This window comes from Trichosurus vulpecula, chromosome 2 (assembly GCF_011100635.1).
Source record: "Trichosurus vulpecula isolate mTriVul1 chromosome 2, mTriVul1.pri, whole genome shotgun sequence".
NCBI lineage: Eukaryota > Metazoa > Chordata > Mammalia > Diprotodontia > Phalangeridae > Trichosurus > Trichosurus vulpecula.
The window spans coordinates 60,859,010-61,002,671 of NC_050574.1; the positions used below are offsets into that span (position 1 = coordinate 60,859,010).

The 143,662-nt window shown below is 43.4% G+C and overlaps 3 protein-coding genes across 3 annotated transcripts; all 3 read left to right on the forward strand.

The window, feature by feature from the left end:
• The first annotated feature begins 18,392 nt into the window (after positions 1-18,392).
• LIN28A (lin-28 homolog A) lies at positions 18,393-45,563 on the forward strand. Its single transcript, XM_036742486.1, has 4 exons — positions 18,393-18,423; positions 18,952-19,139; positions 42,887-43,071; positions 45,350-45,563. The coding sequence occupies exons 1-4, from the start codon at positions 18,393-18,395 to the stop codon at positions 45,561-45,563; spliced, it is 618 nt and encodes a 205-aa protein (XP_036598381.1).
• Positions 45,564-51,408: 5,845 nt separating this feature from the next.
• On the forward strand, positions 51,409-83,493 carry DHDDS (dehydrodolichyl diphosphate synthase subunit). The gene is made up of 9 exons (XM_036746773.1): positions 51,409-51,621; positions 53,634-53,750; positions 57,533-57,649; positions 58,887-59,029; positions 61,202-61,318; positions 62,533-62,634; positions 66,743-66,857; positions 74,415-74,522; positions 81,161-83,493. Exons 2-9 carry the CDS (start codon positions 53,688-53,690, stop codon positions 81,395-81,397), a joined length of 1,002 nt encoding a protein of 333 aa, XP_036602668.1. The 5' UTR covers positions 51,409-51,621; positions 53,634-53,687; the 3' UTR covers positions 81,398-83,493.
• Positions 83,494-84,531: 1,038 nt separating this feature from the next.
• On the forward strand, positions 84,532-88,992 carry HMGN2 (high mobility group nucleosomal binding domain 2). Its single transcript, XM_036745699.1, has 6 exons — positions 84,532-84,757; positions 85,691-85,735; positions 85,969-85,998; positions 86,341-86,391; positions 87,068-87,163; positions 88,082-88,992. The coding sequence occupies exons 1-6, from the start codon at positions 84,743-84,745 to the stop codon at positions 88,115-88,117; spliced, it is 273 nt and encodes a 90-aa protein (XP_036601594.1). The 5' UTR covers positions 84,532-84,742; the 3' UTR covers positions 88,118-88,992.
• The last annotated feature ends 54,670 nt before the right edge of the window (positions 88,993-143,662 follow it).

A 143,662-nucleotide genomic window follows, 5' to 3' on the forward strand; every position in this document is an offset into this window, starting at 1 on the left:
TCTCTGCTTTTGGCTGGATGTGTTTTCTGTTACTTATTAAGTCTCTCCAGTGGCATAGGGATGGAGGGAAGAAAAAGATTTACTTAGATGTTGTTATGACAGTGGATTGCTGGGTTTTATAAGAACCACAATAACAACAACAAAGTGAATTACTAGGAAGAAACAGTTCAACAAGTAATGAAATTCCAAACCAGAAAAAAAAATGAAGCACAATTTGGTGAAATGTAATGACTTTTTTGCTGTTGCTCACTCTCATCTCTGTAACTTTACACAGGCTGGGATATTGTGCTTCCTCACCTCCACCTCATATAATATAAATTCCCTAAGGGCAGAGACTGTTTCTTTGTCTTTGTAACACAGTTACCACAATTCAGTGCCACTTCCTACATGAAGCCTTCCCTGATCCCTTTCCCTCGCTAGTGCCTCCCTCCCACCTCCCAAAATTATCTTCTATTTTTGTATGTATTTTATATGCCATTGTATGTGTACACATTGTTTTCCCTTGATAGAATATAAACTCCTTGAGGACAAGAATGGTTTCATTTTTGTCTTTATAAACTCCATGCCTGGTATATAATGGCCTTAATAAATGCTTGATTAATTGAACAACCTTGTAAGTATGGCTTTCAAGTATTATCCTCATTCTGCAGATAAAGAAATTGAGACTATAAGAAGTTAAATGACTTATTTGTGGTCACATAACTGGAAAATTCCAGTGTCCTTCACAATATTGAGTTTCCCACAAGGTCACTCATCTAATCATTCCTAGATGGACATAGTTACTCTCTTTTGAACCCTAATTTTATAGATAGACTGAAGCAGGTTGCCTAAGGTCACACAGCTAGTTAGCGGCAGAGCTGAGATCAGAATTTGATTTCCTCTCATTGAGTTCAAGAAACCATACCAAGCTGACCTCTGACTTATTAGTCCCATGTAGATATGTGCATGCATGTGATATGAGAAAAGGCAGCTTAGATTAACCCTCTAGTGATTCCCTCCCAGGTATTTAGCTCAAGATGGTCAGCTCTTTGCTTTTTTTTTTTTTTAGAAATAGTGATTATTTTGGAGTCAGAGAATCTGTGTTTCAAATTCTAGCTCTGACATTTACCTACTGTGTGACCATGAGCAAGTCACTTAATCTCTCTAGACCTCAGTCTTCTCATCTGTAAAAAAAAAGGGGGGGGGGTTGGAATAAATTGGGGGGTTGGATTTCTAAGGTCTAAATTTATAGGTGGTTGGTTAGGGTCTGGAATTGGAAGACAGAACTTATGGGTCCCATTATCCATTATATTCTTCAATTTCTGGAACATGCTTTGAATTCCCTGATAAGTGGATGTTGGGAAGAGAAAGGTTGAGATAGAAGTTATCTCTAAGTGGCTTACCTATCCCTTGACTATATACTCCCTAGGGCAGTATCATGGGAAAATCTGGAAAAACCAGATTCCCAGCAATCCTGAATATTTGAAAAGATGGGGAGCTCAGGTTTACAGGAGTGAGGGTGGGTCAAAGGGATAAGAATGAGTCAAAACATCCTTAAACTACCTTGAGGTTTCTTTGCTGGGGAGATCAGGGTCAGGCTACCCCTGGCTGGTCCCACAACCTACCTGGCATCGATGATGAACGTCATCAGACAGAGGGAATAAAGATTTCAGAACACAGGGATGAAATTAATTTTTGGTAAATTTATTAACAGATAGTCCTAGTTCAGGATTCCCACCCTCAAGTATTTGCTGGTGATACTGAGAAACACCATAGTGTGGTGGGAGGAGGGGCCAACTCAGAATGGGAGAAACCTCAGTTCAAATCTCATCTCTGATATTTACTAGCTATGTGACCCCAGACAAGCAGCTTAACTTCTCTAAACTTTATCTGCAAAAGATAAGTAACAATGCAGATATTTGGGAGACCTTCTGTATATGAGTCCCAGAATTTGTAACACTAGAGTAAGCGTCCAAAATAAAAAACATCCAAAATGGTTTGGGGTAGTGATATGGTGTTGTTGGAAGGACCAAATGAAATAATTCACATAAAACACTGTATAAATGCCAACTATTATCCTCATTACTCTTAATGAGGTCCCATGTCAAAATTTAGCACTCATCCTGCAGAATCAGTCACTCTATCAAAAGGTATTAAGTGCCTACTCTTCATAGAGTCCTTTGTTGTTCAGTCATTTTTCAATTGTGTCTGACTCTTCCTGACCGTGTTTGGGGTTTTCTTGACAAAGATACTGGATCAGCTTGCCATTTCCTTCTCCAGCTCATTTTACAAATGGGGAAACTGAGGCAAACAGGATTGAGTGACTTGCCCAGGGTCACACAGCTTTGAACTCAAGTCTTTCTCACTCCAGGCTCAGTACCACCTAGCTGCCCCTAGAGCCCTTTAAGAGAGATGCAAAGATGAATGTCTGGTGGGAGAGACAGAACACACACATGAAGAGATAATTAACAATACTCCCAAGAGAGGGAGTTGTACAAAATGACCTCTAATATGACCTGTATCTCTGCCTTTCTATAGTCTGAGATCTGTATCAGCTCTGACATTCTTTATCACAGGATCATAGATTTTTTGAGCTGAAGGAGATATTTGAGGACATATTTTGTAAATGAGGACACAGGCCCGGAGAAGCAAATGACTTGGCCAAGGTCTTTTAGGCAGAAAGTAGTACCGTCTATATTTGAACCCAAATCTAGCCCCCAAATCCAGTATCCTTTCCACCATACTAACCATGTATGCTCTAAAATCCTTTCTATTGCCAGTACACCATATCTAAGGCCCCTCACAGCTCTGGAATTCTATTGTCCAAGACCCTTTCCACTTTTGACATTCCATGTTTTAAGGACTCTCCTGGTTCTGACAGTCTATGACTCTAAGGCCCTTTGTGTAATATTTTCAAAAAAATTCAGTTAGCTTGTTTACTGTTTACAAAGCCTGGTGTGGTAAAAAGAACTCTGGCCTAGGGATCAAGAAGATATGGGACAAAGATAGAGAACAGGACCCAGAGAGACATAAGGCCTGAGGCATAGGCAAGGACAGGGATAGAGACAGAGGAAGGAAGGAAGAGTCAGCCAATCAATCAACAAGGATTTATTAAGCGCCTACTATGTGCCAAGTGCTGGGGATACAACGAATGGCAAAGATTGTCTTAATCCCTGCCCTCCAGAAGCTCATAGTCTAATGGAGATGATGTCTACAAACAAGATAAGTACAGGGACAAATTGGAGATAATCAACAGAGGCAAGGCACTAGCATGAGGTGGGATTTTAGCTGGAACTTGGAGGAAGCCAGGGAAGCTGGGAGGTGGAGATAAGAAAGGAGAGAATTCCAGGCATGCCTGACAGTCAGTGATGCCTGGAGTCAGGATATGAGGAACAGAAGGGAGAACAGTGTCAGAAGACTGGAAAGATAGGAGGGGACCAGATTGTGAAAGGCTTTAAACACTAAATAGAATTTGATACTTGATCCTGGGCATGGGATTATGACATGGTCAGACCGGTGCTTTAGGATGATCAATCTGATAGCTGAGTGAACTGAATGTTCAATAGGTAGTTGGAGATTCTAGACTGGAGGTCAAATGAGGGGTTAAACTGGGCAAATAGATCTGAGAGTCGCCTTCGTGGAGCTGATAACTGAACTCATCAGAGCCGATGAGGTCACCGAGCGTAATATGATAGAGAGAGAAGAGGACCGGGACAGAGGCTTAGGGGACACCCACTATTGCAGGTATAATATAAATAGAGATCCAGCAGTCGGCTAGGTAGGAAAAGAACTAGGGGAGAGTAGTGTCATGAAAACCTAGAAAAAGAGAATTTCAAGGGGAAGAGGGTGATCAACAGTGTCAAAGGCTACAGAGAGGTCAAAAAGAATGAGGATTGAAAAGGGGTCATTAGATTTGGCAACTATTAGAGCATTGGTCATTTTGGAGAGAGAGGTTTTGGTTCATGATGGGTTGGAAGCTAGAATGCAGAAAGTCTGTAAGAAAGGGAGGGGAAAGAAAACAGACAAACAGATTACTGACAGCCTTCTTAAGGAATTTGGCCACAAAGCGAGGAGACATATAAGACAATAGCTAGCAAGGATGGAGGTATCAAGTGAGGCTTTTTTTAAGGATGGGAAAGACTTGGGTATGTTTGTAAGCAGTAGGGAAACAGCCAGGAGACCAGAGGAGATTAAAGATAAGACAGTGGGGAATGACAAAGCAGAAAATCTACTGGGCGGGTGGGGGGGAATGGGATGGAATGAAATCTCTGGTACATAGAGGTTTGTCTTGGCAAAGAGAAGGGCTGCCTCTTCATGGGAGACAGGGATGAAACAGGAGATAGTGGCAGAAAGCATCTGAGTGATGTGGGTTGAGAAGATGGGAGTAAGAAGAAGCTTTCTATGAAGGGCCTTAAGTTTTTTTTTTTTCTCAGTGAAATACAAAGCAAGATTCTCAGCTGAGATGTTGGGGCAAGGGAGAGCCATGGGAGGTTGGAGGAGGGATGAGAAAGTTTAGAAAAGCTGCTGTGGTATGTGCAATAATAAATTGATTAAGGATATGCAAAAGCTTTACCTTACTGTAGTGAGGGCCCAATTGAGGTTGTATAACAAATGGGTAGTGGATAGAGTCAACACACTTGCATGATTTTCTCCAGCTTCATTTAGCAGCACATGAGTGGAAGTGAAGACATCGCATGTTACGATCCAAGACTGAGGTTTGGTAGGGCAAGCTCGGTAATAGAATATGGGAGCACAGGACTTAAGAGAAGAAGACAGCGTAGCATTGAACTGGTTCACCAGAGGTTCTACATGAGAAAGAGAAAAGAGAGTGGCTAATACAGGGGTGATGACCTGGGCAAAAATTGATGGGTCAAGGATTTGGAAGTTGGGGTAAAGACAAGGAACAGGGTTTGGGGTTGTGAGGCAGAGGGGGAGGTGGAATACCAACGGACTGTCATCTGATAAGGGAATAAATAAATAAGAGAGAGAAATGTAATAAGGAAAGAAAGGGAGAAAGAAAGAAAGAAAGGAAGAAGGAAGAAGAAGGAAGAAGAAGAAAGGCAGGAAGAAAGGAAGGAAGGAAGAAAGAAGGCAGGAAGAAAGGAAGAAAGAAAGAAAGAAAGGAAGGAAGGAAGGAAGGAAGGAAGGAAGGAAGAACGGAAGGAAGGAAGGAAGGAAGGAAGGAAGGAAGGAAGGAAGGAAGAAAGGAAGGAAGGAAGGAAGAAAGAAAGGCAGGAAGAAAGGAAGGAAGGAAGGAAGGAAGAAAGAAAGAAAGAAAGAAAGAAAGAAAGAAAGAAAGAAAGAAAGAAAGAAAGAAAGAAAGGAGGAAAGGAAGGAAAGAAGGAAAGAAGGAAGGAAAGGAAGGAAGGAATTTCAAGGTCAATAAACATGGAACTAGAACACTTGTGGGTAACAGAAACATCAAGAGTATGGCCATCTCAGTGTGTAGCTGAGGCAGGATGGAGGAGTGGATCATGGGAAATGAGTAAATTGAGGAACTGGAAGCTGAGGAAGATTGGGATAGTATTATTTGGTTGTCATCCTTCAACCTCAAAGAGGACCAAGTATCAATATGTATGCTGAAGTCCCCTAGTATGAGGACAGGAGTTAGGGACCAGAGAAACACTGTGAACCAGACGCTGAGCTCATTGAAGAAAGAAGGATAGGTCAATAGAGAGCAACTATCAGAATTTTGATGGGGTACTAAATGTGGACTGAATGAATTTCAAAGGAGGAGAGAGTACTTGGGGTTGGAGATAGAGGGAGAGCCTGGAAATGACAATGGGGCACAAGTGAGTAAAGTGTCCTTGTAACCAATGAGATTGGGGGGAGGGGGAATACAAGTGAAAGTTCAACCAGCACTAGAAAGGGTCAGCTAGGTCTCAGTGAGTACAAGAAGATGGAAGGACCTCGAAAGGAAAAGGTTTAAGATGAAAGTAACTTTGTTACCTGTGGAGCAGGTATTCCAGAGAGCACCGTGGAAGGAGTAGGGAGCTTTAAAGTGGGACATTGGACAGAAGGGGAAATTGAGAAGGAGAGGAATGAGGGAGTGAGCACTGAAGGATGGAATGAGGTTTGACCAATGACAGCTGAGGGTTCTGAATCACTAGGATGAGGAGGATATGATCTGGTGAGAATCTGTTCATCACTAAGGAATAAGTTTGGTTGGTCTCAGGGTGGAGACGTCTCAGGGTGTTAGGCAGCAGTGTAGAGCTGGAAAGCAGGTTTGAGCAAGGCAGCTCAGGGATGGTGGAAAAGGAAAGGGGAACAGAGAAACAGGAGTAGAGATGGGAATGAAGGCAGGGATTCAGACAGCATTTGACATCCTTGTCACTGCCAAATGTTGAGCGCCTAGAAATATTGCCTGATCTGGGTGAAGATCTTCTACTGGCAAAGAGGTCAATGAAATCCAACGGGCCAGACAATGTTGGTCTACAGATCGAATATGGTCTACATTCTTAACTAAAACCCCTAACAATCTCATTTAGGCTTGTATTCAGGCATCCCAGGTCTCCTGTGCACTCCTGGTTCAGTCATCCCCCCATCCCAGGGGACTCAGGAGAAGAGACAGAGATAGACAAAGGGACAGCGAAAGGGACAGAGATGAGAAGGTCAGCAAAGGAGACTACAATGCAGAAATAAAGGGACAGAGAGAACTGAGATGAAAGCAGAGAACCTAGGATTTCTATCCCCTAAATCATGGTCTACGTCATAAAATCACAAGATTTAGATTCAGAAAAGACTTTAGGAATCATCTAATTTGATCCCTTCACTTTTATAGATGAACAAACCAAGACCCATAGGTTACATGCCCAAAGTCACACAGCAAGTACAGGCAAAACTTGAGTCCAAACCCAGGTCCCCTGACTTTAAAGCCACGACACACGGAGATAGAGAAGCAGAGCCAGGGATGGAGCTAGAAAGAGAGACTGAGAAAAAGACAGGGATAGAGAAGAGGGAGATGGAGCAGAAAAAAAGGAACAACTGTCGTCTCCCACCCTAAGGAAGAGAAGAGAACTGGGCTATGGAGAGGGGCGGAGCATGGGAGAATGAAGGGGAAAAGGTATCATGGGCAGGGAGGGAGGTTCAAGGGCTGATTGAAGAGGTCTAGACTGAGGTTCTGCCTTGACTCCCTGTGGTGCTGTGAAGAATTTAGTGACACCAAATCTAACAGTAGCTCATGCCCCTTTATCCCCTCTCTGCCCCTCTCCCTTATTGCCTCTTCCCTTGGCTCAGGGTCTGAGGGTATCTTAAAGGAGAGAAGCCCAATACTATAAAGCCTAGATAAGAACACTAGTTTAGGAGGTGTGGGTGTTGCCACCCCATCATTAATTTTCCTTCCTTCTTCCTTGGACCATTAGCAGCCAATGTGAATAGATCCAGATTCCTTAATCGATCCTCTCTCCCTTTCCCCTCCTCCCTCCCCAATCAATCAATCAGTGGTGATTGACCAGGGCATTGGGGAGCTGGAGGGGAAGCCTGCACTGCCTAGGGGAAAGGCAAGGTGGGGGAAGGGGGACAGGCCTGGCTTTCAGCCCCAGGGCAAGTTCCCTGGCCAGGCTATTTCAGTTTTGAGAGCTGGCAGGGCTCTCTCTCCTTGTTCTGGTTGGAGACTGGGTCCTGGGGTCTTCAGGAAAGTATCCTTCTGAGAATTATGGTTGCATCAGGAGGGGGGCTCTCAAAGCTGCTTTGACAGCATATTACAGAATGTATCCTCCACCTTCTGGGACTTCACTGAAAGTAAATGTCCCTTTCCCCCATAGGTAAGTGAATCAAAGAAATGGAAAAATTCTCAAAAAAAGAAATGCAGGCTATGAACACACAGATATTTACAATGCTCCAAAGCACTTACATAGGATAAATGCAAATTGAAACAACTCAGATTTCAGAGGATATCCATGAAATTGGTAAAGGTAATAAAAGACAGAAATAATCAATGTTAGAGAGACCGTAGAGAGACAGGCACACCAATGTAGTGTTATTGGAGTTATGAATCAGTACAACCATTTGGGAAAGCAATTTGGAATTATGCAAATAAAGCGAATAAAATGTCTATACCCTTTGACTCAAGAGATTCTATTGCTAGGCATAGGTCTCCTAAGGTGGTCAAAGACAGGAAGAAAAATGCCATTCACAGCAAAATATTCATGGAAGTACATTTTGTGATAGCAAAGAATTGGAAACAAAGTAGATTGATTGGGAAATGACTAAAGAAATTGTGGTACGTGAATGTAATGGAATATCACTATGGAGTAAGAAATCATTAATATGAGGAATTCAGAGATGCATGGGAAGACATCCAAACTGATCCAGAAGAAAGTAAGTAGAACCAGGAAAATAATATACAAACTGACTGCAATAATGTAAATGAAAAAAACAAATAAAACTGAATGATGTGTAAATATAATGAACAAGGATGACCCCAGAGAAGAATTGAGAAAAATCACATCTCATTCCCTCCCTTCATTGCAGAGGTGAGGAAATATGGATGTGGAATATTGCATATATTGTTGAACTTGATTGATGGGTTGGTTAGTTTAGAATCAAGGAAAGACTTGAGGAGTATGGCAGAAGGGAAGAATATATTTGCAAATGATAATGATTTAAACACAAAAAGCATCAATAAAAGTAAGATAAACATTTGCCTTAAAATACATTATAATTCCCAAGTATATAAATGAGAAAAAGATATGAAAAATATTTTTGAAAGAAGAAATGTGAACTATCAACAACCACATAAAGATCTTCCAAATCACTAAAAGGAGGTGTATAAATGAAGATAACTCTGAGGCTTCAGATCTTACCTATGAAACTAGTAAACATAATAAAAAATATTGGAGTGGTTGTGGGAAGATAGGTGGAATAAATGAGATAGTATATGTAAAGTGATTAGCCTGGTGCCTAGAAGATGGTAGGTGTTTAATAAATGCTATTTCCTTTCTTTCCTTTCCAATACACTGAGTGGGTCTGTCAATTGGTCCAAGCCAGGGATGGGGAACCTGTAGCCTTGAGGCCTTAAGATACCATGTATCTTTTATTAAGAAGATTTGTTCTGCGAAGTTTGGATTCAGTCAAAGCGCTACACTTGAGGATGTAGAGGGCCATATGTGGTCTCAAGGCTTCGGGTTCCCAACCCTTAGTCCAAGCATTCTAGAAAGCAGTTTGGAATTATTGTTTTTCATGAAGTGACCAAAATGTTTATACCCTTTAACCCAGTGATTCCACAATTGGACAAAAACTCCAAGGAAATCAAAGACAGAATAAAAGGCTATATATATATATATATGTATGTATATATATATATATATACATACATGCATACATATACACACACACACATACATGTACTTTATTATGGTAGCAAACAATTAGAAACTAAGTAGTTACCAGTTGATTAGGGAATGGCTGAACAAAATGTAGTAGATGGAATAGAATACTATTGTGCTATAAGAAATAATGAGGAAATCAGAACCTGGGAAGATTTGTGTGAACTGATACAAAGTGAAGTAAGCAGAAGAACAAGATACAAAATAACTACAAGAATGTAAACAAAAACACTAAACACAGAACTCTGTTAATTGAAACTGATGATGAAAAAATACCCCCTCCTTTTTGTGGAAGAGGATCAAGAGGGAAACTTCAGTGTCAGGGACTACTGGTTTTGTTACTGTTGTGCAGTCTTTCAGTCATGTTCTACTCTTCCTGACTCCATGGACTGCCAAGGCATGCCAGGCCCTTCTATCCTCCTATCCTTCTAACCATCACATCTCTTGAAGTTTGTCCAAGTTCATGTTCATTGTTTCCATGATACTGTGTATCCATCGCTTCCTCTGCAACCCCCTTCTCATCCTGCCTTCAATCTTTCCCAGCATCAAGGACTTTTCCAATGAGTGTTGTCTTCTCATTATGCAGCCAAAAAGTATTTAAGCTTCAGCTTTAGTATTTGACCTTCCAGTGAATAACCTGAATTAATTTCTTTAAGTATTGACCAATTTGACCTCCTTTCTGTCCAAAGGCCTCTCAAAAGTCTTCTCCAGCACCATAGATCCATACAGGGCACCTCAAGGTGCCAACTGGTAGCTTTGTAACTTACTACCCAATCCTGGGTCAAAGATCCCCGGGTGGATGAGAAAGGGACTTGTGCATAGCAGTGACATTGTGGGTAGGGAGGCCCTGGGTGGTGTATGGATAATGGAGGAAGTTCAGAAGCAGCAGCAATAGCAGTAGCAACAGTGGTGTGAATCAAATGCTTATAACAGGTTTTGTTTCTCTTGCTTTCTCAGTATGGGATAGAGTCCAGGAGAGGAGGCTGATTTTTGAAAATAAAGTAGATTTTAATTAAAAAAAAGAAACTCAGGGCAGCTAGGTGGTGCAGTGAGTAGAGCACCAGTCCTGGAGTCAGGAGGACCTGAGTTCAAATCCAGCCTCAGACACTTGACACACTTACTAGCTGTGTGACCTTGGGCAAGTCACTTAACCCTAATTCCCCTGCCTTCCCCCCTGCAAAAAAAAAAAAAAGAAACTCAGTGAAGAGATGAAAGTTATATGGTGGAATGGAAGTTTAGCGAGGGCATGGAGATTCAATGAGGTGATAAGACTCTGTGAGTAGGACAGGCATCAGTAAAAGAGACAGATACAGGCGATCAGTGTATGTGTGGGTCTCAAGGATGTAGTAGGAATTCAATGATAGGATGGGCCTCTGTTGGAGGGATGGGGGTTCAGTGAGAAAGATGGGAACTCCATGACTAGGATGGGTGTCCAGTAAAGAGACTGGAGGCTCAGTGGGGGGATTCAAGTGTCTCCCCATTTCAATCCATCCCCATTCAGCTGCCAAAGAAAGTTTTCTAAAAGATAGGTCTGACTAGGTCACCACCCCACCCAATAAACTCCAGTGGCTCCCTATCATCTCTAGGATCCGCTATAAAGTACACTATCTGTCATTTAAATCCCTTAACAACTTGAACCTTTCCTACCTTTCCAGTCTCCTCACACTATGGTCCCTTCCATGAACTTTATGATCTAGCTACTCTGGACTATGTGTTATTGCTTAAACATGACACTCCATCCATTTTCACTGACGGTTTCCCAAGCCTTGAACATCCTCCCTGGCTTCACTGGATTCCTTTAAGACTCAGTTCAAATTCCAGCCTATGCAGGAGACCTTTCCTGATTCCTTTTTTTCTACCCTCTCTCTCTGTTAGCACCTTCCCCCTGAGATTACCTTCTATTTTTACTGTGTATGTTTCCCCCCATTAGACTGTGAGCTCCTTGAAGGTAGGCACCGCATTTTTGCCTTTCTTTGTATCTCTAGTGCTCAGCATAGTGCCTGGCACATAGCAGGTGCTTAAAAAATGTTTGTTGACTAAATGATGGAGTGGAAGTTCAATACTGGTAGGGAACTCAGTGTGGAAAACAGAAACTTGATGAGGAGAATTGGGGCTCAGTGTGATGGATATAGGCTCAGTGAAGGGATAGGGATTCAGTGTCGAATGTGAATACTCAGAGAGAGGAATGAGAACTCAGAGATGAAGCTTAAAGTTGGGACCCTCTAAGCATATATGATGCTCATTGAAAGGGATGTGGAATTAGAAATGAAAAGGGGGGGGGTCTTAGTGCCAAAAGCAGGAAGCCTTGCTGATGAACCCAGTAGGAAGAAGGGTGCAGAGAAGGAGGTTGCTCTCCAGGACTGGAATTCTATATATTCATCCTAGCTGCCATTGAAGGGACTATAAGAAGATAAAAAAGGAAGAGCAGATGGGGGACAGGCACTGGAAATTCAGGGCTTGGCAGGGTGGGAGTTGGGAACGAGATGGCCACACCTGTGCCTCTTTCACACCCCCAGGGCCCTGCCCCCAATGGGGCCAGGGTGAGTGACAGTTACTTAATGACCCAGACTCAGGCCTGCTCTCTTGAGCTGCTCCTGGTCACTTGGGAACTGGAGGGGCCTGGTCTATTGATCTAGGTTACCAAAGGTCATCACAGGGGGCGAGGTGGGGGACAGGAGGAACAGCATTGCCCCAGCATGGGCCCCTAGAGACCCCTATGGATCAAGAGTATGCTTCAAAACTAGATTTTCAAAACTAGTGCCACTTCTTACCTTTGGGATGGATATACCACTGATATTTTTTCAGTTTTCAGTGCAAGTAGGTAGCTTTCTCAGAATGAACTCTCATTTGACTCTAGGCTGGATAATGACCCCTTTAGGTGCCCTTAACTGTGTTCCAAATTTCAGGCCCTTCAACTCTGTGATCAAGTTTGCCAGGTAGTGTGGCCAGCATAGATACAATACCCTTGAAACATGGTAGAAAGAGAAGTGTTTTGGGAATCAGGGGAACCAGCTCCTAATTTCAGTTCTGCCACTGTATTATGTGACTTTGGATCATGCACTTCCTGGGTCTCAGTTTCTGTATCTTTAAAGTGAAGGATTGGCATAGATAATCTCTGAGATTGCTTCTACTTATAACAGTCCATGTATTTATTTTCTGAGCTCATTGAGGATAGATAGATCAGACAGACAGACTGTCTTCTGATGACATCTAGATTCTAAGGAACAATGGAAAATCATGAGAATCAACCTACCCCTGTGGCTGGGGCTAAGTGAGTGGGATATTTTAGCTCCACTTTTGCATAGAACCTTAGAATGTTGGAGCTGGGCATTCCACCTTTCCTTGATCTAGGAAATGCCTCTTTAGTTCAGGATCTGATGGAAGGGGAAATGGAAGCTGTCCTATTGAGGTACCTAAAAATTCTCAACATTCTGTGCTCTCAGGGTCTTTCCAGTTCTAATATTCTGTGGCCTGAAGTGATTTTTAGCTCTCACTTTCTATGTCTTAAGGTCCCTTCTCATTATTACATTCTATGTGATTCTATGTCACAGTTTTAGTTCAAAATCATCTCTCCAGCTATCTCACATTCTTAGTGCCAGGGAAATCTTCATTTCTCTGTAAAAATTGAAAACACCCTATGATTTTCATTGTCTCTTGACTTAAATGCCTACCTGGAAAGGCCTGGATTAAGGTAAGTGACAGTCAGTTGATTATATTGTTATAGTCTGACACCAAACAAATTGCAATCAACACATCCAGAGTGGAGAGGAGGAGGCACAATAATGCTTTTTACTCCCCTTGCATTTACACTTGGGTACACTCCCAGGGAATACCAGGTGAGTGACAGTCAGGCACACCATGAGTAACAGCCAGAGTTCACACTGGGAGGAAGTTACAGTCAATATGTTGTCAGTTATTCTGTAGTTGGACACCTAGTGAGTTATAGTCTGACATGCAGTGAGTTACAGTAGGACACAGCTCTTGCTTCCTGCTCTCACCTTGAAGGGATAACTCAAGAGAAACAGGACAGAGGAAAAGATTTAGAGGCTGTCATGGTGAGGGTCAGAGGTCAGCTGGGGTCAGGAAGTCCATTTCACTGAGGTCACTTTCTTCTCCTTTCAATCTAATGAAGCCATTATTTGTGAAAGCCAGTGCCCTGTGTCCCGCATGAAGTGGGGCCAGCATAGAGAATAGAGCTGAAAGGACAGGAAGGAATCCTCTGGCTCACCCTCAACACAATTCAACAGGCCTCAGAGGGCAGCACAGCTCAAGCTGGGCACTAGGAATCTTACTTTCTGTGGCAGAATAAAAGGGGCAAGAGGAATCGACACACCCAGCAGTAGGCTCAGATAACTCCATATAATTAGGAAGGAATCTCTCTCCCCCACCCTTTCTGCTGCTTCAATCTTTCTCCCCCTTTCTCTTTCTCCCCCTCTCTCCCCTCCATCTCTCTCTCCCTTTCTCTTTCTCTCTCTCTCTCCTCCCTTCATATCTCTCTCCTCACTTCATCTCTCTCTCTCTTCCCTTCCCTCCTCTCTCTTTCTCTCTCCTTCTCTTTCCTCTCTGCCCTCCTTTCATAGCTATCTTTCTCTCTCCCTTCTCTTTCTCCCCCTTTCCCTTCCCCTCTCTCCCTTTCTCTTTCCTTTCTCTCCTCATTTCTTCTTCTCTCTCTCTCCTTTCTCCTCCTTTCAAATCTCTTTCTTCACTTCATCTCTCTCTCTCTCTCTCTCTCTCTCTCTCTCTCTCTCTCTCTCTCACACACACACACACACACACACACACACAAACACAAACACATGCTCGGTACCACTGTGGAATATCAGGACAGGACTGACTACAAATCACATAATCCAAACAGTTCGTCTGACAGACAGAGAAACTGAGCTCACAGAGGGTCAGTTTTATTCAACACCATCCATGCCACATGTGCACATTCATGCATAAATGCAATGTGGGTGAAAGAGAGCCATATACACATGCATATATGTCCAAGGTACACACACATTTCCTCAAACATATGTTGACAAAACTACACTGACATATGTGCATATAGTTTTGCATGTGCAAATATGACAGAAGAAAGCCAGAGTTTGACACTCATGACAATCATCAAGGAATGACCCAGACTCTCCTACAGAGACCATGAAATATTTCAGAAATGAAAGGCCATAGAAAGACCTTCCAGTGGTCTCATGGCCCTCGCCAGGTCCTTTGACTCTGGTTAGATCTCCAGAAAGTCAAAGAGAAGGGAGGAGAGTGGAGAGGAGAGCCTTGGGGATGTCTCAACTCACTGTGTATTCCTAGGAAAATCACTTCCTCTCTTTGGATCTATTTCCCTTAATATAAAATGAATGACTGAGTTTGACTAGTTGATTTTTTCTACCTATAACATTGAATATCATAAAGCTTTTTCTAGCTGTGCTATTCTTTGTTCTAACATTCTATATTTTAGGATCTTTTTTCAGTTCTAACATTCTATAAGCTCCCCCTTTATGGATGGAGTGAAATACCCTTATTAGGGGCAGGGAAGGGAAAAATAAGAAATAAAAAAAAATAAGAAAGTGAAATCCAGTATGAAATCATACCTCTTCATCTTCCCTATCCCCCAGATGGGGAACAATCTGATGAGGAAAAGGACTGGATCTTGATGGAGCTGGGAAGAATAGAATGTAATGGAAAAGCCTTTGTTAAGTACTTACTATTTACTAAGAACTGTATTAACTACAAATAGAAGAAACCTTAAAAATCACTGAGTCAAAATATTTATTTTATAGATGAGGAAACTGAGGATCAGAGAAATAAGATGACCTGCCCAAGATCATACAGATAATAGATGGCACTGCTTTCTGTTCACCCATCAATATCCTTCTCACACTCTCTAGAGGGGATGAGATCTTTCCTCTCCCTTCAAGAAAGAAATGGGAACCAGGATCCCTAGATGGATGAATTATTATTATGAATTTTAACCACAGCGGCATTCATTTTTCATTATGATGGAATTCTGCTCTGGGCTTCTTTGTTTATTTCATCTATCTTCTCACCTCAGGTATACAGGAATAGTTCTGTCCATTTTTCAGAAGGAGAAAACAAATTTAGAAAGGGACTTTGGCTTCCAGTTTCCCTGCACCGTGTTCTGAATGAGATCCCACTCCCAGGTTCATTTTCCCTTTTCAATGTCCCTGTTTTCCACTTTCTGTATATCAAATAGGTAGCTTGGGATGCGTTTCATTTTTAAACAATGAAATAAACTGCCTCTGGAGATGGAGGCCTTTTTTTTTTTAAGTTTCTGTAAAATCCTCAAGCAGGAACTGAATGAACACTTGTTGAAGATGCTATAGACTGAATTCTGAGCTAGCGGCTTTGGTTGAGTAGGTGGAAGAGGTATGTTTGCATGTGCGATGGGAAGGGAAAAGTTTAGAAAGGGCGGGGGGTGGGGTGGAGGCGGACTCAAAATGAGAACCTTGCCGGAGGTTGCATCAACGCCTGGGACCGCCGAATTGTGCAACGGCACAGAGATCAGCACCACGGACAGAGGCACGGTGCAACCTCAGCACCCTGGACAGAGAGCGAATCCTTTCTCGGGATCTGCCTGGCTGCCCTTCAACCAGCAGCTGGGCAGTCAGACCAGGGAAATGAAGGCCGTTGGACCCCCTAGAGGCCTAGTATCGAAGATCTTTCACTTCCTTCTCCTGCTGAAGTCGCCACAACCTCCTCGGGTACTTAGGATCTTGATCAAGAAAAAGATCTGAGGCCAAGGGGGCTACTAAAAATAGGAGCCCACAGCTTCGTGTGTGTGTGTGTGTGTGTGTGTGTGTGTGTGTGTGTGTGTGTATGAGGGAGTGAGTGAGAGAGAGAGAGCGACAGAGACAGAGACAGAGACAGATGGAAGAGGAAAATACTTTGACGCTGAAAAAGCACTTGAAGATCTGAGCCCAAATTTGAGTGAGTGGAAGTGTTAGGGAGCGACAGGGTGGGGTCTACATTATTAAGAATAATCAATCATTATTTGTAGAGGGTTTTGAGTGTACAGTTTTTGTCCATTTAGTTTACTAAATCACAGAATGTACAGCTCTAAAGGCTTTGAGATCATCTAGTGACTAGACTCTAGTACAATCCCTTCCTTTTACAGATAAGGAAACTGAGGTACACAATTAGTTCCAGAACCTGAGATCTCCAAATCCAGTGTTCTTTCCAACATCTTTCGAACATCACCCCACCCCCACCCCCGCCGGCCGCCCCCGGCCCTCTAAGAATGCCAGGGTCGTAGCTCTCTCCTAAGCGCCCCCTTGAGGGCGAAAGGGGAAGTGATCTCTCCCCTTCACTTCGAACCAGAGATTTTAGGGTGTGGGGGTCAGAGAAGAGAAGGTGAAGGATTCCCATGGACAGAAGAAGGGACTATGAAGAAGGCGATGTCCTGGAAAGGATGCGCTGTCCCTTTAAATGGGATGGAGTGGTGGGGGAGGGGAAGGAGGGTGGGGAACTGGCCGGAGCTGGCATTGTCCAGTTTGAACTGAGCACCGGAAGTGAAGGGGCAGGGCTGGGGCCGCGCGCAGAGCCCTGGGCCATTGTCCAGCACCGGCCAGGGCCGTGGCCACCTTCTTACTGATTCCCCTCCCTCCGGTCACACACCCCAGGAGGGCTGCGAGACTGGCTGCCTCCTCCCCTCCCAACTGGGAAATCATGTCCCCTGGTTTCCTCTTCCAACTAGGATATCTTCCCGCTTCCACCACCCTCTCCTCCAAAAGGAGAGAGTCCTCCAATTTTCCTGGAGTAACTTGCCTCCCCTTGTCTCCACCCCGAGGATTCCGCTTCCCCGGGGAATCCTCGAGATTGCAATTTCTGCAGCGCGGCGATGGGGACGCGGATCAGAGGCTGCAGCACCTGAGGACTCCCAGGGTGGGGACAGAGACAGAGACAGACTGGGAGCGAGGTGTGGATCTCAGTCCACTCCCCGCCGCGGTCCGAAGTTGGGATTAGGCTTCTGCTCCAGGGTACGCGGCTGTGGAGTCCTAGAATTAGATCCTCCACTCGAAAACCCAGGAGGCTGCAGTCTGGACTGCGTAGATGGGGAGAGGGTAGCTTCACGTGGGTGCTGAGGGAGGAGGGAGGCAGAAACATGCGGAGAGGAGGACTGAAACACTCTCAGAGAAACACACGTGTTAGATCTGAATTTTGTTGAATGAACCAACACGCTTAGAAATGGGCAGGCAAAAAGCAAGTCACTAGGCACTGAGTTAGGAGGCGATCTATGCAGTCATCTTTCCCCTCCCTCTCTCCCACATCCCTTTCAGAGAAGGGGCAGAGAACTTGGGTGGGGGGTGGAGGGAGGACTGTGGGTCAGCGCCAAACAGGCTGGTCAGCCCAGGGGCCAGAGGGGAGGGAGAGGGGGAGGGAAACTCAGTAGGGGAGAGGGGGAGGGCTCATCCATTTCTCCCTTGACAGGTGGTTTGTGTCCCTGATTGGCCGACGCTTTCCGACTCACACCTCCCTCCCCCAACTCTCAGGAATGTGTAATTATCTTCGCGGGGAGATGGGAGGGGGGGTGTAGTCACGTGGCTGGGGAAAAGGGGGGGCCCTGGGAAGACCCCCCCCAAGAGACCCTCCCCCTTCAAACTGTCTCCTCTTCTCTTACTGCCCCTATTGATCTTATAAACGGAAGTGACCCCAAATTCAAGGTTTCTCAATATTTCGGGGGGGGTCATAAGAGGGGGTCCCCTTGGCCAGAGATTTGTCCAGTGGCCCTCCAGGTGCAGAACTAGGAAAGCTCAGAGGTGTCAGAAGGCCGAGGCATGGGGCGGGGGGGGGGGGGGGGGGGGCCGGGGGGGGCCGGGGGGCGACCTGGGCAGAGCAGAGCTGGGGGTGGGGGAGGGGAGGGGAGGGAAGAAGAGAGGAGGGGGCTGCCCGCGGGGGGTTATTGTCTTTTAGAATTTGGGAGCCTTTGAAAAGCCGTGGGCCCTCCCACCGCCTTTGTGCCGGTGGAGATGTAGCGGCCTCCTCCCGGATCCCTCCTTTGCCTTCGGACGTTTTTTCTGGGGCCTGCAGCCGCCCGACCAGGGGCCCGGGGCCGCGGGTGCTGAGCCGACCACCATGGGCTCTGTGTCCAACCAGCAGTTCGCAGGTTCGGTCTCGCGATTGGGAACTTGGGCAAGGATGGGAACATGTCTGGGCCGGGGGGAGGAAGGTAGGACAGGGCACCCCGAGGGGTCTGGAGGCCACCCTCCCTAGTGCGGCCCCACCTCGGCCCCAGGAACCCAAGCGTCCGGGCAGCACGCGTTCCAGGGCTGCCGCTTCCCGGCAGGGGCGGGGGCAAGCCGGGGGGAGGAGGGGCATCCATCCCGAAGAGAGCCAGGACATTTGCCGGTTCGCCGGTCCAGAGAAAGCGCGGAGACAGCTCGGAGTTGCGGGAGGACGAGGAAACTTTCGGGGGCCATCTAGGATTTTAGTGATTTGCTGCGCCCAGCGGGAGTGAAAGAGGGAGAGGGGAAAATGGTTCGGGTCAAATCCTTAGCTCTCTCATCTTGCGGGCTGGAAGCCTCAGACCCCTGGGTTCACACGCGCCAGCTAGGAAGGTCCAGGTTCCAGGGGGAGGTGGGGCGCGGGCTCTGGGGCTGAGCTGAGCTTTAGCTGTGGCCCTTTTCCCACCCAGGTGGCTGTGCAAAGGCAGCAGAGGAGGCGGCTACCGGGGACGCGGCCCGGGCTGGAGAGGAGCAGCAGCCGCTCCACGGCGCCGGCATCTGTAAGTGGTTTAATGTGCGCATGGGCTTCGGTTTCCTGTCCATGACCGCCCGCGCGGGCGTAGCGCTCGACCCGCCTGTGGACGTCTTTGTGCACCAGGTGAGAGGTGTCCTGATTCCCCTTCTCTGTCGCCGCGCCGCTCCCCCACCCATGTCTTCACCGCTGGGCCAAAGGGAGAGACCTTCAGTTTTGCACCCACTCCTCTGAAAATCTCCCTACTGTTCATGCTTAGCCCCGAAAGTGGTCATCCAGAGGATGTAGTGTGAGTCCCCAAATTAAACCCCTCCATCCCTTCCCTACAACTTGGACCCTCAGTACCTTCCCTTTCCCCTACCCGACTCACCACGTGTCCGTTGTACCTCTTCCCCTTGGGGGGCAGGGGCCAGAGAGGTGACCCCATGTGGCAGAAACTGAGGTGGTTTTGTCCTGCCTGGTGGGAGGTGGTGGTGGTGTACAGTGAGCTAGCAGGTCGTAAGATTTGGGGGGGGGTGGCGTGGGGGAAACACCACTAGGCTATCGGATTTGTCCACCAGTGTTTCATTGGACTTGGCAGAGGGGGAGAGCTTCTGGGGAGCCAGGGACTTAAAGGAGCTAGATTTCTCTCTCCCTAGGTGCCATCCACTAGAGCTGTGGAAATGAAAAAACTAGTGATTTGGAACAAGGGAGAGCTGAGAGGAGAAAGGTGCCTTAATGCTGATTATGTCCACTCTTCTCTCCCCCAGTAGAACCTCTGCACACACACACCCCCAACCCACCAAACTCAGTTGACTCAGATGCTTCTTGCATTTGGAACTGACCAAGAAAGAGACAGACACCTAGAGCCAGGGGCTAGGGCTGTTCTTACAGGCGGGAGCAACCCCAAGTTCTCAGTGAAAGAAGGCAGCTCAACTCGGTGGGGGTGAAATTCAGTGTCGCCCCAGCTCGGTGGGGCTAGGGGGAGGGAGGGCAGTCTAGGCTCTGGATCTATTCTTCCAGACTTGGCATTTATGGCCCCAGACGGCTCTCAAATTGCTGCCCTAACATTCCAGGACACAAACAGAAGGGGCCTGGGGCTCCTGGACCTCCCCCCACCCTTTCACTCATCCGCTCTACCCTTGATTTGGCTAGTCTGTCTGCAGCCTCCCTCCCTCCAGAGACAGGGAATGTAGAAAGCTCTCATCCCCCCGCTAAAGCTAAGTTGTCTAGACCTGGATTCCTTATCCCTTCTTTGGGCGGAAGTACCCCAGGATTGCAGTAGGCAGGTGAAAAAGGGTGCAACCTAGACCTTAGTTCTGGGCTCACTTTTAGGGCATTCTCTCCGCTCCCCCTGTCACTATCACCCTACCAGGCCCAAAGATTTAGGGGTTGCTTTTGAAGGATTGAGCTCTGTTCTCTAGGGCCTTTGGCTTGGGGTGGGGGATGAAAGGGATTGAATTGGAGCCCAAGGAGGGGGAGTTGGGGACTATTTGGGGGAGGGGAAGGGAAGATTGGGAGAGAGAATGGGCTTAGCTTGCAATCACAAACAGCCAGGGGACCAGGAGGACTGTGAATGTGTGTGTGTGGGGGAGAGATAACTAATGTCCTGCAGACCTGATTACTTCATATCCCTTTTCAGTTTAGACGTTCCTTCTGTGCACTTGGCTAGATGCTAAAGAAGAGGCAGCCCTCGAGGATCTTACAAGTTCAATGTGAGGGATAAGGTGCCTTCACAGGATGGATGGGTTTTTGTCAAAATGCATTCCAGAAGCACACCAGATCTGAACCAGGCATCATAGATGATGGTTTTTGAATTGTGTTTAAAAAGATGGACAGGAATGCAGCTGGAAAGGGGAGGCCCTTGGAAGGGGAGGACATTGCAGGTATAAGGAGGGGTCATGGCAGACTGTATCCCCAAAAGCCATTGCAAAGGATAGGGAGACCAGTTGTGACTGAAGAGAGGAAACCCTAAAGAACAATGATTGGGGAGAGATGTGGAGACCAGTGGTTAGGGGAGCAGGAAAGGTTGGAGAGAAGTGACTTAGGGGAAAGGGGGAACGTTGAGGTGGGGGGAGAAGACATGTTGGTCTATGGAGGCTTAGGGGGACTTTGGTAGATGGTGATTTCACAGTGATTGTTAGTCCCTAGCCCACCACCATACACCCCCCTCCCCAACCAGACGTCTAGTTTAAAAGTTTCTCCTTTGCCCCCCTTCCTGCCTCATTTACATATGTGAATAACCCACAGGAAGTAATTGTGGGAGAAAGAAGGGAATTGGCCTCTTTAGATCTATTAAATCACTTTATTACAGGAACCAGCTTTGAATGGCCCTCCCCAGCAGGGAGGCAATGCTCCCCCTCTCTCCCCTTTATCTGATCACAAAGAGATTAAAATCTCTGTAGGACTGGAAACTAACTGGGCAGCTTCTCCAACTTTGTGAGGCTGAAATGAAGGAGTCAGTTAAACTCAATTCTGCTCCCCCACGCTTTCCCCAAGGCTACTGAACCAGGGAGGGGATAAAGTGGTTTCCCTCTTGAATTCTTGGACTTTTGCGTTGATTTTCCACCTCTCCTTCCCTCATTCCTTAGGGGAAGAGTTAGGTTTGGGAGAACAGCTGGGGCTCTGTGTCCAGAGACCAGAACCCACTCTAGTTGATTCCAACTAAACTGTATAGGTGAGTTGTTAACCCTATAATCTTGGAATCCAGCTATCATAAAATCAAACAATGTTAAGCCTGAACTGGAGTCTTAGAACATAGGAAGTCAGAGCTGGGAGGGATCTTGGAACAATTATACATTGATCAAGAGACTGTTCTAGATGATGGAGATACAGGGACATAGAAAAGCTTGAATGGAGAGGTCATTCAGTCTAACACCCTGCAGAAGTGACATGATTTGCCCCAAGGTCTCAAGTCCCAGTCCAGTGTTATTTCCCCAAGCATGCCCCTCAAGACATACCTTTTTACCATGCGTAACTTAGATGATTGACCTAGTGGGGAGCAGCTAATGGCTACACACCCTGCCTTTAGGACCCTGAGAGTGGCTGGGAGAGGAAAGGAAGCTATAAGTTCTCCTTGTCCCCTGGACTCAAGAATTCCCAAGTAGTCCACCTAAGAGTCCTTGGAAAAGGTGGTATGTGCAGGAATGAGGCTTCTCTGGATCTCTCATAGTCTTAAGCAAGCTCTCTGTCTCTGTCTGAGACTGAACCCCCCTCTCTTAGGGCATTTAGCCTTGTGAGGAATTGATGGATGGAGGGAGGGTACCTGCACTTATGGTTAAATGACTGAAAAAGATTTTTTCTGCAAGAATTGGGTAGAAGGGAGGGAGAGGGAATGTTATGGGATCATAGGATCTAGCCTTGTTGAATGAGCTCCAGTAGTTCCCAATTACATCTAAGATCAAATATGAATGGCTGTTTGGCATTTAAAGCCCTTTACAACCTGGCTTCTAGTCTGGGCAGTCACATTCCATACCCACCCAACTCCTTGCCTTTGAACTGGCTGTCCCACATACCTGGAATGCACTCCCTCCCCTCATCTCCTCTTAACCATCCTAGCCTCCTTCGAAGCTCCAGTGCCACCAGGAAGTCCTTTCTTGGTATGTCTATCTGCTATTGCTTTTGCCTCCCCTCAAATTATCCTCTATTTACCTTTTTGCACATTATATTTTCTTTCTACTTTATGTTCCTAGCACCCAGTTAGCCTGTAATAAATGTTTGCTGATTGATTGAATGGACCTCTGGGATCATTTAGTCCAACTACTTCATCAATCCCTTGGTAGACTGGGTTAGGGTAAGAGTTTCCTAGCTCCCCCTTCCCCTTCCCTGTTTTGTCCTCCCAGTGGCTATCCTCTGAGATCACCTGATCCCCCAGGGATCACCTTCCATGTACCTGGTATGCATACTTGAATATTGTCTCCCCCATTATGAGGGCAGGGACCCGGATTTAGATTTTCTTTGTATCCCATTTAATATAGTGCCTGGCACAAGGTAAGGTCTTAGTAAGTGCATGTTGACTGATGGACAGGGGAAACGAAGCCCAGAGAGAAAAAATCTGGAGTCCCATAGCCATTATTTGGAAACAGCTGCATTCAAATGGAAGTCTTCTTTGGTTCTCAATTGGTGGCTCTTGTCAGCTGTTTGGTATTTTCCACTATATCGATCTTTGTACCCAGTTTGTGTACATGTTGAAGGGAGGGCTCTCCAGTAGAATGTCAGTTACTTGCAGGCATGCAGAAACCAATTTGATGTTTTCACTATGGTCTCGAAGTGTCTTGCATGGAATATAGTAGATGCTTAATAAGTATTTGTTGAATTGAATTAAAGTACCTTAATTTCAAGAAGATGATTTCCCCAAAGCTGATTTCTAATGGCCTGAGAGGGGAAAAATTCTCTGGAATTTATGTCACTTTTTCTAAGGGGCATGGTATGGAGGGAGCATCACCCAGGGCCTGCAGTTAGGAGACAAGGAAGCATATGTTTGTGGGGAATCCCAGGAGTTAGCATCTGGCAGGGGGGAGGTGAACTGAGAGTTCCCTTTTCTGAGGAAAGAGGAAGAAGGAAAAAAACAAACCAATTTATCAACTCTCTTTTCCAGCTCCTGCCGGTTCCCTCTCCTCACAATTGATTTTTTTAACTTTCCCCTTGCCCCTTATTTTTCTTAATTTAAAATTTTATTGATATCTTTGGGGGGTTTTTCATCACTTTTATTTCTCAATGTAATCCTCCTTTCCCCTGTCCCAGACAAGCATCCTTATAACAAAGAATAAAAAGAGATAAAAAGCAGCTTGACAAAATTAACCAGCACATAAAAAAATAAATCTGATTTAGTGTGTTGTGTTCCACTTTCATAATTTCTAACCTATAACAGAAGTTCTCTATCTTCTGTGTCTGGGACCCCTTGGACAGTTGGGTGAAGCCTATAGACCCCTTTTCAGAAGGATTTTTTAAAATGCATAAATAAAATAGAGTTGCAATGCAAACCAATTTTATAGAAATAGTTATTAAAATACTTTTTAAAAACCCAACCTCAGGAACCCTAGGTTTAGAAAGCCTGCTACTCTTCTTTCAAATGAATTCAGTAAACATTCCTACTATGTACAAAGTTTTGTGGCCATGGACACTGAGGATATCAAGAGAGAAAGTGTCTGTCTCCTGAAGCTTACGTTTTCCTGGGAGTGGGATAGCATTTCTTTGGCACTGCTACCGCCTATGGTATCCCTCTTTAGGACTGCCCACTCTCTCTGCCTGTGGATGAGTGAACCCTTTGCTCTGCCCTTCCCCCCAGTTTGTACCCCTCCAGCCTTCTGCTTTTCAGGCCAGTTTCCCTGTCTGGTCCTAATAGGAATGGGGGTGGTACTTATTTGCATCTTAATTAGTCTCTTTTCTCTTCCAATTGGCCAAGTTCTCCCCTTGGGATGAAGAACTGTCCTTCCTTCCAAGCCTTTCTCTCTTGTTGCCCGTTAAGGGGAAAAGTCCATTTTCCCAACCCAATCTGCCCCCAGTAGCAAATGCCTTGTGCTGGAAGAGGGATCTAAGAAAGACCTTCCCTGAAAGGCTGTTTAGGGTAGTAAAAAGAGCCTGGGCTTTGGAGCCATGAAGGAGCCTTCGAAGCAGTCTGGAAGACAGTGTCACAGATTTTAAAGTTGGAAGGGTTTTGGATGGCCATCCAACCCAAGCCAATTCACACCCCAAGAAAGAGTCCCTCCTCTAACACCCCTGACAAGTGATCAATCCAGCTACTGCTTAAGACAGGAGATACCTTTCCCCTCATTTTATGGATGGAAAAAGGAAGGCCCAGGAAGGGAAAGTGATTTGCTTGAGGTTACGCAAGGATGGAGTCACAGAGTCAAGATTTGAGTCCCAGGGCTGCGATTCTTAGTCTGAAGGTACTTCTGTCCAAATCTCATTTGTGCTCATCTGTAAAAAGAGATAATTCTTGTACTGCCTGCCTTAAGTTGGATTGTGAGGAAAGCATGCCTAAAGCACCATGAAAATGTGATTTAGGGGTTGAGAAGAGGTGGAGATAAGTTGGGACCTTCTTTCTGGGAGTAAAACAGGGCAACTCTCACCCCTCCCTGGTCCACCCCTGTTGAAACAACTGGAGCAGAGAGGCAGTAAAACCAATTCTCTGGTTCACGGTGGATTGGAGAGTTTCCATCTCTTATCCTTGAGGTTCGGGAAAGGGCCCTACCCCATACTAAGTCTGATGGCAGTCAGTCAGCCAGCATTTATTAAGCTTTTACTGTGTATAAAAAGCACTGTTCTAATTACTAGTGATATGAAGGAAAAGGCAAAAAATAATTCTTCCTCTCAAGGAATTTGCATTCTAATGGTGATGAATTCATGTACAAACAGGCAGATACGATATACACACAGAGTAGACGGTAGGTAGGTAACCTTAGTGGGGGTAAGGTACAGAGGATAGATTGATGGACTTGGAGTCAGGAAGACTAGCTGTGAGACCCTGGGCAAGTCACTTGATTTTTCTGTGCTTCAGTTTCTCATCCAGAAAATACTCAATGGCCTCTCCAGATCCCTTCCTTTTCTGAATCAATGATTCTCTGATAAGGTAATAAGGAATCGTCACACCTGTCCCATCTATCTCCCAAGTTAGGAGCAAACAAGATAAATGCTATATGAATGTCAGCTACTTTGATAATCACCATCCCCTTCATTTCTATGGTGCTTCATAGTTTATGATTTATGAAACATTTTACTTGTGACAGCCATTTGAGACAGGAAATGCCCATGTCCTCCACGGTTTGTGACTCATGGAGCCTGAGCTCCTACCCATCTCATCCATTCCCACATACACTGCTCAGCCCAGAATGCAGAATATAGAAAAGGGGCATGCCGGTCTCTGCATGGAGGGACAGGATATGTCTATCCAGAGAGAAGCTGGTCATATGGGAAATAGAACTGGACTGAGAGTCAGAATGATCTGGGTGGGAGTACTGGACTTTGCAGCTTCCTAGCCGTGTCACCTTGTTCAAGTCACATCTCATTGAGTTTCAGTTTCCTGATGTGCAAGATGGGGAGAATGATACAGTCCTGTGTTGCTGTGAAGAAAGTGTTTTTGCAAACCTTAAAGGCTTTATACAGGATGTCCCAAAAGTTTTAGTGCAGCTTCAAGCTTTAATAGCTTAAATCTACACTAAATTTTTGGGGTACCCAGATACAATACATATTATATACATACATGTGTACAAATACAATAAATATTATATTGATGAAGAGGCTTTGCTGCCCAGGCATCCAAAAAACCAGCTTAGTCCAGCAGAAAGATCCTGGCAACCAGAATCCAGCACTGACTGTGCCAATAAGTTACAGAATATTCTAGGGGCACATATCACCTACCATCCAGGGATCTCCATTTCTTACTGGAATGATCTCAAAAGTCTTTTCTAGCAGTAGGTTGACAGACGTACTAAGCTGGCTATCATCATTAACTGATTCTCAGGAAGTTAGGAGAAATGAATTACAGGCAACACTTGGTTGCTGAGGAAGTTGTTCTAAGTGGGCAAAGGTGGCTGGGCTTCCTGACTTAATAGTATAGTGGGTGTAGGTGGAGAGGATGTGTCAGGTGGCATCTTGATTGTCCAGATCAAAGAGAGTGAACTCGATTGTCTAGCCCCTTCTGACCGAGAGTTGGATGGGATGTAGCAGATTGTGGGTCTTGGAGCAGATCAGTCACCAGGTAGTGGTATGAATGTAGAAAGAGAACTATGATGCCCACAGAGTTGGGACCCTTGTGTCTTTTTGTTCTTCTAGTGAGAAATGGGTGATTTCCAGGTGCCTGCAATAGTTGGTGGAAGTCAGCAAGGTGGATCCATATAAAGCCTGGAGGATAATTGTTGAGGTTGTAATTCTGATTCTGCTTAGAACAGAGAGGGATTGCAAGCAGTTAACCTCAATCCCTAGGAAAGGGATGCATGTTGGGCGTAAGACTGGGTTATGATGTCTTAATGAGATTACAAACAGTGGTTGGGACAACCTTTGGAGGATGTATGCTGGTAGCCTTTTGTGATCTCTTCCAAGGCGCTTCTAGTAAGGTCTGTCCTATGAGGTCTTGTACTAGACTGAGAAGGGCACTGACCTGGCTGTCAGAAGACTTGGGTCCATAGAATCACAGATTTAGAGTTGGAAGGGAACCTCAGAGGTTAGACTTAATGGCCTCATTTATAAATGAGGAACCTGAGCCTACAGAGCTAAAATGCCTAACTAAGGTCTGAAGGACCTGGTTCTAGTTCCAATTCTATCACATCCTCTGAGTTTCTTTTTTTAAAAAAGTTTCATATTAAGCTCCTACTGTGTGCCAGGCACTGTACTATACCAAGCACTTTACAAATATTACTGCATTTGATCTCACAACAACCCACTGAGGTAGTTATTAGCTGTTATTAACCCCACTTTACAGTTGGAAACTGAGGCAGAGCGCTTGTCCTTTTACTCCAACATTTGACCAGTACCATTTTTGTCATCTTGACCAATTTTCTAAGAATGAGGTAAAACCTCAGTAAGAGCTATTCTTATAAGCATATCTTTTAGTAGTAGTAATTTGGAGTGATATTTCACACGGTTGTTAATAGTTGAAAATATTTTGGAAAGTGGCCTGTCACATCCTTTGAGGCAGAGGTTAAGTGACTTACCCAGGGTCATACAGCTAATTAAATGTCTAAGGTTGGATTTGAGCTCAGATCTTTCCAACTCTAGTGCTCCCACTCCAGCAATATCTACCTTGTTCTAATGCTTTATAAAGAGATGAGAGGGGAGAAAGAGGAAAGTCAGCAAAACCAACCAACCCAAGTCTGACGGTATGTACAATCAGTCACCTTAGCAAAGGGAAGGAAGGAGGGGAGGATATTGGCTCTTTTCTTCTAGGGCCATGGTTGGTCATTATAATTGCATAAGATTCCAAGATTTTGTTGTTGTCATCGTGGTGGTGGTGGTGGTGGCAGCCATTGCTTCTGTTTATGTCATTGTAAATGACTACAATATAATTGTTTTCCTTTGTCTGCTTACTTCACTCAGCTCACACTTTGTCTATATTTGTCATTTCTTACAGTGTAATAGTATTCCACTACAGTTGCATACTATAATTTGTTAAACCATTTCCCAATTGATAGATGACTACTTTGTTTCCAGTTCTCTGCTACTACAAATAATATTGCTACAAATGTTATTGTATATGAGACCTATCTGTCTTAGACCAACTTGGGGTACATTCCAAGCAGTGGCATCTCTGGGTCACTTTTTCCAAAATTGTTTTCCAGAATGATTGACTTACTTCACAGATCTACATTTTATTAAATATGTGCTTGTACTTTTACTCCAACATTTGACCAGTACCATTTTTTGTCATCTTGGCCAATTTTCTAGGTATGAGGTGAAACTTCATGAAGAGCTATTGCACATCTTTTAGTAGTAGTAACTTGGAGCCATCTTTCACAAGGTTGTTAGTAATTGACAATATTTTGGAATATTGTCACATCCTTTGACCACTTATCCACTGGAGAATGGCTATTTATTCATGTCAATTCCCTATAGATCTTGGACATCTGATGCAAAGATTTTCACCCCCAAGGAACAGCTTTCTTTCTTAGCCTAGTTGAATTGATTTTGTTTGTGGACAAGCCTTTCAATTTTATGTAAGCAAAATCATCTATTTTTATCTGTTGTGACCTCCCATCCTTTGTTTGGCCAAGAATGCTCCCTGTACTGCCACCAGCTTTCAGTGTGCCCCATGTGATGTTGGGCAAGTTACTTCTACTGTTTGCTCCTTTGTAAAATGAGGGGATTAGACTGGATGATCTGATATTAAACAATTAAATCCTGTAGCCTTTAATGTCCTTTCCAACTCCAAAATCCCACAGGTCTTGCCTTTCTAAACAACACAACAAACAGGTGTGTTCTGTAGTTTGTGCTTTAATGGACTTGGTGTCAGAGGACTTGGGTTTCAACCCCCTTTCTGCTGCTTGCTACCACTGTGACCTTGGACAAGTCATGCCCTTTTCTGAGCTTCAGTTCCCTGGTCTGTAAAATGTAGGAGTTAGATGAGAGGATCTCTAAGCTCTGGCTCCAATTCCTGTATTTCTAACTCTTTTTATTTCCACTCCCAGTACAAAGCCCTTGTGTCCCCCTTCATATCTGTATCTTCCACAGTATTCTGCATAGAGAAGGGCTGTGATATGTTTGAATGAATGGTCACGGGTTAAAAGTCAGGAGGACAGGGCCTATCTGAGTGTGCAAGCTCCCTGAAGGAGAACTTTGGTTTTAGTTCAGCTATGAACTCTAATCATGAGCCACTTCTAGGGAGAAAAGCCTGGTGGTTGACACCAGAGACCTTCGCAACTCAGCTGTGGTGAGTGGCCACACACACGGTAAAAAGGTTGACTTGGTTATATGCTTTTTCATTCCAATATTCCAGAAGGTCAACTCTTCCCTGGAAAGGTGTGTTTCATTAAGTGATTTGAAATCCTGGGGTTTAGGAAAGGCGGGAAGAGAAGAGAGATTGCAGAGGAGCCTGAAATTATCTCAGCAGATAGTGGAATGTAAGCTATTTTCCCTTTTTCTAAAAGTCTTTGTATTCCCCAGAACCTAGTTAAGTACTTAGTAAATGTTTGCTGAATTAATCTGGTGTGGGGATTGGCTTGTCCTCTACCTCCTGGAATGGAGGGGTGGGATGAGGATGGTAAGATTGGGTTCCCTCCATTGAGATCAGCATGAGACTAATGAGAGTATCCAAAGGGGGAACCAATTAGTAAGGTAAAAAGGTCACACTGGGAGTACAGTCCTTCTTTTAATTAAGTGAAGGTAGGGGGAACCTCTTGTCACCACTGAATCAGCTATGCTAGTAAAGGTTCTATCACCCCAGGATCTCTCTCAGCTTTTACCTCTCCGGTTTGAGTAATGGAACTGAATTACTCTTATTAACATGTGGTAGGTCATCTAACATATGGGGTAATTCAGGCAGGTCATACCACACAGTGTTGACAGAATCATAGGATGTTACAAGCTGGAGAGGGAACTATAAAGCCCACCATAGTTTACTAGATTGATTTGCAAGAGGTCAGAGTCCCTGTATTATCTCAACTTTCTATCTCACCAGCACACACAAGATGCTTAATAAATGTTTGTTGCTTTTGTTGTATAGAGAACTGTTGAGGCTCATAAAGGGAGACTGAACTGTCCAGAGTCACCCTGTTGGTAGAGAAACTAGAACCCAGGATTCTTGACTCCTAGGGCACTTTTCTTTCAGTTATATATCATTCATTGCCTCCCATTGGGGTGTGATATGGTGAAGGAAGCACCGGCTTTGGAGACAAAGCCCCAACGTTTAAATGCCTTCTAGAGTACTTACTACTGTGTGACCATGAATAAATCACGACCTCCCTGGGCTTCATTTTCCTCATCTGCAAAATCTCTTCTGGTTCTATCTATATTTGTGATCCTAAGTCCCCTTGATGCATTGTCTACTGGCCTCTAGAAAAGGGAAAGGAGAACCTTGATCAAAAAGTCTGCCTGAATTGCAGGCTGTGGGGAGTAGGCATGTATTGAAGGTAACAGGGCCTTATCTGTACTGTAGACACACAGCCCCAGACTCTCCTGTCTCAGCTCCCACCATATAGGATCTCCTTAGGAGCTATTATTTTCTTGGCATGGGTGGGGGTGGGGGGAAGGGACCATTTGATATCTTTTGTTTTTGCATCACCTACATTTTCCCATGTACCTGTCCTGCTCCTGGACCACCAGGCTATATATCAAAGAATTTTCATGGATTCCTCAGTTGATAGGCATCTACTTTGTTGCTACAGAAAGTTAGCCGTTACTTTCTGCTTTCCATGGCTTTCCATTCTAGTTGGGGTTTTCAGCCTAGGGGTATGAGAAGCTCATCCTGGGGATGTGGTAGATAACTGTAATATCCTTTTGTGACTGATCAATCTGGTTTATTTCACATGTGCATATGCATAGTAAATTCTAAGATTCATTTCCTTTCTTATTGTAGGAGGTTAGTGGCTTTTTTCCTCATGTGCATATTCATGATAGACAATAGAATTTATTTCCTTTCAAATAAATGGGGAACATAGGAAGTTTCACTGAAAACCAAGGGGTACAGGGACTGGAAACCATAGGGAAACCCTGTATTAGAGAACAGTGGGTTCCTTAGACATTCCAGCAGCGCCACCTGCTGGTCAAGACAAGTCAACAAAGGCGGGTAGGTGATGCTTGGGTTTCTTTTCTTCCTTTCCAACCTCATCTGTATTTCTTAAGACTTGTCTTGAAAGAGGTAAAGGCAACATTGCTTAGTGGAAAAATGACTGTCAGAAGACTTGGATACTAGATCCAGCCACTTCTGTATTTGTAAAATGTGTCTAATAAAGCATCTGCCTCATATACGTCTTTAACATGCTGGAGAAATATGAATTTTCTACGCAGCAGAGGGATTGTTAAGGAAAGTACTCTGACTCAGTGGAAATGGGAGCTCTTTGCTAACACCCCCCCACACACCTCTGTTCAGGGTGTTGGGCACTCATGATCATTCATAGTCATTCAGCTAATATTTTATTAAGTATATGGCAGTCACTGGATATACAAAGAAAGACAAAAAACAGTTCAAGGAACCCACAGTCTAGTGGAGGAGACATCAGGAAAATTGGAGATCATCGGCAGAGAAGGAAGGCATTAGCATTAAGGGGGATGGAGAAAGGCTTCTTGCAGAAGGTGGGATTTCAGCTGGGACTTAAGAGAAGTTTACAGGCAGAGATGATGATGGAAAGAGCTTCAGGACTGGAGGATAGCCAGTGAAAGTGCCTTTGGGTCAGAAGATGGAGTGTTTTATATGAGGAACAGCAACGAAGCTAGTGTCAACGGATGGAAGAGTATGCTTGCGGGATATAAGATATAAGAAGACTGGAGGGCTCTGATTAAAAGCCAAACAGAGGTTTTAGAGCTGGGAGGGACCAGAGAAGTCATAAAATCCAACCTTATTTTGCAGATGGGGAAACTGAGGCAGGGGTGGGTTGTTGATTTTTTTAGGTGACTTGTTTAGGGTTACACAGCTAATAAGTGTCTGAGGTCAGACTTGAATTCAGGTCATCCTGACTCCAAATACAAGGCTCCCATCTAGTTGCCTCAGGGCAACGAGGTGGTTCCATGGCTAGAGCTCCGGGCCAGGACTCTGGAGGACCTGAGTTCAAATTTGGCCTCGCCTCAGACACTAGCTGTGTGACCCTGAGCAAGTCACTTCACCTCACTTGCTTCAACTTCCTCATCTGTAAAATGAGCTGGAGAAGGAAAGGGCAAAACACTTCAGTATCTTTTCCAAGAAAACCCCAGATGGGGTCATGAAGAATCGGACATGACTGAAACAACCGAACCAAAAAAGCTGCCTCGGGGGTAGTGCCTACTGAGCTTGGAGGCAGGAACGCCAGTTTGGAATCCTGATTCAGATCCATCCTGTGTGTGCCCTGAGCCACTTAACCTGAGCCTCAGTTTTCTCACCTAGAAAATGGATGTTTACTAGAAAATGTAGTCTTTACCTAGAAGAGTTGTAAGAATCAAATGAAATATTATATATAGAAAGGAATCTGCAAACCTTAAAGGCGGGGAGTGGGGTGGGGTGGGGGAGATATTTAGTAGCAGCTATTCTCTTGTGATTGTGGATGGGCAAGTCACTTAACTTCTGAGCTTTGGGTTTCTCATGGGAACAATAACAGCTGTAAGACCCACTTTACAGGATGGGTAGAAGGGAAGAGGGTGTGGAAGTATGAGTTATTATTCTGAGCTCCGGATCCTCTCCCTATCTGTTTGGGGTCTCAGAAATTCCCCAGGAGCTAGGGTATGGTAATTTGCCAATCACCTTGTCCTTCCCTAAAGATTCCAGCTTCCTAGGGCATGGGTGGGGGGTATATGTGTGTGTGTGTGTGTGTGTGTGTGTGTGTGTGTGTGTGTGTGTGACAGACAGACAGACAGACAGGAAAGGGGAGAGAGACAGAAAGAAAAAGACTGAGAGAAAGAGAGGGAAGAGTATGGGGAGGGGCCCATTGTTTGAAAATCATGTCCCTTCTTACTGGAGCCCTTCTGCCCTGGCCTTCCCATTCAATAAACATTTATCCATTCAAAAAGCATTCATTAACCACCTTCATTCAGAGCATTGTGGTAGGTCCTTGGGTAGAGTCAAAGTTTAGCTAAGTCTAAGTCTCTCTCTCTCTCTCTCTCTCTCTCTCTCTCTCTCTCTCACACACACACACACACACACACACACACATATTCTCTCTCATTTTCTCTCACTTTCTGTCTGTCTCTCTCATACACACACTTACACATATCTCTCTCATTCTCTCTGTCTCTGTCTCTCTTTCACACACACGCACACACACTAGCAATAACTGCTTGCCTTACCTTCTAGTAGGGGGATGAGGGGATGAGAAATAAACGCAGGTAACTGTACTTCTCTTTAGTACTTTCAGGATTTGTAAGTCAACTCTCAAGCCCCTCTATCATGGCTGAAAAATCCCATCAACCCACAGAAGATGGATCTGGTCATGAGCTTGTCCAAACTTCTCTAGGCTGTGGCATCAGACATCACTGGGCGGGTGATCCAAGGCTTTTCAGCTAGGACTTCTCTATCAGAACTTGTGTCCTGCTGGCAAAGAACCTGGGGTCAGCAAGCAAGCAAGGACTTTACTTGAAAAGAGTTACCAAACCAACTGCTTTGAGGATTGCAAAGTGGGATCGGGTAGGTTTCTTGGGAGAGGTGGCATTTGAATGTGCCTGCCACCGTGAGCTCTGAATGCCCCCAGGGATAGTCCTTCAGAATACTCCAAGAGCCAAGCTCTCTGGCTCCCCTGTTCCTCAAATGTGAAATGACATAAATGAATGAAAAAACAGTTGTTAAGCACATGAGAGACTTTCATTCCCTCAAAGCTTCACTCTTCCCAAGTAGTTAAAAGTTGGGACTTTACTCAGGCGGGAGGGAGGATGAGTCTGAAGCCAGCTTCCTCTCCCTCCACCCCAACCCCTTGCCCTGACTCGTAAAAGGGGAACTGGGGGAAACCTTTGGAGATGGGACATCCTGTCCTGCCTGTCCACTTTAAATATATTGCAGTTGTTGCCAGCCAGAAGCGTATTGGGGAGGATAATAAGCTATGTGTGTGTCCCTCACTTCACATGTGAGTCTAGAGAGTAAGGGGGGATGGGAGGTTGGTCAGCAGCTCTGTCTAGTCAGACTTCTGAGAATGCAAGGGAAAGATGAGGAAAGGGAGATTTCAGATGCTAGGGGAGTGTGGGGGAGGGTTGCCACCTCTGCAACTCCTGGAATCTGGCCACCGGGACCAACCAGCATCAGCTCTTTGTTTTCCTGGCTTGGCCCTATGGAGAGAAGCTGAGCCCTATGCCCCTCCTCCCCCCATGCCTTTTCTTTTTTGGGGGTGAGGAGTGGGGGGGGGCGGGAGTTGAGAAGGAAAGATAGGCAGGGCCCAGCTTGGGAATGTCTTGCTTTGTGTGTGGCTGGGGGAGGAGGAATTCTGGGGCCCCTTTCTTTCAAATGCAGGAGTTCGAAGGCTGACTTTAGGGATGTGCTGATTACCTATCTGATAACAGAGGAATTCAAAATATGTGTGTTTTGGGAAGGCGGGGTTAGTGGCGGAGGGAACCCTGGAGACCACCATTCTCTGTCTGTTTAGCTCAAAGCCTAGGGCAGTGATGGTGGATAATAACTACTGATTAACAAGAGTTTCTAGTTTCTGAATTTTCATTCAGCCCATGGTTTTTAAAAAATTTTTTTAAAAAATCATGTGATATGAATTGTCAGAGCTAGAAGGGACTTTATGCTCTTAGAGAAAGGGTTATTAAAATCTAGAATGTGTGAAGAGAATGTCAAAGGAAAAGGGACTTCAGCCCAGAATGTTAATGATGGGAACAAGAGCCTTAGAAGACCAAATATTTGAGCTGGTAATTAGGCACCTTTTAAAGTCATTTAATGTAATTACCTCATTTTACAGCTGAAGAAACTAAGGTCCAAAGAGATTCACTGACCAAGGCAGACAAACCCCAGGCTTCTCATTTGTCTTTTTAATTGGAGAGTAAGCTACTTGGGAACAAGGGCCACGTTTTTTGGTGCCCTCACAAAGTCCTTGGTCCCACATAAATACTTAAATTGATTCTGTTTAGAGTTGGGAATTTTAGGATGGAGTGGTCCAGACTAGGAAAGGTGGTTAGAGCCAAAAAGGGGATAGATGGGACTAGTTCCAACCCACACAGGTTGACAGGGTCCACTTGGAGATGGTTTAGCAAAATGAAAAAAAAAATGAGGGCCATGATTTATCAAGGGCTCCCAAACTGGTATATGCATGTCCCAAGGGGTATAAGAAGCTTGTCCAAGGGGTACAGGAAATAGTGGGTAAATACTCTCCAACTGAAGTAGTAAATTTCTTCCTTTTATTTCTAAAATTCTAGATTTTATTGCATTTCATGGTGAATAGGAGATATCAAAAGGTTTACTGAAGACCAAGGGTTATAGAGCTCAAAAAAGACTGGGAGCCCGTCTTAGAAAGAGAGATAAATGACATGTCATTTTTTTTGTTTGTTATTATTTGTTATTGTTTGTCCTTCACTCTCAAAGTGGACTGTGACATCACGAAGGTGATGCCATGACTCGCAAGTGAATTAGATTTAAGTGAGAGAGGGCTGTACAGAGTCACCAATCTCACTTTCTCCTCCAGAGCCATCTGGGTCCAATGGCCAGTTATAGATTAGGATGACTGGGGATAGCCCCCCAAGTGACATATGAGAGGAGAGAGGAAGGAAGGTAGCAAGCTGGGCCCCAGTGAGAGCAGCAATGGGTCAAGAGGAACTTTAAAAGGTGGAGGGGATGGAGTAGCTTTACCCCAGACCTGTGGTTTTGCAGTGTTCAAAGATGTATTGGTACCTGCAATGTGCCTCTTTTCTGGATTCTGGGATGTGTGTGTGGTGTAAAAGATAAGTAAGATATGGTCCCTGCCATCATGAAGCTTACACTTAACAATTGTGTGGCTTGGATCTTTAACTCCTTAGGCTTCAATTGTCTTTTGTGAAAATGGACATGTTAATACTTCTAGGGCTTCACCTCACCTGGTAGATGTGAGGAAAATGCTTTGTAAACCTGAAAGTCCTATAGAAAGGAGGGTCACTACTATTAGATGGCTCATAGGTGTTTTCAACACTGTCACCCACCTGCCTCAGGGATAGGAGAGATGGTGAATAGCGATTGGACCTGGGATTTCATTGGAACGGGGATCTCCCTGTTAGGAAATTTGCTGTGTCCATTCAGGTCAACATCTTCTCAGTCAAGTCAATAAGCATTGATTAAGCACCTACTATGTGCTAAGCACTGGATACAATAAGAGGCAAAAGATAGCTCTTGTCCTCAAGGAGCTTACAACATAACGGGGGAAATGTCACGTAAACAGATACATACAAACAAGCTATTTGTTCAGTTGTGTCCAACTCTCCGCAACTCCATTTGGGGATTTCTTGGCAGAGAGACTGGAGTGGTTTGCCATTTCCTTCTCCAGCTCATTTTACAGATGATGAAACTGAGACAAACAGGGTAAAGTGACTTGCCCAGGGTCACACAGCTAGTAAGTATCTGAGGCTGGATTTGAACTCAGGAAGAGGAGTCTTCCTGACTCCAGACACAGTGCCCTATCTACTGTACCACTTACCTGCTCCTACAAACAAGTTATATACGGGATAAATAAGAAATAATTAACAGAAAGAAGGCACTGCAATTATGGGGTGGGGGGGCGGTGCTGAGAAAGCTCCTGTACCCTTCTCTGCAACTCCGGAGTCTTAGGTTAGAGAGCTGTCTAGATCACCGAGAGGTTGTGAGTCACCCAAGTGCTTGGCACAGGCCTGTGTACAGTAGGTACTATATAAATGCTTACTCTTTTTCCCTAGTTTAGAGGAGGCACTTGAACCCAAGTTTTCCTGGCTTCCAGACTGGCTGGAAGTACCCCCCAACACCATTCAACTTTTCATTTGCCCTTGGGTTACCTTGAGCAAATCCCTTCACCTCTGGGCTTCAGTTCCAACTTTTTTAAGGAGTCTGTAATTCCATTTCTACAATAATAGTAGTAGCTAACTTTTATAGCACCTACTACGTGCTGACTGAGTGCTTTACAATATTACCTCACTGAATTTTCGCAATAACTCTGAGAGGTAGGTGCTGTTATTATCCCGTTTTATAGATGAGGAAACTAAGTCAGGGAGAGGTTAAGAAACTTGCCCGGGGTCACATGGTCAGGAAGTGTTAAGTTTAATGGGGAAAGGGATAAAAGACAAAATTGCAAATAATACCAATGCCCAATAGAAGTATGATAGGCACCGGGGAAGTACAGATAAAATTCTGTGAGAACATAGAAGGGCCCTGAGAATTTAGGATGTTAGTGCTAGAACAACGTCTAGCATTTATAATACAACATAATATTAACAAAGCACCATAATGTCTTCAAAATGCTTTATCTTATTTGATCCTTACAACAACCCTGGGAGTCGAGTGCTACCGTTAACTCCATTTTTACAGATGAGATAACTCAAAGCAGACAGAGGGTAAGTGACTTACTCAGGGTCACATAGCAAATAAGTATTTGAGACCAGATTTGAACTCAGGTCTTTCTGACTCTAGTGCCAATGCTCTATCTGCTTTGCCCAAAGACCTTTTGTGGTGAGAGTTCAGGATTCCCCCAAATGGGAGGGTGGAGAAATGGAGAAATACCTTTCCAGACCAGGGGGTTTTTCTCAATTCTCTTTGGTTGAGAAAGGGCATCGTGAGGGTAAGGGATGGGAAACAGGCTGCACTGAGGAAAAGATGCAGAGTGGAAAGAATCCTGGAATGTTAGGGCTAGAAGGGACCGTATCATCCAATCTCTTTTTGCAAGGGAAGGAACTGAGACCTAGAGAGAGGAACTCATAAGATCGATCAATACGTATTAATCCACAAGTGTATTAAGTATCTACAATGTGCCAGGTACTGTGCTAACCTTGGGGCTACAAGTATATAGTAATAAATGCTTATTAACTGATTGGTTGATTGACAAAGGACTAGGGAGACCTAAAACCAGGACATTAGCTGGGACCAGAGGTAAACTTTAGCTAGAAAGCAGATTCAGGAGCAAAGTCCAAAGAAAAGAGGCTGAGCAGGTAGAGGGGCCTAGGGTGGGTGATCAGAAGGGGGACAAAAGAGTCAGGACACTGACTTAGGACTCTGGTGTGGCCATCTTATATTTGATTCTGTTTTGTCTGGTCACTATTATCCTAAGGAAGATGTGAGGCAAAAGGTATGTGTGAACTATAGAACAGGGGCCCAGGCCTGGCAAAAGGAACCGGGGCATTCTGCAATTAGGAGGAGACAAAGGCTCTGGGCTTGGGGCGTGGGGAAGGGCTAGAAGAGAACAAGAGCTGAGGATAATGCGGCTTTTTCTCATCCCCAGGCAATTTAACCACAGTCTCTAGGGAAGAGGCTCAAAGGAAAAACTTCAATTAACACACTGATCAGTGGGATAGGGCAGAATGTCAAAAGGGAAAGAAACCTGAAGAAGAACAAGTTAATTCCTGAGTGTCCATATATGTAGTTGGGGGGGGGATGGGAACTGCAAGGGAATTAGAATGAGGGCTCTGGGCTTCTCTAGTCCATCCATCCATCCATCCATCCACCCATCCACCCATCCCTACATCCATTAATCCATTCACCCATTTATCCATCTATCCATCCATCCACCCAGCCATCCATCCATTCATTCACCCATCCATCCAGTGTGTGTATATATACATACACATACATACAAGCATATATTTTGTTGTTCAGTCATTTCAGTTGCGTCTGATTCTTCATGACCCCATATATGTATTTATATATGTATGTGTATATAAAGGTGTGTGAGGTAAATAAAATGTGAAGACTTCACAGAGAAGATATATATACATACACTAAGAAAAGTTTAGAGAATCAAGAAATAGGGAAATAGGGAAGTGAAAAAAAAAATTCTGAGGCCATGAGGGTCTGATGGCTCAGCCTCTGGGAAAGTTCACCCTGAAACTTTTTGTTCTTTCTTCTGGTTCTGGTTTAAAGATTTGCTCAGTAAGAATAGGGTCACTGTGACCTGCTTTCCTTTACTGTAAAAGTACTGTAAGAGAATGGAGAGAGTCTCCCCCTCCCCTTATCCTATTCTCCTTCTTTAGATTTATAGATGTCACCTCAGTTGTAATCATTAACTAAGGGAATGAGAATTGGAGTTTCTGTGCCTCAATTTCCCGTTTCCTTGTCTAGCTGTCTTGCTCAGATTGTAAGCCCACCTCCCAGCCAATGGTGAGAAGGGTCAGAGGTGGGCAGGAATTCTCTTTTGTTAGGTATAATTATGGGTGCTTTGCCTCTTGTAAAGCGCCTCCTTTGCTGGTTCTGCTCTGTGCTGGCAGAGGATGCCCAATTCTCGAGAATTGAATAAAATTTATTTCTGTTCCCACCCTGAGATGGCTCCTTATTATAAACTTAATTGGTGAGGGCCTTTCATCCCACACGAAGGTATCTACATACACATACCTGAATACAGTGAATTTCAGAGCCTTCTCCAATCTCCTAAACCCTGAGGGACTTAGGTAGACCGGGGATCTCAGCCTCACTCACCCCTCTCAACCATTCCCCTAGGGCCTGACTCTACAGTCAAGGGAGCAAAAAGAAGAAAAACAGATAGTAAGGAGAGGAGTTCACATTTTCTTTAGCAGTTTACAGTACATATAGTACTTTTCTCATCAGTTTTCTAAGATGGAGTAGCCAACCCCATTTTACAGATGATGTTGAGGCTAAGACACTGAGAGAAATTTCCCAGGATCAGCTGGTTGGTTAGCAGAGCTTGGACTAAAATCCAGGTCAATATAACAGTTGATAAAAAGCTGAGTTATCTCTATGAACACTGAGAAAGGAGAGAACATTCATGGTGAAAGGTAGTGGATAGAGCACTAGCCCTGTCGTCAGAAGGACCAGAGTTCAAATCAGGCCTCAGACACTTCCTTGCTGTGTGACCTGGGGTAAGTCACTTAACCACAATTGCCTCCTCCCACTCACCCCACCCCTCCAAAAAAAAGAAAGAGAGAAGGATTGGTGAGTGTATGGGCATATAAATGGATGGGTGAGCAGATGGGTGGATGGATGGATGGATGGATGGATGGATGGATGGATGGATGGATGGATGGACTAGGGAAGCCCAGAGCCCTCATTCTAATTGCCTTGCAGTTCTGCCCTATCCCACTGATCAGTGTGTTAATTGAAGTTTTTCCTTTGAGCCTCTTCCCTAGAGACTGTGGTTAGAAGAGGTCAAATCTGAGCTGGGCCTCCAAGGAAGAGGATTTAAATTAGCCAAATTGAAGAGCAGGGAGAGGATAGGGGAAGGACAGGGATGGTCTGAATGCATACAGCTGGGAGAAGGTGAATTCTGGGTAATGTACAGTAATGCAGAAGTAAGTTAGAGCCAGATTATAGAGGGCCTTGAATTCCAGGTTAAGGGTTTTATCCAATAGGCATTTGGGAACCGCAGAAGATGGCTGAGGACTAGGTCCAGTGCTCTTTCTGTTAGGACAGACTGCCTCTAAACCTCCTCACAAGGTGAAGGGATACTTTATGCGAGCAGAGTAGCTGGGATGTATCTCGTGAATGTCTGTGTGACTTGGGAGGGTGGGATGGGGCATGTAACATGTGAGCTGTGTGTGGATTAGGTATTTTGTGTCAAGTAGGAGGTCAGCAATGAGAAGGCTGTGTTGTCTGCCCCCAACTCCATATCTGCAGAAAGGATATCTCCAGATGATTTTGTAACGAACCACGAGTTGTGGTTTGGGGCTGGGAGCTGATAGGAAGATAGATTTTGAGATAAAAGGTTCCTTGGAGGTCATCTCCTTCAACTCTCATTTTACAGGTGAGGAAGCTAGCTCAGGGAGAGGAAGTGATTTGCCAAGGTCACCTAGGTATTAAGTGGCCAAAGTGGGATTCAAACTCCAGATTCTCTGGAGGAAGAAGAGAACATTCACAGAGGTTCTAAATCCAGCTCCATTCCAGAGGAATTGGTTTTATTCTTCAGACTGTCCATGTGGCCCCCTGGATGCTGCCAAGATAACTGACATTTATAAGTTTTAAAGGGTATTTTTTTAAAGTTCAAAAATCATTTTATTTGCATGAGTGGGGGGCTCATAGCAACCCTATGAGATAAGTATTCTCATGCCCATTTTACAGATGAAGAAACAGAGCCTGAGAGGTCACATAACCAATAAGTATCAGAGGTGGCATTTGAACTCCATTTTTCCTGATTGCAACTCTAACACTTTTTCTTTTATATTAAACATAAGGTTTCCTATGATTTCCTGCTTGTGACCCTGGAAAAATTCCTTCACCTTTCAGTGTCCCAGCCAGTCCTGTTGTTGCAAAGAAGCTACTGATCTGCCTCAATAAAAGAAACCTAAGTCATGTGGATTTCCTTATACCAATGAAATCTTAGGCCCAGTGCCAACCCCATCAGCCTACTGTGCTCCTTTGCCTGCGCGCACACACATATACTGTTTTATAGAGGCAGCATAACAGAGTTGCTATCAAATTGTCCTTGGAGACAGGAGACCTGGGTTCAAGTACTGCCTGTAACACAGTGACTGTGTGACCCTGGGCAAGTCATTTAACTTATATGCCAAAGCCAATTCTCTAAGACTCTTAAGTTGCCAACCAGCTGATGATTTGTGCTGGTAGATGTCATTCCTGACCTGGAGTTCCCTATACTAATGAAGTCACAAGTCTGGTTAAAAAAAAACATATACACACACAATAACTAACATATGTCTTACTATGTGCCAGGTGCTGTGACAAGCATTTGCCATTATTAGATCATTTGATCCTCGCAACAACCCTGGGAGCTAGGTGCCATTATTATCCCCATTATGCTGATGGGGAAACTGAGGGAAGCAGAGGTTAAGTGACTTGCTCAGGTTCTCATAGCTAGTGAGTGAGTGAGGCTGGATTTGAACTCAGGTCCTCCTGACTCTAGGCCCAGTGCTCTATCCACTGGGAGCAACTTTGATCACCCTGTTTTCACACTTGTCATCTGTGGAATGTGGAGACCTTCTCTGTCCCCTGGTACAGAGGTCAAACTTTCTGGAGGTCTTCCTCTAGGTCTTTTTAATCTATCTGGTTTCCAGGGAAGCACTCAAATTCTTGACTTGTCATCTCTCACTCTGAGCCCCACACTGTGAGTCAGGAAGAACAGAGTTCGATTCCTAGCTTTGACACATGACATGGGGGTGACTGGCCCACCTCCTTTTCTCATCATCCTATTTCTTAATGAGATCTTTTCAGCTAGTTATCTTGAGTGATGCTTTCCATCCCCCCACCCCCAATGCCAGACACCTCTCCATTGCCCTTTGGGTCACCTATAATTCTGATTCTTTGGCTATGGTAGTCTTCTGTGATTCAGAATCATACGTAATAGCTTCGCCAGGAGTATGCTGGTGCTAAGAAAGATCGGTTTTGTGTCAAGGAGTGGGAAAGTCTGTTATTTCTCAAATGTAATACATCCATTTGCATCTATCCATAATGTATACGATCCTTGCATTGTTGGTATCTGCAGTACCTACAGCTCTGTCCTAGAAGAGCTGGTGCATCCAGAAGCTCCTACAACCCCCACCCACCCACCAATTCCATTAGGAGCAGAGGTGAATTCCTACAGTGCCAGCCCTCTCTCATCTTCTTGCCTGGATAAATTCCTTCCTTTAACAAACAGTTATAATTCAGCGTCTCTGCTATGCGAGGTACTGTCCTAGGTGCTGGAAATACAAAGGTAACGGTACAAATGATCTAAATAATTCAATGTCTTCCCACCCCTCAGAGTAAGCTACACATGGAAGGTTTCCGAAGCCTGAAGGAAGGGGAGGCCGTGGAGTTCACCTTTAAGAAGTCGGCAAAGGGCCTCGAGTCAATCCGGGTGACTGGGCCTGGTGGGGTGTTCTGCCTTGGGAGCGAGAGACGGCCCAAGGGGAAAACACTCCAAAAACGAAGAAGCAAAGGAGACAGGTATGATGATGGGGAGGGCAGACAGAGCTGGGCAAGGCTGGGGTGAGGCACACTTAGATCTGGTATTGGAGGATAGCAAAGTCCCTTTCGGTCTCTATTGGGTCTTTCCTTCCCAGGTCCTCCTGAGGGTTGTTTCTCACTTTTCTAAGGGTTTAGAGAGGCTCTCTTTCCCTGATTCCTGAGCTAGAGATTCAACACCTATCCCACCACCCCCTCCCATGGGAGGTGGGTAGCAGGAGGAACCTTTGAATAAACTCCCCTGACCCCATCCTAACCTGTGATGAGTAGCTCTTTTGCTATGAGGGGTTCAGGGCTCACAATGCTTATAGAGAAGCTTTCTCTAGAATAGGGAGTCTCCATGCCTCCCATCCTCAGATCAGCAACCTCAACATCCTGTGGCTTAGGAAGTCCACATTCCTATTGAGGAGAGGTAGAAAGAAGGAAAAGAAAGTGTCGTGGGGGAGGAAAGGGGAAGGGGGACTGGTGATGGGAATAAGTGGGGAAGGGCCACTTACCCTAGGGATGGCAGTCAAAAGAATTGACTTAGGGTTAGAAGACCTAGGTTGAAGTAGACTTTGCAACTGACCAGCTATGTGACCTTTACCTCTTTCATGCTCAGTTCCCTTATATGCTTAATGGTCTTTTGAGATCCATGTCAACTCTAGCAGTATGATCCTAGTTAGGATCCTTATTGGGCAGATTTGGAAGATTGTTTGGTCTGTATTATCCAAACCCCACCTCCACGCAGGGAAAGCCTGAGGCCATGGGACCACTAATTTCATGTCCTTGGGCAAGTGACTTCCCTAGTCTGGACCTTGGTTTCTTACATCTGTTAAGAGAGGGTATTGGAAAGGATGATCTTTTAAGATGGAGACACTAAGTAGTGATGTGGTTTTTCCTACACTAATGAGGGACCTGTAAGAATTAATCCCATTGGGAACCCTCTTCTCCCAAAAAGTCAAAAAGTAGTTTCCTCAATGACATAGTCAGCTCTTCATGGAATCATTTACGGACCATCTATACACAAGGCTTCTTAACCTGGGGTCCAAAAGTTTTTAAACTCAATATTTTTGTAACTATTTCATTATGTTTTGTCTCCTTTGTAATTCTGTGTATGTTTATTTATAAAAACATTATTCTGAGAAGAGATCTATAGTATTTGCCAGACTGGGGAGGGGGGAGTGGGGTGAGGTTCATGACTCCTGTCTTTCGACTGAGATCACAGAAAGCTTCATGAAAATAGCATTGGAGGGAGGGAGGCTTTAAAGGATGGGGATGATTTCAGCAGGTGGTGATGGGTACAGACAAGATTCTAAGAATGTAACACTAACCTTGGGGGTGGGTGGAAATTCATAGAGCCAGGAATATGCTGGTAGAAAGTCCTGTTGGACTGAAGCACAGTGTATGTAAGAGGAAAATAAAGTTGGAAACAAAGGTTGGGGACAGATCATGTAGAAGGTCTTGAATACCAGTGGTTTAGGTATGATTAGATAGGCAATAGAAAAGTACTTCAGATTTTTGAAGGGATAGTGTTGACCTACCCTTAAATGATTTTAATCAATAATAATAATGATGCAGCAATTAGATGATACAGAGCTGGGCCTGGAGTTGGGAAGACCTGAATTCAAATCCTGCCTCAGGCACTCACTAGCTGTGTGACCTTGGGCAAGTCACTTATCCTCTGTTTGCCTCAGTTTCCTCATCCATGACATGGAAATGGTGACAGAACTTCTCTTCCAGAGTTATTGTGAGGATCAAATCAAGTGATTTTTATAAAGTGCTTTGCTAACCTTGAAGCATTATATAAATGCTAGCTATTATGATGATGATAATGGTAACTGGCATTTACTTAGTCCCTTAAAGTCTGCAAAGCATTTTACATGTTATCCCTCTGACCCTCACCACAATCCTGGGGGCTCAGTATTATTGTTATCCCTACTTTACAAATGAAGAAACTGAGGCTGAGAGGTTAAGTGAAGGTGGATCTGGCAACGTGTGCTAGATAAATTGGAGGGTATTTAACACTGTGGTTCTGCTTCTCCAGCAGATTTGACTCAATGTTAAACAGAAAGAAAATGAAGATTTATTGGAGAGAAAAAAAGCCCAAGTGCTCTAAGGCTCTAGAAGATTAGTGTCTTTTGTGTATCTTGGTGCAAGAGCCATTTTTGCTAGGAAGTAGCTGCTCTGTGAGGTCTTTTTGGTTGAGGGCCCATGTTATGCTAGAGTATGCAAATCTATGGCTGTCCTGGTGTGCCAACTGTCCCTTCCCACCCCACAGGTGCTACAACTGTGGAGGGCTGGATCATCACGCCAAGGAGTGCAAGCTGCCACCCCAGCCCAAGAAATGCCATTTCTGCCAGAGCATCAGTCACATGGTGGCCTCATGCCCTCTGAAGGCTCAGCAGTCTCCCAGTTCACAGGGGAAACCAGCTTACTTCCGGGAGGAAGAAGAGATCCACAGTCCAGCCCTTCTCCCCGAGGCCCAAGATTGAAGCGGGGTCTGGGCCATCCAATGGGATGGGAAAGCTTTAAGGAGCAGGCGTCAGTCAACAGGGAGTGGGGAATGTCCGGGAGGGATGGGATGGGACAGGGTGGGGGGGAGCTAGCTGGCACTACTGAGTGTCTTGGGTCCAGAGTCCTCAGCACTCTTCCCTTCCCCTCAAGGAGAGGGCAGAGGGAGGTGTTCAGAAGCCCCTCCATCCATGGCCTGCCTCCATCCTGGAACCACCAGCCACATAAGCTATGGCTTGTCCTGAGGGAAACCCCAGTGAAGGCAAGGGCAGGGGATAGAGGAGGATTCCTTAAGCCAGAGTGGCAGGAGGCATAGCTTTGGATGGATGGACTAAAGCCCAGGGGCCCCCACCCCCACATCTTTTTTGCTGCCTGGGGACAAGAGTCCCTGGGTGGGGGTGGGGACAGCAGGAATGGTGGGGGATGGGTGAGGGTCCTCTTTATCTTGGGTCTTCTCCAGGTTCAGGACTCTGCCCAGCCTCACCTCCCTCCCCTTAGCAATGGGATTGAGGGTGAGTCTGCTACAAGCCTGGCTCCTCTTCTTGCCCAGGCCAACCCCTCTCCATGTCGATTTTATTTATTTTGCTCACTTGGACGTCTGCACCTTGGGCCCTACACCTCCCCGCTCTGCACCCTTTTGTGGGGGGACCCCATTTCACAGCTGAGACGTCAACTGGCTCTGGCTGTGATGAATCACGTCTGCGGCTTTTCTTTATTTTTTTTTGTTTTTTTTTTAATATAAATATTCTGGTTTTGTATTTTTGTATATTTTAATCTAAGAGGCCCTCATTCCTGCACTGTGTTCTCAGGTATGTGAGCAATCTCAGGGATAATTCAGTGGCAGCTCTAGGACTACCCAGCGGGAATAAGCGTATTCACCTATTCTTAACAACACAAAGACACAGCAGCTGATTGTATCGTACAAACCACTTCCATTCATCTACCTCGAGTTTGTGGGTTCTTCTTATGGGAGCTGTCCTCCTGTGCCCTCACTGACTTGCTCAATCTTTCCTTCCAAACACCCACTTTCTCACTCTATCTCTCCTTGAAATCGTTAGATAGGGGAGGAGAGCTTTGGCTTTAATAGGGCATCTGCTTGTGGAGAGGAGGTTCACCCCAGTGAGTGAAGAGCACAGAGATGAGAGAGAGACAGGGGTGGGGGGGGGAGAGAGAGAGAGGAGAGAGAATATGAGACAGACAGAGGGAGAGGGAGAGAGACAGAGAATATGTGAGAGAGAGAATGAGTGAGGGAGGGAGAATATGAGAAAGAATGAACAAACTTGGAGAGCTGAGCCAGCTGGCAGGCTTGAGGTGTTGGTAGGAAGGGTTCCTGCCTTGACCTGTTGCTCGTTTGAAGTAGAGCCAAACATCTTCCAGGCATGGAGCTTGACACTTCTATCCCACCCCACCCCAGATCTGTCTTCCAAACAGTTAGGCCATCTCTGCTCTGCACAAAAGTGGGTGTGGGTGTGAGTATGAGGCAAGGCCAGGCAAGAAAGGGAGATGGGGACATATCTTAGATCTGGGGAAGTTTGAGTTTGATGAAGTCGCTCCTCTCTCTCTCCTCTTCCCATCATACTCCCTGGAAGAATGGCAGGTTTGGCAGAAGACCATAAATGCCTCGGGTCTTTAACCCTTAAAATGCTGGACTTTATTTTCTGCCCTACTGGGTCTCAAGCATTGGACCTTGTGTCTAGGATGCCTGTATGCCAGACTTCATAGTTTCCTGGATGGCCCTCCATAGCAGCCTATAGGGAAAAGGGATTTGGTGAACAGAGCTGGGAGATCTGTCCAAACCTACCTCACTGACATGTGCTGAAATAGGGCAAATGCAATAGAAGGCATTGGGTGACAATGGAAGTCTGATCCGGGTTTCTCGGGTCCTCTAAATGTTGCCTACTCTGCTCCCCTCCCCGGCAATTTCCCCTTCTAGTTTTTGTGTCTGGGCTGTATAGGGCTTCACAAGTTGCTGGTTTGGTGGTTGCTAGGTGGGCTAGTCTGTGTAAATATGCTGTCAGTCTTTCTCCACGTTCCCTCGGGGTTTTTATTGTTTACAAACTTTTTTTTTGTATTGAAAAGAAAATAGCCAAAACATCTCTTGACAAAGGGATTCTGCACCAGGCAAACAGAGATCTTGAAACCAGGACTTGGTTGGTTCCTCCTCTCCAGGGTTCCAGATGGCTTTAGCCCTCCTTGCTTCTGTTTTCTCCTCTGCCATTAACCAGGCCCCGAAGCCCAAACTTTCACATCTTGCCCATGACTCGCTACCCCAAAAATTGCATCTGTTTTCCCAGGTGCCTTCATAGATTTCTGCCAAAGGTCCAAGGAACCAGGAACCCATTGCCAAAACCCCTCGTGGGTGAGTCTCTTCCTTGCTATAGGAGAGTTGCCAAATGTTTACTCAATTATTTTGGGCCCAAACCCAGTTCATAGAGCTATGGCAGCCTTTGGAGGGATCCTGGGGGAGGACTGGGAAGGGCAGGAGTGGTGGGAGACCTGGAGAAGGGAAATGAATGTATACCCAAGTTCCTGCCAAGGATCTCTTTTCTGTTGGTGCAAGAAATTCTTTTCAAAGTGGCCACAAGATTGTCTTATAGGAGACGGACGAATGTAACTCCATGTTTACTGCTAGAAACCAAAGCTTTTTGTGAAATTCTTGAATTTATATGAAGGGAGGAAGGGAAGGAGGAGGGAAAGAGGATGCCTGTATCAATCTGAGTCTTTTTCCTCCCCTCCTTTGCCCTCATTCCTGAGCTGCTGGAGACTGAGCCCCCTTGGGCAGTGCCCTGATCTTGGGGCAAGTGTGTTTGATACTTTGCAGTTAGGGCTTCTTCCTTTCCTTTCCCCTCCTTCCTTCCCCATCTTGTTTTGTGACACATGCTAACCCCTTCCCCCTTCTCCCTCTTCCCCCTCCACCCTGGGAAAATACAATGAATGAATAAAGACTTATTGGTACCAAGAGCCTCTGCTGTCTCTTTCTTATCAGACTTTTGGGCAGTTTTTCTTCTTTCCCCCAGGGAAACTTCGCCATCCCCCACCTCCACCCCCACCCCTTTGCTGCTTCCCCCAAGGTGGGGAAGCTGGGGCCCTAGGAGAGGAGCAGTTAAGTTACTGACTAGTCTTAGCTTATTAGGACTGAATCTTTAAAGTCCAGTCCTCTTAGCACCTAATTACAGCAGATTTTTGTTTCTGGTTCAGGCCTCTTGGAAGCTGCCACATTCAGGAGGGGATTAAGGATTTGGCATGCATGAGAATGGGGTCGCCTGTGCCCCTGGCTGGGATGAAAGGCTGGGGCCACAGCTCGGGGCATGAGACCCTAATAACACTTTGTCCAGCTCCTGGCGCCTTCTCCCTCAAAGACCTTTACAAACTGTCATTAATTAACAGTCCTACCGAACTCCCAGGGGAGGGAGGTTTGAAAGCGTGAGGCCGGGGAAACTGAGGCAAGGAGAATTGGCCACCATGTAAGTAAAGGGACTAGTGAGGGTATATAAGGAGAAGAAAGCAACCTATGCTAGAATGGATGAAATGAGACCATGATTTCCCCAACATACCATCCCCTGGCCCAAGTCAGAAATCTTTATTCCTATAGGTCTCAGGATCAGAAGGGATAGGCCTGATTTTCTGATACTTTTTGTGTTTACAAAGAACCTTCTAAAAACATTTTGTAAATATTCCAGGGGAGTGAGAAGAAGTGTCTTTCTAAGTATCCTGTAGAATGACCTGTGTGCCAGTATCAAATCCTTACACTCCGGAGTCCTCATCAGAACAGGGGTTCAAAGAACCATTTCCCCATTTCCACTCCAGTGCCCAGACTAACCTTTTGTGGCCCCTTTAGGAGCTGAATTGAGTCGAATGTCACAACTGACATTGAAAGAGTCAGGATGTTGAAAATGGGACAAGGAACAAGGGAGCTTTAGAAAAGCCTGTCTTGCCCTGACACATCAGACCCAAATTAGTAGAGTATGTGGTTGAACTCCTCTCCAATCTGCTTTAGTCCCACCATCCATCCATATGACCAAAGGGAGATTTTTTTTTCAGGCAAATATAGGGTCCAGAGGGCTTAATAATGGCTCCTATTTATATGGGTTTAAATAAATTATCTCACAACTCTGAAAGTTAGGTGATGTAATTCTTACTTTACAGATGAGGAAATAGAGATTAAGGGTCACAGCCTGTGGGTATCCTTGGCAAGGTTTAATCTAGATCTTCCTCAATCCATTTATTGCACCAACCACTCTACCTCCCCCTCTTAGGCAAGAGTCCTTAACCTTTTCTTAGCCTTTACTTAAAGGTGTCATGGAATCCTTCAGTGTGGTAAGGCTAGGGCCTGCTTTTCAGAATGTTTTTAAATGCATAAAATACATAGAATTGCAAAGGAAACCGATTATATTGAAGTACAGTTAGTAAAATGTTAAAAACGTGTTCTGACCCTTCATCAGATGGCTTCCCTTCCTATAACTTTGATGGCCTGGACACGAGTTGGATTATGTGAAGTAATTTTTAAAATTAAGGTATTCTGCAAATTTCCAGGTACACCGTCAGAATCTTTGGTTGTCTGAAAAGCACACAAATGACGTTGATATTTCTTTATTTGAGTCGATTCCCTCCCCTTTCTCTTGTCCTGAATTCTGAGGAAATTAAAACTTGGGAGTTCTTGGAAGATAAGGGTGGCCTGCCTATTGGAAAGACGGCCGGTCCTGCAGGGAGGAGTTTGGGATTCTAGCCCCAGACTGGACGTTAACTTAGTGGGTGATTTTAAGTATGTCCCTTCCCCTCTGTGGCCTTGGTTCTGTAGAAGCAAGAAGATTCCTAAGGACCTTTCTCGCTCGGTCCAGTGTATGATTCTGTGGTCTCCAACCTTCTGATTAAAAACAAACCTAATGACCCATCAGCTGCTGTTCCTTTTGAGTCATTTTGTGGTCATCATACTGAAGTTTAAAAACCAGGTCTGGCTGCAACCTAATATGGGAGGAGACTGACATTCTGTGTTCTAAGAGGAGGAGGGGGTGGGAGCAAGCATTTATTAAGCACTTACTATGCCCCTGACACTATGCTAAGCACTTAACAAATATCTTAAATGATTCTCTCAACTACCCTGGGAGGTAAGTGCTATTATTATCCCGATTTTACAGAGGAGGAAACTGAGGCAAGCATCTGTTAAATGATTTGCCTAGGGTCACACACGGAATAAGTATCCTGAAGTGGAATTTGAACTCCAGTTTTCCTGAATCCAGGCCCAGCACTCTAACCACTGTACCACCTAGCTCCCTCTATAGAAGGTCACTTCTGGCTCAAGAGTCAGAAAACACTTAATAAATGCTGGTTTCCTTCTGTTTCTAAGGCTCTCCATGTTCCAGGGGCCCTCCCGGCTCTGACATCCGGGGTTCTGAGGGCCCTCCTGGCTCTGACATTCTGGTGTAAGGGTCTTTCTAACTCTGACTTTCTATAAGACTCCACTTTCCAGCTCTTCTCTGTTCTAATTCTTCCCTCAAGGTCCCCCCAACTCTGCCATTTCTTGTTCTAGGACCCCTCCCCTCCTCCCCTCTGTTCACCCTCTCTCTGCTCCCACCCCCAAGGGAAGACCCTGCCATTACAGTTCTCTGTGCTCGGATCTCTTCCAGTTCCCCTTGCAGCCCCCGGGGGAACTGCCTCTGTAGCCCTAAAGAACCCTGATTTCACTCTCCCAGTTCCCGCCCTGGGAATCAGGTCTCCCTCATCCCCGCAACCCCCCTCCTTGTCTATGTGGTCTCGTCCTCAGACAGCCGCGGGGGCGTCACCCCCTATCCAAGTCCCAATGGTACGGGCCAAGCGCCCAGCCATCAAGGAGAAGCGCCTGCTCACTGTGCGCATGCGTGGCCCCAAGCCCGGCCCGGCAGGCTCAGAGACTGCGACACGAAGGCGAAAAAGGGAGTCGGGCGAGAGTCCCGGCTGCTGGCGATGACGCATTCTTCAGGCGACGAGCGCTGAAAAAGTACCGGCCTCCCTCTGAGATACCTGAAGGTTCCGGCGGGATCAGAGCCGAGCCAACGGCCAGCGGTGAGCAAGGCAGGGCTCCCCAGGCTGGTGGAGTCTTGGGCCGAAGGAGGACTGGGGGCCCTGGGGAGAAAGGAAGCCCGAGCGACGAAGACTGGAGGGTCTCGAAGGGGAGGGAACAGGAAGGAGGGACCGAGAAGCAATTGGGGATGGGGGAGTCTGCCTGGAGGAGGAGGAGAGAGAGGAAGGGACTGCCTGGAGGAGGAGAAGGGAACGAGGGTCTTCCTGGAGGAGGAGGGAGGAAAAGGAGGGGGCTGCTTGGAGGAGGAGGGAAAAGGGGACGAGGGCTGCCTGAAAAAGGAAGAGGGTAGAGAGGAGCGGCTGCCTGGTGGAGGGAGGAAGAGAGGAGGGGGCTGCCTGGAGGAAGAGATGGGAGGGGTGCCGCCTGGAAGAGGGGAGAGGAAAAGGAGGGGGCTGCCTGGAAAAGGAAGAGGGTAGAGAGGAGGGGCTGCCTGGTGGAGGGAGGAAGAGAGGAGGGGGCTGCCTGGAGGAGGACAGGGAAAGAAGGGGGGGCTACCTGAAGGAGGAGGAAAGAGAGGAGGGGCTGCCTGGTGGAGGGAGGAAGAGAGGAGGGGGCTGCCTGGAGGAAGAGATGGGAGGGGTGCCGCCTGGAAGAGGGGAGAGGAAAAGGAGGGGGCTGCCTGGAAAAGCAAGAGGGTAGAGAGGAGGGGCTGCCTGATGGAGGGAGGAAGAGAGGAGGGGGCTGCCTGGAGGAGGACAGGGAAAGAAGGGGGGGCTACCTGAAGGAGGAGGAAAGAGAGGAGGGGCTGCCTGGTGGAGGGCGGAAGAGAGGAGGGAGCTGCCTGGAGGAAGAGAGGGGAGGGGGGCTGCCTGGAGGAGGACAGGGAAAGAAGGGGGGCTGTCTGGAGGAGGAGGAAAGAGAGGAGGGGACTACCTGGAGGAGGAGAGGGGGAGGGTCTGCCTGGAGGAGGGGGGAGGAAAAGGAAGGAGCTGCCTGGTGGAGGGGGCTGCCTGGAGGGGAGAGAGGAGGGGGCTGCCTGGAGGAGGATGGGGAAAGAAGAGAGGAGGGGTCTGTCTAGAGAAGGAGGGAGGCTGCCTAGGGGAGAAAAAGAAGAGGTGGCTGTGTGGACAGAGGAAGAGAGGAGGAAAAGAGGAGGGAAGCTACTTGAGGGGGTTCCCAAAGGCAGGGGGAGCCCTAAAAGAGGATGAGAAGAAGAATGGTAGGGGTGTTTTCTGAAGGAGGAAGAGACTCTGACATAGGAGTGGAATGGAGGAGAGGAGGGGGAAGGCAGGGGGAGAAGAAGAGATCACTTACTGGACGTGTTGCCATGAGGGCTAGTGGGTGTTAGCTTGGTTTTGAGGGAGCGGTGGGGTGGTAGTGGGGAGAGTATCAGAGCTGTTGTCCTGGTTGTTGTTCAGTTGTTTCAGCCCTGACTTTTTGTGATCTTATTTGGGGGTCCTCCAGACAGCCCCCTTTCCCCTCTCCTCCAAGCAGACCCCTCTTCTCTTCTTCCTCCAGGCAGATCCCCACCTCTCTTTCCCCCTCCTCCAGGCAGACCCCGGCCTACCCCCCTCTTCCTCCAGGTAGTCCTCTCTTCTCTTCCTCCTCCTGCAGGTAGCCCCCTGTCTCTTTCCCCCCTTCTCCTCCTCTCTTCTTGGAGTGGTTCGCCATTTCCTTTTCCAGGTTACTTTATGGATGAGGAAACTGAGGTAAACAGGGTTAAATAACTTGCTCAAGGTCACACAGCTAGTAAGTGTTAGAGGCCAGATTTTAACTCAGGAAGGTGAGTCTTCTGAGTTCAGGCCTGGCACTATATCCACTGTGCCACCTAGCTGCCCTCAGAGCTATCATGGTCTCTTTTCCTTTAGTGTCCCATACTTTTGGAAGGGCAGAAGGTTGTTCAGGGTCTGTATCCTGAAAGATCATCTCCAGCTGGGGTTTTATTTCTGACTATTCCCTAGTGTCCAAGGGACGAGAAAAGGCCATGTCCCCTGGAGGCCCTGTTGTAGCTAGATCCTGGAACGTCTCATTGACCTGTATTGACTTTTCCCAGGTGCTGCTCGTTCTCAGGAGACTCAGGTCTGGTTTCCTGAAGGGACCAAAGACCATGGCGTGGATCAGGGAAGGAGAGCTTACACTTTTAGAGCGGTTCTGTGCCAACATCATCAAGGTAAAAAAGAAAAAAGTTTAGGCGATGTGCCCTTTCTAGCTTAGATGGGATATTATGTAGGGAGTGAATTCTTAACCAGGATCTATTCTCCTCAGCTTCAACAGGGGATACAGTTCATTTTTACTGACATTTATTTTAATTAAATGTTTTTCAATTAGCAGTTATTTTCTCTGTTTCCTCCATTAAGAAAGAAAGAAAAAAAATTCTTAAAAGAAATATGCATAGTGAAACAAAAACAAATTCCCCTTTGGCTGTCTCTTTCTGCATCTTGAGTCCTTGTCCCCTCTGTCAGAAGGTGGGCAGCATGCTTCAGCATTGGTCCCTGGGATTGGGGCAGGTAACTTCATTGATCGCAGTTCCCAAGTCTTTCAAAGTTGTTCATTTTTACGGTGTTGTCATTGTTGTATATATCGTTCTTCTGATTCTTTTCACTTTACTCTGCATCATTTTATACAAATCTTCCCAAGGTTTCTCTGAAACTATCCCTTCTTTTCGTAAAGCATAATTCCGGTGACATCTTGTCAGAAGTGCTTGCCACAGATGAGACACTGTCCTCAGCATTGGAGATACAATGACACGAACCAAAAACACTCTTTGCCCTCTGGCAACGGAGGTATCAGGAAAGACTAGAGAAACATTGATATAAAAGCTAAGATTCTTCTAAGAAGCTGAGGTGAGGAAGGAGTATGGGCTAGTTCCTTGTATTCTGTGTCCTAGCTGAAGGCTAGCCCCTTAATTGATGACTCCTTAATCTCAGCCTTCTGTGTCAGCAGGGGGAATGTGTGATGAAGGATGACGGCAGTGGGAATTTATCATACTACAAGGGGAGAAAACCATCAGACTTAAAATCCTATAGCAGCTTCATCCTCCCATATAAATTTTTTTGGCCTATACCTGGGGTTTTATTGGTGTAGGAAACTCCCAAGGAAAAAAATCTTGTCAACACAGATGGACAGTTCCTTTGCAATTTATACTCTGAGGACGTTTGCTGAGTCCAGCACGGGTCAGAGGTAGGGCTTGAGCTCAGGTCCTTTAGACTGGGAGGGCAAATTTTTATCTGTGTGTCTGTTTACAAAATGTACCTTAGATCCCCCTTTTTGGGAAAAATCTTTGAAAGAAGCAAAAAGTTAAGTTAGAAAGGTATGAATAGGGTAGTAGAAGCAGGTTGCTGTTCTGTTGTTTTGGTCATGTCTGACTCCCTGTGACCCCGTTTGAGGTTTTCTTGACAAAGATACTGGAGTGGTTTGCCATTTCCTTCTCCAGCTCATTTTACAGGAGAGGAAAGTGAGGCAAAGAGGGTGAAGTCACTTGCCCAGAGTCACACAGCTTGTAAGTGTCTGAGGCCACATTTGAACTCAGGAAGAGGAGTTTGTAACATGAGGAGAATTGAACAATGTTGATGATTAGGTGGCTTCTCCCTCTTAGTTCTGTGAATTTGTAGGTTACTCATTCAGGCTTGAGTAGAACTAGGGCTAGAAGCCCGGGGTCCCGGCTCTCAGGTCAACACTTTTCCCAGTGTGTCCCAGCTACTGCAGGTTCCTAGAGGCAGAATCAAGAATTCAGGTAGTTAGTTTCTTCACATTTTGCATCTTGAAAGATTAAAAGTCTGTTAATGAATAAGTTATTTTGGAATATTAAAGAATTTAATTGTTGTCGGTTCTTCTTTCACCCAGGTGGAATACAATCCTTCCACACCTTGGTTGGATCTTCATGAATTTCTGTGATAAAGCTTTTATCATCTGCTACCCAGCCCTCTGATGAGTCTCTTGTCTACTTGACCAGGCTAGTAGTCAGAGAACAGGCACACACTGTGTCCTCATGCCCATACCTGAAGCTCTTCCAGCTTGGTGTAGGGCTTGCCAGACCTCAGGGCCACTGGCATGGCCTTCAGAAGGTTACAGGAATAGGGTTTGATTGAAAGGACAAGTTAGTTAAGTATTTAGTGCTTAGTACTAGCTATAGCTTATCCTGCTCCTTGAGGACAGGTTTGCTTTTTAAATTTTAATATGCAAATTAAACAAATGCAGAGCATTTGGGATATGACACTAGTGCTGGTTCCTGGTTCCTAAAGAATGGCCAAAGTAAGGAGAAGGTTCTGTCTTAGAAGCCTTCCTTCCTAGAGGAGGCAGATTTTGAGTTGGGTCTTAAAGAAAAAATATACAGGAGAGAAAGATAGAGCATACAGCTAAAACACCTTTAACTTGACATGTTTAAACAAGCCATTGATGATGAAAATGGGAAAAGGTTGAAGGAATGGATATTGACACATTATGAAACATGGGTTGTTATAAGGCTGAAGGGATTTCAGATGTGTGAGCTGGGGGAAGGATGATAGAGAAAGGGCTCCTCCAAGCCTTGATTCTTCTCTGTGTAAATTGGCAATAATAATACCTGAGTTACCCACCTTACATGATTATGGTAGTTTTTGTTCCTCCAGTCAGACTCTGCTGTGACCTATCAAAGTTACGCCAGCGTCCAAGCTTTGCCCAGGTTCTGCCAAGCAAGAAAGGTTGCTGAAATACCAGCCTAGCAAAGTCCAGAGAGGCTCCTCACAATTTGATCATAAAGGGTTTTTAGCCACAACAGCTCATTCAACAGCCTCCTAAAGGCCTAGAGAGATAGCAGTTTTTGTTGGAGGAAGCCACTATGCCAATGAATTCATTAATCCTTGAAGTATCTATCATTAGTAAGAAAAATAATATATAATTCATTTTTATTATTAGCAGGATTTACCCCAAGGGTATAATGTACTCCAGCCAGCTGGTAGATAGATCCTTAAGCCAGTTGCTGTTTTCATTCCAGTCTCTATAAGGTTTGGGAGAATAGCATGGCACCGAATGTTGGGTTTGGAGTCAGATGATTGGGGTTCTTATCCTTGTTCTGCCACTTAACTATCTGTGTGACTTTGGGCAAGGTAACCGTGACACGTCTGGACATCAGTTTCCTTATTTGTAAAATGAGGGGTTGGATTCGAAGGTTCCTTCAAGCTCTATGTCTATGCCCAATGTTGTTCATAAACTTCACGTCATGACTCTTTCTTTCCCCTTCCTTCCCTACTGCTCCTGCCCTCCCAGTAGTTATCTTAAGGCTTTGGCACTTGAGGAAATGGAAAAAAAAACAGCTTTTTGCAAAACGTTTGGGGACCTTGGTAATAACATGTCAGTGACAACCAACAGATTGGTTTGGCTAGTGTTAAGACAATACTGAGAAGTGGTGAGAGGCTGAGCTTGAGATAACCTGGGAAGAGCAGCTGGAGGACCCACCATCTGGTAAAAGAGAGAAGGCAAAGTTACAATCCAAAGATCATTTATTAAGAGCGTGATGTATATGCACTGTGCTAGTGCTTCACATGTATCACGGATGGTGTATTGCTTGCCTTCTCAGTGGGGGAGGGAGGGGCTGGAGGGAGGGAGAGAATTTGGAACTCATAGGGAAAAAATAGAATGATTAAAATAAATAAATGGGGTGGGGTGGGAGGAACAAGGCACCTTGCTAGGCAGTTAGGATACAAACAGTCCCTTCAAGAGCTTAGATTCTACTGAATTGGTCTTAGTGGGCCATATGGAGTCGCTCCCTCTAGAATATTTTTCCATGCCACCTCAGTGGGCACTCTGGGAGCTGGGTGGGAGTGAAATGAGGTAGCTGCCCAGATTCTTAGGCTAAAGAGAACAGCCATCCTTTCATACAGGCCAGGCCCTGTTAGCTTAGGAATGAGGATCTTCCTCCCTCCCAGCTCCTTTCCTGCCACAGGCCTGGACATGATTTCTTTCTTGCCCCCATAGGCAGGCCCGATGCCCAAGCACATTGCATTCATCATGGATGGGAACCGCCGCTACGCCCAGAAGTGCCAGGTGGAACGACAAGAGGGCCATACACAGGGCTTCAATAAATTGGCTGAGGTGGGAGGCAGCGCCTCTGGGCGATGCTTGTGTATACTGAGGTTCATGTCAGAATGTTTCACTGCAGAGGCTTCTCTGCCCAGGTGCAGGTGGGAAGGGAATAGGAACAAGTACTTATTAAAGCACCTACTGTGTGCCAGGTGGCAGACCCTGCCCTTTACAGAGATTATCTCATCTGATCCTCACACACCCTTGTGAGGTGGTTTCTGTTATGACCCCCCCTTCCCCCATTTTACAGATAGGGAGACTGAGGTAGGCGCAAGTTAGGCCAGGGTCCCATAGCTAATGCATGTCTGAGGCTGGATTTGAACTCAGATCGTCCAAGTCTGGTGCTTTATCCACTGTGCCACCAGTAGCCTCTAGCTGTTGAATGAATAGTTCTTGCTTATGATTGTGTAAAGAACCATTGTTATATGAGCCTGTCTCCCTGAATGCTGGCTAGCATCCCAGCCAGCCAGCTAGGCTTCCTCCTTCAGTGAAGGCCATCAAGGTAATAACCTGAATATTCTTGATTTATTCTTGAATGAGGAAGAAGAGAGCTTATTTATAAAACTGCCCATTGGCGTCCTGGAGTTTTGATCGATCTCAACTTCTGCCTAACTGTTTAAGAGACTCAGTTTTGTCCTTTGCTCTAAACCACTTGTGGGGTGCTGCCCAGAGTGACTGCCATGGAGGTAAATTCTTTTGGATCTGAACAAAGGACATGTCCAGTTTTCATTGGGTGTTAAAAGCCTGGGCATAGTTTGAGGTGCTTTGGTTTAGGGGAAGCTTCGTCCCCTCATCTGTTTGACTTGATTGACTCATACTCCCCTTTAGCCTCCAAGCATCTTCAGCATTTTGTCTTCTGACACCAGCTTTGTTTTCAGATATAGAAGAGTATGTAATTGAGAGCATGCTTAACATCCAACAGTTAGTGGTGCTGTAGATCATTATTTCTTTTAATATCATTCCTCAATAATGTGAGGCTGAAATGACATCCTCTGTTCTACAGAGAAGAAGCAATTTCATTCTAGAGAGGTTAAGTGATTTACCTACAGTTACATAGCTAGTTAATGAGAGATCCAAGAACCAGAATCTAGCAGAATCCTGATGTTTAGGTGAATTGGTTTTCTCTCTTCATCTCTGCCATCTTCACAAGTTTTATCTACCCCATTTAACTATGCAGCAGGATGCGAAGTGTCTCTTTTCCACCCTTCCATCCCAGGGACCCTAGCATTCTCCCTTTCTCCCTTCTTAGACCCTGCGCTGGTGTTTGAACCTGGGCATCCGAGAGGTGACTGTCTATGCCTTCAGCATTGAAAACTTCAAACGCTCAAAGAATGAGGTGGATGGGCTAATGGAGCTGGCCAGGCAGAAATTTAGTCGATTGATGGAAGAACAGTAAGAAGCCATGCAGGGGAGGGAGGGAGGACATTCCACATGTTCCCCAGGCTCCTAGAGAGGATGTGTGAGGGATCTTGTGCACCTATCCTGAGTTCTCCTGGAATGAGCATAAGACTCTAAAGCTCCATTCATGGGGAAATTGGTGCCAACAGCAAGCTTGGTGATGGTGATTCTCCCTTTTATACAGAGGCTTGGTCCTGGGAGAGAATATGGGAGAAGCCTTGAGTGACACCTTTCTCTTTCACTGTTGAGGAAAGAAACTCAGAGATGAATAACTGATTCTGAGGCTTGGAACTTCAGCTGGCCAGTGGGAGCTAAGCTTCTTCATTCCCAAGCAGGAAGAGTGAGCAAGTGCCCAGAAAGCCTCCGGCCGAGGCAGATCTAAGAAGGAAGCTCCTTAAAACAAGCTTTTGAGGAAACTAGATCTGCTGTCCTGGCCTCATGTGGCTCACCCAGTAATCCAGTGGCCATGTGGCACTAGAATAAACACAGAAACAAATAAATGAAATGCTATTTCAGGGGTAGCCGACTTGACGCTCTTCAGACTTTCAAGTATGGCCCTTGAAAACATGAAAAAAAAAAGTAGTTACGAATTCTGTTGATGTTGATTGAACCTCTGAACAATCTAAAATGTTATAATATAGATACAATATAAAGGTCCTTCAGCCACCTAGAAAGGGAAAAGCATTTGCATAACAGTGACCATCTTAGAGAAGCATCCCCACCCCAGTAAAACCCCAAAATATTTATTTGACCTTTTGTGAAAGATGTATCAGTCCTGATCCTTGACCTGAGTCTAATTGGCCACCCTTAACAGAGTAATGTTAGTAAATCATCTTATAAAAGGTGGCTAAGTCTTTTCATTTGGAAACCTCCCCAATACCCAGGCAGAAAGGGTCATCTAGTGCCTGTGCTTGTGCTTTCTATTCTTATGGTGAGGGAAACAGAGTTTTTAGGTGTGCCTTCCTCCTTTGAGAAACACTGTTTAGATCATAATAAAAGTATTTGGCATAAAGCACGTTATGGTTCGCAGAGTGCTCCATTTTAGTTCTTTCATTTGATCCTGTTTTCTCATTTGATCCTGCTTTATAAATATCTTGCCCATTTCACAGTTAAGGAAACTGAGGCTTAGGTTAATGACTTGCCAAAAGTCACACAGCTAAAGTTAATGGTAGGGTTGGGACTCATAGCCCATCTTTCATTTATTCTACTACGCTTTGGGAAGATACAGATCCTGATTCCCAGCTTTCTTCCTCTGTGACCTGACTCCATGCGCTCTCTGTATCACGTTCAGTTCATACGGTTCCTCCCCACCGTGTGCAGGAGCGCTAGGCCCAGGTCCATGGGAAGGTTTGAAAATAGTGCAGTGTGGTCTCCACTCTTGAGCTTGCAGGCTCAGTCCTACAGACATCTGTTAAGCTTCTGCTGTGTGCAGAGGCACTGTCCTATGGCCTGGGAATACAAAGATGAAATGCAAATGAGGTTCTGCTCCTCAGGACTGGACATTCTCCTGGGGACTGTAAAGCTTAACAGTGAGGACACTGAGGGAGGCCCAGAGAGGGAAAAAGATTTGCCCGAGATCATTAAGCAGCAGGGGATTGTCTGAGGGCAAAAGAAAAAGCATCAGATCAGAGAATTGGGAGAGGAGGTTGAGTGCCTTCTGTATGCAAAGCATTACTAGGAAAGAGGCCTGGGGAATTCAAGTCCAGTGTATAGATGTGCAGTACCAGCACTTGTGAATGCACAATACTCTAGTAATTATAATTCATAATATGAAAAGTATCACCTACACACGGGCAACTGTGACTTAGTAACAGGCTGCAAATTTTTCTCTAAGCACTAGGTGATTTTACAAGGACATCTGTTCCAAACCCCTTCCTGGAGCTTCCTTCAAGAGAGAGCTCAAATGCCACCTGCTAGAGGCCTTCCCCCTGCCCTCCTCCCTGCCCCCCAGTTGCTGATGCCTCCCCCTCTTAGGTTACCATCCATCTACTCCCTGTGTATCTCATATGGACTAATGTGTGCCCATGTAGTCTTCTGTATCAGAATGGGTGATCTTTGAGGGCAGGAACTGTTTTTGCTTTTTCTTTGTGTTTCTAGTGCTTAGTTAGCATAATGCTTGTACCTATTAATTGCTTCATGAATTTTTGTGGCTTGATTTCTGCACAGGGAGAAGCTGGAGAAACATGGGGTGTGTATCCGTGTCCTGGGTGATCTTCAGCTGTTGCCCCTCGACCTCCAGGAGCTGATTGCAAAAGCTGTTCAGGCCACCCAAAACTATAACAAGTGAGGGGGACCAGCTCCCAGTCAGGCTCTCCCTGTCCCCTTCCTCCCCTGCCAGGCTAGCCCTGCCGGATCCTCTCTAAAGTCACTGGAAGACAGGCTTCTCGTGGGATGTTCAGGGCTCCCCTTCTTTCTGTTGAGGGAATGAGAAGAGGAGAGCTGGGGTCACATTTTATAATATGTCCTGTTCTCATTGTGAGAGAAGGAAGAAGGACAGTAGATTCTACTCCAAAGACTGGTTCCCCTTGGGATCTGTTTTTCACCCTAGTTCTAATTTGAGGTAGAACAGCTCTAAGGAGTTCTGCAGGTTTAGAAGGGAACAGTGTTTAGATAATCAAAAAATGATTTGTTTGGCTTTCTTTTGCATAAGATTTGCTTTCCCAATTCTGCTTTGTTTATGCTATAACAATTAACTTACTTTCCCAATTTCCAGAGAGCACACTGACTCAAAATAAAAGATAGTTGGTGACCAAGTGTGTGTGTTGGGGATGGGGAGCAATCTCAGGATTAAAAACTAGACAAGATCCTTGGGTGTTAGAAAGGGCCATTTAGAAATCTAGTCTAGCCCCTTCGGATTCCTCAGTTTATAGCTAAAGTAACAAAAAGCCCAGAGAAAGAAAGCAGTTTGTCCAAAATTGCATAGTTTAGGATATGGCATATTAAGGATTCAGTCCAGCTTCTCGGGACTCCTAGTCCAATGGTCTACTCACTAGACAGGCTGTCTTTGGATAAGAATGACTATTGGACAAATCCACTGAATCCAGGCACATTTCCCTGTCCCAATCTCATCATATCCTGGCTCCCTCTGAGCCCTGACTCATAAGGAGAATGATGACTATTGCAGAAGCCTCAGCAGAGACCTAGTTTAAGCCTTCAAAGAGCAAAGGCAAGTAAACTAGAAAAGAGAAGAGGTTCAGATCATCTCAGGCTTCCTTTCTGGATCTCCCTGTCTCTTTCCTCTGACACTGTGGCTGGGTCTCCTCTCAGGTTACCAAAAAGATAATTGAAGTCTGGTTTGGAATTTTGAGACCTCCCTTCCTTTGTTTCTTTCTTGGGAGTGAACAAAGTTTAGCTGCTGATACATGAATATTTTTCATAGCTGACTTAAGTGACCCTTACAGATCAGGGCTCCTATGAATTAGGCTCTACCCCACCCCCACTTCCAACCTCCCCTGACTCCTTAGTGATTCAGTGAACAAAACTCTTCTCCTTTACAGGTGCTTCCTGAATGTCTGCTTTGCCTACACATCCCGACATGAAATCAGCAATGCTGTGAAAGACATGGCGTGGGGAGTAGAGCAAGGTTTACTGGATCCCAGGTAGCCCTGGTTACCTAACATACTGAGTGACTTGACTGCCCACACACTGGTGATTTGGGGGTGGGAATAAGCCTGTGCTGGGATTATTCCAGTCTTCCAGCTTATTCTCCCTGTCACACTGACAGGACTGGGGAGCACCCAGCCAGCCTCTGAGTTCAAGGGTTGGCAGCCTATAGCTTACAGACTAAGGTGATACAAGAGAAGGTTTGGGTTGATCCTTAACTTGGTTCCAGCTGTGAATTCACAGGCCCAACTTCTGGGTTGAAGTTTCTATACCTACTACCTTCAGTATTTTCTTGTCCCCAACCCTCACTACTAGCCAAACTACAAGAAAGTAAAAACATTTTGGGACAGCTAGGTGGTGCAGTGTGTAGTCACCGGCCTTGGAGTCAGGAGGGCCTGAGTTCAAATGCAGCCTCAGACACTTGACACACTAGCTGTGTGACCTTGGGTAAATCACTTAACCCCAGTTGTCCTGCCTTCCCCCCTCCAAAAAAAAAAAAGGAAAGAAAGAAAGTAAAGACACTTTAAAGCCACTAATGAGAAAACATCATCTTCCAACAGTAGGTCAACAGGTGTCCTCCAAAGAGGTTTCTCAGTGGCCTGCACCAGAGGCAAGGTTTGGTGGAGAGGCTGTCTCCTCATGGTTTTTGGTGCACGCTTCAGAGTCAATGTCCCTCATGGAGGGAGGTTTCTGGAAGTCTGAGTTAGGTAAATGCCATTTAGATTGAAAAACATGGCCTGCTTCTGTCATGCCTGATTGTCCATCCCTTCCATGGACTTGACATAGGAATGTGCTATGCAGAGGGAACAGCCTGCTTTTGTTTTTGTTGCTAGCAGATCTCAAGCAGGATTCAGATATCATCTGACTGCAAACAAAACAGAAATTATTATATTTCCCATTGGGCTGCCTGCTGCATGGGCCAGAACTTTTTTTCTGACTGAAAGGATCTTGATCAGTTGGCATGATTACTAATTTAAGTTGTTAATATTACAATTAATAACTAATACTCTTACTTGCTCTCCACTAAAGCCCTATGCCAATGCTGTGGGCAAAGGTGATATTAGAGAAATGGAAACTAGAGTTTTCTTCCACTAAAAGCCACTTCCAGGGCTGCCGTGGAATGGAAGCAGTTTGGGCCTCCCAGGGCTCTGCCAGGCTGGGGAAATTAACAAATACTATCAGCCTGGACAGCCAAGGATGGACGGGATCCAGAAGCCAGTCCCGCTTCTCACAGTAAGAACCTGGCCAGGCACCAGCTTCCCAACCAGGGTTTTTTAACTGATAACTTGAAGAAAATTTCTACAAGAGGAATTTCAGTTTGTGTCTATGGGAACAGTGTCCATTCTGATTTCAGAGACTCTGGGTGTGTAGTATTTTATAGGGTACCCTTCCCTGTCCAAAGAACTCATCTTTATTTAAGATTTTAGAGCTTACAAAGCAGTTTTAAAGTAATAATGATAATAACCCCTGTGCGTATGGTGCTTTTATGACTGTAAAGTACTTTTCTCAGAACAGATTTTGAAGTAGGTATCTTGAATATGAATCTCCCCATTTTATAAGTAAGAAAACAGGCATAGCAGGGTCACCCAGCCTGAGCGTGAGAGCTTGGGGCCTGCTGGGGTGATACCTGCCTGTAACCCCTGCTGCTGGAGGAGGCTGAGGCTGATGGATACTGAGATCCTGAGTTGCAATCAGGCTAAACCTTAATGTGGGTGTCTACACCAAGTCCCGTACCAAGTGTCACACCAGGACAGTGAGCCCCAGGAGCAGCTGTCCTCCAGGCTGCTGAGCCAGATCAAATCAGAAGGTCAGAGCTTCTGGGGGAATGGGGTTGGGCCCAGAGTGGCTGCTGGGCTTCCTGCCTGTGTGCGATTAGGGAATCCCATTCTCCAAACAAAAAGAGCTCTGATTCAAATCCAGGCCCCTCCCAAGTCCAACAGTCTTTTTGCTAGACCATGCTTTCTCTATTTTACAGGTGAGGAAACAACATATGGGGCAGTAAGCACCCCAGTCAACTGGCTCTTGGGCCGCTGTTCTTCCCACCTAATTCAGACTGTCCCGAGCACTTTGATGTCATGTTTTCTTAACAGTTCTCAGAGATGGGTCTAGTGATGTAGATAGTGAGAGTGACAGGTTGGATGCAGGTCTTACCGGGGTCTGAATTCAGACGTTCAAGTTAACCTCCAGATGATTAAGTTCCAAGGTAATACAGAGTATACAAGGCTAAGTTTGTACTAACAGCTCGATTTACTAATATTCAAGGCAGAACAGGAACGAAACATTTTCATTTTCTAGACTTGTCATTGCCCCACCTTCCAGGGTTTCCCCTCTCTGGCATCAAAGTTCCTGGCAAACCAGTGTATTAGTTTAAAGATCACAATATTCCTGTCTTTTAGATTGTGTCTTCTTCCCCTGGACTGTGCTAGAAACACAATGACAGAGTATAACAGTCTCCTTCCTTTTCCTGTATTCCATCTTGACTCTCCCTCTTCTTTTTGCCTGCTATGTTTACAATAGGCCCTTTCTTTTTCAACAGCCATTTCCCACGTGACTTTTATAGTAGTTACATTTTAGGTTGATACCTTCCTGCTCTGGAATCGTCTTAGTCACAGTGATTTCCAAATCACACTATAGGTATAGGTTATTACTGGGAACGATTCCTGTGGAGTTTGTGAGTTCCCATGATTCCGAGCATTTCCCTGCTTATATTTTTCCTTTTTCTCTGTAACATTCATCCTAGAACTACTTTGTTGTTTTTTTAAAATATAATATTTTATTTTTTCCCAATTACATGTAAAACAACTTTTAACATGTATTTTCTAAAGTTTTGAGTTCCAAATTCTCTCCGTCCCTTTCTCCCTCCCCCCACTTCTTGGCAGGCAAGTAATTTGATATAGGTCATACATGTGCAGTCATGCAAAACATATTTCCATATTAGTCATGTTGTGAAAGAAAAGAAACCAAAAACAAAAGTTTAGAAAAGTATGCTTCATTCTGCATTCAGATGCCATCAATTCTTTCTCTAGAGGTGGATAGCATTTTTCATAAGTCCTTAGGAGTTGTCTTGGATCATTGGATTATTGAGAATAACTAAGTCATTCCCAGTTGATCACTGCACAATATTGCTATTATTGTGAACAGTGTTCTCTCATTTCTGCTTTGCATCAGTTCATGTAAGTCTTTCCAGGTTTTTCTGCCTTCGTCTTTTTTATCTCTTAGGTGCTAATAATACTAGCTCTTTTTGTAGAGTAATTTACAGTATACAAAGCGCTTCCATTGCCAGTGCTATGCGCTCTATTGTATGTGAATGATTATCTCCATCTGACAAATGAGAAAAAGCAGGAGATGAGGAAACCAGAGTAAGGACCCTCCTCCAAGTCTTCTGGCTCCACCTCGAAGATCCACCCCAAGAGCTATTGACTGGGAACCCAAGCTCTACCGAGGGAAGCTGGTGGCACAGTGATAGAGCATGGGGTCTGGAGACCTGAGTTCAAATCCAGCCCCAGACACTAGCGAAGTGACACCAGGCAAGCCACTTAACCTTTGTTTGCCTGAGTTTCCTCAACTGTAAAATGATAATAACAGCACCCACCTCCTAGGGTCAAATGAGGCAGGGATTACGAAGTGTTTAGCACAGTGTCTGGCTGGTGGTGAGTTTTTAAGTAATGCATGTTTCCTTCCCTCAGAATAGTGTAGTTGATTTCCCCATTCTGCAGGGGAGGGAGATTGTGACAGTTACTGCTCAGATAAAGTCACCATCAATACAGACAAAATTCTTTGACTTTTGCCTCCAAATCTCCCAAGATATAATGGCACCAGCAAAATTTCATTTCTTATTTTTATTTCTGGAGATAGAGAAGCCTAAGTAATTCTGGGAACTAGAGTGACTAAGTGTTGGAACCTCCTGATTGAAGCCTTTACATAACTGCTGTGTTTCGTTGAGGAAAGCTTTGTGCCAGAGAGGTAGTTAGGATGCAGATTACTTTCTTGCTGGGTGCCTACTTAGAATGAGTGGCAGGGGGAGGAGTGAAAGTCTAACACCAAGTCTGGGAGGGCTGCTCATTTCACTACTGAATGTGCATCTGTCTCTTTTCCTTCACTTAGTGATGTGTCAGAGTCTCTACTCGATAAGTGTCTCTACACCAACAACTCCCCCAATCCTGACATCCTGATACGGACTTCTGGGGAAGTGAGGCTGAGTGACTTCTTGCTCTGGCAGGTAGGTATCCTTCGGCCATATCTTTGGCCAGAAGTGGTAGAAATGATTAGACGAATCAGTCATTCCAAGGTCCCATGCACCTAGGACTCGAGAGTACAAGGAGGAAGCTAACAGGTCCAGAGAATGTTTTTCCTCCCAGGACCTCATCCCCTCTCTCTGCCTACCTGGTGGAACCATAGACAGAAGCTGGGATGGTTACAGAATTGGAGCTAGAAGGGACCTCAAAGATGACCAAGTCCAGTCCAAACCCAAAGCATGAACCTTTCCTTTCAACGTACCCAACAGCAGGTCATGCAACCTCTGCTTGAAGACCTCTAGTTATGGGGAACTTGCAGCCTCTTGAAGTGGCTCATTATACTTTGGGATAACTTTAATCATTAGTAGTTTTTCCTTAAATTTGTCCTAAATCTGCTTCTTCCCATTATTCCTAGTCCTGCCCATGGAGGGCCGTGCAGAACAAATTGAAAACCTTGTCCACAGGATAGGCCTTCATACACTTGTAGAGAGTACAGTACAAAAGCCTGCATTCAGTAGGCACTTAATATGTACTAGTTGGCAGCGAGTGTGTGTGTGTGTGTGTACACACGCACGCACTCGAGCATGAGAGAGAGACCGAGAGAGGTCCATTCCCAAGTCTTATGTTCTTTATTGCTTTTTGGAATACAGTTTTTAAAATCCCTAGTCCTTAAGTACCAAGCAAAAAGTGTGTGCTAAATTTTATGAATAAAGAGTTAAATGCCGGGTGGGTAGGAGCAATTTCAGGCATATCTGCACTTAGTCCTAGAAGACCTAACCACCGTATCCAAGTCTGAAAGTCCTTCTAGAGTCAGACACTTTCCTGTGCCCCCAATACTCATTTCTTGCAGATGTTGAGCCAGACATCGCCTTTTACAGTTGGGGAAATTGACTCAATTTATTAAGCTTGTGAGTAATGTCCCTTGAGACTGGAAAGATAGGATGAGGTCAGATCGTGTCAGGATTTTAAAAGCTAAATAGAGGAGTTTATATTTTATCCTAGAAGCTATAGGAAGCTACCGACATTGCTTGAGTATGAGGGTCACATAGTCAGATCTGTGCTTAAGGAAAAGTACTTTGGTATCAGTGTGTAGAATGGACAGAAAATGGGAGACTCATTAGGAGGCTGTTGTAATAATCTAGTTGAGGTGATGAGGATCTAAAGTCAGGTGGGAGCTAGGAGTGGAGAGAAGGGGTTGGATACAAGGAATGTTGTGGAAGTACAAAGAGCAAGATTCGGCAGCTGATTGGATTTGTGGGGTAAGGGAGAGTCTGGGATAATTCTGAGACTATAAACCTGGGATACCAAAAGGATGGACAGAAATGGGAAGTTTGGGAGAAGGGAGGGTCTGGGGGAAAGAGAATGAATTTCATTTCAGCTGTGTTGCATTTGAAGTATATCTGGGGCATCCCATTTGAAATGCCCAGTAGGGAATTGATAATGTAGGATGAAGATTAGGAGAGAGATTGGAGCTGGAGATAGAAATCTGGGAATCATCTACGTAGAGCTGGTAGTTAGATCAGTGGAAGCTGATGAGTAGAGGTAGAACAGCCTAGGACAGGATATTATGAAGTCCACGTGATTAGGGAGCATTATAAGTCAGCAAAGGAGAATGAGAAGGCACAGTCAGACTAGGAGGAGAAGCAGGAGAGACTAATGTCACAAAGGTCCAGAGAAGGGAAAGTCGCAGGAGGGGAAGCGTAGTCATTGATGGCAAAGGCAGCAGGATGAGGCCTAGAAAAAGACCTTCAGATTTGGTCATTATGGGAAGTTAATAGTAACTGCTTTATTTTGAGTCATTTCAGTTGAGATATGAGTTTGGATGCCATATTGCAAGAGCCCGGGGAGTGAGTAAGAAGACAAAAAGAGGCAATAGGAGTTTGCTCCTCCAGCAGAAGACTTGGGCATATTTGAAGGCAGTAGAAAGGAACCATGGGCAGGGAGAGGATGAATATTTGAGAGGTGCACGATTGAGGATGCAGTCTGCTGGTGTGATCAGGTGCCCATGAAGAGGGCATGAGCTTAGCAAGGAGTCCATTTAGTCTGTAAACTTCGTGGCGACAGATCTCTGTGTACAATGATTGAGTCTTGATGCAGAGAGTTGTAAGAGCCAGGTGTGTACAGGGTGCATAAATATATATTGGGATTGTCTTTTTTTTTTTAATCTTTCTTATCCAGCCTGGATTTCCTTGTATGGAAATTCCCTTTACCAGTGCACCTTGGCAGCTGATCTGCAATTTATAGTCTCAGCTGTCCAGGACACCAAGAGATTAAATGACTTGTTCACATCAGCATGTGAGAGGTGGGACCCACTTCTTCCTAACTCCAGACTGGCTCTCCACTGTGCCACCATGCTCTCAGAACATGTGACGTTAGGAACCAGATTGGTCCCATCGTATTCCTCCCTGGTCAGAACCCATGTATTATGTTCAGCTCTGGGTGCTAGATTTTAAAAGAGAGACCATATTGCCGTATTGGACTGTATTGAAGACAATTGAAGTCTTATGAAGACTCAGTTGTATGAACTGGGAATATCTATCCTAAAGTAAAGATAGCTTGTAGGAAAAGGGCCCACATTTAGTCTTTTGATAGCTGAAGGCCCAGTGTGTGAAAGGGAAAAAAATCTTGGTTCCCAAGGTCAGGACAAAGACTTTATTGAAAGAGACCCTAGCTCATCTAGACCAGGGCAGGAATCCCTTCATCAGCATCCCCAAGTCAGCATCCATCCTCTATTTTAAAGTCCTCTAATGATGGAAAGGCTCACTGCCTCTAATGGAAGCCCATTGAAGCTTTTAGGCAGCTCTTTTGGGACATCCCCCTTTAAATATTGAGATTAAATATGCATCTAACACCTACCTTTTGGTTCTAGTTCTGGGGTCGAGGAAAGCAAACTTCAGCTCTTCTCATTCAACAGAATTAATAATATTTGAAGCAGGGCTAGGTAATCATGTGTTCCTCTCACCAGCACGACCACCCTACCCCAACCTCCAAGTTTTGGGTTTTCAGGGCAAATATCCCTGAGTTTTAAACAGATTTTCTGGTATTGATTTTTTTAATCTCCTTATCACCCTTTTGACAAGTTAGGGCATATATTGGCCAGGGAAGTTGGATGTGGGTGGATAAAAGAAAGACCTTCCTTATGACCAGCGCTATCCCATAGTGCCACATGTAGTAACTAGGAGTCTTGAGAGATCATCTTGAATCTTTTAGGAAGGCAGCAATTCCATCATACTGTGCCATGGTCATAACATATCTAGTGCACTATGTTTAGTTTTGTACATTTAAAAGGGTACACGGATCTGCCCCTCAGGGATACCAGATTTGAGCAGGAAAGGACCCTAGAGACCACTTACTCCAACCCCTTCTTGTAAAGATAAGGCCCCTTAGTTTCCAGGGTGGGTGTGACAGGCTCTAAGCCTCAGAGGTAGGATTTAAGCCCATGCGCACTGCATCCAGGGCCACATCACATTGGGACTCCCAGGCAACAGCTGATGAAGTTCATGGCCTAATAAGCCTGACAGGCTAGTACTACAGATGAAGATGTCTTCTGTAAAATGAGGGCTTTGAACCTGATGATCCATCTCTGTCATTCCTTTTAGCTCTCAATCTGTCATCTTCTGTAATACCCCCTAAGCATCTGGGACACTTCACTTTTCTCTACCTTAGTTGAGAGATCATGGGTTTTACAACTGGAAGAGATCTTGGAAATCACATAGGAGGCCAAATCCCTCATTTTATACATGAGGAAACAAAGTCTGCGGAGCCTAAGGTGTAGCATGTGGCAGAGCCACAGCCAAAAGCAGCTCTCCTCCCTTCACATCCAACTGTCGACAGACATGTTCCAGCCAAGATGGAATGACCATCTGTCATACAGGGATCCTGGGAAGGGAATTCCAGTGCTGGATGAGAGGTTGGATTCAAATGCTTCTAAGAATCCTTCCAGCTCTGAGTCTGGAACTCATTTATTTAAAACATTGTGAGCTTTTTTTTTTAATGGCCCCACTATTGTCTTAACTTCCTATAATCCAACACCCCTCTTTCCCCACCCCCCCCTCTTTTCCCACCCCCCCCCATTCCCAGTCCTGTCCTCATCCGCAAACTACTATGATCATTTGTTCCATATAAACAACATGCAAAAATCATTTGTACCTCTGGTGGCAACTGGTTTACATATTAAGCTGTGTGATTCTGAATGTTGAAACCAGGGGAGTGAGTTTTGCTAATTAAATTTCTTTCCTGGGAGAATTCCTTCCTGGTGGTCGAACCCTCCTCAGACTTGTGCTTTAGTAAAATAATTTTGATGGATGAATGGAAGAGAAACAGGAATAGGGAAAGAGTTGAGGCAGGGACACCATTAGAAGGCTATTGCAGTAGTCCAGGCAAAAGTTAATGAGGGCCTTCGTGGTGGCTATGTAAGTAGAGAGACTTCTACACAGAGGTTGTTGTGAAAGTAGAAACGGGATGCGGCCACAGGTTGTATGTGCGGGGTGAGGGAGAGTGAGGAGTGAAGGACGACAGCTTGGGTTGAGGGGAGGACAGTGGCATCCTCAACAGTAATAGTGAAGGGGGGAGGCTTTGGAGAAAAAGATAATGAGTTCTGTTTAGGACTGGTGGAATTTGAGATGCCTACGAGATATTTGATTCAAGTTGGACAAAAGGCAGATAGTATTGCAGGAGCTCTGGAGCGAGTTTAGGTCAGAAAATAAAGCTCAGGAGGCAGCTACATAGAGATGATAATTGAACCACTGGTAACTGCTGAAAGCAAGCAAAATAGCATAGAGGGAGAAGAGAAGAGGGCCCAGGACATTGCCTTAGGTTATCGGAGGTTACTTAGATGAAGATTCAGCAAAGGAAACTGAGGAGGAGTAGGCAGAGAACCAAGAGGGAGCAACGTCATGAGCACCTAGAGAAAAGAGTGTTCAGGAGAGGGCGATCGACCAGGTGAGGCAGGTTGTAGAGAGGTCAAGAAGTAGAGCATTAAGAAAAAGCCATTAGATTTGACAATTAAGAGATCACTGGTAACTGGAGACAACAATTTCAGAAAAGTAGTTTCAGTCAAAGGCCAGTTTGAAGCGGTTTTAGAATCGAGTTAGAGGAGAGGAGGTCTAGGCATCTAGTGCAACTACCTTTCTTAAGGAGAAAGCCAAGGAGAGATAAAAACCTATGGCTTTTAAAAGACTCTCCTAAAGGAGAGGCTAATGTGAATGGTTGGGCCAAGTGAAGGATTTTTTTAAGAATGGACCTATGAGGAATAGAGGGCCTCTCAGAGAAATTGTTCCTAATTCCTCCTGGCCATTAGGAGGAATCAAGGAAAATGATTGTTACACTTAACTCTGCCCTGACCACATCTTTTCAGCTTGGGCGTCTTCTTTAAGAGCAACTTTAGGGGCAGCTAGGTGGCGCAGTAAGCAGAGCACTGGAGTCAGGAGGACCTGAGTTCAAATTCGGCCTCAGACACTTGACGCACTTACTAGCTGTGTGACCTTGGGCAAGTCACTTAAACCCCACTTGCCCTGCCTTCCCCCTCAAAAAAAAAAAGAGTGATTTTAACAACTAGAAACTAAGGGTAAGGAGTCTGAGGAATTAGTGAAGGAATTCTCCCCCAGAGAACTTGAGGGAGACCTGATAGATTTCTTCAGATATTTGAAGAGTTCTCATATAAGAAGAGTGAACAGACTGTGTGTTGTTCCAGTCTGTACTACAAGGATCTGTGGAAGAATGTATGAAAAGTGAGAAGCTTAGAGAATGCAGTCTCCTCTCTCAACATGTTTGACAGTCTGATAAAAGAGGCCTTAGGCTCTGTAGCTGATGACCATCTTTTCTGTCTCTTCATCCACATGGTGAGGGGCCTATTCTCCCTCTCCCTCGTACCTATGACTCTCCCTGTGTCGTGTTGGGGAGCGTAGCTGAAGTCACAAGGAGGAAAATCAAAGCTGCCTCATGGTGGTCTTTGGATCATGGGCTTAGAGCCTGAAGGGACTTTAGAAGCAAACTCCTCATTTTTAGAGATGAGGGATCAGGCCCAGGGAGTTTAGGTGACGTGCATACCTAGAATAAGCATCGAAGGAGGGGATTCCAACCCTGCTTCTCTGACTCTTAGAGATGGTGATGTTTTCACTGTACAACGCTGGAAATATTACTAGAGGGGCGCAGCCTGGGACATAGACTTTGTGCAACTTGACTTTATCCCTATTCACTCTTGTCAGTGGAAATCATTTCTGTTTGACTTCAGAACTATTGCCCACACATACACGTTGGTGCTGGGGCCCAGCTGGACATTGAGGGGAGTGGTCCTTGTCAACAGAGCAGATTAACCACAAAACAAAGTACAAGCTGTGGGGGAAGTCTTCTTGGCAGCAGGTCAAGTGAAAAAGAGTGTGTGTGGGGGGGTGGTGTTTCACTGACTTTGATGAGAAGACCACGTAGTGAGCTAATGCACTCTTGAACTGCCTTAATAGAAGTGGGTATCCAGTCATGGGAAGTGAGAGGCCCACATTCCTCAGTGCTGGTCATATCTGGGCTGTTGTGTTCAGACAGAGTAGCCACATTTTAAGTGGGGTTAACAAGTGGGAGAGTCTAGAAGAGAAAAAAGAGGATGCTCCAGGGGGTGGAGTCTAGAAACCATATGAGGAACAGCCCGAAGGAACTGAGAGCCTTGAACCTAAAGATATATGATTACCGTCTTTGAGAGTTTTTGAGGAGCCTTCGTATAATGGAGGGCAAGGCTGTGCCCAACAAGTGGGAATCATGGTCAGTTTGTGGCTCAATCTGAGAATGAATAGAACTGTCTAATAATGAAATGGGCTCCCACTGGAGAAGAAAACTTCTCCATGACTGCGTGCCTCGGAGCCAAGTCTCAGTGACCATGAATCCCATTCAGGAAACACGAGGGGATGTTGGACGAGATAACGTCTACGATTCCTTCTGGCTTTGGAGCAGCACTCACAAGTCCACAGAGGGCTTTGGGGACGTGCTTGCTGCCCCTCTGTGAATCAGGCACTGTTAAGGAGCAGCAGCCTAGCAGCGATGGATAGCATGTTCTCTCATTGGAGCTTCACCACCACCCTGAAGGGGTTAGGCTTGTTTTATTTTAATGCTCATTTTACAGTTGAGGAGACTGAGGCAGACCCGAGCTAAGTCACTCACCTGGAGTAACATAGCTGGCGGTGTCTGAGGTGGGATTTGAACTCAAGGCCACCTGGCTCTTTTGGGCTACTGTGTTATCTAGCTGCCTCAAAAGTAGTAGTGTTCTAGTTTTACAGGTCAAACATGAAGGTAGAGAGGTGAAGGGATCGGCCCAGTGTCACAAAGCAAGTGAATGTCAGGTGGGATTTTGTATCCAAGCCTTTTTTTCTAACTCACAGTCCAGCAGTCTGGCCACCACTTTGCTCTCATCTTCCTTTTCCCAGGGTTTCTCAGCATCTGCCCTCAGTCATGTCCCACCTCCTGGGGCTAGGCCATCAGGGAGTGATAGGGAGGTCTCACAAGCAGAATGCTTGAGCTATGCTTATCTTCTTCCCTTCTCTGCCCACCCCTGCTAGACATCTCACTCTTGCCTGGTGTTCCAGCCCATTCTCTGGCCAGAGTATTCCTTCTGGAACCTCTGTGAAGCCATCTTGCAGTTCCAGATGAACCACAGCATGTTACAGGTAAGAGCCCCAGAATCTGCCTGGGTAAAAGGCAAGGAAGGAGGAGACGGGGAGAATGTCTACATGCAGAGCCCTCCTCTATCCCCATGAAGGAGGCTTGCTGGCACCCTGGCCCTCTGCTGTCTGAGCTCTGCAGACAGTGTTTCCGTGGTGGATGAGGTCTGAATCACAAAAGCATCAGCGACCAGCAGCTCTTGAACAAAACCTCGGTCTTTCTGGGCCTTGCAGTTGTGTTTGCTGTACCTTGTGTAATATCCAGGGAGGGGGTGGATGCAGTGGCTTCTGTGTCATTCAGACTCTGATCCAAACAATGGTCCCTAAAGGGATAGGCTCAGGACCAACATCGTGCTGCTTGGCCTTGTTCAGTGAGCCCCAGAATACTAGAACTTGGGGCCCTTCTTCAGTGTGCCTCACAACTGTCTCCTTCAAATGTGAAGAAAGTACAGTAAGGCCTCATTTATTGGGTATCACAGGGAACCAACTGTTCTTTCCACCTACTTAAAGCTTACCTCTTTAAGAGCCGAACCTTTTCATTTAAAATTTAACCATCTTTTACATGAAAATTGTCCTAAAATACATTACACGCTTCCCTGCCTTCTTAAAGTATACTGTATGTAATTTAATCCTTCTTGATGACTTAAAGTCATCCTTGCACTGTTATTCTGCCTGCCTTTAGCACCAGTCTGTGTCTTTTCTGATTTGCTGCTTCACATCTGCTATAGGCTGGAAAAACTAGATAATCTGGCTAATTAGAATTATATCTAAAACAGAGGGAGGGCTAGGCTTTGAGTAAGGGAGGCCTATGGAGCTTGCTTTTGGGTGAATAAGGAATGTGGGCTTTGTGGCAACAATTATGGCTTGTGGAATTTCCTCCTCCCTCCACCCCTGCCCCAGATCAGGACCCTATAGGTGCTAGGCATGCATTGTAATCCATTAACCAGCTCAGCTTTGTGGCCAGGACTCTGGTACCACCTGGCAGGGTTTCCAGGAGCAAACAAAATACAGAAAGAAATCATTCCTCCTTAAAACCAGTAAGGCTGTAGTCTAGACTCGGCATCTACCGGTAGCTTTGGCCAGCTTACCTTGACCTGATAGGACAACAGTGGACTGTGGATTTTGTGTGTGCCACAAGAGTTTTGAAGTGTCCTGACTGGATTTGGGGAGGGGGAATTGGCTGTCTGCTCTCCAGGGCCATTATTTTGTTCTTGGCCTGTAAAGATGTGTTGGTTGACCCTCAGAAAAGTTACCTGTGAGCTTGATCAGTTAAGATGTTTATTAAGGGTATCTACAGTCACACTGTGGATATGGAGGTCGAATGCAGGAATATTGGCCCAAGAATCAAAGGGCTTACCCTCAGCAGACCTGTGCCTTCGGAAAGTTGCCACTTCGCCTCTCTAAGGCAGTTTTCCTCTTCTCTAACACATGGATAGTATTACCTGTCCAGCACCCTCCGCAGAGGGGAGAGGTCATGAGCATCTTCTGCTTGTGGGTCGTGCCCCAACTGTCCCTGGCCCTCACACACGGCACAGCCCTGTTCATCATGCCGTGCTGCCTTTGGAGAACAGCAGTGGCAGATACAAATGAAAAATATTCCATCGTTAGGACCGTTCCTGAAGGGAGGGGGCAAAGCAGTCCTAACTGTAAGAACAGCAGCGATCACTCACGTTTGTAAAACAGATGTTTTACAGTGTGTTTCAAAGGTGTTCTTATCGCAACAACCCTGCGATTGATAGGAAGGGTTTTTAGGGGTTTTTTGGTCCAGTCCTATGGTTTTATCCCTGTAGGGAATGTGTGGTATGGAAACTCCCTCTAACACAGCAGGTTGACAGCTCTGGCTCTGAGACATTAGAGGCCCTGGCCATGATAGTATCACTGAAATATAAGCAAGGCAAGACTTGAACACAGGTCCTCCTGATTCCAGGGCATCGCTCTATTACCCTGCACTGCCTACCGCATACCCTCCCCATTTTATAGAGTAGAAAATTGAGGCCCAAAGATTAACTGACTTGTCAGGAGGTATCCATTTATTGTCAGAGCTAGGAACAAGCCAGTCCTCATGACTGTGAGTATTAATACTCTCTCCACAGCTCTACCTCCAATACAAAGAAAATTCAAGTTGTCCTTGCCTATATGTTGTGCAATGGTTGTGAATCTGATTGTGAAATGACTTGTGCTCACAAAGAGATACAGAACAGTGTGAGGGACTCTGTGAAACCTGAATCCAAGAGAATAAGGTGCCACTTTTGCTCGTGAACCATTTAAATAGCATAGATTATATGTGGAAAAGAGAGTCGGGACACCTAGGTTCTATTCCCAAGTCTCCCACTGACTAGCTGTGTAACCTTGGAAAAGTAATCTTTCCAATCTGGGCCTCACTTTCTTCATCTGTAAAGTGAAAAAAGTGATAAAGGATTTTGAAGGAAGATCACTTCTTGCTCAATTGATCAGGGAGCTTTGTGGAGAAAGCAGAGCTTGAGTTGGGCTTTAAGATTAGCCAGGCCTCAGAGAAGGAAGCAAGAAAGGCCATCTGAGCAGGTGTTCCATGAGCTCAAAGCACCAAAGGAGGCAGGGAGCTGAGCAGAAGCCAGCAGGGCCATCTGGGTGAGCATTGAGAAAGCCCCAAGGTGCACAGCTATCGGCACAGAGGAGGGAAGGGGAGGAGCCTTCAGAGACAGGATCTGCGTTAGCTGCTCACCACGTTCATTTCTGTGCACAGAGAAGGAACCTTGGTAACTCTTCATCAAGGATTGTAAACTTGGGGATGAACCAGCTGGAAATATCACGGGCTTCCAGCAGCTCAGATCTGGAGGCATCGCAAACATCACTCACTCCTGCCCCTCCTCTCGTTTTCTAGAGGAGAAAGCAGACTGAGAGCAGGGGCATCACTTCCCCAAAGTCACCGAGTGCCCTGGTGGCACAGCAGGATAAGAACCTGCTTTCTTGACTTGTAATTTTATATAGTTTGTATTGTACACCCTGCCTCTCACATTTGAAAAAGTATTCAGTGTAAATGTAGGCTGCAGCCCTAAAATGAGCGCTCCTTGGAAGTAGAAATGACACGCACTGGGAGATCACACCGGTTAGTAGGTCATTGTTCTGTATGCCATAAGCTGGACTTGGAACAGAGCCCATTGTGATAGGTTAATTGATAAGGGATCATTAACAGAGGTTAGGGGTTTTGAGCTCAGTCATCAGCCTCTAAGAATGATTTTATGAAGGGGAAACTACCAAGCTGCCTGGCCAAATATCTTTTGATGCATTGAGCAGAAACCAAATATGAGAGGGGCTAGATTGCTCACATATCTGCCAGGAGCCACTATGATCTCCTCAGTGCCCTTTTTATACTGCTCTTCCTCCTTAATTCATCAAGCTGTAGGAGCGACACTGATCTGACCATGGGCCATGTTCCCTAAAACAAGACCTTTTGCACCTTAGATGTGACGTGGCTCACATAGGCATCATCCCCTCCCCTCCCCCACCCAGCACAAGGCTGGTCATATAGTTCATTGGTTATTGGCTGCCCACTTTCTTTGGGGTGAGTTTGGTGCAGAATAACCAGTCATTCAGAGCGCAGTGACCTAGAAGGCCTGTTGGCCCAGAAGTTGTGATAAGAGCTTCTCAGTAAAACCTTGATGTCCAAGATGTGCCTGATTGAGTAGGCATCCTGTTCTTTCTGAAGGAGGCAGAGCCATTTAGCTATTTCCTCAAGTGCAAAAAAGTTTAAATGACAATAGACTACTAGGCAGGTCCTTTGTGTCCCCTTGAGTCCAGCTCTGCTCACCAGCTTCTAACTCAAAGGTGTCTTGTCCAATCTGTGACCTCATCCTTCTGGGCCTCCATTTCCTTCTCTTAAAAAATGAGGCAGGGAGACTAGTGGACCTCTAAGGACCATTCCAACTCTTTAAAAAGTTCTGCAGTTCTATGTAAATGTCATGGATCAGCCGCTAAGTAAATAGAGCCAATCAATCAACCAACAAGCATGTTGAAGTGCCTGTGTGTGCCAGACACTGTGAGGCACCAGGGATGTAAAAACAGAAATGAGACGGTCACTTCCTTCAATTCGTTTACCTTCTACTGGAAGGACGTTATAGATGGGGCAGAAATTTGGGCAGGTAGATCAGAGGACAGATTTGATTGAGCTCTTGGCTGCATGGTTAGCTGAAAGAGCAATGAATTTGGAGTTGGAGGACCCAGATTCAAATTTTGGCTTTGCTACTTGGTACCTGTCTGCCCTTGGACACATCAACCTCTTTGGAGCTGTTTTCTTATTTGTAAATAAAAGTGTTGAACTAGCTGACCTTTAAGGTCTCTTTGAACTATAAATCTGTGATTCTGTGATGGAACATTGGCTGTTTCAAAATAATGGTGATGATGAGATAGCTAACATTTATATAGCTCTTTAATGTTTGCAAAGCACTTTGTATATATTCTCACCTCTCTGAGGGAGGTGTTTTTTGTCCCCGTACCACAGATGAGGAAACAGAGAGGTCCCATAACTAGTCTGAGGTAGGATTTGAACTCAGATCTTTATCTGTTTGGACACCTAGCTGCCTCAGAAGACCTAACCATGGTCTGGCTCCAGCTCTTACTAGCTGTGTGATCTCAGCCGAGTCACCTAATGGAGAGCGTTCTCAAGAGTAAGTGAAATAGTGGGGAAACTCTGAATGGGGAAAGGTGATTAGAAAAGGAGGGAAGGAAAGTAGCTTGCCTAACAACTAGGGTTGGGTTTGGTGGAGTGAGATGCTATGACTGTCAGATTGTCAGGTGATAGGGGATGGTAGTAGGGTCTTGGTTCTGACCCAGCAGGGCTCTCTGTTCACTTATGCCAGGCCTTGACCTGAATCCCCAGTCTGTGCTCCAAAAGATGTCCTAGCCACACCTTGGACAATACTGAGTACTATCCATCTAACACAAAGTATGTATTCAGTTTACATCATCCAGGGCCATTTGGGAGATAGAGGTATAGTATGGTCCCTACCTCAGAAGTTTATTATATGTATTGGCTTGGGCAAACCAAGAATATAATTTAATATGGTCCTTGCTCCCAAGGAGTTTATAATCTAGTGTTCAGTCCAGTTAGAATTTTTTTTAAAATGTGTGAATGCTGAGGTGGGTGGTATGGACAAATAGGGCTTCAGGATCTCATTTGAACTTTCTATGTGATGTTCATACTCCAGTTAGTCACTTGCCAGGCACTGAAGGGAGTACAAAGGTAAATAAATCAGTCTCTTCCCTCAACAAGCTTACAGTCTAGTAGGGAGCCACGATGAGTGATATAGACAGTACATACCAGAGGAGTTCATTTGATTAACAAATCTTAGCTGACCTCCTTCAAGGCAAAGGCTCTGCCTAATGGAAACAACATCAGACCTGGAATCCAGGAGACCCATGCTTCAGTGTTCTCTTGCCGAATGAGGGAGTTAGACTAAGGTGTCTTCTCTGACATTCCATGAGTCTGAGATGGTACCTTTGCTCAGCCATAGAGAGCAGTGAGTGGTGGCAAACTCAGAAACTGGAATCTGTACACAAGAATCCTGCTGGTCCCATATTGACTTAGAAAACCACGCATTTGTGTATTTCTTTTTTTATTAGTATAGCAACACATTAAAATGAGACAAAGCCGAACTAAGGGCTTTAAGTTATGGGCCGCATGTTTTTTGTCTCTCCTATGGGGGATTCAATGATGATCCAATAAGAAAGAAGCTATCATTGCCCTGAGAGGCAGCTGGTGGTACCATAGCGCACAGAGCGCAGGGCCTGGAGTCAGAAAGACCCGAGTTTGAATCCAGCCTGACACTTACTACCTAGCTGTGTGACCCTGGGCAAGTCACTTAGCCTCATTTGCCTCAGTTTCCTCATCTGTAAAGTGAGGATAAGTATAGCACTGACCTCCCAGAGTTGCTGTGAGGATCTAATGAGATCCTTGTAAAGCACTTAGACCAGTGCCTTGTCCATAGTAGGTGCTTAATAAATGCCTATTTCCTTTTCCCTCACCTCCCCCCAGTATGGACTTTGTAGTTTAGTAGGGGAGATAATGCAATATGCATACTAAGAGAGGTGTGAACACAATTCTAGGAGACTTCAGAAAAAGGAAGGAACTAGGGCTGGAGCTTCATAGAAGAGCACTGGACTTGAAAGCCAGGGTGCTGACACTGAACAAATCTCCTACCCTATCTGAACCTTACTTCCTTAATCTGTAAAATAAGGCAATAATACAGTAGCAGGGGGCTTGTGTATCTGAAGGGCTAACTGCTGCCTGGTGGTGCCTGAAGGCTGAGTTTGAATTGAACAGGCAGAGATGGGATTGGGAAGAGGCAAGCAGATGCACAGAGAGAATCAAGGCAGCTCCTCAGCAGCCCCAGTTGTGTGGCACTTCCCCTTCTTCACTGTTGGGTCTCCCTGTTGATGTGCTCCAAGGTGTAAGTAGGCATGTGGAGGTTTTCTCCAGCATCACTAAGCTGTCCCTAGCACTTGTCCTTATCTCCCCTGATCCCCTCTCTGCTTCACCACCTCCCAGGTCACCCTGAGTCCAAGACCTGCTCTCACCTCTTGCCCTTGTCCAGGGCAGCCACCCTACTCATTCCTCACCCCTACTTGAGCCTTATCCATGATTCCCTTCCCCTGCTTATCTCCGGCAGAAGGCCAGAGAGATGTATGTGGAAGAACGGAAGAGGCAGCAGCTGGAGAGTGACCAGGCCGCAGTGACAGAGCAGCTGCTCCGGGAGGGCTGTGGGCCCGGCAGGGACAGCCAGCTTCGGCGCATTCTCTTGCACAAACGCTCATCAGGACGGGAGGAACGTGTCCAGAGCTTCCTGCAGGCTCTGGAACGCAAACGTGAAGAGTGGCTGGCACGCCTGGGTACGGCATCAGCATGAGAGGGCAGACAGCCTGCTTGTGTTCCTGCTTGCTGGCTGAGGGCCCACTCCACCATTCCTGAGGAGAGTCAACTTGGGTTTTGATAATGAGATTTGCTATAATCCTGGGAACAGGTGCGGTGGGGATTGGGCCTTTCTGCCCAGCTAGATTCTTTTTCCATTGATGCCCTTTGTCCAACCCCCACAGAGGGGTTGGTTAGGGATGACAGAAGGTGAATGTCTTCCTTGTGACACCCTGTAGCTATCTATCTTAGTACCCATGGGCAACTTGGTGAGCCTCAGGTCCTAAAGTCAACCTGTTCCTTCAGACCTGTCACCTCCTGAGCAGCTGGTGGCCAGGTTACCTTATCTCCCAACAAACATCATCTCTCTCCTTGCTACGGGGATTTTCAGTATAAGGTTGTTTGGGTGTAAAGCACTTCCTCACCCCAAAAAGCACTACTGTCTACCATGTTGTCCAGCCCAGCCTGCCACCCCACTACCTCCATGCCTCCACAGGTTCACTTTGGATTTGATAGCAGAAAGCTGGGAATTGTTGTAGGGGTGGGGTGAGGAAAGGATGGAAAACTAGCCATCTGCTTCCCCTCGTGAGCATGTCCACCTGAACTCTGCTATTGGATCTTCCCCCACTCCTGGCTTGTCAGGCAGCCCTGATTGCTCTGCTGAAAACCTGGGCTCTTCCAATGATGGAACTGGGCCTGTGATGACAATCCAATTACCTATTGTTGACTCAGCCCACACATGCTTTTCTCAGGCAGGGTCATGAGGCCAGCCTCTCCTCCCTTCCAGAGCTGGTCCTCTTAACTTGGCTAACTGGGAAGAACCAGTGTGTCCACTTGGCTGGGACTCCCCTTCTCTCTGACATATCGAGGCTTGTAGGCAAGGACACCTCTTCCCTGTTGGCTTTGATATCCACCTCCCGAAGCCCTGGCTGTGACAGGAGTGGCTCCATTGATAAGCAAAGCTCGTGTCTGACCCATCCTGGAAAAGCTCCACTTGGTAGCAGTTCCTCTGCTTTCAGCCTTAGTGGGGTGGACCCCACAGTATGAACAGAGGAAAGGCTCAGAGGCTATGTCCTTCCTTTCATTCTCCTTGCCCTACCAAGACCTGCAAAGCTGCTCATGGGATTACCAGCTTGGGCCTTTGCAGCTTTGAAAGGGGCTGTCTTGCTTGAGCTTCTCTACTTCAGGTGCTTGGGATAGCAGCAAAAGCTGTAAGGCTGTAATCCCATCCTGATGCCAGACACTGTCGTCCCTTCTTGGAGATTTCCAGACTCTTTCCCCCAGGCCTGTCAAAGTGTGTCTTTTTCCCAGTTACTTAGCCCTCGAGTATCTTTACTGTCATCGACGCTTTTGGAATCAGGCATTTCCCCCAGGAATATAAAGACTACTAGCCACTACCCTCCCCTTGAAATAATCCATCACCACCACCACCACCCATAGTGTTGGCACAGGGTTCCCAGAGAGCAGGTGCTATGTATTTCCCAGCTTTAAAATGGGGCTGTTGACAGCTTTAATTAGGGAGCCATGAATTATAATGCTATAATTTGGAGCCCTACAATTAAGAGAGAACAAGGGGCTGGAGGCAATGAACAGAATTGGCCTCTAGACGAGCTTGACTGACATGAAGAATAGTGCCGTCCTGTTTCTCGACCTGCCTAGATCGGTCAAGACTGACTTCCGTTACAACAGAGGATGGCCTGGGTGATTAATGGAACTGGTATCCTTAATTGGCCTTCAGTCTTTAGGTTCTGGGAAAGGTGTGTGGGGTGGAGCAGGGAGGAGTTACACCCCAGGGCACCTTGGGATGCAGCAGTGAGCTTAGAGAAAGAGAGACCACAGTTGCAGTCTGGAGCAGGCGCTGCAAAACACAGGTGGTTTGAATTTGTACTGTTGTGGCTACACCTTACTTGCAAGGAAATGTTGATCTCCATCCTCACCTCTTTATCAAAACTCTAAACTTAGGAATCAGACGGTATCTAATTTAAATGGCCCTCCTTCCCTGTAACCTAGCCTCATCTTTCTCTGTCCCCGTTTATTAATCCGTGGTCCCCTGGGCTTCGAATACATTAAAAAGGAGTATTTGTCTCACCTGTAGAAGTTGTTTGCTACCTAGTGCAATGCGAGGCTTTGCTTGTAGGGTGACGGTAGCCACTTCCCCAGATTCCTAGTGTCCCTTTTGTGGAGTGTCGGTGGGAGCAGGGAAAACGCCCTTTTCTCTTTCCCTTTACAGCCCGTTTGCCTGTTTGCTCTCTAGTCCCCTGGGTCCCCTGTAACTCTTCTTTGTTTTTAGGATAGGTTTTAAAAAAAAAAACGGCTGGGTGTATGAGAAGAGAGGCTACCGATCATTTTTGCTGTGCCTGCGTAGACTGGAGCTATTGGGACAGCCTGGGGTAGTTTTGCTCAGAGTGTGGCAGGTTTTTTGCCTTCAGTCCTGTATTCTGCAGGGCGAGAGTGATTAGAGGGGCTACCCTAGAGGGTGGGGGGCTGTTCGTGGGGCGGCCGCTGGGCGTGAAGGAGGGTGCTGAAAGGACAGCTCCCATCTGGCTTACTTGCCGGGTCCCACGTCACCCGAATACTACGGTTCCGCCCAGCCCGGAACCCCACTCTGCTGGGGGAAAGACCAGCCTCCAGGTAAGTTGTCTGGGAGATGTCCGCGGAGCGGCGGCTCCGAGAGCTGCACGTCCGGCTGCGCCAAGCTGTATCCCCCACTTGGTTCTTTCCCCGCCTCGGCGCTGTGTGCATGCGGAGCAGCCAGAGCAGCGCAGGCTGGTGGCTTGGGCGCTGCCAAGCTGCGCGCAACGAACCGCTGCCTTCGGAGGAGACTCGCAACCCCCACCCCTGGGGCCCCCTGGCAGGGGGCGGGGTGGGGGGGGGAAGCCGGAATGTACTCTGAGTATTGCTTGAAAACGAAGTAGTTCGGTTGCATAAGGTGGAAGGAACTTAAGAGTTTGCAAAACCCAGGCTTAGGCGGGAGTCCAAGCCCACCCCTCTTGCGCCTCGTATTTAGCGCGCGCCTCCCTGGTCTGCCTGGTGCCCCCCGCCCCCACCGCGCGCAGTCGCCTCGCGCTCCCCCCTCCAATTTCGCCCCATCCCCTCCGAGGAGGTGAGTTTAAACCCCGCCCACGTGACCCCAGCTGGGCCAATGAACGGCGGCGGGAGGTGAAATCCGGTTCTAACCGGTCCGGGGCTCCCAGCGCTATAAAAACTTTATAAACCCCCCCGGAGCCCAAGCAGTGTGAGGAAGAGGAGACGGGAGCGATCCCTGGACCGGCCGCTGCCGCCGCTGCAACCCGCGCCTAGACTCCACTGCTGTCGCCGCTCCCGCCCCTCCACCGTCACCACCATGCCCAAGAGAAAGGTACGTGGCGCGGGGGCCCGGCTCGGCCACGGAGCCGTCCCCGCCGCCGCCTTCCCTAGGGCTGCTGGGGGCGAGCGGGCAGCCCCGGGGCAGGAGGCCGCGGGGCCGGGCGGAGCGTGGCCTCTCCTCGCTCCCGGGGCTCCGGCGCCTGCGGGCGGCAGGGGCCATATTGGAGGGGCCGCGGCGGCGGCGGCGGGAGGAGCCATGTTGGCGGCTGTTGATCCTGCTCCCCCCCCCCCCCCCGGGGCCTGTCATCCTCCTCCCGCCGGTCTCAAGGGCCCGCCCGACCCCGCGCGCCTAGCCCCCTCCCCTCCGGGCAGGCAATTCAAACCCAAAGGGCGGGAAAGCCGAGGCGCGCGCGGGGCGAGATGGAATGGGGAGGGGGGAGAGGGAGAGTGGGGAGCGGGGAGGGGAACGAGAGGGGGCGGGGGAAGGGGAAGGACGCGCTGCCGCCAAAAAACCGCCGCGCGGCGGGGAAGGGAGGGGCGGGGCCAACCGTCCCCCTGCGGAGGCGGGGCTTGCACCACGTGCCCGCGCCCCGCCCCTCGGCGCGGCGGAGCCGGAGTGGGACGCACGGAGCGGAGGCCGCCCACGCCCCCCTGGCCCGCGCCCGAGCCCCACGCCGGCGCGCGCCGGAGGTTTATTATTCTCTCTTTCCATCCCCTCCCCTCCCCCGGCGCCAGCCGCTCTGCGCGCGCGCTCCAGCGCCCGACGGGTGCCATGGAAACGGGCACCCAGGGCCCCTCCCCCCGGCGGGGGCGGGGGGAGGAGGAGGAAGGGGGTTATTTGCACCATCTGCAGCTGTTGCTTCTGCCTCTCGTGGAGGCACCCAACCCTGGCGGCTCTCCCGGCGGAGGCGGCGGTCCTCGGGCCCTTCCTGCAGCGGAAGCCCCTTCCCCCCACTAACGGCCTCTCCCCGCCCTCTTTCAACAGGCTGAAGGAGATGCTAAGGGAGACAAGACCAAGGTTAAGGACGAAGTAAGTTTGTCTCCTCCCCCTCCCCGGGGGTGGGGGGAGGGGACGGCCGGGCCGGGCCGCTCAGTGAGTGCCCCGGACCTGTTGGACGGGCTCCTCCTCCCCTCCCGAAGGTCACTGTGAGAGGCTCGGACAGCGTGGGCTGGAGAGGATCGGCTGCGTTTCTGCGCGTTGGTCCGTGTGCGGTTTTCTCATTTCCCACCTCACACTTAACTCTCTTCACTTCTCTTTGCTAGCCACAGAGGAGATCGGCACGGTTATCTGCTGTAAGTCCCTTTTCTTTTCTCGTTCCTGAAAGACGAGAGTAGATAAGAAACGAAGCTTACTTGGCTGTAACTTAGAAGTCGTTGGTTGAGATGGCGCTCCTCTTCATGGGGATCCCTTGAGCTGCTGCTCAAACTGGCCTTTGCGGACTTGTCCGCCACACTAGCCCCTCCTTCCTTTGGGCCTTTAAAGGAGGATAATCTGAAACAAAGTTGGTTGGGGAATTTCAAGGGAGCCCAGAGGTTTCAGAGGAAAGCTACAACTTGGTAGTTCTGAGTTGTTGTTCATCGTCTAGAGTTTAGAATTTAATTTTAGACCTGTTTTTCTTCCCATTTTGAAATTAGAAACCTGCTCCTCCGAAGCCAGAACCCAAACCCAAAAAAGCACCTGCAAAGGTAAGTCGGTGGGTCTGTTGGGGAGGGAGGAAAGGAAATTAGGGAATATTAGAAATGAAAGCAACTTTCAAGGTCTAGTCCAACTTTTTCATTTTCCACATGAAACTTGAGGCCTAGAGAGGCCAGATTCACAGAGGTTCCCCATGTTCTTAACATCTTTTGTAAAACTGGTTTCCTAATGAAGTTTTCTTTAAGCAGAATTTTCAACAAAACCTTGACCAGGATTATTTGATTAGATTTGATTCATTTATGCACCACTGTGATAATATATTGCAATTTGAATGTTTATATTTTCAACTCAACACTTAAGGCATATGGGCATTGTGCTAGGAGAGTTAACAAAGATAAATGGGGCCAGAGCTGCCTTGATGGAGCTTATAGTCTAAAGAAGGCAGGTGACAGATGCACTTACAATGCCTGACAATTATATCCTGCTAGGTATTACCCTCATTTGATCCACTTGTCTTGGGTCACAGAACCAGGAAAGAATAGAACTTTTGGACCATGTTCTCTCACAGTGCATCTGTATATGCTTTATTGTGCTGTAGTGAAATGTAACAAAAGATTAAGTGCCTTCTGTAGAATCCTAGTCCTCAGTTCTTATCATGGGTGTGTTTTTTCTAACATTCTGTGAATTGTGAATGAGTGGTACCAAAAATCTTTGTTTTCTCACTAGAAGGGAGAAAAATTACCCAAAGGGAAAAAGGGAAAGGCTGACTCCGGTAAGGATGGGAACAACCCTGCAGAGAATGGAGATGCCAAAACAGACCAGGTAAAGTCTTGTTCATTCAGCCAGTTACTGACCGCAGAGACTGTCTATTGCATTTAATGGCAACAGCATAATCTCATTGGGATCTGAACATTTGTGTATCCTCCAGTTAATGCAGTTTTTCCTTCTGCCCGTTTTAAAGCAGGAATTCACTGAACTGACGTTTTAAGTTGCAATAAGAAATTTGCTCCTTCACTGCCATGTGTTGCCAGTTGTCCCAAAGACTGCTGAGAATATTGCATGCACCTCGTAAATTTTTGCCCTCCACTCCAGAAGCACCACTCATAAAATGGTAAAAATGTTAAGAGCCAGAAAGGACGTCAAATAACATCTAGTCTAACAACATTTTACAGATGAGGAAACTGAAGCCCGGAGAGGGGAATTACAGCCTGTGAGGCCTTGGGCAAGGCACACTTTCCTTTTTTGACCCTTAGTTTTCCTCATCTCTAAAATGGGGGGAGTAGACTAGATCTTGAAGGTTCCTGATAGCTCTGTGACTGATTTGCCCAAGGTCACATAGTAACCCTTAATTGAATTTTACATAACAACAGTCAGTCCTTAAAGTACCTAACAATGCTTCTTAACTAAAAATTGAAAACCTGGTCATGGGAGGGAAGAAGAAACATGCTGAAAGGAATAGAGAGTTTCAGGCAAGATTCATGATTAGTCAGTTGTTCACAAATAGATATGTAGGGCTTTTTATCATTTGCAAAGTACTTTTTTTCACAGTAGCCCTGTGAGGGAGGTAATGAACAATTCCTGTCATAGAGTTGGACCAATTCATGAGACAAGAGCAGGGAATCTGCCCAGGGACATACAGTGAGTTAGTGCTTAGACAGAACTCTTACTCAGATCTTCAGTGAGCCTGGCTGCCTGTCATACCCATTCATGCTATTAATAACCATTTTCTTTTTCTTTCAGGCACAGAAAGCTGAAGGTGCAGGAGATGCCAAGTGAATTGTGTGAATTTTTGATAACTGTGTACTTCTGGTGACTGTACAGTTTGAAATACTATTTTTTATCAAGTTTTATAAAAATGCAGAATTTTGTTTTACTTTTTTTTTAAGCTATGTTGTTAGCACACAGAAAGCTTTGTTGTTGTTTTGGGGGGATGGGGCAGATGTTACAGATAGGATGTCTCAGAAGCTGGGTTGAAATGGGTGGGGATTTCTTCCCCTCCTAGTTTTTGAGAGGACTTCTCTTGAATACCAAGAGGAGGTTCCCTGACACACACACACACACACACACACACAAGATACATAGCTATGAACACTGATACCCTCAGCCTGTCCAGTGAGGGTAGGAGTGGATAACTTCAAAAATTTGTACTTCTTCCCTGTCTGCCATAAGCATCAACTTGACTCCTCCAAACCCAGGGGCCTATCAGGACCTGCCCGTATTTCCCTCTTTTCCCCTACCCCCAAATCAATTGTGTTGGATACCAATCTTTCAGGTGATCTGGACTTGAATTATGGCACTGACGAGGCCTCCCCAAAAGAGCCGAAGTTCCTTTCATATTGGGGATCTTTTCCAATTAAGAATTCTGCAGTTTTCATTTCATTTCCTCAAAGTCAGGGTAGGCTCGTGAAAAGTTGTTAAACAACATACGCTCAATGTGAAAGTGTCCACCCTCACTCTAAACTTTCCCTGTTTAAAGTATAAAATAAAGACTCTTCATTGGGTTTTATAGTGACTTTATGTTTTTGGTAGTCCATGGAGGAGGGGAGTTTGAAAGTAGTTGTTGTTGCCGGTCGTAGCCCATGTCCTGCCTGAATTACCATGATTGTTTATGAAAAGTATCTTTAATAAAGCTGGATACAGTTTGGCTTGGACTGTTCTTAAATATGTTTCTATATCCTGTGGAATTCAGGTTTGGTAATCAAATGTCTCAGCAGTGGTTTTCAGCTTCCTGAGGTAAGCACTGTCGTCTCTTCCATCATTCATGGTGTTGATTCTCTAGGGTGTAATTCCTAAGTTAATTAATACTTTGTTTAGAATATTAGTGTGGACAGTTCATGTTCAGCATAAAATGGCGCTTTAGTGAGTAGAGCATTAGATTCAAATCCAGAGGATCTAGTTCAAATCCCACATCTGACTGCCCCTACTTCAACTCTACCTAATATGACTAAAAACAGCTTGTTATCCTGGAAAGTACACCAGGTTGGAGAATCTGGAGCTCTTCCTTCTAGTGCCAGTTCGCTTCCCTACTCTGGTTGTTGGATTCTCCACCAAAAATGAGCCAGTTGGTTTAAGTTGTTGCCATAGCCTTTCCAGATTCTGTTGGAATACTGGAGAAAGGATTTGGTGATTTGGAGGTGACATCCGAGTTGTTAGGTCTTTCAGTTATGTTTTCATGACTTGAGGTGATTGGACCTCGGGTGATAGGAGAACCTTCTCGCAGGTAAGATAAGGGGGAGATTGTATCTTCAGGTCTGACTTCTCTGCCTCTTGTTGGTTCCTCTTCTCCATCCCTTACAATGTTTCTCAAGTTTCTGTCAAGTCATCGTTCCTCAGTTGTACCCTCTCTGATCATTCTCATCTCTTAAGGCTTTATCACCTCTCTATAGGTAGTGTCTGAGTTTGGATCGTGCCCTCAGTTTCTGTGCTTATGTCTTGTATGTGCAGCCACCTGCTAGACCTCTGCCCCTGGATGTATTACAGTCACCCCAGATAACATGCAAATCACCTTCACTTAGCCCCACTTATCACTTCACCCAGCCTTTAAAAAAAGAATTGCACCCTTCAATTTAGCATGTATTCTTCTGCTGACGTCTATCCAGTTCTTTTCTTTCATTTCTCAAAGCTATCTGTTTGCCAAGGCCTTGAGATGCCATCTAGTTTGTCCGTTCTATGATCTGCCCCTAAAGCACCGGTGTGATTGGACCTTTACTATTGCCAACTAAATTGTTCCAACCTATATCTCACATGACTTGGCTAAGATTCTCTGGCCAGTCAGGACTAACCCATTCTGATCTTGTTATTTTTGGTCTTTGTCTTTGCTCCTGCCCCCTGTACCTCCCAAGGACCAACTTAGGTGCTGCCTCTGAAGATTGTGCCAGTACCCCCAGCCCTTCCAAAAGTGATGTCTAATTTCTTGATACATAATCTGAAGAATCTGCACATCTGGCTGGCCCCCCACCCCAGCCTCATATCTGCCCCAGATGAAAGTGCAAGCTCTGTCTGCAAGGATGGGAATCTGGGGTTCCATCTCCCCAGGCTGGCAAGAAGTTTAAATGATGAGGGAATGAATGAATGGCATTCTCTGGTCTTAAGACTCACCCCTTCCAAATCAAGCATTGTTTGATTCTACATGATCGCCTCTATAGGTAAATGTTCTAGGGTTTAGGGAAGGAAAACCCTTCCAAGCCTGGCCTTTACTTCACATTCAGACCCCAGACATCCTCTTCCCACACTTGATTCCAGCCTCCTTGACATTATTGCCTTAAGTCAGCTTGGTCTTTCCTGCCTTTGCCTAGCCTGTCCCATATGCCTAGGATGTGCCTCTTTACCTTTGCCTTAGTTTATATCAAGGTTCAATTCAGGTGAACCTCCTAGTTGTTAGTGCTGTGTCTCAAATCATCTTGCATTTGTTTTTGTAAATGTATCCCTTGTAGAGAGTAAGCTTGAGGGAGGGCATTCTGTCTCCATGCTTTGGGACAAATGTCCTCACCCTCCCACCCATGCCAGGATTGCACTCTGCTCATTTGGGGCCTCTCGGAATCCTTGACTTCCTCCAAGGTTCAGCTGATGTTCAGCCACCTCCTACAGGAAGCCCTCCCAATCCCCAAGTCATTAGTCTTCTCAAATTGTCCTGTATGATTTACTTGTTTTCATCCCCTGGTGAGATGTAAGCTCTGAAAAGGCAGGAAAGGCTTTTCATTTTGGTCTTTGCGTTTCTAGTCCCAAGCCCAGTGCCCTGTAGTGCACGTAGTAGGTGTTTAATATTTTAAAAATAATTGTAGTCTAACTGAACTTGACCAGCACGCATGCGCATAATTGTTGTTCAGTTGTGTCCAATTCTCCATGACCCCATCTGAGGTTTTCTTGGCAAAGATCTTGGAGTCCGCCATTTTCTTCTCCAGCTCATTTTACAGAAGAGGAAACTGAGTGAAGTGGCATGCCTGGAGTCACAGCTAGTAAGTGTCTGAGGCTAGATTTGAACACAGGAAGCTGAATCTTCTGACTTCAGGCCTGGCATCAATCCACTGTACCACCTCGCCGTCCATGAACATAATAATCAAAATTTCTATAGCACCTACTATGTGCCGGGCACTGTGCTAATAAACTCTACAAATATTACTTGATCCTCACACAAACCTGGGAGGTAGGTGCTATTATAATCTCCATTTTGCGGGTGAGAAAACTGAGACAGGTAGAGATTAAGTGATTTGCCCGGGCCCACAGAATCAGTTAAGATTGAGCATTCTCAGATCAGAAGAACAGAAACACAGGTTCATATATGAAACCATAGATCTCTATTATATCTTGTTTTCTTTATATAATAAATTTAACTTGCTAGTTTCCAAGCTGCCTGCTTGTCTATGTTTCCCTCAGACCTGCTTTCTTCTGTGCATTTATTTGAATTGCTTCAATGACTTTCTTTTTTGGGGGGGTGGGGTGATGAGGCATCACTATCAATAATTTCCCATCCATCGAACCGTCCCGACTTCTAAACAAGTTAAGCATGGTCTAGCAACAAAAATCCATACAGTGATTGTGTCCAAAAATGTATGTCTCCTTTTACATCTTGGGTCCATTACCTCCCCATGAGAGGTGGATAACATGTTTCATCATTGGTCGTCTGCAGTTGTGATTGTTCTTTGCATTGAGCAAAGTTCTTGAGTCTTTCAAAGTGTCCTTTACAGTGTTGTAACAGAAATTGTTCTCTTGGTTCTGTTCACTTCACCACATCAGTTAGTTCATACAAGTCTTCCCTGGTTTTTCTGAATCCATCCCTTTCATCATTTCTTGCAGCACAGTAATATTCCATTGTATTCATATGCCATAATTTGTTCAGCCATTCCCCAGTTGGTGGTCATTTCCTTAGTTTCCAATTCTTTGCCTCAACAAAAAGTGCTGCTATAAATATTTTTGTACATATGGATCCTTTATTCTGTCTGATCTCTTTAGGGCACATACCTCGAAGTGGTATTGCTGGGCCAAAGAGTAGGCATCAGTTGATTATTTGGAGGATGTGTAGTTCCAAATTACTTCCCAGAATGGCCGGACCAATTCGCAGCTCCACTGGGAGTGCTTTGGGGCATCTGTCTTCCCAGAGCCCCTTCAACAAGTCTGGTGGATGCAAGTTGGATGGAATCTCTGAGTTTTAATTTGTATTTCTCAGTGCATTTGCTCATTTTTTCCCCATGTAGTTACTAGTGGCTTTTTTATTTTGAGAATTGATTGTTCATATCTTTTGACCATTTATCTATTGAAGAATGATTCTTGTTCTTAGATATTTAAATCAGGTCTCATATTTTAGATATCAAACTTTTATCAGAGAAACTTGCTGCAAAGATTTTTTTCTCCCCGTTTAACTGCCGTCTCATTTTAACCTCATTGATTTTGTTTATGCAGAAGGTTTTCAATTTTATCTATTAGGGTTGTTCATTTTATTTTATGATCCTCTCCATCCTTCCTTTGGTCAAGAAGTTTCCCTTATCCATAGCTGTGAAAGGTATCTCCTTTCCTGCTCCTATATTTTGTTTATGATGTGACCTTTTATATCTAGGTCATGTATTTATTAACTAGGAACTTTTTGTGGTATTTTATGGTGCAAATTGTTGGTGTCAACACTAATTTCAGGCCATTTTCTAAGTTTCCCCATAGTTTTTGTCTAATAGTGCCTTTCTCCAGTTATTGGAGTTTGAGGGTTTATCAAACACTATACTAGTTTGTATGTTTCTAGACATCAAGTATCTAATCTGTTTCACTGAAATCTATTTTTTAACCAGTATTGGATAGTTTTGATCTTTGTTGCTTTATAATATAGTTTGAAATATGATACTACTAGGTCCTCTTCCTTCCCACTTTTTTCATTATTCTCCTTGAGATTCCTGATCTTCTATTTCTCCAATTTTCTCACTCTACAATGTAACCTTTTGATAATTTTATTTGTATGTATTGAATAAGTAAATTTATGGAGTATTGTTATTATAGTGGCATGTCCTAACCATGAACAATTAATTTCTCTTCAATTCATCATTTCTATAAAGAGTATTTTGTACTTGTAGTCATATAGTCTCTATGTGTCATGGTAGGTGGGCTCCCCAATATTTTATATATTTGGCAGTTATTTTGAATGTAATTTCTTTCTCTTCTCCCTGGGTTTTGTAAGTAATAGACAACAAAATGATGATTTATGTGTCTTTTTTTTATCTTTTTACTTTGAGGAAGCTGCTGTTTCTATTAACTTTTAATTGAATCTCTGTTTAGACTGTTATATCATTTACAATAAATTATAATTTTGTTTCCTCTTTGCCTCTGCTCATTCCATCAATTTCTTTTTTAATGCTACTTACAGCATTTCTATCACTATATAAAATAATAGTAGTGATCATGGATATCTATGCTTTATCCCTGCTATTATTGGAAAGGCCTATATGTCCATACATAATGGCCTCCATTATACTTAATGCTGGCCATTTGATTTTGGATAAATTTTATTTACCATATTAAGACAAGATTCATTCATTCCTATGATATTTAGAGTTTTGGGGAAATTTGTTTTTGTTTTTTGAGAAATGGTGGTGTATTTTTCAAAAGGCTTTTCTATATCTCTAGCAATAAAAGGGATTTTTATTTTTGTATTAATATGGTCTACTATATTTATAGTTTTCCTAATGTTGAACTAATCCTGCATTCCTGGTAGGAATGAAATTGAGTCATAGTATATAATCTTTTTAATATATTGCTGTAATCTTTTCCCTAGTATTTTATTCAATATTACTGCATAAGCATCTATAGTTTTATTTCTCTGCTTTTTTTGGATCTGGTTTAGGAATTAAGACCATATTTGTGTCATAGAAAGAATTTCATAGTATCTCTACTTTTCTATTTTTACAAGCAGTATATAAGATTGGAATTTATTGGGATTTTTGAATGTTTGATAGAATTTGCTTAAAAATTCGTCTTGTCCTGTTTTGTTGTTGTTATTGTTGAGAATTCATTTATGTCACTTTAAATTTCATTTAAGTTATCAGTTTTGTTGTCCTATAATAAGGCAAAACAGTTTCTAATAATCTCCCTTATTTCCTCTTGATTTGTTTTTAATTCTCTTTTAAAAAAATTTTATGTTAGCAATTTGATTTCTTTCTTTTGAAAAATCAGACTAGTGATTTATTTTATTAGTTTTTTCTTTAAAAAACAGATTCTATTTTTATTTATACATTTCATGGGGCTTTTTGCTTTCAATTCCATTAATCTTTTCTTTGATTTTTAGAATTTTAATTTGATGTTTACTTGGGGGTGTAGGTGTTGATTTGTTGCTTTTCTAGTCTCTCTTTTATTGATGAAAGAATTTGGCATTTAAAGCTCTTTACAACCTAGTCCCTTCCTACATTTCAATTTTTCTTGCACTTTTCCCCTCTACATACTCTATATTCTAGCTATATTGGCCTAATTGATATTCTTCAGACACAGCACTCCAACTTCCAACTCTTTAAATTTGCTTTTTAAATTTAGAACTTAAATACAAAACAATATTCCATATGCACAGCAGAACATATAATGAAACCATGAATCTCCATTTCATATTGCCTATCTTTAAAAAAAAAAAGTATGTATTCTACAGTTTACTTTGAAAACCCTCTGGCTTCTCTGTGCTTCCTTCTGAAATTCATTCCCATGTCATTCCCCTACTCAGTAAATTCCAGTGGCTCCCTGTCATCTCCAGGGTCAAATGCAAAATCTTTTGTTTGACATTCAAAGCCCTTCATAACCTAGTAGACACCCCTCCCACCAACCTTTCCAATTTTCTTACTTAACACTCCTTTATATGGATTTATTGATCAGTGATACTGTTCACAAACAAGACACTCTGTCTCTTGGCTGTAGGCATTTTCTCTGGTTGTCCCCCTATGCCTGGAATGTTCTGCTCTTCTCTGCTCTGATTACTGACCTCCCTGTCTTCCTTTCATTTCCAACTAAAATCCCACCTTCTACAAGAAACCTTTCCAACCCCTTTTAATTCTACTGCCTTACTAGCTATGTTACCCTGGGCAAGTCACCTACCCTTTGTTTCAATATCCTTAACTGTAAAATGGGGCTTATAACAGCACCCACCTATCAGGGTTGTTGTGAAGATCAAATGAGATAATATTTGTAAAGTACTTAGCATAATGCCTGGCATATAGTAGGTACTATATAATAATGTTTGTTTCCTTTCACATCCCCGTAGATCTTTTTTTTTTTCCTCCCTCCTTCAGGATCAGGAATTTTGTTTCAATTGAGGCTATTATCTGCTTGGCAGTATCCTTCTTTATAACTCTCTCAACCTCAATTGCTTATTTATCTATTGAGTTTAATGTATTTCTGTACCAAATTCAAATTGTGTGTGTATGTGTGTGTGTGTGTCCAACTCTCATTTGTTTCAGATAAAAGTTCATATAATACCCATCCTTTCCACTCATTCCTCCATGTTTATATATTCTTCTCACACACTTCAGTTATGAGATATAGCAAGTTCCATCCTCTTCCTCTTTTCCTTACTAGTATATTCCTCCTTTTGTCATCATTTCTCTTTCCCTTCCTCGAATATGAACAACAAAACTAATTTATCCCCATGAGCTAGTTCTGAAGGGATGCTTGTTTCTTCCCCCCTTATTAGAATGTCATCACTGCATCATTGTACATCTCCCAACTCCTCAAATATGTTTGCCTTTTTAAGTTTCTCTGGACTCTTGTGTTTGTATTTCAAAGCTCTTACTTGGCTCTGGCCTTTTCACCAGTGATGCCAGAAAGTCCTATTCTGTTAAAGCTTCATTTTTCCCCTGTAGGATTATACTCAGCTTCTCAAAATAAGTTATTCTAGGTTGTAAACCTATCTTTTTTACCTTTTGGAATGTTGTATTCCAAGATCTCCTCTAAGGTTTGGTAGAAGCTACTAAGTCTTGTGGGAAATTGACTGTGGTTTCTTGGTATTTGAACTGCTTCTTTCTGGATGCTTGTAGTATCCTTTTTCCTTTCATGAGGAAGTTCTGGATTTTGGTTGTGATGGCCCTGAGATGTTTTCTTTTGGATTTCCTTTCAGGGGGTGATAAGTAAATGCTAGCCACAAAGGGGAGAAGAGATATATGACAATAGCAGGGAGGGAGGGATCAAGTGGGATTTTGTTTTTTTTTAGTATGGGGAAGACATAGACATGTTTGTAGGCAGTAGGGAAGCAACCAGTAGACACAGAGAGATTGAAGATAAGTGACAGAGTAGGGATAATAGGAGCAGTCTGTGGAGAAGATGGGATGACATGGGATCCCTTGTGGATGAGAGGTTTACCCTGGCAAGGAGAAAGGTCACTTCATTATATGAGATAGATGAAGAAGGGCAGAAGAGGGAGCTTATAGTGAGTGACCTCAATTTTTTTCAGCAGCATATAAGTTCTCAGCTGAGAGGGTAGGGGTAGGGAAGCCATGACAGGTATAAAAAAATGTGGAAGAGTCACTGTGGTAAGTCGGATGGTGAGTGAATTAGGGAAGTATAAAAGGATTGTCTTGTTGCAGGAAGCACCCACTTGAAGTTATGTAACATACATTTGAACCCAGTGAGCTTGATTTCATGATTTTCTCCAGCTTCATTCCCCAGTGTATCAGTAGAAACGAAGGCAGTGGATGATGAGAGTGATCCAAGGCTGAGGTTTTGCGAGGCAAGCTTGACAATACAAGAAGGGAATGGAGGTTACAGCATGGACGAAGAACAGGGTTTAGGGTTGCAAGGCGGAGAGAGAAGTGGAATCCCAATAGATTTTAATCAACTAAAGGAAATTTTTAATTCATGAACATGGCAGTGGTGCATTTGTGGGTGATGGAAAGAACAAGGGTATGACCATCTTTGTGTGTGACAGGTAAGATAGAGGAAATAGGTCTTACAAAATGAGCAAATTGAGGAACTGTGAGATTAGGGTGTTTGGAGGAGTATCAGTATATACATTGAAGTGCCCTAGTACAAGGCAAGAGTTGAAGAGAAAAAGATTCTGAGCCATGCACTGAACTCATTGACCAAGGAGAGTGTCCCAGAGAGTGGCCAACAAGAGCTGGCAAATTTTGATTAGGTGTTATAGCTTGATTGAGTGACCCTCAAAGGAAAAGAGGCAGTGAACAGCAAGGTATTCCCTGGAGAGAGTGAGTGAAAATGTGTCCAGTGCTGGAAAAGGAGGCCTGGGAGGCCTTGTTGTCAGGCAGCAGCCAAGTGAGACCCAGAAGGTGGAAAGAGTGAGAAAGAAAAAGATTTAAGATGAAAGCCAGTTTGTTGCTTATGGAGCAGGCATTCCAGGGAGAACGGTGGATGGCAGGAATAGCTTTAGAGCGGGACATTGGTAGGGTTGGGTTAAGGGGGTTGGGAATAAAAGATGGGAGGGGGGGTGCAGAGGTTTGAATGATAATTGCAGGAGGTTAAGAATCTCCAGGATGAGGAGGGTATGAGGGTATGCAAGAGGGAAAGGAATCAACATTTATATAGCTCCTACCATGTACCAGGCAACATGCTAAGCACTTTACAGATATTATCTTATTTGAGACCTGCAAGGTATTCTCATTTTACAAGTAAGGAAACTGAGACAAACAGAATTTAAACCACATGCCCAGGATCACACAGCTAGGGGTCTATCCACTGGACCATAGACCTCCATCTCCCAGGATTAGGCCTCTCTGAGTCTTTGAACTGCAGAACTCTGGATCTTCAGAGCCTCCTCTGGTGTCTCAGGATATGGACTGTGAGATACCACGCTGGTCACTGCCCTCAGCTACTCTTTGGGACTTACCAGGTCCCACCCTGGAGCTTTCTGATTACCCTGGGGTATTCTCAGGGTATCCGTTATTGCCTGCCTCTGGATACTGAGCATTGCAGGCTATTTGTGTCCCAGGCCATCTCCGGGCATGGGAGGAGGCTGCCCTACAAGGACGCTGGCTTTGCTGGTTGGGCTGAGGTGTAGCAGATGGGAAGGGCAGGCTGAGACAGCTGACTCTTTGTGTAGTTCTCCAGTTGGAAGTTGCTCACATAATTTACCTTTCCAGGTTTTTCCTTGTTTTGCTGGAATAGATACGTGGGAGATGAGCATTCTACTTCCACTTAAGGCGGCCATCTTGGCAGTCACCTTGTCACTGGCTCTTCTTTCTTGAGATGCTCTCCCTTCTTATCTCCATCTCCTGACTTCCATGGTTTCCTTCAGTGCTCAGCTAAAATCCCACCGTCTGCAAAAGGCCTTAGTCTGTCTCTTATACTCCTCCCCAGGGCCTTCTCTTTGAGATTATTTCCATTTACACAGTAGATATCTTATATATACATAATGGTTGGTGTAATGCCTCCTCTGTTAGGAGTTTCTTGAGATCAGGGACTTCTTGGTTTTTTTACCTTTCTTTCCCCAGTGCCTGGCATAGTTTAATAAATGCTTGTTGCCTAATTGATCTACTGTTTAGAGACAGAAATTGCCCCCAGGATTGATTTTGCTGCGTGCCAAAAGTTTCGGCAAATTGTCTCATTGTAATTTCCTTTGATAAAATAAACTATTGTTTCCATGATTTGTTTGTCTTTGAATCACCAGTTCTCCAGGATTAAATTATTTAGTCTCCATTTAAGTTTGAATTCATTTTCAAAGACCCTTTATTGATTATAATTTTTGTTGCATTATGGTTAGTAAGAGGTGATTAATATTTCTGTTTTCAGCATTTATTTATGAAGTTTTTATGCCCTAGCAATTTTTGTAAAGGTGCCATATAGCTAAGAAATTTGTATACTCCTTTTTATTCCCATTCAGTAATCACCAAGAGCTAGCGTATCTTTTTCAAAATTCAGCTTTATTTTCCGTTCTGAATTATCTCCCTCCCCTTCCCTTCCTCCAACCACTGAGAAGGCAAGAAAACCAAAACCCACTACGAATATATATAGTTATGCAAAACGAATTCCTGTGTTAGCCACCTCCAGAAAACAAACAAACAAATAAGTAAATAAGGGAAGAAAAAGAAGTAGAAGGATCAGTCTGTACTCTGAGTCCATCAGCTTTCTGTCTGGAGGTGTTTCTTCATGAGTTCTTTGGAGTTGTGGTTAGCCATTGTATTGATTAGGTACTAAGTCTTCATAATTGCTTATCCTTACAATATTGTCATTATTTTATAAATTGGTCCCCTGGCTCACTTCACTTTGCATCAGTTCATACAAGTTGTCCCAAGTTTTTTTCCTACATGATTTCTTACCTCACAAATAGTACTCCATCACATTCATATACCACAACTTGTTCAGCCATTCCCCAATTGAGGGGCATCCCTCAGTTTCCAATTCTTTGCCACCTCAAAAAGAGCTGCTACAAATATCTTTGTACGTATGGGTTCTTTCCCTCTTTAATTTTATTTTTTGAGAATACACCTAATATCAGTATCGCTTGGTTAAAGAACATGCACAATTTAATTACTTTTGGGGCATGGTTCCAAATTGCTTTCCAGAATGGTTGAGCTAGTTTACAATTTTACCAACAGTGTATTTATGTCCCCATTTTCCACATCCCCACCAACATTCTTCATTTTCCCTTTTTTGTCAACTTTGCCAATCTCTTATGTGTGTGAGGTAGTACCTCAGAGTTGTTTTGATTTGCATTTCTTTTTAGTGATTTTGAATATTTTCATATGGCTACTTTGGATTTCTTCCTCTAAAAACTGCCTATTTTTATTCTTTGACCATTTGACAATTGGGGAATAATTACTTCCCTTAGAAATGAGACTTTTTTCAGAGAAATTTGCCATGAAGACTTTTTCCCAGTTTCTTTCTAATTCTAACTATTGGTTTGGTTGTGCAAAAACTTTTTAATTTACACAGTCAAAATTATCCATTTTACCTCCTGGAAACCTCTTGTTTGATCATGAACTCTTCCCCTATCTATAGATTTTACAGGTAATTCTTTCATGTTCCATTAATTTGCTTATGATTGTTACCTTTTATGTATAAATCCTGTACCCATTTTGAGCTTGTCCTGGTATATATAGTGTGAGATATTGATCTGGATCTAAATTTCTGCTAGACTACTTTCCATTTTTCCTAAGGGGTTTTTTTTTTTTGGTCAAATGGTGAGTTCTAGCCCCAATACCTGGGATCTTTGGGTTTATCAAGCACTAGATTATGGTGCTCATTTGTTTCTGTATGTTGTATACCTACTCTCTTCCCTTGATTAACCTGTTCTTTTCTTACCCAGTACCAAATTGCTTTGCTGATTACAGCTTTGTGCCTAAAGTCTGGACACACAAGAAAAAATACATATTTTGAAATAACTGGAATATTAACAGACCTTAGCCCCCTTGACTTCTTTTTCTGGGGTATGCTAAAGGAGAAGGTGTACTCAATGAAAATCACAAATGCAACACACTTGATTGAATGCATAAAGAGTGAATGTGCTAAAACTGACGGCAATGTGGAGTGATTACATTGAGCTCAAGCGAATCTTGCAAAATGCATCAACTGTTGCATCACAAATGATGGAAATCATATTGAAGATGTTATTTGTTAATAGTCCAATTAAATAAATTGTTGGCGAAAATTTCATTCAATTCATTTCTTGAAAATATGCATTTTTGCCTATGTGTCCAGATTTTAGGAACACCCTATAGTATAGTTAGATGTGGTACTTCTAGGCCCCCTTCCTTCCCATTTTTTTCCATTGATTCCCTTGATATTCTTGACATTTTGTTCCTCCAGATGAACTTGAAGATTTTTTTTTCTAGCTCTATAAAGTAATTCTTGGGTAGTTCAATTGGTATGGCACTGCATAAGTAAATTAATTTAGCCAGTATTGTCATTTTTTATGGGCTCAGCCTACCAATTTTTCAGGTCAGACTTGATTTGTGTGTAAAGTGTTTTGCAATTGTGTTCATATTTTCCTGTGTGTGTCTTGGTAGGTAGACTCCAGAGTATTTTTATACTGTCTGTAGTTATTTTAAATGATTTCTCTTTCTATCTCTTCCTACTGGGGCTTCTTGATAATGTATAGAAATAGAGGTGGTTTGTATGGGTTTATTTTATATCCTGCAACTTTACTGAAGTTAGTCATTGTTTCAATTAGTGTTTTAGTTGATTTTCTAGGGTTTATCTAAGTAACCCATCATATCATCTGCAAGAAATAATAGTGTTTTTTCCTCATTGCCTCTGCTTAGTCCTTCAATTTCTTTTTCTTATTTCTATAGCTAGCATTTCTACAATATTGAATAATAATGATAATAATGGACATTTTTGCTTCACCCTGATCTTATTGGAAGGGATTATAATTTATCCCCAAGACAGTTATTGGTTTTAGATAGAAACTACTCTTCATTATAGGGGAAGCTCAGTTTATTCCTATGCTTTCTACTGTTTTTAACTAACAGGAATGGGTATGTCAAAAGTTTTTTTTCTACTACTATTGAAATTATTTTTGCTGGTTTTGTTATTAATATGGTCAGTTATGTTTATAGTTTTCCTAATATTGAGCCAGTCCTGCATTCCTGGCATAAGCCCAGCCTGGTCATAGTGTATGATCTTTGTGATATATTGCTGTAATCTCCTTGCTAATGTTTTATTTAAAATGTTTGCATCAATAATCATTAGGTAAATTGGTCTATCATTTTCTTTCTCTGTTTTGACTTTCCCTGGTTTAGGTATCAAGACCATATTTGTGTCATAGAAGAATTTTGGTGGAATCCCTTCTTTACCTATTTTTTTTTCAAACAGTTTATGTTGTATTAGAATTACTCATTCTTTAAATGTTTTGTAGAATTCCCTAGTAAATCCATCTAGTTCTGAAGTTTTTCCCTCTTGAAGTTCATTTTTGTCTTGTTCAATTTCTTTTTCTAGGTTAGGATTATTTAAGTACTTTATTTCCTGTTCTATTAATCTATTTTTTTCTTCAATTTTGAGATACAGAGCTCATAATGGCATTGTTGGGTCAAAGGGCATACGCAGTTTTATAGCCCTTTGGGCATAGTTCCAACTTGTTCTCCAGATTGGTTGGATCAGTTCCCCAGCTCCACCAACAGAGCATTAGGGTCCCAATTTTTTCATAACTTCTCTAGCATTTGTCATTTTCCTTTTCTATCATCATAGCCAATCTGATAGTTGTGAAATTGTCCCCAAAAGTTGTTTTAATTTACATTTTTCTAATCAATTGTGATTCAAAGCTTTTTTATATGACTATAAATCACTTTGATTTCTTCTTCTGAAATTATCTGTTCTTATCCTTTGACCATTTATCAGTTGAGGAATGGCTCCTCTTGTTACAGATTTGCATTGGGCAATTTGTATTTTTTTAAAATATTCATCTATTTTATTTAGATTGTCAGTTTTATTGGCATATAATTGGGCAAAATAGCTCCTAATAAATGCTTCTATTTCTTTTTTTAGTATTTCATTTTTATTTTTCCCCAGTTACATGTAAAAATAATTTTTAACATTCGTTTTTAAAACTTTGAGTTCCACATTCTCTCCCATCTTCCTTCCCCACACTCCCCTCATTGAGAAGGCAAGCAGTTCAATATAGGTTATATATGTGTAGTCATGCAAAACATATCCATAATAGTCATGTTGTGAAAGAAAACACAGGCAAAAAAACCTCAAGAAAAACAAAGAAAGTTAAAAAAATATGCTTCAAACTGTATTCAATGACATCAATTCTTTCTCTGGAAATGGATAGCATTTGTCATCATAAGTCCTTCAGAGTTGTCTTGGATCATTGTATTGCTGAGAATAGCTAAGTCATTCACAGCTGATCATCACACAATATTGCTATTATTTTGTACACAGTACATTTCACTTTGCATCAGCCCATGCAAATCTTTCCAGGTTTTTCCAAGAGCATCCTGCTTGTCATTTCTTATAGTACAATAGTATTCCATCATAATCACATACAACAACTTGGTAGGCCATTTCCCAATTGATGGGCATCTCCTCAGTTTCTAATTCTTTGCCCCAAGAAGTAAGCTGCTATAAATATTTTTGTACATATAGGTCCTTTTCTTTTTTAAAATTTTTTAGATTTTTTTTATTTTTAGTTTACAACACTCAGTTCCATGAGTTTTTGAGTTCCAAATTTTCTTCCCCTCACTTCCCTCCTCTTCCCCCGCAAGATGGCATGGAATCCTATATATGTTCTACATATACGTTCGCATTAAACTTATTTACACAATAGTCAAGTTGCAAAGAAGAATTATGACCAATGGAATGAATCATGAGAAAGAAGAAACAAAACCAAAAAAGAAAAGAAAAAAAAAGAGAGCAAACAGTTTGCCTCATTCTGCATTCAGACTCCATAAATCTTTCTCTGGGTGTAGATAGCTCTTTCCATTATGAGTCCTTTGGAGCTGTCTTTGAACCTTGTATTGCTGAGAAGAGCCAAGTCTATCAAAGTTAGTCATCGCAGAAGCAATATGTCTGTGGTTGTGTACAATGTTCTCCTGGTTCTGCTCCCCTCACTCAGCATCATATCATGTAGGTCTTTCCGGGTTTTTATGAAGTCCATATATTCCCCATTTTTTATAGCACAGCAGTATTCCATTACATTCATATACCACAACTTGTTTAGCCATTCCCCAATTGATGATCATCCCCTTGATTTCCAATTCTTTGCTACCACGAAAAGAGCTGTTAAAAATATTTTTGTACATACAGGTCCCTTTCCTACTTGTGTGTTCTCTTTGGGATACAGCCCTAGAAGTGGTATTGCTGGGTCAAAGGGTTTGCACATTTTTATAGCCCTTTGGGCATAGTTCCAAGTTGTTCTCTATAGGTCCTTTTCTTTTTTGTTTTTTATCTCCTTTGGAATATAGACTTAGTTATGGTACTGCTAGGTCAAAGAATATGCATGGTTTTATAGCCCTTTGGGAATAGTTCCAAATTGTTCTACAGAATGGTTGAATCTGTTCACTACTCCACTAACAATGAATTTATGTCTCATTTTTCCACATCTCCTTGAACTAAATGATTCTATTTCTTCTTCATTGGTTGTAAATTTGCCTTTTTCATTTTTGATGCTGGTAACATATTTCTTTTTAAAATTCTTTTTAAAAATTAAATCAACTAATGGCTTGTCTATTTTTTTCAAAAGCTTCTACTTTTATTTATTAATTCAATTGTTTAATTTTCAATATTGTTCTTATGTCCTTTAATTTTCAGGATTTCCAATTTGGTATTTAATTGGTGAGGAGGTAACTTTGGTTTTCTAGTTATTAGTTGTTGTTTGTTTGTTTTTTTTTTAGTTGCATGCCCAATTCACTGATCCACTCCTTCTGTCTTTTATTGATGTAAGCATTTAGAGATAGAAATTTTCTCCTAAATAGTGGTTTGACTGCATCCCACAAATTTGGTATGTTATTGTTGTCATTATCTTTGATGAAACTATTGATTGTTTCTATCATTTTTCCTTTGACCCACCCATTTTTTAGGATTAAGTTGTTTAGTTTCCAATTAAATTTTTTTAGGAGACTTACAGGACAGAATAGCTATAATTACAGACATTTGGGGGATGACTGTCTATCTAAGATGAACTTTTACATTAAATTTTATATTTTCTTGTGATCATTTGAATATTAAAGTATCAAATTCACAGGGGGCAGGTGGGTAATACTGGACTACTAGGGGTTTTTTTTTTTACATTCTTTTAAAATTTTGAGTTCCAAATTCTCTCCTTTATTCCACCCATTGAGAAGGTAAGCAATATGATATCCATTATATATGTGAAGTCATGCAAAACATATTTTTATATTACCCATGTTGGAAAAAAGGTCAAGAAAATAAAGAAGGAAAATATACTCCAGTCTACACTCAGAGTTCATTAATTCTCTCTCTGGAGGTGAATAACATTTTTCTTTGAGTCCTTCAGAACTGTATCTTGGATCTTTGTATTGATCAGAATAGCTAAGTCTTTCACAGTTGATCATCATTACAATTTTGTTGTTACTGTGAATAATGTTCAATTGGTCCTGCTCACTTCACTTTGCATCAGTTCATACAAGTTGCCCAGGTTTTTCTGAAACCATCTTCTTCATCATTTCTTACAACACAATAGTATTCCATCACAGTAATATACCACATTTGTTCAACCATTCTTCAATTTCCAATTCTTTGTCACCACAAAAAAAGAGACCTGCTATAAATATTTTTGTATAACTAGGTCCTTTCCTCTTTTGTTTCCAAATTGTTCTCCAAAGTAGTTGGAACAGTTCCCAACTTCTCCAACAGTGCATTAATGTCTAATTTTTCCACATCCCCTCTAGCATTTGTCATTTTCCTTTTCTTTCATGGTAGCCAATCTGATAGGTGTGAAGTTGTACTTCAGAGTTGTTGTAATTTGTTTTTCTCTCATTAATAGTGATTTAGAGCATTTTTTCATATGACTATAGATAACTTTGATTTTTTCTGAAAACTACCAGTTCATATTCTTTTACCATTTATCAATTGGGAATGGCTCCTATTTTTACAAATTTGACTCAGTTCCCTATATATTTGAAAAATGAGGTCTTTATCAGAGAACTTGCTGTAGAATTTTTCCCTCCCTTTCCTGCTTTCCTTCTAATCTTGGGTGCATTGGTTTTGTTTGTGCAAAACCTTGAATTTCATGTAATCATGAGTATCCATTTTATCTCCCATGATGCTCTATATCTCTGGTTTGGTCATAAATTCTTCTCTTATTCATAGATCTGAGAGGTAAAATTTTCCCCACTCCCCTAATTTTTTATGATATCACCCTTCATGTCTAAATCACGCACCTATTTTGACTATTTTTTGGTATATAATGTTAGATGTTGACCTATACCTAGTTTTTACCAAGCTGCTTTCTAGTTTTCCCAGAAATATTTACCAAATAGTGAGTTCTTGCCCCAAAAGTTTGGATCTTTGAGTATATCAAATGTAAGATTTTTAGATTACCGTGGTATAGTTATCACTTCTATATATTGTGTACCTGATCTATTCCATTGATCAACTTCCCTATATCTTATCCGGTATCCGAATGTTTTGATGATTACCACTTTGTAACATAGTTTGAAATCTAGTACTGCTAAATCACCTTCCTTCACTTTTTTTTCCATTTAATTCCTTGATATTCTTGACCTTTTGTTATTCCAGATGAATTTTGTTATTATTTTTTCTAGGTCTATAAAATAAAGTTTTGGTAGTTTGATTGTTATGGCACTAAATAAGTAGAATAATTTAGATTGTATTGTCATTTTTATTATATTGGCTGGGCCTACCTCTGAACAATTAATATTCCTCTAATGTTTTAGTTTTGTCTTTATTTGTGTGAAGTGTTTTGCAATTGTGTTCACATATTTCCTGTGTGTATTGTTGGCAGCTAGACTCCCAAATATTTTTATCTTTCTGTAGTTGTTTTAAATAGAATTTCTCTATTTATGTCTTCCTGCTGGATTTTGTTGGTAACATATAGAAATGCATATGATTTGTGTGGGTTTATTTATGGGTTTATGCTTTCCCTAGTATAAGTATCAAGATCATATTTATGTCGCAGTAGAACTCCTTTACCTATTTTTTAAAATACTTTATATAATATTGGAGTTAATTGTTTGGTAGAATTCACTTGTAAATCCATCTGATGATACTGGGGATTTTTTCTTAGGGAGTTCATTTATGACTTGTTCAATTTATTTTTCTAAGAGCTATTTAAATATTTTATATCCTCTTCTGTTAATCTGGGCAATTTATAAATTTTTTTGGAGGGGGGAAGGCAGGGCAATTGGGGTTAAGTGACTTGTCCAAAGTCACATAGCTAGTAAATGTGTCTGAGGCTGGATTTGAACTTAGATCCTCCTGACTCCAGGGCTATAATTTTAATAGTCATTCTCTTCACTTAGTTTTTGTTGCAAAATAGCTCCTAATAATTGCTTTAATTTCATCTTCATTGGTGGTGCATTCACTTTTGATACTGGTAACTTGGTTTTCTTCTTTTTTTAAAAATCAAATTAACTAATAGTTTATCTATTTTATTGGTTTTTTCCCCATAAAACAAGTTCCTACTTTTATTTATTAGTTTGATGTTGTTTTTTAAAATTTCGATTTATTTATCTTTCCTTCAATTTTTAAGATTTCTATTTTGGTGTATAATTGAGGATTTTAAATTTATTCTTCTATTATTTTTGTTGTTGCTGCTGCATGCCCAATACATTGACCTGTTCTTTCTCTCCTTTATTGATGTAAGCCTTTAGAAATATAAAAATTTCCCTAAGCACTGCTTTGCTGCATCCCACAAATTTTGATATGATGTCTCATTGTTGTCATCATCTTTAATGAAACTGTTGGTTGTTTCTATGATTTAGTCTTTGACTTAATCATTCTTTAGGATTAACTTATTTAGTTGCCAATTAATTTTTAATCTATGCTTCCAATGCCCTTATTGAATATAATTTTTATTGCATTATGGTCTGAAAAGGGTATATTTAATATTTCTACTCTTTTGTATTTATTTGTGAAATTTTTATGCCCTATTACAGCGTCACTTTTTGTGAAGGTACCATGTACAGCTGAGAAAAAGGTATACTCTTTTCTATTCCCATTCATCTTTCTCCAGAGGTCTATCACTTCTAAATTTTCTAAAATTCTGCTTGTCTCTTTAACGTCTTGCTTATTTATTTTGTGGTTGGATTTATCTAGGTCTGAAAGGAGTAAATTGAAGTCCCCCACTAGTACAGTTTTACTATTTCCTCTTGTACCTCACTTAATTTTTCCTTTAAGAATTTGGATGCTTGGGGAATGGGGCAACCAGAATATATGCCTTCTTGGAGTGGGCAGAAGGGTAGAAAAGGGGAGAAAATTCATAATTCAAACTCTTGTGAAAATCAGTGCTGAAAACTAAATATATTGAATAAATTTTTAAAAAAAGAATTTGGATGCTACGACATTTGATACATACATATGTAGTATTGATATTAATTCTTTGTCTATGGTACCTTTTTAACAAAAATGTAGTTTCTTTGTTTAACTTTTTAAAATTAGGTTTATTTTTACTTTTAGGGCAGCAAGGTGGTGCAGTGGATAGAGTGCTGGGCCCAGAATCAGGAAGACCTGAGTTCAAATCTGGCCTCAGACACTTACTGGCCATGTGACACTGGGCAAGTCACTTAACCCTGTTTGCTTCAGTCATCTCCTCATCTGTAAAATGAGCTGGAGAAGGAAATGGCAAACCACTGCAATATCTTTGTCAAGAAAACCCCAAGTGGGATTACAGAGAGTCAGACACGGCTAAATCAACAACAACAACAACAATTTTTCCTTTTGCTTTGAGATTGTGATTACTAATTTGCCTTTTTCACTTCAACTGAAGCATAATAGATTCTGCTCCAGCCCCTTAATTTAACTCTATGTGCATCTTTCTGTTTCAAGTGTATTTCTTGTAAACAATACATTGTCAGATTCTGCATTCCAATCTACTTTTTATACTCTTCTGTTTTATGAGTGAGTTCATCCCATTCACATTTACAGTTGTGGTTATTAACTGTGCATTTCCTTCCATCCTATTCTACTTTCCTTCTCTTTTTTTCTCATCCCTTCTTTAAGAGTATATTTTCCTTCCATCCTTACTTATTTTACCTAACCTCTCACCTTCTTACCTCCCTCTTATTCTTCCCCATTTTCCCTTAACCCCTTTCCCTCCTACTTCCCCATCAGGTAAGACGAATTTCTGTATCCAACTGTGCGCGTATGTGTATTTTTCCTTCCTTTAACCAGTTCAGATGAGAGTAAGATTCACGTCTCCTACTCCCTCCTCCATTTCTCCCCTTTATTTGCTAAACTATTCCTTGTGTTCTCCATTTATGTGAGATATTTCCCCCATTCTTCCTCTTTTTACCCCCACTCCCAGTGCATTCCTCTTTCTACCCTTCTACTCTTTTAGGTTCATCCAAATATAAAAGAATCATATTCAAGCCCTCTATCTAATTAGACACACTCTATGATCCCTATCCATAAGATTGATAGGTAATATGTTCTACGTTCTTCACATTTCCTTGTAATATCTCCCCTTATATCTAGGTCATGTGTCCATTTTGACCTTATCTTGGTAAATGGTGTAAGACAGGGGGTGAGGCCACATATATCCTTCTAGATCCTTGGGTACAGCTTTTTGACTGAGTCCAAGTTTTACGGAATCTTTTTATTAAGGGGATTTGTTCTGTAAAGTTTGAATTCAGTCAAAGGGCCAAACTTGAGCACCTAGAGGGCCATATGTGGCTTCGAGGCTGCAGGTTTTCCACCACTGGTGTAAGATATTGGTCTATGCCCAATTTCTGCCAGACTGCTTTCCAGCTTCCCCAACAATTTTTACCAATTAATGAATTCTTATCTCAAAAACTTAAGTCTTTACACTTGTCAAACACTGGGTAACTATATTAGTTTGCTGTTGTAGATTGTATTTCTGCTCTGTCCCACTGATCTACTTTTCTATTTCTTAGCCAGTACCAGAGAGTTTTGATAATTTCTGATAATGTAGTTTAAAATCTGATACTGCTAAACCTCCTTCCTTTACATTTTTTTCCATTAGTTCCTTTTGTATTCTTGACCTTCTTTTCTTCCAAATGAATTTTGTTGTCATTTTTTTCTAGCTCTGAAAAATAATTTTTTGGCAATTTAATTGGGATGGCATATAGGCCCTGCCTACCCAAGAATAGTTAATATTTCTCCATTTATTTAAATCTGATTTTATTTGTGTACAAAATTTTTTGTGTTTTTGTTCATATAGATCCTGGGTTTGTTTTGGTAGATGTATTCCCATGCATTTTATACTGTCTAGAATTATTTTAAATGAGGTGTCTCTAGCTATCTCTTCCTGTAGGAGCCTGTTGGTAATATATAGGAATGCTGATGATTTGTATGGGTTTACTTTATATCCTGCTACTTTGTTGAAATTATTATTTCAATTAACTTTTTAGTTGAGTCTTCCAAGTATATCATCATATCATCTGCAAAAAGAAATAGTCTTATTACCTCATTCCCTATTCTGATTCCTTCTTTCTTTTTCTTCTCATATTGCTATTGTGCTAGGATTTCCAATACAATATTGAATAATATTGGTGACATTGGGCATTGTTGTTTCACACTCGATCTTACCAGGAAGGCTTCTAGCTTATCCCTATTACAAATAATGCTTGCTAATGGTTTTAGGTAAATGCTTTTTATCAATTTAAGGAAAAGTCCATTTATGTCTATAGTTTCAAGAGTTTTTAACAGAAATGAGTGTTGTACTTTGTCAAATGCTTTTTCTGCATCTGTTGATATTATCATATGATTTTTGCTACTTTTATTATTGATATAATCAATCATGTTAACAGTTTTCCTTATGTTAAACCATCCCTGCCTTCCTGATATGAATCCTGCTTGGTCATAATGTATAATCGTTGTCACATATCATTGTAATCTTTCAGCTAGTATTTTTTTTTAGGATTTTTGCACTCACATTCATGAATGAAATTGGTCTATAATTTTCTTTCTCTGTTTTTATGTGTCCTGGTTTATGTATCAGTATCATATTTATTTCATAAAAGGAGTTTATTAGGACCACCTCTTTGCCTATTATTCCAAATAATTTATTTAATATTGGAATTAGTTGGTCTTTAAATGTTTGATAAAATTCAGTTATAAATCCATCTGGTCCTGGTGCTTTTTTTCTTAGGAAGCTCATTTATGACCTGTTCATTTTCTTTTTCTAAAATAGGTCTATTTAGATATTCTATTTCCTCTTCTGCTAATCTGGGCCGTTTATATTCTTCCATTTCACTTAAGTTGTTAAATTTATTGGCATATAATTGGGCAAAATGACTCCTTATAATTGCTTTGATTTCCTCTTCTTTGGTGATATATTCACCTTTTTCATTTCTGATACTAGTAATTTGGTTTTCTCTCTTTTTTATCATATTAACCAATAATTTATCTATTTTGTTGATTTTTTCATTACCACCTCCTAGTTTTATGTATTAATTCATTGGTTTTCTTACACTCAATTTTATTAAGTTCACCTTTAATTTTTAGGATTTCCAATTTAGTGTTTAACTGGAGATTTTTAGTTTGTCCTTTTTCTAGTTTTTTTAGTTGCATACCCAGTTCATTGGTCTTCTCTGTCTTTTTTTATTGATATAAGCACTTAGAGATAGAAATTTTCCTCTGATTACTACTTTTGCTGTATTCCATAGGTTTTGATATGTCATTTCATTATTGTCATTTTCTTTAATGAAATTACTGATTGCTTCTATTATTTGTTCTTTAAACCATACATTCTTTAAGATTAGGTTGTTTAGTCTCCAATTAGTTTTTTTCTATGTTTCCATGTTCCCTTATTAAATATAATTTTTATTATATTGCGGCTTGTAAAGGAAACATTTACTGTTTCTACTTTTAGCTATAAAATTTTTGTGCCCTAATTATATGGGCAATCACTGTAAAGGTACCATGTACTGCTGAGAAAATACTGCTGTATTCCTTTCTATTTCCATTCAATTGTCTCCAGATGTCTATAATATCTAGCTTATCTAAAATTCTATTCACTTCCTTAACGTCTTTCTTATTTATTTTTTGGTTAGATTTGTCTAGTTCTGAAAGGAGAAGATTAAAGTCTCCCACTATTATAGTACTACTGTCTATTTTTACCTGTAATTCATTTAACTTTTCTTTTAAAAAATTTAGATGCTATGGAATTTGGTGCATGTAAGTTTAATATTGATATTATTTCATTATCTATGGTACCTTTTATCATAATGTATTTTCCCTGTTTATCTCCTTTGACGAAATCTAGTTTAGCTTTGACTTTGTCTGATACCATGCTTGCTACCCTTGCTTTTTTTTTTTTTTTTTGCATTAGCTGAGGCCCTTTATTTTAATTCTGTATCTCTCATTTTTAAATGTTATAAGAAGCATGTTGTTGGATTCTGATTTTTTTGTTCGTTTGTTTTTGGAGGGGGGAAGGCAAGGCAATTGGTGTTAAGTGACTTGCCCAAGGTCACACAGCTAGTAGGTATGTCAAGTGTCTGAGATCAGATTTGAACCCAGGTCCTCCTAACTCCAGGGCCAATGCTCTACTCACTGCACCATCTAGCTGCCCCTGGATTCTGATTTTTAATCCATTAAACCATTTCCTTTTCATGTGTGAATTCATCCCATTCACATTCAAAGTTATAATTACTATGTGTGTATTTCCTTCCATCCTATTTTTCCTGAGCAGTCAATTCTTTCAATTCTACTTTGCCACCTGGTTCTGAGATGTACATGCAGTTGGGTTTTTTCTTCAATGATTTCTTGAAATATGATATCTAGGCCCCTTTTTTTTGTTTTGTTTTTTATGGCTTACAGGTACTCCAGTGATTCTAAAATTATTTCTCATCAATCTTTTTTCAAGGTAAGTTATTTTTCTTATGAAGTATTTCATTTTATTCTATTTTGGGGGGTGTAGAGTCATTAGCTTCCCTTTTGCCAATATTAATTTTCAGTAAGGTTATGTCCTCTTTTACCAAGCTGCTAATTCTCTCTTCACATATTTCTTTCATAGCTCTCATTTGGTTTTTAAAATCTTTTAAAACTCTTTAATTTTTCTAGGAATTCATGTTGTTCTTGTGTCCAATCCTCATTTTTTTCTTTGAGGCTTTGCTTGTAGATGGTTTCAAATCATTCTTTTTTTCTGTGTTTGTGTCTTGAGCTTCTCTGTCACCACAGAAGCTTTTTTTGGTCAGGTTCTCTTTATATTTGCTCTTCTTGTTGTTCAGCCTTCTTCTTGACTTTAGACTTTATGTTAATGGTGGTGGGATCTGGGCTCTTTTGGAGAGGTTGACTGGCCTGAACTTCTATCCTTTTACACTCTTCTGTTGCTTTCACAGTTTTCAGTTTTCCCAAATTAACATGATTCAGGGAGAAATCTGTTCATTGCCCTCTTGATCTAAGCTTTGCAAGTTCCTGACCCAGGTTTGAATCTGTTGGCTTGTATGTGGTTGAGTTGCAGTAAACTACTGCCAGACTCAGTCAGTTTAGCCTCCTGGGAAGTTCTGCAGGTTCAGAGCAACTGAACTGCCAGCTCCCCTTTGGCTTGTTCCTGCCCTGGTTATTCCCCTGCAGGCTTAGGTGCTGGGCTGAAGGCTAGAACTGAGTCCCTGCTGCTCTGTTCTTGGGCTCAGAGCCATACTGCTCTGTTTCTGGATCTCGTTCCTTAGTCAGGACACAGCCAGGACAGGCCCATGCTTCTTGGCCACTGCTCCTCTCTGCCCTGGATTGTAATAGCAATTTAGATTTGAAGATCTTTCCCACCCATCAATAGGCCATGCAACCTGCTTATGTCACAGGAAGCCTAAGTGATATGTAGTAGGAGGAGCTTGCTGAGAGGAAAAGGAAATTGTGTCACAGGAAATGCTGAGAGAGCAGTTACTACAGTTAGTACAGAGGGAGAGAGCAGAAGTGTGGTGGCTGAGAGTGAGTTTTTGGGAAGGCTCTAGCAGGGGACGGATGGTTATGGCATGGAGCAGTTCCCTGCTGTGGTATTGTGTATTGAATTCTTTGCTGCTGTGATGGATTGGGCATATTGGTTTTGGGATCTGGTTATTTGGTGTCTGAATAAATGGTTTATTTCTCCCTTCTATGTGGAGAGTCTTGTATATTTTGTGATACAGAGCTACATAGGCATTTTGACAATTATCATCTATATTGTGATTATTGCCTTGCTGATTCATTTGGAGACGAGGATGGGATCGCAAGATATACGTTAGAAGAAGAAATGGTTATCCTAGGATGGGATGATATAACTTATTCGTCCCTAGCAAGGGAATGGTCTAAAGGCACTGGTTTCTGTGAGAACTGGAAACAGAAGCTATGGGGTGGGTGGGGCGGGGGCAGGGAGGAGAACCTAGAGATTTGGAAAGATGTTTGCAAGAAATTACAGTTAAGCCAGGGAGAGAATTGCCAACAGCAATCTCTAGATGAGGCTGGATTTTACTCAGCGTATCATATTATATATGAAAGCAGGGACAGATTGTTAAGAGAAAGAAATCAGACTCAAACAGTTACCAAAACAGTTAGCCCGAATGAGAATGTTTCTATACCACAGCAAGATGGGGAATCTCAGGTGGCAAAACAACAGATTATTGTTCAGGAATCTACTGAGTTTGCTGTTGATTCGACTAGAAGACAGAGGGACCTAAGGAGGTCAAGAGTGCGTTTCAATTTAACCTAGGTTGAGTCTAACTGTTCTAGATGCCAGTCTGGTTGCCACGGTGACACATACTGATACATGGATCAATGACCCAGAACTGGTGAATGGACAACAGAGCTGCCAAGTGGCATCCATTTGTGTACCCAACACTAGTTCAAGGTTCTCCAAGGATCTCTTGGTCTGCCCTGGTACTTCCTGCCCTGTTGATCTGTTTTGGTCCTTTCTTTCCCTAGGTCTAGAATGCTTCCTGCCACTGCCATCACCTATGCTCCTGGCCTTTCCCTGTCCCCATTGTCCACATACCTCTCTGCCTTTCTTCCTAAGCTGCCCTGGGCTAAAAAAAAAGACTCACTGTGACTTTTTCTTGGTTTTCCCAATCAGAATTTGGTCTGGTTCATTTTCTAGCTTGTTATGGTGGAAGTGTGCTGGGTGAACTAGGCAAAAATGCTTCTTCTCATTCTGCCCTCTTAACTCTGCCTCTCTCAAAATCTATCATATCTGACTATTCCAAAAATCTATGTAGATTTCTATTCTTTCTTGTTTATATTTTTCTTAGATTTCTCTAGGTTTGAAAGCAGATACTGAGATCCTCATTTTGTTATTGGGTTTTTTAAATCGATGTCTCTTTAATTATTTTAATTTTTCTTTTAAGTACTTAGAAGCTATACCATTTGTTGCATGAATATTAAGAAATTATATTATTTCATTTTCTATATTTCGTTTAAGCATAATGCAATTTCCTTGTTTATCCCTTTTAACTCAGAATCGTGTCTGCTGCCCCTACTTTTTTTTAATTTGCCTGAATAAATTGTGCTCCAGAATCCATTTTAACTCTGTGTGAATCTTTTTGTTTCAAGTATATTTCTTGTAAACAACATTGGTAAAGTCTATTTCTAATCCATTCTATTATTCTCCTACATTTTATGGATGAGTTCATACTTCTCATGGTCACATTTATGATGGGTAATTATGTATTTCCTTCCATTATATCCTATTATACATTTTCTTCTCTCCCCCAATCTTCTTATAAAGAAGAAAAAGGTGATGAAAAGGGGGTGTGATGAAACTAGTGATCTATAATTGAAGCAGTCTGCTTCTAGTCCACTTCCCCTCTTCCCTTCTCTTCACCCAGAACCTGATGACTGGTTCTTGCTCTTTTTTTCCTTTTCTTTTCATTTCCCCTTCACAATCTATCCCCCAAAATAGCATATTAGAATATATAGAAAATATTTTTGCTTGTGGTTGTTCCCTCTCCAACTCTACACTCTCTCTTAACCCCACTTTCTCTCCTCTCCTTGTCCCCTCCTATTTCCCTGTTGAGTTTGATGTATTCCTACACTAAACTCTGTGTCTGTGTTTCCAGTCCCCTCTTGTCCAGTTCAAAAGGGACATATGTTTCCTCTCCCCCAATTAAAATATAAACACTTAATCATCATGTTGCTCTTTCCAGCTGCTCAAGGTGATTTATCTTTCTAGGTTTCTCTTTACACTTGTGTTTGCATTTGTTTGAGTTTCTATTCAGCCCTGATCTTTTAAGCAAAAATGCTTGAAAGTCTAGGAATGTGTTTGATTTTTTTCAGGGTAATTTATTCTTGGTTGTAAGCTTTTTTATCTTTTGCTTTTTGGAGTATTATATCCCAAGATTTCTTCTCCCTGATAATACTAGCTGCCAAGTCCTGTATGGTCATAAATGTGGCTCCTTGATACTTGAACTGTTACTTTCTGACTGCTTGTAATATTTTTTTCTTTGGCCTTTGACGTGGCATCTTTGGATTTAGGTTAAGACATTTCTGGGAATTTTTTGTTTTGAGATTTCTTTCAGGAAATAAATTAATTCCATCTTTACTTTGTCCTCTGGTTCTAAAAGAGTTGGGTAATTTTCATCTTATTATTTTTTGAAATATGGTATCCAGGCTTTTTTTTTTTTTGTCCAGGTTTTTAAGGAGTTCATTGATTCTTAAATGACCTTCTCTTTACCCATTTTCCAGGTCAGTTGTTTTTGATAACTGATTCCTTACATTTTCTTTTATCTCTTTGGATTTCTTGATGATTATTCAGTCTTGTGTCCTTTTTAGATTTTTGCTAGAGTACATGTATGAGAGCTGGGCTCCTCTGGGACCATTCCCATAGTCATCTTAACCCAAATTCCACCATTTTATTTCTTCACTGCGTATCAAGCCATCGGGTTCTTCTTGTTCCAGTCCTCTTCCTCCAGCTTTACTGCTCCTCTCTGTGCTAGTCTCTTTAGTCAAGTATTCACATGATCTACAAAGTCAGTGGGCTCTTTCCCTTTGTACTGAAAAGAAGTCTCACCGCAGCAATTTAGTGTTTGCCAGAGTCCCACCAATGTTAAATCTCTCTGGTTTTTGCAGACAGATTTGCAAACCACTTCCAGCCTGAATATCCTTTAGGTCCTATGCAAGTCCAAAACCTGACCCGCTGAGGCGTTCCCGTTAACCCAGATGCCTGCAATTTCCATAGCAACCATCACCTTGCTGACCCGAACTTCCATTACTTGTTGCACATGAGGACCAGGTGCTTCCCCACAGCAGATTCCTAACTCAGGCTTAAGACATCCTCCTGCAGTGATATATCAAGCTGTAGTCTTGCCTTCAGTCATCGCTTCTCTCTTGATTCAGGGGGTCTGCTCTTCCCACAGGAGAGGCTCCCATTTCTGAAAAAGGAGATGTGGTTTCTGCCTGCCTCACTGGTGGTACTTCTCAGTTTAGCTCACAGAATCTAGCTCTCACCTCACTTACAGGTTAGCTCCATTTCATTCTCACACAAGGCTTCTATTTCTGGCTTGCATCTGCTGAGGCACCCCTTTGGCTCAGTAAGACTACAAATTTCTTGACTATCTCCTTCTGATTCAGGTGGTTTTGCAAGGTAATTACCAGCTCTTGGTTCCTTCTGTGATTTTACTAGGGATTTTTGAATGACCAAGTGTACCTAGCAATTCACAGAATATATGTCTAGTTGTCTGTCTCTTTGGTAAAAAACTGTTCTTATACTTACTTCCCCAACCACCCAACAATGTCTTTCAACACCCACAATGTCACTATGTTTAACCTCAGGGTCCACACCTAATAGCAGGAAGCCCTTATGAGACTTTATACCCATAGCACAGTATATACATATCACACGTCATGGCATCCATATGGCAACCAAAAAGTAGCTTTATATGTTAAACACATATTAGATATGTAAGCATTAGCTATCTGCACCAAGACAGTGACTCCAGTGAACCAGTAAAAGAGAAGTGCCAATAAAAATGAAACAAGACGATAGTCACATATCAGCAATTGATATCTAAGTAAACCATAGCAGCATTCAAGCCCGAAGCACAGGCACAGGCATAGTTTTATCAAATATGTGTTTATTGCATTATTAGCAGCACTGGATAACATATTGACCTCCATATTTCTATTTGTTGGAGAAGTGCAGCAGATTGAGTGAGATAGAAGGCTAGAAAAACATGCAAGACAAGAAGAAAACCATAACAAACAAAAATAAAAAATGGAAACAGGATTTTAAAAGTCATTCAGTAAAAACTAGTAATGTCAGAAAAAAAAACCAACTTAAAAGAAACAGGAAAGGAGGAACAAAATAGTATTCAAAATTGAAGAAGAGAGAAAAACACAAAAATCCCGAGATGAACTGCTTGCAGCAGTTCTGGCTGCCCTCTGATGAGCTGGTGAACAGGCAGGTAGGAGCCAGGCACTCCTCTTCCCCTTGGTGGGCCAAGCTTCAACTCCTCTGGGGCATGACTTTCTGTCTAACACTGCCTTGGCCCCGTTCCTCTGGGGAATGGTGTTCATTTCAAACCAGGCCTGTGAAAATGGCAGATGCTCACCCCAGAGCCAGCACAGCCCCTGCTGCTGCTGACTCAATTGCCTAAGAAACTCCAAAGTATTCTCTCTGCCTGGGAAGTTATGAAGATGAATCACTCTTTTCTAGTTCTAAGCCCATTAGAGATCTCACTCTGGCCAGATACTCTAGTTTTAAATCTTTCTCCCTTCTCTAGATGCCCTCAACCACCCCTTTCAAGGCTGTATTCAAACAGTAGTACACGAAGTTCAGCAGTGCAATGGCTAATAGCTTTATAGCATTTGCCAGTTCAAGAGACAGAGTAAACCTTTAATCCAGGAGCAGCTAGGTGACATAGCAGATAGAGTGCTGGGCCTGGATTCAGGAAGCCCTGAGTTCAAATGTGGCCTCAGGTACTTAGTAGCTGTGTGATCCTGGGCAAGTCACTTAACCCTGTTTGCCTCAGTTTTTTCATCTGTAAAAATGAGCTGGAGAAGGATGTGACAAACCACTCTGGTATCTTTGCCAAGAAAACCCCAAATGAGTTCTTGAAGTTGGACACAACTGAACAACAAAACCTTTCATTGTAAAAGGTTGAACACTTTTAAGAAACAAGGGTAGAAGACCATTGACCAAAAAAGCAAAGTTCCATATACACCAAAGTATTTATAGCAGCACTTTTTGTGGTAGTAAATGGAAAACAAAGTAGATGTCCATCATTTGGGGAATGGATAAACAAAATGTGGAACATGAATGGAATAGATTATTGTGCTATAGGAAATAAGGAATAAGATATAGAAAAGCAGGGAAAGACTTAGGTGAACTGATACAAAGTAAAGTGAGCAGAGCCAGCAAAATAAGTTATGGAATGACTACAACAACAGAAATGGAAAGAACAACTACCACAAGACAATGGAAACTGGATGTTACAAAATTACAAAGAGCATGTTTGACTCCAAAGAAGAGAGGTGAGAAGGATAACACCTCCCACCTTGCTCCTTTACAGAATTGGCGCCCATGAACATTATATATAAATCAGATTTCTTCAGTATGTTAATAGGTGTGGCTGAATTTTTTCTCTTCTTTTAAAAAAATTCCTTATTATGAGGTGTGGTTCTTGGGGAGCAGGGAGGGGAAAGATACAGGAGTAAATTTAAACTATAAAAACAAAAGATAGCAAAAATCCATTTCTTAAAAAAGGTGAACCAACTAAGGCTGGAGGTAAGGGTTTGTGGAAAAGCGACATTTATGCCCTCTCAAGAGACAGGAAGAAGAAAAATGGATAATGGAAGAATGAAAAATGGCTGGGTTTGGTCTACAATTCACAAGGATTTTAACAAGGCAGGATCCGCCCCATGGCTCACGAATGACTTGCTTGTGCCACCTTGAGTCTAGAATCCAATGTTTGCAACCTCATTAGCCCCTCTGCTGGTTCTACCTTTGGTCCTTGTCGCTTTTCAACTTCTTTCTTCTCACAAGGCCAAAAGTGGGAGGGGGAGGACTTGTGAGTTCAACTTAGCCCTTCTGCCGATCCTAAAGTCAGGGCAAACCACCTCCCCCCCAAGATGAATAAAACACTGGGAGATTTCTACCCAAACTAGTGAGAAGCTTATCAAGGATCCTCAAACTAGAGCTGGAAGGGGACCCCAAAGAGCATTGAGTCAATCTCCTGATTTTACAGTTGAGGAAACTGAGGACCAAGGAAATTAAATGACTTATCCAAAGTCACCAAGGTAGTTAATGTCAGGAGCAGGATACAAAATTCAAAACTCTCTCCAAAGTCAGTGCTCACTCTTTTGAACAGCTAGGTGTTGCAGTGGATAGAGCACTGGGCCTGGAGTCAGTAAGATGTGAGTTCAGATCTGGTCTCAGACACATCAGCAGGTAACTCTGTGACATTAAGGTCCTGAGTACCATCTAAAAGTTGGCATACTTGGCTTCTAATAGTATGGAAAGGAAAAGTATGTGCTGATGCAGGCTATCATTTATAGAATTTCGATTTTACCTCACAGGTGGTAATGCCACCGACTGGAGATGGGTATCAACTCCCACCAACTATGAGCTGGTATGAGTTACCAGCCAGGGACTACAAGAACGAATAGTGATGACCCGACCCACAGAAACCCTTACCTCTGGAATCAAGAGGCTGAAAGCAATTAGTGATACAAAGGGGTCTTAATATATCCTGGAGAAAGCACAGCTGAGAATCTGAGACTCCCTCCAGAGAGTACAACATTGTAGGAAGTACATTGTTGAGCTTTGAACCAACTCCATGCCCCATTTGGCCCTGATTAACCGTGGGCTCAGCCTCAGGACAAGGGTCTACAAGCAGGAAAACCGGCCAAGAAAGAGGGCTGTGACCCTGAAGGAATGAAAGTCGGCTCCCCTGAGGTCTTCTGTTGTTGAAGGAGTGGTAGAAAGTGGAACTCTGCCCAGGATTAAACTGTATAATATATTATACTGTAACCAATCCTACACAAAGTACAGAAAGGCAGTCTGTGGCTTGGGGAAAGCCCTCCATGAGAACTTGGCACTCCTGTGCCAATAGAAACCTCTGGGTCTGGTGTGAGACAGGTTCTCCTGGACCAAGAAGGCAACACATCAGGCAAGTGATTGATCAAAGGAAAGTTCTAGAATTAAAGAATTACATTGGGCCAGCTAGTGGCAATATAGTGCATAGAGTCCTGGGCCTGGAGTCAGGAGAACCTGAGTTCAAATCCAGCCTCAGACACTTGCTGGCTGCGTGACTGTGGGCAAGTCACTTCACCCTGTTTGCCTCAGTTTCCTTGTCTGTAAAATGATCTGGAGAAGGAAACAGCAAGCCACTCCACCATCTTTGCCAAGAAAACCCCAAATGGGGTCACAAGGAGTCAGATGTGACTGAACAACAACAACAGGGTTAAAACAGCTTCTCTGGACAATATGAGTATAGATATATGTATGTATGTGTGTATAGACGTACATATGTGTGTGTGTGTGTATATATACATATACATGTGTACATATATATATGGATGGATGGATATATACCTAGCTGCACCACCTAGATGCCTTGCAGACTCTTGTAACAAATAGAAAAGGCATCAATTTTGTAAAAATGTTAATAGTATAGCACAGTCCGAGACATCTTGACCCCCGCCAGGCCAGACACCTTCTTGAGGAGCTCATTTTCAAAATCACCTTTTGGACTGGGGAGGCCTGCATGATGTGCGCCAGGTCCCTCACCACAAAGACAGTACCTGTGTTCTTCCAGCCCTCGTCCAAACACAAGGAGCCTATGGGCAACACAGCCCACATTCCCTATCCATGGTCCCTTGCTTTCTACTGAAGGAAGAGAGCCGGTGCCATAGCCCTTGCAAGGAGACCCAGAGGATATTTTCCTGGCATCCCACTGAGCGTGTTGGAAATGCAAGGAGAGTTGGCATGGCCCACGTGCCTGGCATGCCACTAGGAACAGTGATAAAGATGTTGTGCTGTTCATATTGAGCGTTGGGCAAAAGCCACTGCTGATTAATCTGTGCTTTTAAAGAGTGGTGCAATAGAAAGAAAGCTGGGCCTGGAATCAGGAAGACCTGAGTTCAAATGCAGCCTCAGACACTTACCAGCCGTGTGTGACCCTTGGCAAATCACTTTACCTCTGCCTCAGTTTCCATATCTGTAAAATGAGAATAAGAGCAGTGCCTACCTCACTGGGCCGTCATAAGAATCAAATGAGATCGTGTGTGTAAAGCACCTCACCAACCTAGCTGTACCAAGGCTGGTTATTGTTTATGGTGGTGCAGTGGATAAAGCACCGGGCCTGGAATCAAGAAGATCTGAGTTCAAATCCAACCTCAGACACTTACTTAGCTGTGTGACTCTGGGCAAGTCACTTAACCCCCATTTGCCTTAGTTCCTCACCTGTAAAAGGGAAACACGCTGGTGAAGGAAATGGCAAAAATCACTACAGTATCTTTGCCAACAAAGAGTTAGACATGACTGAGCAACAATTTTTTAAAATTTTAATTATTATTTATTTTATTTATTTTTTATTTTTATATATTATATTTTCATTATTATATATAAATACAACAATATATTTTGTAATATTATATTAAATTATTTTATTGTTATATTATAGCCTGTGAGGATGGGGAAAATATCACAACCAGTACCTCTCTGCCTCGAGAACAATTGAGGGAGGCCTATTGCTTCCCTGTGGCTGTGGCTCAGCAAAGCATGGAGAAGACCACGCAACAGTAGAATGCTAGAAATTTGTGGTCCAGAACTCTGTCCACAAGGTAGAATTGTGCTTTGAAGTCTTGGTGTCTTGGGAAAACTCAAGATTATGGACTTATGGAAGATCTGCCCCATTCCCAGTGGTGGGAGGACTGTCTTTTGCCTTTTCTTGTATCCCCAGAGCTTAGCACAGGGCCCGGCACAGAATAAGTGTTAAATAAATGTTGACTGACTGGCTATTAAAGAGCCCCAGAGTCTGGTCCTGGTCCCACAGAGGTGATACACACTAGAGCTCCCTGTTGTCCGAGGGGCAGCTAACCTTCGGCCCCAGCAAAGGACAGGAGCACAATTAGGGAATGGATCCCAGGGAAGACCTATCTACCTATGGCAGAGAGTGGCCTATCAAGAGAGGAGCTAGGCCAGAATCTAGCAGAAGGGGAGGCAGGATTTTATTCCTACCTTAGTGAGTAGGACAGGAAGCTGGCACTGGTCCTGCCTAATGATGACCTCAGCCTAGGCAAGGGAGAATAACTGAATCCAGAGGCCATTCTATTCTTGCCCAGAACTAGGCTGTAGAGGTCCAGGAGAAGAGAGGCTGGGACCTACAGAGTTGGGCACAGAAATGGCACTAGTCAGCCTGGGCTGTGTGTTGGTAACCAAAAATGGGCTCCTTAGCACTTGGTCAATTGTGTTCTGAATTGTGTTCTGAAGTTCAGGGTGCTGGTTTTTTCCCCTGAACTGACTGAATGCTGGATTAAAGTAAGCTTGTCATCCCCTTCACCTTGCTTCCCTTGATTAAGCAGATCGAAAGAACCTGTGCTTTCTCTGGCGTACCTTACACCCCCCTCAGAAGCTGCTAGCCGGATGGTTAAAAACAGCTTCCGTTGGAGCCAGAGACAGCTACAGCTACAGCCGAAGCTGAAGCAGGAGCTGCTGGTAGCAGAGCTGACCTACGTGTGGATTGAGGAGTGCCAAACAAGGACTTGAGGCCAGTGGGTAATCTTTTTACCATAGAGGGGAAGCATGTATATGATTTTGCTTTATACCATCATGCTTCTCTGTGGCCTCCTGGTTACTCTTGTGAGGTGGACTTATTGGGCCTTTTGATCAAAATACCAAAATGGGGATGCTGGTTTGTGGGTTGGTTACTGTGGAGTCTAAATATATGCTTTGATTCTTCTGCCTCCTACTTTGAGAATTCCTTATATCCAGTGGTTCCGAACCTCTCAGACATATGTATGATCCTCTTTGAAATTATAACCTCTGCCCTCATAATACACCATTCCATTCCTGACCAGAACTAGGCTGTAGAGGTCCAGGAGAACAGAGGCTGGGACCTACAGAGTTGGGTACAGAAATGGCACGAGTCAGCCTGGGCCCTTGGCAGGCCCAGAATCTGCTCCCCAGTCAAGGAAGGGAAGATCAAGCATTTAGAACTGGCAGTGGGTCACTGCAGGAGAGCCCAAATTCTCCGGCCAGTGGCTTGGCAATGATAAGCATGGGTGCTATGCTCTCAGCACAAAGGCCCACACTATGATGCGGGAAATGCTGGTGCACAGATTGCACATAAGATCTTCCATGTAGAACATTTCCATATGACCACTGGAGCATGGGTTTCTGTTTTGTGCTATGAGCTACATACCTGGGAGGCAATATGGTGCAGTGAAAAGATGACTGCAGTAAGCAGAGGACCGGCCCTGGAGTCAGGAGGACCTGAGTTCAAATCTAGCCTTAGACACTTGGCACATTTACTAGCTGTGTGACCCTGGGCAAGTCACTTAACCCCAATTGCCCTGCCTTTCCCCCTGCAAAAAAAAATGACTAGCCCTGGAGTCATGGGACCTGGGTTCAAGTCCCTCTTCCAATACTCCAGGGACCTTAGGCAAGTCACTTAACCTCTGCGGGCCTCAGTTTCCTCATTAATAAAGAAGTTTAGAATTCTAGGGCTTTGAGGTTTCTTCTAGTTCTAAAAATCTATTTATAATCTGTACTTGTATATCAGGTGTGATACACAATTCTTTAACTGGGGTGGGGATAGTGGGAATGGAGAATGTGGCAGGCATGAACCAAGAGCATTCATTCTAAAAGTAGCTAAAAGGTCCTGAGAAAAGAAGTAGGCCAGCCCATTCCCTCTTGGCTTTACTGACCAGGCTGGAAGAGGGCCCAGGGGTACAAGCACATAAAAGCTCCTAGAAGTATTTTCTGGGGGAGGGCAACCTCATACGAGCAAGGCAAGGGCCATCTGACTTGTGTTGATATGAGGGACAAGAGCCGATGACAGGGGCAACATTGGCTGCTCCTACGCCAAACCAGGAGCTGGAAGAACTATAGGCCCCAGTCTGGAAAAGGTCACAGTTCCTGGATCAAGGGATGCTGAACTCAGAGCCAAGGAAGGAGAAGGCAGTTGACATTTACCCAGCCCCAGGAAAAGGTAATGGCTTTGCATGAGCCAGGGACTTAACTAGTGAGCTCTGCAGGGTTATAACTATCTATTTCCTTGCTACCATGATCCAGAAGCAAGGTCTCTTTCCTCTCCTTAACATACTTTTAAATAAACCGGTTCTATGTTTCAATGCTTTCAGTAGCATTGCAAGGGTCTGGGCGAAGAGAGGCCCAAAGAGAACTGTTTGAGACTTCTGCATCTCTCTGTAAGGAGAGCTGGCGATAGCCCTCAGGTTGGTCAGGAACGAGCCAGATTCTCCAGTTCTTAGGGGCATCCTGGAGGGAACCAAAACAAACCACAGAGATGGTTAAAAAAAGGTCCCCAAGTTCAAACCCAGACCCTGAGAGCCCAGAGCAGCATTTCTGAGCCACAGGTTCCAATTGTGTTTCCTTCTCCAAGTCAGTCCAGGCGGCCTTGCCTTTCGCCCAATGTTCTCTCTGGTCACTGCTTTCTCAGTCTACTTAAGAGACTCCTCTGGACCTTCTTCCTTGGCTGATTGACTACCTGGTCTGAAATCACTGCACCTGGATCCCCAGTTGCCTCTTCCTTCTATGTCTCTTCTCTCTACCTTTTCTTAGGTGCTCCAGCACCCACACCCCTACCTTCTATCCCTGGCTTAAATCACAAGAGTACCATTCCCTAAGATTTATTTATGAGGGAATTGAGGACGTGAAAACTTGGAAATAACACTCTAAGGGTAGTTGCAGGAATGTGAATTAAAAAAAAAAACTATGGATGGGATCTGAGTCAGACTGGTAAGACCAGGGCCTGACCAGTACGCAAAGGAAAGGGTAGCTGCAGCTGGCAAGAACCAAGGCGACTGGGGACTCTCCATTAGTACAACCCCTGATGCCACACAACTCTTATCACAAGACTTACTGGCTTACCTTTTTGTATTTTTTTCATTTTAATTTCGGTATTTATAGTTGTCATTTGTAAGAGACTCTAACTACTTCTGTTTACTCCAACTATTCTTAGTGTATACCTTACTACATACCTCTTTCTGAAAGCTATTTAAGTCTGCTGACATGATTTCAACTAATAATGTGGCAGAGAACGTGATTGGGAACCTTGAGGTAATAGCTTTAGAAAGATATCCCCAGTCCCTCAGAGGTACCCCTAGAGCCTTGGGGAAATGTACCAGCCACAGTCTGGGGACTCAACACATCAATACAGTATATGTTACTTATACTGTCAATGAATCTTCTAAGTAGATGAATTTAGTATGAGATTTTTGTCCGGGTTTCTTAAATACCCTGAACCTGACCAGCTCAGTATCTGTATTTGCTAGGATAATCTTTCCTAGCTAGAGCTCTCCTGCCCCACTACCTGATCACACTGGTTCTCTAGGTCTCCAGAACTAAATATTTATTTATCTTGATTCTTGCCCAATCCATGAATGCCCCTCCCACCAAGCTGAAAATATCAAACCTGCCAGGCAGGCTGGCTTCTTTCCCTCAGGGAAGTCAGGAAGCACGAAATATTAATCAGGTATTCTTCATTTCAGTTTGGGGTGGTGCTGGGGAAAGGTAGAAAGGAGAAAGAGAAGGCAGAGAGGAAGAAGGGACAGGGGAGAGGAAAGAGGAGAAATGGATACAAGAAGGAGGGGAAGAGTGGGAGGGAGGGTAAAGAGGGAGGAGAGGAGAAAAGGAAGAGGGAAAAGATGAGGGGGGGTGGAAGGAGAAGGAAGAAGACAAGGGAGAATGAAATAGGAGGGCAAAGCAAGGAGAGGGGAAGAAAGGGGGAGGAAGAAGGAGAAAATCAGATAAAAAAGGAAACAAGAAAGAGGGGAAGAGGAGGGAGAGGGAGAGGAATGGTGGAAAGAAGAAAAAGAAAAAATTAGAGAGAGGGTTGGGGAGAGGAGAAGAAAGGGAGGGTTTAGGAAAAAGAAAATTCTGAAAGCCAGCCTCTCTGGCAGTTCAGCCATAAACCCCATCCCCCACTCGGGCCGGAAGACTAAGTCCCTGAAATCTAATAACTAAATTGCTAAGTAACTTGCCCTCTACCCCCTAACCAAAGAGACATAATTGATGAGAAAGCTCACACACAGGCCCATACACAGATTCTCCTTAGCTTTAGAAACCCAACACAGTCTGTGAAAGTGAACATCCGCCTCTTTCTTCCCTCATCTGAGCAGTGTAGGGTCGTCCCTTGAGGGAGTGAGGCCACCAGTTCAACAGACATTTAATTACTCAGTTAATAAAAGCTCCTATGGTGTTAGACCGAACATTTACTATCATCCCCACCTCCAATGCTACCAAAAAGCTATTACAAATGCTCTCTCCCCTGCAGGCAGGTGCTAGCACTGAGAACCAGAGGTTTGGGCAAATAGCCCGGGGTAATTTGAATAACCAGGCCCAAGTCCTGGATGCGGGGTACTACAACTGGGGACTGAGTGGGGAGAGAGGACAGTGCTCTCCATGCCCCGTCAATCTCTGGACCAAAAGCAAATGCCACATTGAGGGGGAGAGACCCAGTGGTGTGCTAGTATGTGCTTAACAACCAGCTTTGGTGAGGAGGTGGGGGGTGGGGTGAGTTATATAGAGCATACCAGTTTAATTTGCATCAGGAACATTTTTTTCCAACACCTTGACTCCTAGATGTTCAACAAAACAATAAGTCGAGCCCTGATCTGCCCTATGCTGATTTTTGAGATGTAGATGCTCACGCTGAAAATTTGGTAATGTCAGTGTGATTTATGTGGGGTTGCCTTGCTTGCAAGGTAGGAGAGAACGTTCCACCACGACTCCTGACTCTGTCTCACACCCGGCCCTCCATGGGCGAGGTGTGTTGACTTTTACCTTCACAATATCTCTCCCGTCCACAGCCCTTTCTCTCCTCTGCCACTGCCGCTACCCTGGCCCAGGTCCTCTTTAGCTGGACCGTTACCATAGTTGCTGGGGGATGGGGGTGCCTGCATCAAGTCTCTCCCCACCCTTAGCCCACCCTTTACTCAATTGTCAAAGTGATCTTCTTAAAGCACCGACCAGGACACCTCCATCCTCAATAAACTTTGTTGGCTCCTCATTGCCTCCAGGATCAAATAGGAAATCATCTGGCATTCAAAGCCCTTTACATCCTTCCCAGTCTTCTTACACATTACAGGTCTGCATACGCTGCAGTCCAGTGACTGGCCTCCTCACGAGTCCCTCAAACACAATGGTCCTTTCAAATCTGAGCATTTTCACCAGTTGTCCTCCCTCCCACAAGATGTTCTCCCTCCTCATCTCCCCCTCCTGGTCTCCCTGCAGGTTTCAGCTCCAATCCCACCTTCTATAGGAAGCCTTTTTGACCCCCCCCCCTTAATTCTAGTGCCTTCTCTTTATTTACCGTTTATTCTTCATGAAGCCTGTTTGTACAGAGTTGTTTTCATCTTGTCTCCTCCATTAGACTGTGAGTTCATTGAGGGCAGGGATTGTCTCTTGCCTTTCCTTTGTATGTCCAGCATTTAGCATTGTGCCTGGCACACAGTAGGTACTTTATAAATATTTATTGACTCCATGAAGGATGGGCAGGATTTCCATAGGCAAGAACTGGAAGAAGAACTACCTATTTCCTGGCAACAGGGTATGTTGAGTCGGGGCAGAGAATAGTTCAGTCTGGGTACAGTATGGAGTTGGGAGAAATCTTGGAAAAGCAGATTGGCGCTAGATCTGGGGTGCCTTGACTTTCAAGCTGAGGAGTCTGGATTTCAACCCAACAAAGCACTAGCAGAAAGGAGAGGATCTGATTGGTGGAAGCGGTGGAAAGGGTAGGAAGAGTTGGGAAGTGATTGATAAGGGAATGCTGCTGTTGGCAAGGGCAGTTCCTCTCCGCTCAATGGGAGCTTTGGCCAGCAGCTGCTAATTATTCACTAAGCAAGTTAGTTTACTCTCAAGGGAAAAGACAGAAAGAAAGCCAAGGAGGATGAATCAAATGAGGAGAAAATCATGTGAAAATAGTGTCCAGAACATTAAAACCCAGAATAGTCAGAGGCTGATTTTGAACTAAGGACAAGAAAGAAGGCCAAAGAAGAGATGGTGGATGGGTTGATTTGTTGTCATTCAGTCATTTCAATCATGTCCTATCCTTCAAGACCCTGTTTGGAGTTTTCTTGACAGAGATACTGTAGTGGTTTGCTGTGTTCTTCTCCAGCTCGTTTTACAGATGAGGAAACTGGAGCAAACAGTTAAGTGACATGGACAGGGTCACACAGCTAGTGAGTGTCTGAGTGAGGCCAGATTCAAACTCATGAAGATGAGTCTTCCTGACTCAAGGCTTGACACTCTATCCACTGCATCACCTAGACAATGGAGACAAGGCAAAACTATTTAGTTCTTCATTTGAATCTAATCTCTCTGCCGAGGAGGATTATTATTAGACTAGGAAAGATGAAAGAAGAGTGGTTAACAAGGAGTTGGGACCCAAGATAAGCGAGGAAGTGGTAAGAATTCAAGAAACCAAGCCTGGATGAATCATCTCAGAGTAATGAAAGCAGTGGAAGATGGGATTGCTGAGACCCTGTCTGTGACCTTTGAGAGATAGTGGAGAACAGGAATCCGGAGGATTGTTGTTCCAATTCTGAAAAGAGGGGAAAGGACAGAGTCTTCAAAATGCAGATAGGACAATGAGAGAGTTTGACTCAATTCCTTGTAAAACTTTGAAACATGTTGTTGAAAGGATAGTTTATGAACATTTAAAGCAGAAAGTGTTCCTCGCTAAGAGCCAGCATAATTTCATCAAGAACAGTCCATGCTACACTTTTTCTCCCCCCGTGCATGAATCAAAATCACTCAAGATTTCCTAGAAGATTTCCTAAAAGAGCAGAAAAGGTCTTATTCTTTATTCCTTTGATCTTTTTTTTTTTTTAAAGAAATAGCCTTATTCAAGGACCCTTTGATCTCAAACATCAGGAGAGGCATAAAACAGTGAGATACATGCTTGGTAAAGATATTTTCCAGTGTGATAAAGGAGATCCAATGCAACGTCCAAATTGAAGAGGTAGTCCTTATGGGTGATGAGGTCCCCCCAAAGGATTTTGTAGATGACATTGTATTGAATGAATTGAGCTCTAAAACACTGAAGATCCTCTTGGAAGAGATCTATTACCACTCAAAAGAATTTGGGCTTTTAATTTGGGCTTTAAATTGGGCTAGGATCAGAGGAATAAGAGCCTTAAAAAATTAGATAGGAATTCTGTGATTTCTCTTAAAACACATAAAATATTTGTCTTTTACTTTTAAAAAATTAAGTTGGACAAGACAGAGATCAATGACTCCATGAGACAATAGGAAATACCAAAACAAAATTTAAAGACTAGAAAAATAGAAGAAAATGTGAGTTATCTCCTACCAAAAACAAAGACCTAGAAAACAGGTCAAGGAAAAGTAATTTAACGATCACTGGATTACCTGAAAACTTCAACAACAACAACAAAAAAAAGCTGAGATACAACATTTCAGAAAATCAAGAACGAAAACTTGCCCAGAGGGTAAAGTGAAAATAGAATCAATTGGTCACCTCCTGAGAGAAATCCCAAAATGGAACCTACCAAGAACATCATAGGCAAAATCTTAGAACTACCAAGTCAAAGAAAAAGTATTGCAAGTAGTCAGAAAGAAAGCATTTAAGTGTGAGGGAGCTATAGTAAGGATAACACAAGACCTAACAGTTGTCCTGTAAAGTAGAGGAGAGCTTGAAATATGGTATTCCAGGAGAAAGATATAAAGATTTTTAACCAAGAATAGTTTACCTCATTTCAATGAGATCACAGATCCACTGGGTATTTGAGTATACCATTTTTATAATAATTGCTCCTCACCATTACATAAGATAGTAGTCTAAAAAACCTCTCTGGTCTTTTTGGGCCTCACCTTTCTTGCAACAGACCTTCTCTCTTCTAGATACACCCTCCTCCTCTCTCCTGGCACTCTGACCTTGCCCCTTTTTTTTGGAATCTCAATAGCTAGAAACTTTTATGTCAGAAACCTCCATGTCCCAAGTACCCTCTAACTGTAAGCTGTGACATTACAGAGAACCCAAGCAAATACCTGAAAGACATCCTGCTCCATTCGCTAACTCTCCCCTCTACCCCATTATGGAGTTGCTTTGTTCTATGAGTCAGGACCAGATGTCCCTGTACTGAATTGTAGAAGTGAAAAGACCTTGGCATGTCCTTGATGCATGATCAGGAAGGTTCCTCCCAAAGGGTCACTGACCTCCTCCTTCCTCCCTCCATGATGCAGAGATGATTTCACCCAAGATACATGTTGTATCTCTCAGGTGAATCACAGTTCTATACTGTCCCCTCTGGAAAACTGGTTGTATCCTTTATCTCTCCAACAACTATGGTCTGGATATATTCTTTGCCCTGAAACCCTCTTCCCATGCCTTACCTCCTCATGCTACAGCTATCTTAAGTTAGACCTTATGCTTTCCACTTTCCCTGTGTGCATTCAGAATGTGCCAAATAAAGATCTATCGCTGTTAGCATCATTTGGCCAGGTTCCCTTATCTGTGGAAACCTCTAAGTCCCCAAAACTGGTGCACTGGGCTGGATCACATAATAGTACAGAATATTAATCCTCTACAGAAGTTCTACTCTGAAACTTCATTGTGGGGGAAGGGAAGAGAAGGGAATAAGTATTTATATAGAACCTCCTCTGTGCCAGGCACTTTACAAATATTATCTCATTTGATCTTCACAACAACCCTGGGATGTAGGCGCTGCTACTAGCCTCACTTTACAGTTGAGGAAACTGAGGCAAACAGAGGCTAAGTGACCTGCCCGGGGTCACACCGCTACTAAGGGTTGAGGCCAGATTTTAATTCAGGTCTTCCTGAGTTCAAATTGTGGACACCCTTGATGAAGTTACAGGGAGACGAAGACAAGACTCTCACAGGATGAACAGGCATGGATGGGCTTCAATCTTCATCACTGGAGGCAACTCCTGAACTGATGAGATCACAGATACACTTGAGTATTTGATTCATTTTTTATTTCTGCAATTTGACTTTTGTCTTTAAAAAATCAAGTCAACTAATATTGTTATTGGTCACTCTGGCTGTCAGCCTTTGAAAAATGTCATTGATGGATTTTTTCCATCACCTTCATTTCTGAATATTCCCTACCCCCATCTGGAAAGCCATCCTTTATAACAAAGAATAACAAAGAAGAGAAAAAAAAATCAGTTCAGTAAAACTATTTGTTATTGTTTAAAAAACAACAACAACCAGCTCTTTGTTTTGCTTATCATCAGTTCAATGCCATTTTGTATTTTCAATTTTGCTTATTTCTTTCCTGATTTTCAAAGTTTCTTTTTTATTTGTTTTGAAGTTCTTTATTTTATCATTTTCTAGTATGTTACTTTGCTTGCTCAGCTCCTTAATCTTCTCTTTTACTATTTTGTTAACACATAATTTGAGATATGTACATTTTCCTCTGAGAAATACTTAGCTGCAGCTCATAAATTTTTATATGTAATCTCATTGTTACCATTTTCTTTAAACAATTATTTGTTGTTTCTAGGATTAATTCTTTGACCCAGTCATGTTTAGGAGTTTATTAGGAGTTTCCATTTAGATCAGTATCCTTTGCCCATGTTTTCTTTATTGGTCACAATATATTGTGTTTGGATATATAAAGGATATTTTTTATAATTTCTGATTTTCCCCCTTTATTTCATTATGTTCTAGAACATGATCAGTTTTTAAGCAATATGTATATTCTTTAATATTTTCACTCAGAAATTGTCAAACATATTTCAATTCTAATTTTCCCAATTCTCCATTCAGCTCTGTATTTTCTTTCTTGTTTATATTTTTGTTAGATATATGCAGCTCAGTATCCAGAAACAGTAAATTATTGTTTTCCTATTAGTATCTTTTTGTAATTTGGCTATCACTTTCTTTAGGCACTTATATACTATGCCATTTGAAATATATATATATATATATATATATATATATATATATACATACATATATATAATTATATTAGTTGTTGAGTAGGATTTAATTAAGTTCTATAGTGCCTTTAAGCATATTATAATACCCTTATTTATATTTCTTGACATCAGTCTATGTTGCTGCCTTACCTGAAACAACATTTGTAACTCCTACATTTTTTTAATCAACTGAAGCAATAAATTTTGTTCTAGCCCCTCATTTTTACTCTAAATGTATCTACATATATAGTTTAAGTGTGTTTCTTACAAGTAGCAAACTGTTGGATTTTGTTTTATTATCTATTCTTTTCTCTTTCATTTTGTTGGAAAATCTGATCTATTCACATTGAAGGTGATAATAATTTGGTATTTCCCCCCATCAAATTTTATTAGGTTATGTCATGTGCTTATCATAATATATAGTATTTCTATTTCTTATATGTTTCTTCTCTTTTAAAGTTAGCTGATACTTTGTGATTTGTTTTGCCCACACTCATCTGATCCTAGTTTCTTTGCACTGTCTTCACACAATCTCACCCCACTACCTCGTTTCCACACAAAATCCTTTATTTCTTCGATTTACTTTACGTTTTTCTTCTCTCTTTTAAAAAAATATGCCCTTTCTCAATCCGGATAAGAATGTGAAACAGAATCCTCCCTATTTCACTCCTCCATTCACTCTCTAGATTTGAATAACATTCATTTGTGGCACCCCTTTAAAAGAAAAGTCGATCTAATTGATGTCCTTCCTTACTCTTTCTCTACCACCCCTTAGGATCTTCTACAATCTAATCTCCCATTTATTGTGTACACACTTATACGTTTGTTTTCTCTTTATGTTCCTCATAAAAGGTGGAGTTTATGGAAAACAAAAGCATTGTCCCCTCTTGTATCCAATCTCTCTTTTGTGATTACTTGTCTTTTCCTCGCTCCCTTTCCCATCTCTTATTTTGAAAGATCTTCTGGGAATGAGAAATCCCATTCCTAGAAATATTGTGTCATTTATGACCCTGAGGCTCCCCAGAGAACTTTGTTCTCAAGCAGATCTGTGTTCAACCTTGGGGGCCTAACCCATAGGGAGGTTCAACTTCTTTCTGGCTTATCATTGCTCCTTCTGGATTTCTCCAGGAAAATATCTAAAACAAAGTTTGGTAGGTACAGCCTGTCTAGGATCTCCATAAATGGACATTAACAAGGTCCCCTCCCACAAAGGTACTAAGTGTCCAAGATAAGTATCAGATAGAAGATAGCTTTTTATTTTCTCCACCACAGAAGAAACGTAAGATGAAAAGGACTCATAGGTACATGAGAGCAAATAAAAGAAAATGAAAACATTCAAATATACCATTATACTCATTCTGCTCCCACAGGAAGGCAAAAAACCCTTAGTGGGACTGTCAAACTAAATATTTCTCCTGGGACCTGCATTGTCTACTCAACTCACAGCAATTATCCAGGGGGGTTGACAAGGTCCAGATACATTCAGCCAAGGCATGGCTTCAGTCTTTCAGCTACAGAGGTCTGTGGGTGCTCCTCTCCCCCTCTAAGAATGCCATTATGGAAATCTCCCCCCAGCTGGCTGGTAACCAACCCAGGACCTCAGCAACTCAGGTTCTTTGGTGAGATGACTGCCTCGGTTGGAAATGTCCATTTTTCAGAATTACTAGTTTCAGGTGTGCTCAGAAAAGAAAACACAAGTTTCCAGGAATTCCAGTACCAGGCTTGCCTGGGCAATCAGATGTCTCCCATTGCCATATGCTTCTGCTATGAGTTGCCATTGCTGCTGGGGATGGGGGTGGGGGATGGAAATCCTCTTGTCCACTTCTTTTTTTGTTTTGGTTTGGTTTTTTTTTGCAGGGGGGAAGGCAGGGCAATTGGGGTTAAGTGACTTGCCCAAGGTCACACAGCTAATAAGTGTATCAAGTGTCTGAGGTCAAATTTGAACTCAGGTCCTCCTGACTCCAGGGCCAGTGCTCTACTCACTGCGCCATCTAGCTGCCCCTCTTGTCCACCTCTTAGAAGTACAAGGGAGAGGAAAGCTGTGAATAAGAAATATTCAAACAAGGGATGTGGCCATTTCCATTAAAAAAAAAATCCTACAGAGAGGAGAGGTTCCTTTAATAAGAGTCTATCTTCCTGAACCTCTGTCAACAAATTAATAGGAGCCCCAGTTGCTGGGGACCAGTTGGAAATTCCTCGCATCCTCTTGTCAAAAGGCTAGCAAAGGTGGGAAAAATATCTCTCAGCAATAGTATATCCATGTGCTTCATAGAAGGTACCACATTCTAACAAAGGTTAGTGCCCTGGAATCTCAAGTTGATTGCTAAGTCACGAAGAAGGCAATGTGTTATGGTAGAAGGATTTCTGGGCAGCTGGGTGGCACAGTAGCTGGAGCACCAAGCCTGGAATCAGGCCTGAGTTCAAATCCAGCCTCAGATGCTTACTAGTTATGTGACCCTAGGCGAGTCACTTAACCTTATTTGCCTCAGTTTCCTCATTTGTAAAATGAGTTGGAGAAGGAAGTGGTAAACCATTCTAGTATCTTTGCCAAGAAAACCCCAAATGGGGTCACAAATAGTTGAACACAACTAAACAAAGAAAGATTTCTGCATTGAGTCAATGTGTATGATTCACTATCGGCCTATTCTGAGGTCAGCGCTTGATCTCTCTGAATCTATGTCCTTCCCACCCTGACCCCCTCCAATGGCCTTCCTAGTGACTCTAGGGACCAGCGATTCTGACAATATCTCCCATAGAGTGGGAAATATTTCAAAGAAGCAATTCTCCTGTCCAGGATAGGAGGCTTCCTTGCAATGCCCATTGCCCCATTTTGACACCCATTATGAAACTTCTGCTGCACTTCACCACCCATCAAGAGGATAGCTCTATGACATCCCTAAAGAGAACTCCCTCCATGGCTGAGCCGAACTCCTGTTACCTCATATTTTTTCATTTATGACTGTCAGTTTGGAAGGCTATTGGTTTCATGTGTGCGTGCGTGCGTGCGTGTGTGTGTGTGTGTGTTGCAAACTGATCTTTTCAGAACATCATATCCAATTTTCTCTTCAATTTCTCAAAGCGAAGGAATAGTCATGTGTTTCAGGCTGATTTTCCTTGCCAGGTGAAAGCTTTTCTCCTACTTGCTTGCAAAAATTATTGTCTGTTTTTGAAATTTTGTAGTTTAATCATGAGGTTTCTTGATTAACTAAACATGGGTTTTATCCATCAGTGTTATATGGATTCTATCAATTGCGATTTTTGCCCTATGATTCCAATACTTAGGGTCAATGTTCTTGAGTGATTTCTGAAAGTTCAGGTTTTTAATTTTATCATTCTTTTCTGGAAGACTTATAATTCTTAGACTATTTCTTCATGTTCTATCTTCAAACTCAGTTTGTAGCAATTTTGGTTTGTAGTGATATCATGAAGCAATTCCACTCCTGTTGGTGGTATTTTGTTGTTTAGCTAATTTGTTTTCTACCTTTTCATTTTTATATCCAAATTTATTGTTTTCATTTTTCAGAGAATCCAACATTTTGGAGATTTTTCATTGTTTACTCTAAATTCTCTACTTTTGTTTACCTCATTGATTCTTAGAGGGACCTCAGTAGAGGGCTCTAATGTGCATCTTTAATTCTTCTTTTAATTATTTTATTGCTCTTCTGAACCTCTCTGAAGGTTCTTACAATTGCTCCAATGATATTTCTAAGGGTTCTGTAACATTTATTGTAAAAATTTCCCCTTTTTTCAGGGATCTCACCTCAGAAGTATTAGCCCATAGTATTGGACCCTTTTCTTGTTTGCTTGCATTTTCTCCCATTTTATTGGCTTCTTTGTTAGTTTTTCTGTGATATCTTTTTCTTATACTGAGTTATTTTTGTTCCCTTTATTGCTATAATATTCTTTTACTCAAATTATTGTGTTACCCTATAGCCGAGGGGCCTGCCAAGAGATTTTGTGTTCATGTGGACTGGATCTAATCCTGGAGGTCTGTTCCTAGAAGTTTCAGGTACTCTCTTTGGTTCTGCCCTCTCCTCAGTGTAGAACACCAATGAAATCTCTAAAACAAAAGTTAAGTAAGGCTCATGTCAATAGTTTACCCACATTGGGGTAACAGGCTCCCCAGCACCCAGGCTGCTTTTTATTTATTTATTTACAGATTAATGATAAATTATTTTTATTATATAATATTATGTTATGGGTTTATTTATTAATTAGCTATTAATTAATATGCTAATATAATTAATTATTAATACTTAAAAAGAAATTTTTTAACAGAAATTTGCATGAGATTTACAAACCAACAAACAACTTCCCACAAGTGTAGTAAGTACAGAAAATGTAAAATATCCCAGATAGCATGTTGCACCTGTTACACTTTCTCTGCCCAAAGGTGGAGACCTTTTGTGGGACTGTTGAACAAACATTTCCCATTTGCCTCTGACCTTCATCATCTTAGCAACTAATGGCACTAACATGGAAGACTGGTGTGGCCCATATCTACTGGCCCCAAATTTTGTATATAATCTCACTGTTACCATTTTCTTTAAACAATTATTTATTGTTTCTAGGATTTATTCTTTGACCCATTCATTGTTTAAGAGTTTTATTAGGAGTTTCCGTTTAGATTAGTATCCTTTGCCCATGTTTCCTTTACTGGTTACAATATATTGTATTTTGATATGTGAAGGATATTTTTTATAATTTTCCCCCTTTATTTCATTATGTTCTAGAACATGGTCAGTTTTAAGTAATATGTGTATTCTTTTACTCTTAACACTTAGAAATTGTCAAATGTATTTCAGTTCTAATTTTTCCAATTCTCCATTCAGCTCTGTATTTTCTTTCTTGTTTATATTTTTGTTAGATATATGCAGCTCGGTATCCAGAAACAGTAAATTTTTGTTTTCCTATTAGTATCTTTTTGTAATTTGGCTATCTCTTTCTTTAGACACTTATGCACTGTGCCATTTGAAATATATATATATATACATATATAATATAATACAGTATATGCATATAAAATATATACATATATAATTATATTATTTGTTGAGTATAATTTAATCAAGTTCTATAGTGCATTTAAAGCATATTATAATATTATTTATATTTCTTGACAGACCCTTAGCCAAGAATTTACAAATAAATAACATTATTATAATATTAATTAATTAATATAGTTAGAATGAGGAATAACAGGTAAACATCTTGAATGTTGTCCTGGCATTTTTAAAAAGTTTAAAAGGCCTAAAATGTTGAGTAGATCCTTTATGGAGTATTTCTTGCAGGACATTGCTGACAATCAGCCAAGGTAACGTGTTCTGGTGGAGGAAGGGACACACAGTGATGTTAGGATCATAGTTAGAGTTGAAAGGGGGCTTAGAGGTCGTCTAGTCCAACTCCTACATTTCACAGATAAGGAGCTGAGATCTTACCTCAGTTTCCTCAGAGATGGGTAACTTCTTCATCTCCTCACCAGCAGGCTTTCCACCCAGGAGATACCTTTGCCCTGAAGCCCAGTCTCCTGATTGGGGGAGTCCCTAGCCTGGACCACCTTTTCTCCAGCCACATTCATTTCACTCCACACTGGACTCACTTTCTGGACTTATCTACCTCTTCAGTCAGTCGATAAGCATTTATTAAGCACCTACTGTGTGCCAGGCACTGGGCTAAAGGCTGGGGATACAAAGAAAGGCAAAAGACAATCCCTGCCCTAGAGGAGCTCACAGTCTATTAGGGGAAGAAGCTGAAAGAGGTAGAGAGGGAGGAAGGTACTCAGCATGGGGAATATCTTCTTTGTTTCTATTTGTACCTCTAATGCTCATCATAGTGCCTGGTAGATAGTAAATGCTTAATAAATGCTCTGTCTCTCTAGGTATAGTGATCTGTCCAAGGTCATACAGATATTAAGCAGCAAAACTGGAATTTGAACTCAGGTTCTCTGATCTCAGTGTAGTATTTTCCCTACCATTCCAAGCTACTGTGCATGATTATACCAAAGCATTAAAATATGTATTGTGCGTAAGCCCCATGTAATACTTGGGGCACTGCAGAATTATAAGCAGTCCAATCCAGTTCATGTATTGAAAACTTACAGAGAGATCTTAATCGCTTAATGATTAACCAATCACTTAATGAACTAAAGAGGGAACACAATATACCACTCATCCACCAGGTGGCAGCATACACAAACTACCACATCAGCGGTCTCATCAAAGTCCCTGTGACTCATACTCAGAGGATCCTCTATGACGTGCATACACAAGGCCCCCATTCTGCCAAACTCAATGGCTGGGAAAGAATCTCTTGCTGATTGGGTTCTGGATTCTTGCCCAGGACTGACGCAAGCATTTATTAAGTGCCTACTGTGTGCCAGTCACTGTGCTAAGTTCCTGCTCTCAGAGAGCTCACAGTTTAATGGAAATTAGACTGATATCGCTAAAATAGGAATATTTATAGGTCAAGAGCCCCTACCTCAAATATGGGAAATTTCATATTTCAATCAATACCCTCCATATTTATAGTTTGTTTAACATACTGAATTTGCAAGGGGGAAAATGTCAGTGCTCCTACATGAGGGCTTGGTCTGGTTCTAATCCAGAACCTCCTCTTATATATTCAGACTGTGGAAGGGAGGTAGGGGGATCAGAGCTGGTGTGGGCCCCAGGTGTTGGACTGCAAGAGTGTAAGTGGGGGAGAAGCCAGGAGGTGTTCCTGGAGGTGATGGTCTCCCACACTTCTCATTGTTGGGGTTTTCAGAAGCTGCCTGTCTCAGCCACCTCAGCCAGACTTGTCTCCCTACACGGGTCCCCACTTGGCTGCTCTCAGAGCCTGGAATGTCCCCACATTCTATCCCTATTTTCTGTTTCTGGTCTGGTTTCTAGCATGAGCTATTGCCTGAAGTCTTGTGGACAAATCTCAAAAGAAATTTTTCCTCTTGCTTCTAGTACAAAAAGAATGGTTGAAAGTGTCTGGGGGTGGGGGGACAGAAGAAAGGAAGGAAGGAAGGAAGGAAGGAAGGAAGGAAGGAAGGAAGGTAGGAAGAGAAGGAAGGAGGAAAGAAAAAGAGAAGGAAGGAGAGAGGCAGGGAAGGAGGGAGGAAGAAAGAAAAGAAAGGAGGGAGGAAGGGAGGAAGGTGAGGATGAATGGAACAAGTATTTATTAAATGCTTATTATGTTCCAAAAACTATGGTGGGCACCTAGGGCTAGAAGTACAAAAGCACAGATAATCTCTGCCCTTAAGGAGCTTAACATTCTAATACATATTAGCCATTTTTCTTTGGAAAATTAACTGGAGTCGTGAGTGGAGCTAGAGGTTTTAGCACATTGCCTGTTCCAGTGGTCCTGGCAGGTCTGAGTTAATCCCGATTCTGGCCAGACAGAGAAGATGCGCTGGGAGGGAAGCGAAGCACAGCTGTGGTCTGTCGAATCTGTGAACCCTTTGAGACCGTCACCAGTCAGGCCAGTGGGGCACTGCTGTGGTACAGCAGCGCTGAAAGGGTTAATTCCTCAGGGGCTTCTGCTGCCCTTCCTGGCTTCATCTGGGCTTCATCTGCTGGTAAGCAGCCTCTGGGGCTGTCCCGGGGACGGGGAGGGGCAGGCAGGGTCATGGTGAGCTTAAGCAAAGCTAGGCCATTCTTGTCTCTTTGTCCTCAAAGTATCATCACCCCAGGTCTCGAGGTCAAATCATAAATGAGAACAGATTTAGCAGGGCATGTTGGGAGACCCAGAGTAAAATGCCGGCTTTACTGCTTTTCGCTGCCCCAAATGGGAAAAAGGCCAAGAGGTCATGGCAAAAGTATAGCTGAGCTTGGGGAGGGGGAGGAGGGAGGACCGATGAAGATTGGGGGAATGGAATATATGGGTGGTTGTGTGTGTGTAGCAGGAAGGTTGGAGCAGTAAACTAGCAATGGATTCTTTGAGGAATTCTTTTGGCCCAGTATGGGAAGTTTAGTTTTTGTTTCTGGTCTAAGCCTTTGATTCCATCAATATAGGGAACTCCCAGTGTGAAAGCTTCCTCCACCAAATCAGGGTGCCATTCTTCTGTAACTTTTTGGCTCAGAGAGTTTCCTGGGAGCACTTAGAGGTTACATGACTTGTCCATGGTCAGAAAACCAAAAAATGTCAAAGGCAGGCTCTGAACCGTCATCTTCCCAACTCGTATAGGCCATCCCTTTTATCCTTCACACTATGCTGTCTCTCTATTATTATTTCTGCTACAGAAAGGGAGACCATAAAGGTGAATTTAGAATGGCTGGGTAGTGCAGTGGATAGAGCACTGACATCAGCCAGACTGAGTTCAAACACTTACTAGTTATATAACCTCAGGCAGGTCACTTAACATCTGTTTGCCTCAGTTTCCTAAATTGGAAAATGTGGCCAATGACAGTTCCTACTTCCTAGGGTTGTTGGGAGGATTAAACAAGATAACATTTATTTAAAAAAAAGTACTTGGCACAGTGCCCAGCACATAGTAGGTACTGTATAAATGCCAGCTCATATTATTATTGGCTATTAATTTGAGGCTAGATGGCCATCCACTGTGCTACACTTCTTCTTAATCCGATGTTTTATCAATTAATAAGCGTTTATTAAGTAGCTGGCTTATTTGTGCCAGCCCACATGGCTGCAGATAGAAACATCAAACTGAGATGGTGCCTGCCTTCAAGGAGCCTACACACACACACACACACACACACACAAGTGTATACACACATATGTACACATGTGTATACAATATGCATACACATATGTGCACACATATATACCCACATATGTACACCCATACACACATATACAAACATCTATACACATGTACACATATATGCACACACACACACATATATATATACATATCTATATATTCACAGAGAAGCCAATACAGGATATAAATAAAATCAATACCCAGTCACTGGGGATTCAGGGGAATTAGGAAAGGTCTCTGGAAGCAGAGAGCCCTTGAGTGGGGCCGAGGTGAGAAAGAAGAGCAGTCCAGGCATAGGGTCAGCCTGGCAAAAGTCAGGGCAGAAAATGAACTATCTGGCACCTGGAAAAACAGGCAGGCCAGTTTGGCTGGAGGGTGGAGTACAATAGCTTAGAAAGAGAAGCTGGAATCAGATTGTCAGGGGTTTTAAATGCCAAACAGAGAAGCTGGTATTCATCTTAGAGGCAATTGGGAGCCACTGAGGTTTCTTGAGCAAGGCAATGATATAGTCAGCCTTGTTCTTTGAGAATAGTAATTTAGTAGCAATATGGAAAGTGGCTGGGAGAGAGGAGAGGCAGGGTGTAGGGAGACCAGTTAAGAGACTGTTGCAATAGCCAGATAATGAGGTCACTCCACCTTGGGGGGCTGTGGATTGACTGGAAAGAAAAGGATGGATGGGTGGATGGATGGATGGATGGGTGGATGGGTGGATGGATGGATGGATGGATGGGTGGAGGGATGGGTGCATGGATGGATGGGTGGAGGGATGGGTGCATGGATGGATGGGTGGATGGGTGGATGGATGGATGGATGGCTGGAGGGATGGGTGCATGGATGGATGGGTGGATGGGTGGATGGATGGATGGATGGGGTGGATGGGTGGATGGATGGATGGGTGGATGGATGGATGGGTGGATGGATGGATGGGTGGGTGGAGGGATGGGTGCATGGATGGATGGGTGGATGGGTGGATGGATGGATGGATGGGTGGATGGATGGATGGGTGGATGGATGGATGAGTGGATGGGAGAGGTGGAATTGATAGGATCTGGCAGTTGCTTGGATATTACCAAGTTGCATGATAATATTAAATGATATTATTATCATCAGCAGCTCTTTCTCATCTTGGTCAATGGAGTTAGACAGAAATGGTCCTGAGACAAGTCACTATTCTGAATATTTTGCAAACTATTATAAATGCTTTAAATGATTACTATAAAATGATTGCTTTTTGTAATTGAATAAAAATATTGGGATACTAGTTCAACTCTAGAGTCACTGAGAAGCATCTCTGGAAAACTTTCCATAGCAGACGGGTTGGGATACACTCCATCCTGTTCATACAAGACTTTAATTTCTTCCAAAAGATCTTTATACTGTGAGGGTTTTCTATTCCATGGGGCTTGGAGAACATAAGTACCTGTTATGGCAACTCCTATCAAAAGCATTAGGGGCAAGCTAAGTGTCTCAGTGGATAGAGCCCTGAGCCTGGAGTCAGGAAGACCTGAGTTCAAATCCAGTCTCAGACACTTACTACTTGAGTGACTCTGGGCAAGACACTTTACTGCTGCTTGCCTCAGTTTCCTTATCTGTCAAATGAGATGGAGAAGGAAAGGGCAAACCACTCCAGTATCTCTGCCAGGAATCGGAAGTGACTCAACAACAACAACAAATTAAAAGCATTGTTCCTAAGTGTTTATGCATCAACGTCAGTCAGTCAACCAGTATTTATTAAGTGCTTACTATGTGCCAGGCACTGCTTTAAGCTCTAGGAATATAAAAGCAGGTAGAAAGACAGGCCCTGCCCTCAAGGAGTTCCCACACTAATGTGAGAAGATAGATCTGGGCTGATGATTATGAGGTAGATTGATGATGTTCCACGCCAAGATACCAGCCAGTTATTTGCGCAGGGACTATGCTTTGTCCTTCTTTGTAGTTCCAGATTTTAGCACGATGCCTGGTGCCAGGTAAATCCTTCTGAACCCACTGATAGGAAGAGGGTCAGGAAAGGGAAATGTAGCAGCAGTGTCGTGAGGCAGAAAGAGGAGTAGGG

What these genes read in the sequence shown, in the direction of transcription:
- DHDDS (XM_036746773.1), top strand. Translation starts at nt 53,688, where the DNA reads ATGGCGTGGATCAGGGAAGGAGAGCTTACACTTTTAGAGCGGTTCTGT. An exon ending in TCTGTGCCAACATCATCAAG is followed by an intron (nt 53,751 to 57,532) that starts GTAAAAAAGAAA and finishes TTGCCCCCATAG; the next exon opens with GCAGGCCCGATGCCCAAGCA. An exon ending in GCCACCCAAAACTATAACAA is followed by an intron (nt 61,319 to 62,532) that starts GTGAGGGGGACC and finishes TCTCCTTTACAG; the next exon opens with GTGCTTCCTGAATGTCTGCT.
- LIN28A (XM_036742486.1), top strand. Translation starts at nt 18,393, where the DNA reads ATGGGCTCTGTGTCCAACCAGCAGTTCGCAG. An exon ending in GTCCAACCAGCAGTTCGCAG is followed by an intron (nt 18,424 to 18,951) that starts GTTCGGTCTCGC and finishes TTTCCCACCCAG; the next exon opens with GTGGCTGTGCAAAGGCAGCA. An exon ending in TGGACGTCTTTGTGCACCAG is followed by an intron (nt 19,140 to 42,886) that starts GTGAGAGGTGTC and finishes CCCACCCCTCAG; the next exon opens with AGTAAGCTACACATGGAAGG.
- HMGN2 (XM_036745699.1), top strand. An exon ending in CCAAAAAAGCACCTGCAAAG is followed by an intron (nt 86,392 to 87,067) that starts GTAAGTCGGTGG and finishes TTTTCTCACTAG; the next exon opens with AAGGGAGAAAAATTACCCAA. An exon ending in GAGATGCCAAAACAGACCAG is followed by an intron (nt 87,164 to 88,081) that starts GTAAAGTCTTGT and finishes TTTTTCTTTCAG; the next exon opens with GCACAGAAAGCTGAAGGTGC.